The sequence below is a fragment of the Lemur catta genome, chromosome 5, assembly GCF_020740605.2.
Source record: "Lemur catta isolate mLemCat1 chromosome 5, mLemCat1.pri, whole genome shotgun sequence".
Lineage (NCBI taxonomy): Eukaryota > Metazoa > Chordata > Mammalia > Primates > Lemuridae > Lemur > Lemur catta.
In genome coordinates this window covers 6,368,342-6,512,520 of record NC_059132.1, presented here as the reverse complement: position 1 = coordinate 6,512,520, position 144,179 = coordinate 6,368,342, and the positions used below count along the sequence as shown (strand labels likewise).

The 144,179-nt window shown below is 43.3% G+C and overlaps 3 protein-coding genes across 3 annotated transcripts in view; 2 read left to right on the top strand and 1 right to left on the bottom strand.

Annotated features, from left to right (window-relative positions):
• The window catches only part of HBEGF (heparin binding EGF like growth factor), an 11,829-nt gene extending 196 nt beyond the window's left edge, over positions 1-11,633 (top strand). The window contains exons 1-6 of the mRNA XM_045550960.1: positions 1-125; positions 322-495; positions 3,368-3,542; positions 8,773-8,928; positions 9,734-9,824; positions 10,177-11,633. The exon at positions 1-125 is cut by the window's left edge and continues 196 nt beyond it. Of these exons, the coding sequence (XP_045406916.1) occupies positions 80-125; positions 322-495; positions 3,368-3,542; positions 8,773-8,928; positions 9,734-9,806 (624 nt within the window). The 5' untranslated portion in view covers positions 1-79 and the 3' untranslated portion in view covers positions 9,807-9,824; positions 10,177-11,633. The remainder of the gene's footprint in view (positions 126-321; positions 496-3,367; positions 3,543-8,772; positions 8,929-9,733; positions 9,825-10,176) is intronic.
• A 21,900-nt stretch (positions 11,634-33,533) lies between these two features.
• On the top strand, positions 33,534-78,386 carry PFDN1 (prefoldin subunit 1). Its single transcript, XM_045550957.1, has 4 exons — positions 33,534-33,608; positions 36,058-36,224; positions 50,923-51,007; positions 77,514-78,386. The coding sequence occupies exons 1-4, from the start codon at positions 33,576-33,578 to the stop codon at positions 77,595-77,597; spliced, it is 369 nt and encodes a 122-aa protein (XP_045406913.1). The 5' UTR covers positions 33,534-33,575; the 3' UTR covers positions 77,598-78,386.
• A 736-nt stretch (positions 78,387-79,122) lies between these two features.
• CYSTM1 (cysteine rich transmembrane module containing 1) lies at positions 79,123-134,699 on the bottom strand. Its single transcript, XM_045550959.1, has 3 exons — positions 134,501-134,699; positions 117,748-117,954; positions 79,123-79,589 (listed from the first exon to the last, which is right to left on the bottom strand). The coding sequence occupies exons 2-3, from the start codon at positions 117,932-117,934 to the stop codon at positions 79,483-79,485; spliced, it is 294 nt and encodes a 97-aa protein (XP_045406915.1). The 5' UTR covers positions 117,935-117,954; positions 134,501-134,699; the 3' UTR covers positions 79,123-79,482.
• Between the last annotated feature and the right edge of the window lie 9,480 nt (positions 134,700-144,179).

Sequence of the window (144,179 nt, the reverse complement as noted above, 5' to 3'; positions counted from 1 at the left end):
ACCCAGCTCCCGTGCCAGCGCCCAGCGGCCGCCGCCTCCAAAGTGATCCTGCCTCGCCGCCTCCACTCGGTCCGGGACCATGAAGCTGCTGCCGTCGGTGGTGCCGAAGCTCTTTCTGGCTGCAGGTAAGAGGGCTGCTGACGCCCCCGGAGGTCGGGGGGATGGGGCGCTGTGCTGGGGGCACGGGGGAAGGTCGCTGCAGCGCCCCCGGCGCGGGCCACTTGGTGGGGCCCGCGCGCCCTCGCGGACGGGCGTCAGCATCGGTGCTTGCTGGCCAGGGGTCTGGGCGGGGGGTTTGATGCGGCCTCCGCTCGCCCACAGTGCTTTCGGCGCTGGTGACTGGCGAGAGCCTGGAGAGGATTCGGAGAGGGCTGGCGGCTGGAACCAGCAACCCAGACCCTCCCACTGGATCTACGGACCAGCTGCTACCCTCTGGAGGCGGCAGGGACCGGGAAGTCCTTGACTTGCAAGAGGCAGATCTGGACCTTTTTAGAGGTGGGTATGGGGCCACCCATCCTCGGACCCTGGTGGGCAGTTGAGGAATAAGCGGATCCGAGATTCATGCTGTTTGGGCACCCCTGTGGTTTGGGAGTGTTCATGGAGGACCTTAAGGAAAAGCTGATCGGCCTGGCAGGGGACTGGGGGATTCTGAAATAGAGGACCCACTGTCTTTCTTGTCCTTGTCTCACCTGCCCGGGTTGGTTTGCCTCTGGGTACTTTGGAGAAATTGAAACAGGCAAGTTGTCTGGGGTTGGTACATTCCTCTGAGGTAAGCTGGGTGACAGGAAAAAGGAATGATTGATATGCTTTCCCGAGAGTTCCTATGCAAAAATGGGCGCAAGCCCTAATTCCCACATCAAAGGACTATTATGTATAAAATAGATACAATCGATGTGGAGCTGCCCAGGCACATAGAAAGCGTGCAGTGTCAGTCTTTCCATCCGCCTGTCTCCAGGTTGGGGAAACAAAGGGGGATGAGGAACTCTTGGCCTCCCTAGGTGAGGACAGCACCTCTGCAGGAGGCAACGAATGGTGGGCACTGGGTCCCTTGGGGGGCCAATTGAAATCCTGGGTATCTCTGATGCTACTGCAAGCCTGGAGGCCTCCTGACCACTTTGAGTTTCTAGGAAGACTCCAAGGGGGAAGGGCTGTGTGAGATCCTCCAAGCACCATATGTGGCTGTGGCTGAGTACAGGCATAGGGCAGAGTCCAGAGACTGCTGGCTTCCCTGCCCTGCGCCACCTGCAGCGATTCTGCAGGGTGGAGCAGGGAGTAAGCCCTGTAGCCCCAGAATGACCATATTTGGTTGGAAAGATGCCCACCAGTTCTAGCCCTGCCTGCTCCTCAGGTGCCCTTCTCCTTCTGTACCAGGAGCTTCCCTTGGATGCTCTGTCTACTTTGTATAAATCAAGAGTCTGCTCCAAAGCTGAGCCTGAGCTTCCACACTTTATCCTCTCACAATGGCCTTCTGGGGTCGCCCATGGCCTGAACAGCCTGGATTCTCCTGGCCCTCTCCTCCAAAGCTGGGCAGGGCTGGGCTGTGACTCACCCCACACCCACACGGCTACTCCTCATACCTCTGCAGACCTGACTCACTGCTCCCTCTCCACGGCAGGACACTGGCTGTCACCCTGCACTCTCTCCCTCTTTCTGATGCCTTGGCCCTCCTGCCTTGCCTTCCCCACGGCCCTGGGTTCCTCTGATCACCAGCCTCACTTTTTGAGCTCTGAAGGGGCCTGGGACTGAACCAGAGGAAACTAGGGACCATAGGGCTGCTGGCACCTACTTCTCTTCCCTTCTTGGCTTTGGAAGGTGAGGGTTGGTTTTCAGGTTTGGTGATCTTATCACCTAAAATAAATAACTGCTACCATTTATGAAATGCCTATTGTATTCTAGGCATTTGATATGTTATCCTGGTTAATTTAACCCTCGTAGCAACCTTCTGAGGTAGCAACCTTCTGAGATAGTTACTCTCGCTACCCACTTTTGACCGAGATCCTCGAGGCTCAGAGAGGTTAAGTGACTTGCCTAAGGGCCTATGACTGAAATTGGAGCACAGGTCTACCGACTTCAGAGCCCATTCATTCCTGGCTCAGCACCACAGTGCTCCACATTTGTGGGAGGGAGGAGATAGATACGGGTGTGTGATGCAGTTGGGTGTAGTGGGAAAGAACATGGGATGTAGAGTCCAGAGACCATAGTTCTAATTCCAAACACATGTGACCTTGGACAAGTCACTGTGCCTTTTGGGACTTTAAGTTTTTCATCTGAAAATGGAGGGTCATGATATTCTTTGAAGTCACTTCCAGCTTGAGGATTCTAGGTCTCCAGTCTAATGTGTCATGCTCACCCCTCTGCTGGACACATGGCTATAGCCGTGGATGTGGGCACCTCTTTCCTGCTAGGATGGGAGGAATAGGGTAGTAGGATGGGGCTGGGGCTGGTGCCAGCCCCCTGGCTGGTGCGCATAGCCCATGGTCAGTCCCACTGGATGTCTAGGTGAGAATGTTTTTCCCCTACTCTCTCTGAAGCCTGGAAAGAAGCAGGAAGTCATCGTTGTTCCAGTTCCTTCTGGACAGTTCCTTACTTTCCATCTCTCTACCTCTTGTACACACTGTACCCCCCATCTCAGAGAGCTCTGAACAGGACATTTAGGAATAAATGTAAATGGATCTTTGAGAAAGTTGGCAAGCCGTAAAGGGCATAGAGCAGGGTAAATATTTTGTTTGAATTCGAAAAAGCAAGGCCCTGACCAGGGATGGCCCTGCTTGCTGTTCCTGAGCCAGGCTCTACCTTGAGCTCATGGTACCCTGCTACTAATGGGTGCTCCAGAGGGGGCTGCCTGAACATATGGACACTGTTTTTATTTTAGAAGCCCTCTACTCATACAACCTCCAAGTACCTTCTCCAGAGGCAATTTTTGCCTGTGACACTTTCTGCAAATGGGTCACTGAGTACAGCCTCAGGAAATGAGGCTGATTTGCCAAAATAAAATGCAATGTGTGTAGGGGAGTAGGAGATGATAGAAGGTGGACAGTGGGATGGGCATGAGTTTGGTAGAATTGCCCAGTGAGCTGTCGTTACTCGACAGAAGCTAGCATCCTTGGAATGAGACTCTTAAACCGAGAGTGTGAAATGCCTTCCCTGGGACCCACCCTAGCTTCTACTTCCTACTGAGGTACCCTCTTTCTGATGGTTCTGCCCAATTTACCTTCAGCCCTTGGGAGGCACCGAGCCAAGGGGCCTTTCCAGGCTCTGCCATCAGTGGCATGAAGGGTACATACCCCTTCCAAACGCTGTGCTGTCTGTTCTTCTGTTCTTCCCCCGTGAAGAGCCAAAGACTTAACAGGGTGCCTTTCTCCTGCAGTTGCCTTCTCCAAGCCACAAGCTCTGGCCACACCAAGCAAGGAGGAGCATGGGAAAAGAAAGAAGAAAGGCAGGGGGTTAGGGAAGAAGAGAGACCCATGTCTTCGGAAATATAAGGACTTCTGCATCCATGGAGAATGCAAATATGTGAAGGAGCTCCGGGCTCCATCCTGCATGTAAGTGTCCCTTCCCCAGGGCTGAATTTCATCAGCACACTCTGTCAGCCACATGGCTGTTCCTCGTTGTCAATGTTCCTTGAATTCATAATTTCACCCAGTTTCTTCTCAACCTTTGGGCGGAAGTTGGGAGGAGGGGAAATATTTTTAGTCAGCAGAAGCTCCCCCTCACTCCCCACCCTGTAGGATGTAATTTCCTGTGTCATGGGTTTGTGACGCTCTTTAATCCTTGGGGACGTTTCCTCTTGCCCAGAAATGAGCATGTGGCTAGGACAGCTGGCACCTGAAGCCAGGCCCTTCATTCCTGCCCCATGCCCTACTCTAGGAGGGAGAAGCCTCTAGGAAACATGGCAGAGTGGCCTTCCGGGGTGGAGTAGAGCCCCTGTAGGGAGGTATGAGGTGCATCTGGATACATACTGTTTAGGGCTATGTGTATTTGGGTTTGTGTGCACGTGAGTGAGCAAATGTGGTTGATTCTGAGGCATGGCAGGAGTGTACAAAGAGGGAAGAAGAAGGTCGAAGGTCATAGGAGAAGGTCGAAGCCCCTCCTCCCTTCTCCCACCCCAGCAAGGGCCAGGCGGTGGGAGACATGGAGAGTGTTGGCCTTTGGCCATGGGAGTGGGAGAACACTGCCTTTGTGCAGGATGAACAGGAAATGGAACCCGACCCAGCAGGCATCAGCCCCCGGTCAGGCAGCATCACCCCTTCCCTGGGTCGGGGTGTGGGCGGAGGGACTGTGGGTTCCTTAGCCTCTCTCCTAGGCAAAACCCAGCAAACGCCTGCCTTGGCAGCCCCTCAGGGATGACAGCACTGCCATGCTCTCTGGCAGGCATAATGTCTCCACTGTGCCCAAGGCCAACACCCCATGTCAGGCTACAAACATTCGCTCTCTTCCCTTGAGGAGGCAGGCTCTGAGGGCCTTGTGGGGAGACTCTGGACAGGGCCAGGAGACTGTTGTGTGCATACCACCTCCCAGCCTGTCAAGAAGGCTGGCTGCCTGGTGTTTCTTCTATCTGTGATTGGTGCAGCTCCCTTGGCTTTTTTAAGCTTCCTTGTACTGTCTGATCGCACATAGCAGAGCTGCCCTGTATTTGGCAGTTGGCAGACAAAACCATCACTCCCCACCATGTCCACAGTCACTTGTGTGTCCTTTTCTATAACATCCTTGTCAGGAGCTTGGTACTGGAGGGGGTTGTTTGAGAGTGGCATAGAGAGTCCCCTTTATCATCCTCCCCAAGGTCTTGGGACAGGGCAGGAAATGTTTGTCTTAAATTTGTAAAATGGCATCATTAGCCCAGGGTGGAGAAATGACTCTGGGCAGTTGAGATGGATTGAAAACTGGAAGAATCTGTCTGTGCCAAATTGGTCCTGGCATTTTGGTGGATGGATGTGGGGCTTCTGCTGCTTGGCTGAAAAGCCTTTTAAGGCTGCTGTCCTGGAGAGCTGGGCTCATTTGACTACCTGAGCCCAGCAAACCTGATAAGCATGTCCAGGCCACCTTCCCAGTGGCCCTAGGGATGGTGATAACTACAACAATGCTTTCTGTCTTTTGTCTCCGAGGTTCAGTGTTTATATTTAATATGAGTTGAGCCTAAAAGGTGTGTTGAGCACCTATTTGGTGCCAGACACTATTCTAGGGGATGGAGAGATAGAGTCTCCTGGGATTTTCAAAAATCCTCTGCTAGGTAGGCAAGACATGCTTTCTTTACTTGCAAGGTCAGGAAACTAGAGCCAGAAAGTAGGAAGTAGTCTGCCCGAGATCAATAGCCAAATAAGTAGATGGACACAGGAGAGGGTCTCAGGTGCCTGACTCCTAGTCCAGCATGTTTTTCATGCCCCAGGCTACACTGGATGTTGGCTTTTGTCCTTCTTTCCTATATCTGTCCTCATAGAGTTTGAGCAGGATTTTATAGAGGTCAGCTGCTGTCCTAGAGGTCTCTTAGGCTTTTACTAGCCTAAGAGCATAGCAATCTGATTTGAAGACTTTATATCAGCTTCCTAGGCAGATTTTCAAGGGGTAGATGTCCGGCACCCTCCTGCCTCCGGCCCTTGGTACTCAGGGCGGAAAGCAGAAAGAAGACACAGAATTCCTGGTTTGGGGGAATGTGACATCTGTGCCCCTATGTCGGGGGCCCTTTGTGACTCTTCCTTGCCTCCAGACCCAGGAACCGCCAGCCAGGGTGTGTCTAAGCTGCCGTGGTAAGCTCGAGGCTAGCCAGCTTCCGAAACCAGCCCTCTGCAGCCACCACAAACAGGAAAACCCTTTTGTGTCACTAGCCAAAAGCTGCCCTCAAAGAGTAGTTTCCTGGGACTCAGGACTGGCTGCTGACCCAGAAATTGGCTGCGGTGTTTCCTTGGCTGGAGGAAACCTGGGGGCAGCTGGGCTGAGGACGACTCAGAGCTTGAAGAAAGACAGTTCTGAGGGCTGTACTTGGCCTCACTGCCCAGGAAGGAACCGTGAGCCCCTGCTCTTGGGCTCCATCTGACTTTGCTTCCCCATTCCTCATTATGAGCAATACCCTGTGGAGTCTGATTATAAAAGAACTCATACAGTGTGGAACTTGGCCTTTTATTAAGTACTTTCTTCTATGGTATCTCATTTGATCTTTTCACAATACTCTAATGAGGCAGGCATTTATTATCCCTGTATTTTACATGAGGAAACCAAAGTTTAGAAAGGTAACATGACTTGCCCAAGATCACCTGGCTAGAAATAGCAGCAGGACCAGTCTGGAACTCATGTACTCCGAGTCTCCTCCATCCAGTGGTGCCCCCTCTGCCTCCTGGCATAGGAGCAGAAAAATCCGGTTTGGAAGATGTCTCTGGACCCTAGAGGGTTCTTGTTTCTGTTGTAATACAAGTTCTGAAATGGGTCACAGACGTGGGTAGGAGGAACGTGTCCTAGTTTGATGGGCGGCTGGCTCTGGACAAGACACACGATCTCACCCCCAGCCCAGGATGCTTGGAATGTACTCATCCCTCCTCCTTTCCTGGGGAAGCCAGGAGTTGTCTGCAAAGGGAGGGGGAGGTGGGTAATATTAGGATGTTTACATTATTATCCTTTTGACTCAGGGTGGGGGTGGAGGGATTATGTAACTGAATTGTGGGACTCTGAGGCCAAGCTTTATTTCTATCATCTGAGTAACTACCTGTGGGGTTTGAAGGATGGGCTGGAAGTGAAAAACAAATTCAGCCTCAGCTTCCCTCTCCTCAGGAGAGCAGAGTCTCTGAAGTTATTCAGACTGCTCAGTTGAGTCCTGGCGCTACCACTCACTAGCCTTGTAACCTTGGGCAAGTTATTTAACAGAAGTTAAGCCTCAGTCTCCTTGTCTTTAAAATGGGAATAGTAACTCCTGCTTCACAGAGTACTTGGCTCATGGTGAGCCTTTAATGTTTGCTATTTATTATTATTTATTATTCAAGCTCAGAATAATAAATAATAAAACAGACAGCAAGGTCAGACAGTCCCATGAACCTATCAGGTATGTGTTTCCTTGGGGTTACCTGCACTGTTTGGAGTGGAAAGAATCATGAATTTGGAATCTGCCAAGACTGGTTCCTAGTCTTGGCCTTGCTGCTTCCTAGTTGTGAAACTATTTGCAAATCACTTAACCTATCTGGCCCTTAATCTTAGTCTTTCCATCTGTAAAATGGGGCTGTACCTGCTTATCAGAGTGTAAGGAGGTTCAGTTGAGCTAATAGATAAGGCCAGTGACTTATTCACGGTAAAGTGCTGTGCACAAGTAATTTTCCAGGGGTACTCCTGGGAGTGTCCCCATGTTCTGGTGGGATGGGGATCCTTTTTTTTTTTTTACCCACCTGGGCTGATGGGACAGATGCATGGAGAGGCTGGGCAAGGAACTGTGTACCATGCTGTATGTATCGTGGGCCTGACCTACATTTATCCTACAGTGAGGTGGTTCCGCATAGCACCCAGGAGGAGCCGGGACAGGGATGCAGTGCCACCCAGCCGGGCCTCTCTGATACTGCTGGGCCTGGACAGGTCTGCTCCCTGCTGCCCTGTCAGCAGGAAGAAGGGATTTCTTGCTCTGAGGTACCAGGCATACAACCTCCTTCTCAGAGAAAGCGCAGCTCAGAACAGAGGGCTGCCAGGTTCCCAGTGTTTTCTTCAGCAGCTAGTGGCCTGGAGTCCCCAGGCAGACAATGCCACTGCACCGCCTAGCTGGGGGTAGGCAGTCGTGGGGTGTGAGTGGGCAGCACACTGAGCTCAGAGTCAAGCAATCCATGTCCACGTTTCTGCCCTGCTGTGTGACCTTGGGAACGCCACTCTGCCTTTTGTAAAACGGGGCTCCTACCTACATCAAAGGATCTCTGGGGTGCTCAGATAAAGGAAGGGATGTGAGTGTGTTTCTTCAACGGCAAGCACTTCTGAGGCTTCCTAAGAGCTTCAAGGAAATGCTTTGTGTTAGAAGAGGCAGTTGCCATTTGATTTATTTCTTGTGTGAAAAGAGCCAAGGGATTGTTTCTGACATTCTTCCATGCTCTGGCAGGGCAGCTGGGCAGGAAGATGTTATCTTGGTTTGTTTGCCTTGTCCTGTGATGAGGGAGGCCTGATAGCCCAGCGTTCAGAGGCCAAAGGCCGAAGTTAAGCTCCCAAATTGGGCCCTGCACCCAGACGGAGCTGGGAGTTAAATGAAGGAAACGTGAGAAAAATGACTCCTGGCTGAGGAACAGGGCCTATTAATAGGCAGGGCAGTGTGGAGAGGGACTGGACGATGGAAGCATTGATGGGCAAGGCTGGGTTTATTTCTGGGTCAGAATGTTGAGGGGCCTCACAAGAGAGAGTGATGTGATGCTGAATCGCCTGAGTTCAACCCACCAGCTCTTGTCCCCAAGTCCTTGTAAGTGGCTAAAACAGAATGCCTGAACACACGTGTAATAAATCAGCCACATGTGGAACATGTCTAGCTGTGACCTTCAAGTCCTCCCTCACTTTTTCCCTGCCTGGAGCAGGATTCTCAGGCCAGAGAACCAGAGGGAATAGAGAAAGGGAAGGCACCAAGAGAGGGAGGAATGCTACGGAGCTTCCAGAGGGGCTTTAAAGAGTCCCCTACTATAAAGGAGAAGGATGAAGGAAGGGTAGGGGTCATGGTCAGGTGTTGATAGGCTGAGGATTTGAGGAATGGGGTTTGGTGTATATAGATGGGCCATTGCTAAGAAAGAGACCATACCACTAACCCCACCTCCTCTTTGTTGTGTCTTAAACTAGCTGCCACCCAGGTTACCATGGAGAGAGGTGCCATGGGCTGAGCCTCCCAGTGGAAAATCGCTTATATACGTATGACCACACAACCATCCTGGCAGTGGTGGCCGTGGTGTTGTCATCCGTCTGTTTGCTTGTCATCGTGGGGCTTCTCATGTTTAGGTGAGTCTTGGGGGACCCTGCAGGCTGTTTCTGCAAATCACTCCCATTTTTCTCCTCCTGGGTCTTCTACGTGATGATCACATGAATCCCTTCTCCAATACCCATAAATCGTGGACAGTTCCTGGGTGTACATTGTCCAAAAACCTGGTTTCTCTGACATGACATGAGTGCATTGTCTAGTGTCCAGGGTCAAACTTGCCAGGCCATGGCAGGTTCTCGTCCTCACAAGAGTTCTTTTCCTACCTCTGTGGCCCAGCCAACCACCCATGGAGCCACCTCTTCACACATTTCTTTTTCCTGGCTCTATTCTTTGGTAGCATTAGTGTGTGGTTTGGTAGATGAGGCATGGGTGGTGCTATTGGTATATCCTTCCAATTTTGAGGCATCTGGACCTCAGGCCATGCTTCCAATATGTTCTAGACTGGGGGACACCTACCAAGGATTCTCTGCTTGTTTTCAAGCAGTGTGACTCATCTGTCGTGAGACCTAGAACAAGTTACTTGTCTTTCTGAGGATTGTAATCTTTCAACAATTGTAATATCTGTCCACCTACCTCATAAGGATATTGTAAGGATCAAATAAATGAGGCAAAGGCTCTTTGTACACTGTAGCTTGCTGTTAGAGACAGGTATCCCTCAGGGCAGTTGGGCCTTTGACCAGAGGTCTTCTGGGCTGCCATACCCTCTGGGTTTTTCCAAGTAGTGGAGGGAACCACTATGGCAGAGTTCTCTGGAAGGACTTGCTCTGGGATCAGCACTTTGTCACAGTGGCCAGAACTTGTGCTCACACAACTTATCTTTCTCAGGTACCATAGGAGAGGAGGTTACGATGTAGAAAATGAAGAGAAAGTGAAGTTGGGCATGACTAATTCCCACTGAGAGAGACCTGTGCTCAAGGTAATGGTCCATCCTTTGCCCCATGACACCATCACTGCCTTTCCTGGATCTGTTTCAATGCATGCTCAATTCTTCTCTTGAGGGGTTGAGGGGCAGGCCACTGTGGAGTTAGGGTCCCAGTGCAGAGTTGTTTTCAAAAAGACTGATAGGAGCTTCATCTCCACTTAGGGTGAAATTTGCTAGGGAGATACCCAAGAAAGATGCCTGAGGGGACAGCTTCTCCCACCCTTCTTCCCTCTCCTTTCCTCCCCTTCCCAGCTGATTTTTTCTACTTCTTAAGACTGGATCCAGGACACTCTTAAGACCTCTTTAGACTAAACCTGGCTTTAAATGCCTTCCTCTTGTGCTTTAGGAATCGGCTGGGGACTGCTACCTCTGAGAAGACACAAGTTGATTGCAGATTCTGCAGAGGGGAAGGACTTCACAACTAGCCATGAAGACTCTTTGGTCCCCAGTTGCTGTCTAGATTGGGCCTCCCATAATTGCTTTGCCAAAATACCAGAGCCTTCAAGTGCCAAACAGAATATGTCCAATGGGATCTGAGTCAGAAGAAAGAAAGCAAAAGTGAGGGACCTTCATGCCCTTCTGATTCCCCTCCACCAAACTCCACTTCCCCCCATAAGTTTCTTTAAACACTTATCTTCTGGATTAAAATGCCAGTTAAATTCCATACGCTCCAGGATCTTGGACTGAAAAAAAGAAGAGAAAGAAGAAGAAGGAGAATAAGAAGGAAAGATTTGTGGACTGGAAGAAAGCAACAAAGATTGAGAAGCCATGTACTCAAGTAGCCACCAAGGGATCTGCCATTTGGACCTTCCAGCGCTGGATTCAATGAGCTAACTGTGAAATACCACAAGCCCAAGAACTCTGAATTTTGGGACTTCTACCCAGATGGAAAAATAACAACTATTTTTTGTTTGTTTGTTTGTTTGTTTGTAAATGCCTCTTAAATTATATATTTATTTTATTCTATGTATGTTAATTTATTTAGTTTTTAACAATCTAACAATAATGTTTCAAGTGCCTAGACTGTTACTTTGGCAATTTCCTGGCCCTCCACCCAGCATCCTCACCATCTGGCTCAGTGCCACCCTCCCTTGCCGCAAAGCTGAGATGGCTCTATGACCCATCTATAGTAATTTATTGTCTGTTCACATTTCTGAAGATCTTCCATGATCAGAGTGCCACAGGGGGCGTTCTGTATGGTCAGGATGTAGGGATTAACTTGGTCAGAGCCACTCTATGAGTTGGACTGCAGTCTTGCCTAGGCGATTTTGTCTACTGTTTGTGTTTTGAAAGCCCAAGGTGCTGATGTCAAAGTGTAACAGATATCAGTGTTTCCCTGTGTCCTTTCCCTGCCAAATCTCACAAGAGGTTGGGCTTCCATGCCTGCAGCTTTCCTGGTCTCTCACCCCCATGACCCCCGACCCACAGAATGGGAACTCACTCTCCCTTGTGTCAAGACATTTCTCTTACTCCTGCCATTCTTCTGGTGCTACTCCATGCAGGCATCAGTACAGCAGAGGACAGTCTGGAGAAGGTGTTAGCAAAGAGAAAGGCTGAGGAGGAACAGGGAATGTTGAACTGACTGTTCTTGGTAATTGATTACCTACCAATTGCTACAGAGAAGGTTGGAGGTGGGAAAGGCTTTTGTGTAATCCCACCCACCTCACCAGAACTACAAAGATATGTTGTCATGGTCCCTTCTGGAAACTTCTGGTGCCATTTCTGAACTGTTACAACCTGTATTTCCAAACCTGGTTCTTATTTATATTTCGCAATCCAAATAAAGATAACCCTTACTCCGTAGCCTTCTGTCTGCTTGTTTTAATGGGGAACTGGTTTAATTTAGGAATTTTTTAAGCCCTGACTTGATGTCAGGCTCTATAGCAGGCCTGTTTATATATACTGTCTTGATATCCTCCACAACTCTGTGAGGTACTATTTCTGTCCCATTTTTCCAAAAGAGGAAACTGAGGCTCAAAGAGGTTATGTAACTTGCCTAAGGATGCCCGGTAAGTGACAGAGCTGGGATTGGTTATCTGACTCAAATTATTTTGTCTTAATACTTACACCATACTATCTCTGACGTAAGAAAGAATAGACCTTTCACATGGGAAGTTTGGCTGGCTGTACCCAGGAAAGACATCCCCCCATTCGATCAATAGATCCTGGACTCAGGACCTAGTCCTGTGCAAGCAGGCATTGCTCCTGGCAAAGTGAGCCATCTCTGACTCCCCTCTTGGCTTCACAGCCAATCCATCAGCATGTGTTGTCAGCCCTACCTTTAGAGTACATGCTGTATGCAGTTACTTCTCCTCACTGCCACTGCCATCACCCAGTCCAATTCACCATCATCACGTGCCTGGACTCTTGACAATGGCCTCCTGTCTTGCTAGTTCCACCTTGCTTCCTTACAGCCTATTTCCGGCATAATAGAGCTATCCTGTCTGTTGGACAGGATCTTGTCTGCTCTGTAGGCCTTCCCTGACCCCCTATTATACAATAGCGTGTTCCTCCCCCACTCCACTCTTAGTCTCCTTACATTGCTTTGTATTTTACCATAGCCCTTATCACCATTAACATATTCCTATTTGTTTATAATCCATTTCCTCCTACTAGAAAGTTAGCTCTATGAGGGTAGGAGTGTGTACAGTACTCCAATCCCAGATTCTAAAACAATACAATTGAGCTGGAGGCACTCAATGTTGGTTACATGAATGAATGAATATAGGAAACAATTAAAATCAGTCCAAGGGTAGCAAGTGGACAGACATGCAATCCAGTGCTACCCTGAAAGTGTGGTTGGATTTAGAGAGGTGCCTTTGTTGGGGAGGATGGATAGGGATTACAAGATGAAAGTGGAATTTGGAGCATGTCAAGTGGCATGGTGTTCTGGGTGGATTGGAGGCAGAGAAATCCATAAGGAGGACATGGGACAAGTGCCAGCGGACTGCCCCCTCCTCATCCTCTTTCCTTTGAGAGTTGTGACATTCTGCGTTTCTCCACAGGCCCACACAGAGATATTGTATGTACTTTGAACATACTTTTAAAACTTTGGGCAGCACTAACTACCAAAGCCAAACATATGCATACCTTATATCCCAGCAATTCCACTTCTGGGTGTATGCAAAAGAGAAATGAATAATATAGTCACCAAAAGATAGGTACAAGAATAATCTTAGTGCTATTTACAATAACTAAAAGCTGGAAACTACCCAAATACACATCAGTATTTGATGATGAAATGAATAAATGTGGTATATCTATACAACAAAATACTGAACAGCAATGTGGATGAATTGCACAACATATTGCTGAGTGAAAGAAGCCAGACACAAGAAAGTACATTCTGTGTGATTCCATTTGTTTAAAATTTAAAAACAGGCAAAACTAATCTATGGTGAAAGAAATCAGGAAAGAGATTCCTGTTGGGTTCAGTAATGACTGGAACGGGGCAGAGGGGGACTTCTGGTGTTCTGATAAGTTGTACCACGGTTGGGGTGCTGGCTACGTGGTTGTATTCACTTTGAGAAAATTCACCAATATGACTTGTGCATTGTTCTGTATGTATTATACTTCAATAAAAAGATTTCTAAAAACTTAGGGGACCCTTGCTTTTTGAATTACATAAAGTTCTATAAAGCACCAATGTATTACTTTGGTAATCAGAGAAAATAAAAAAGATGTCAGAAATAATTGTTGAGTAGTGAGTTACTTTGAACTCTCCTGGGGCTCCCTTTCCTGCTTCCAAGCTTCCAGTCTCAAGTCCTTGTACTGGGCTGATCTTTTCCAAGCACACTTTGTTTCTCCAGCTAATGTTTCCTGCAGGCTCAGGGCTTCCTGCCTTTCAGCTGCTCTCTGCTCCTGCCCCTGTTGTGATGGGAGTTCCCCTTGGCAGAGATCCTTTGGAGATTCTCTGGTGTCTTCTTGGCTGATACAGTGGCCCTGGGAGCCTCTGAACCTGCAGCCACTTCTTAAGATTGGCTGTCAGAAGAAATCTGCCCCCCCCCAGCACTGAAAAGCATTTATTTCCTCTCTGTGGGCTCCCCTTTTAGCCTCTTTTGAGATACTTTCTTTTATAATGTCCATAATGATCATTATCAGGTTAATAAACATTTAACATTTCATGGAGTACTCACTACCAGGTATGGGGCGCTGGGTTGCACACTTTATGCTGTCTTATTTGCATCTCACCACAACTTGGGAGGTAGGTGCTCTTACTGTATCCATGTCATGGATGAGGAAATTGAGGTACAGACATGTTAAATGTATGCCTAAGGAAAGTGGTAAAGGCAGGATGTGAACTTAGAAAGCCTACTTCCCAAGCCTGCCCTATAACCGCTAGGCCATAGTCCTAAGTGAGTTCTCTGTGCCAGACTTATTTTCTCTTCTTCCCATACCCAGAAACAATATAGTGAAGAACTCATATGAAAACAATATTTGGGGCCAGGCACAGTGGTGGCTCACACCTATAATCCTAGCACTTTAGGAGGCCAAGGCAGGAGGATTGCTTGAGGCCACGAGTTTGAGACCAGTCTGAGCAAGAGTGAGACCCCTGTCTCTAACAAAAAGTAGAAAAATTAGCTGGGTGTGGTGGTGTGCACCTGTAGTCCTAGCTACTTGGAAGGCTGAGGTAGGAGGACCACTGGAGCCCAGGAGTTTGAGGTTACAGTGAACTATGATGACACCACTACACTTTAGACTGGGAGACAGAGAAAGACCTTGTCTCAAAAAAAAAAAAAAAAAGATCCTAGGGAGCAACTCCTTAGAGCTCAGGAGTTTCTTCTGTTGCCCTCACTTTACAGATTCATGAAAAGGTGGCGGAGGGGCCTTATCAGGATGCAGTGGAAGGAACAGGAGTGTAAGCTGACCCAGACTTGAGTCGGAGTCCAGGCTCCACTGTTTTTTAGGGGAGCACCCTCATGCATGGTACTTAACCTCTCTGAACCTGTCTCCCTGTCTATAAAATAGAGATACTAAAAATATCTACCTCAAAGAGTTGCAAAAATTATACTGTGAGTTAAGTACCTAGCTCAGGGCAGGCATGAGATAGATGCTCAGTAAATGCTGGTTATCTTAAGTGACCTGTCCAAGAAGCTAATTACTGTAGAGGCACATCTAGGATTGAAACCCAGGCTTCTGATTCCCAGTCCACAATTCTCTCCTTAGAAACAAACAATGCTTTTCAATCACTTTCACATTTTAATGTTAACTTTGGTTTCAAAGGAGCCCTAAAGGGTCTTAATAAGTATACATAGATTTAAAAAGCCATGGAACAGCAACCCTGTCCAAAAATATCACTTCAACTCTGCCGGCCTGAAATTCTTCCCTTTGTCAACAATGCCTGAAATTCAAGCTTCCTGTTTGAGAATGCTAATCCTCCTGGGAATAGCTATGCATTAAGAGGCTGGCATTCTTTGTTGGTGTAATTCATTTTAGCTTCATTCATTCAGCAAATATTTGTGGAGGCCTCCCTATCACCTTCCAAATGAGATCCATGCTCTGAAGGAGAGGGCATTTTAACACAGTGAGGCGTGGGGAAGAAATGATTTTGGTGCAAGGACATTGATTTTTTCATTCAAAAAAATTAACTGGGTACTTATAATGTGCCAAATACTATTCTTGTCACTGGAGAGGAACAGGGGACAACACTGATACACGGACCAACGACAAATATGTAAATAGAGAAATAGCATGATTTTAGAAATCAGTAACACACACACACACACACACACACACACACACACACACACACACACACAACAGTGATGTGCTAAGCAGTTGGTGGGGACAGAATTCATTTATATAGGTGCCCCAAGGAAGGTCCCTCTGAGGAGGTAACATCTAAATGAGACAAGAAGGGATCAGGCATGTGAAGGCCCTGAGACAAAAATAAGCTTAGTATGTGTGAGGGACAGAAGGGCCCCCGCAGCTGCAGCGTAGAGGTTGAAGAGGGAGGCAAGCAGACCAGATTGCATAGGGCCTTGTGGGCCAGGGTCAACAATTTGGAAGCCAGTGGAGTATTTTGAGTAGGGGAGTAATATGATTTGATTTATGTTTCAGAAATATGACTCTTCTATCCCGAGCAGGAGTTCTAGGGGACAAAAATAAAAAAAGCAAGACCAGTTAGGAGACCTTTGTAGTCATCTAGGCAAGATGTGATGGTGGCCAGAATTAGGGTGGTAGCGGAGGAGGTGATAGGATGAGGTTCAGGACATGTTTTGGAGAAATCACCTAAAAGACATGCTGACAGATTGAATATGGGTATTGTGGGGAAGAGAGGAATCAAGGATGACTTCTTGGATTTTATTAATAGCCTGAGAAATGGGGTAATATGATGGTTCTGTTAATGTGAGTGGGGAGGAATTGGTGAAGAAGCAAGTTCACAGGAACCATGAAAATCAAGGATTCTTTTATGGACATGTTAAATCCACATATGGAAGGGCGAGGGAGGGCACTACAGAGAGGGCAGTGAGAGGAAGGGGAATGCAAGGAGGAGAAAAAAAGAGGCAAAAGAGATAAATAAAAAGGACCTGAAGACAGAAAAAAATAACAATGCCTGGCCTTTGTAGGGTATTTCACAGCTCTAAAGCTATTTCGCTAACAGGATCTTATTCAATCCTCACAATGCCCTAGGAAGGCAAGTAGTATTATTGTCCCAGTTTAATGGACAAGGCTCTGAGGCTCAGAAGCATGAAGTAATTTGCACGAGGCTAGCGTTAGCTAATGCAATTTGGCTTGATACTGACCTTGCCCCAGAGCATCCAGGCTTCCTACTAACCATGAATTCCCGGCCAGCAGTCTCCACAGAGGAGAGGACAAGGCTCTGTGTTTTCCTCCTTGCTGTGGTGAGGCACCCGGGCCAGGCCAGGCAGTGTTGCTTCATGGAGACCAATGTTGGAAAAAGAAAAAAGGCTAACCTCATCCAAGAGCAGGAGGAGGAAGTTAGGTTCGCCCCTTCCCGAGGTTGGTTTCCGGAATGTCAGGCCACCACCAAATTATTATAATTTGGAGGGTGTTGTGGTTTGGTTTTTCTTTTTGAACCTTTTAAATTGTGGATTTTTTCTTGATTGCCCTCTTGATTGATGGAGAAGAGAACAGGGACCTCTTAGCTCACTGCCACCCACACAGCTGTGAAGGAGGCCAGCTGCCCTCTCGCCCTTCAGAGGACATCCCTTCTTCCCTCCCTCCCTCTCTCCCTTCCTCCCTCCCTCTCTCCCTTTCTGCCTCCCTCTCTCCCTTCTTCCCTCCCAGTATCTTGGCTATTACTAACCAACAGGGCATCTAAGGAAAAGGGCTCCTTTCAGGGCTGGAGTGCTGGAGTTGGTGGATCATAACCTGTGTGGGAGGCTTCCCCAAAGACTGATGATGTGGGTGTAGGAACCAGACAGACGGGAGGAATTAAGTCACAGTTTTCCCCAACTCTTATTTCCTTGCCCAAGCTAGAAGTCACTGGGTTGGTTTCCTTAGAATGAGGCACTAGTTTTATTTCCACCGTCCCCAAACTTTTGACATGGGCAGGCTTCAACGAGAATGTGAAAGAAGGAAGAAGCTACCAGTTCTTTCTTCATGCCACTAGTGCCTGGGTTAAGGGTGGCTATGTAAACCATGCACTGACCACAGGCTCTCTACGAAGGTCTGATTTTTTTCTACTTTGTCGGTGGAGCTGGGTGGGTTGGGGGCCCTGGGAAGTGCTGGGCCTGATCGGTCCGTCTGTAAGGGTTCTCTCCTGCTGGTGAATGCAGCCCCAGGCCTGAGAAGGGTGACTCAAGTTCAATGTAACAGACATCCTTTTCCAGGTGTGTGTTTGGACACCTTCTGGAGAAAGTCTGCCACCCAGCCCCAGTCCTGGCTGGGTTAGTCACTCCTTCTCTGTTCTCTCACATCACTGAGCCTTGAACAATGCAAGGAAAACTGGTCCTCTTCCCACTACAACTTTGCTGTTCCCCTCCCATGGCTTGCATCACACTGCGTGTTGTCATTGTCTGTTTGCTCATCGGTTCCTCCCACTGTGAACTCTAGGAGGTCATGGAGTGTGTCCTTTTGCAGCTCTGCATCCCTGTACTCAGTCCAGTTTGTAGCACACCATAAGCTCTCCCTAAATGTTTAATGCATTCATGAATGGAGGGACAGTTGAATAAATGAACGAGTGCATGAATGAACGAGGGAGACTGAGTAGACAGTAAGGGTTTAGGCTCCAGACCTGAGAAACTTGGGTTCAAATCCTGACCATGCCATTTTCTGGATGTATAATAATCTGGGACAAGTTATTTAACCGCTCAAAGCCTCAATTTTCTTATTAGGGTTTTTGTGGAGAGTATAGTGCATATAAAGCATTTATCACAGTGCCTGGTGTGGTATAAGTATTCAATACATGATAGCTTTTACTATTATTAACAAGCTCTGCCAGTTTTCACCCTTATCGGTCCTGTTTGCACCTCCTTTTCTAGATTCTCAGCACAGAGGGTTCTTGCAAGACTCAACACTTGGCCTGCAGGGCTGCCCCAGTGGGTACAAGTTGGTGTCAGGCTGTGTAAGTGGGTGCAGCACTGGGCCTTGCTGACAAGGGGAAACTGTGACAGGGGCCTGTCTAAAGCCAAGTGAACAGGTCAACTGCCAACCCCATTGTCTCAGGCCTTCTCTGCTGGCAGTGTCCTCAGGAAAACAGGAACAGCGTGGCATTTAAGGTGCCCGGATGACAGCCACATCAAATATGTGACCTTTTCCTAGGAAGCCTGGTTTCCATGGTGAGCTCGTTCTCAAGCCTCGCTCTGTGGCTCTCAGCCTGCTCTGGAATGCAATGCAGTGGTCCCAGCAGCTGGGTGGGGCCATCTGTCCAGGGGCTGCCCCCTCTAACATCTGCGGGGTGGAGGAGGGGCTGAGATGGCCCCCGGGGCTGTCAAATGCCCACACCAGCCCTCCAACATGGAAGGATCTGCACCGAGGCCCGGACACTATCCCTCACCCCTCCGCCTCCCTCCCTCATACTTAAGGGCTCATGGCCAACTGGCTGCCTGGCTGGGCAGAAAGAAGGGGCCTCTTTTGGTGAACCCCCATCTTAGGCAAATGCCCTGACCCCCTCCACCTCATCTTGGCAGCCTGGGCCGGGAGAGGGTGTCTGCCTCCCTGGCCTTGGCAGAGCGTGTGTTCCTCCAGGCCTCTGCAGCTGCCAGAACAGGAGCTGAATGCCCAGTGTGTCTGCCAAACTTGCTAACTTCTTTCTTCTTTCTCTGAGCTATGCAAACGGAGGCTGCTGAGGAATGCGGCAGCTAACCTCCCCACCACCCGCCTGCCTCCCTCCTCCCGCGCCTGTGCTCCCCCAACCCCCAAGACTGGAGTCACATCAGAAAAATGCAGGGGAAGAAAGAAATCCCCCAATGTGTCATGACATTACATTTCCGCTTGGTGCTCAGAAACAAGAAAAGCAGGAGCTAGAGAGGGAGGTGTGTGGTCACAGCCAGAGCCCTGTGACTGTCTCACCTCGCTGCCTCCCTGGGGCAGGTCACCTGCTTGCTGGGGCTCTGTCTCCTCATTAATAAGTAGGGGTAAATTGCCCTGACTCAGACTGCAGAGAAACTCTGAGACTTAACTGTTTGCTGTCATCAAGGAGCGCTGATATTCCTAAATTGGCAATTTCCGAGCCAGTGCACCGCTCACATACAATCATTTCACAGACATGCAGAGGGTCCCACTTTGTCCTAGAGGCTAAGAACACAAGGGTGAACAGGACCCAGGCCCTGCCCTCTATGAACTTGCACTTTAACTGGAAAGATAGACAATTAAGTCACAACAATCACGCGTCAAGAGAGTTATGATGGACAGTAGGAGGTGCCAAGTGACCTCCAGGGGTCAGGGAGGCCACTTCTCTGGGGAAGTGAGATTCTAGCTGAGGACTGAAGGGTGAGCAGCTGTGGTGCCAGTGAAGAATGGGGTCAAGAATATTCTAGGCCGATGGAACAGCCAGAATGAAGAGGGAGAAAGATGCGAGTGAGGAACTGAGTTGAGTGTGGTGTGACAGGAGTGTAGACAGCTGGGGTGGGGTCAGAAGAAGAGGCCGCAGAGGGAGGCTGGGCCCGATCACACAGGGCCTTCATGACTGTGCCAAGGAGTTTGGCTGGGACCCTCAGGGCGTGGGGAGCCAGCCTTGGCTGTTCAAGTGACTGTGGGTGGGGGTGGCATGATCGCAGCTGGCTTGGGGTAGATGGCTCAGGCTGGAGAATGGACTAGAGGGGCAGCTACAAACGAGGAGGGAGATGGGTTAGTTGGTGGCTGTTACAGTGTCTAGGCAGCAGTGAAGAGGAAGAGAAGGACAGGAATTCAAGAGTACGTAGGAGATATGTGGAGGATGTGAGAGACAGAAAGAAGCCAGAGATGTCTCTGAGTTTGGGGCTTGTATGCCTGGATGGACAGTGGCGCCATCTTACTAAGATGGGCCATGCTGGAGAAGGAGAAGATAGTTGGGGCAAAGGTAGCCAGCCCGGTTGTAGGCACATTAAATCTGAAGTGGTGACCACCATGTCAGTAGGGATGTCCAGTGCACAGGTATAGAGCGGAGTCCGCAGCCCAGGGGTGGGGGCTCAGGCTGTCAGAGAGTAAGAAAGGTATAAAGATAACGCTAGCCGCTCTAACAGGAAAACTCCCGGCCTCAGTGGCCCACCACAGTAGTTTGTTTCTCACTCAAAATTCGTGTTCCTAATAATTGATTCTTCTCCAAGTAGTGGTTCAGGGACCCAGGTCCTTCTGTCTTGTTTCTCTGCCATCTTTAATACACAGCTTCAAAAGTCACGGTGATGGGGAAAGGGATGGAAGATCACACGTGGGAGATTCCATCCCTTACATCCATACTCCACTGACAAAATCTCATCATGTGCTCACACCTAACTATAAGAGAAGTGGGAAAGTGTAGTCTAGCCAGGTATTTACAAGAAAGAAATGAGTTTGGCAACCAGCACAGGAAGGCACAGGAGTGGATAAGATCACTTGACAAGTCTAGGGCTTCCACCCATTCATTTACTCCTGTTTTTAGGTGACTACATAGGTACAGTGCAGACAGAAGTGAAGATAATCCACTTTTTCCCCTCCGTTCTTGGAGAACAACGGAAGACATTAGGCCCCAAATCCATTTTAGTCTCTCCTGCAAGGTGAGCAGATCTTCAGGGTACAATGATTCCATGGAGATCAGTTGTGTTGGCTGTGACACTGGCTAGCCCCGCTTCTTTGTGATTAGCTGCCCTTCACCCTCACTTCACCTTTCTCCTCCTCAGTAAGCATTTACTGAGTGTCTACCATATGCTGGGTACAATGTCCCATTCTGGAAATGCAGCCACGAACAAGGCAGAGGTCCCTATATTAATTTATGTGTTTATTATTGTCTGCTTCTCCCACTAGAATGTAAGTTCCTAAGTAGACTCTGTATCTTACTTGCCTGCCACTGTATCCCTGGCACCCAGAATATTGCCCAGCACATAGTAGGAACTCTGGGAAATTTTTTCAGCTAAGTGGATGGCTGAATGAAGGTCCTTTGGGAGTTCACATCTGTAATGAAAGCTATGAAAGGGGAAGAATATGGTGCTGGGGAGGTGGCCCATGGCACAGTGACTTAATCTGGTTCAGGAGGTCAAGGGAAGTCTTCCTGGGGAAGAGGTTTTTAAGCTTAAAGTTACAGGATAAGTAGGTGGCAGACAGATGGAAGAGCATATGCAAAGAGCAGGCATCAACTGAGTGCGCAGAGGAAGAAAGGAAGTTCCGTGTGACCGGAGCCTCAAGGGAATGGAGGGAGTGCAGCAGGGTGGAACAGAAGGGCCAGCAGGGACCAGATTGTGTATGGCCTATGGGACCTCCTGAGCCTCTGTATTTCGTCCTGAGGGTGCATCCTGCAGCAGCTTCTTTGAAACATAGCCATTATGTTGCAGGTAATTGTTCAAAGAGGGCAAGTTTGGACTTTATTAGTGATTCTCACCTCATTGTCTCAATAATGTTTGAACTGGGGTCAGAATTAAAGCTCCATCTGCTTGACTCTACTTCCCATGCAGAGACTCCTTTTCTTTTTTAGCAAAACAGGTACTGAGACCCTCCTTCTTGCTGAAGGAGTTAGGGAAATGAACAACCTGGAAGGCTGGCATTATTATCCCCATTTTATAGATGTGAAAATTTGAGTGCTAAAAAAATGAGCATTTGCAGTAAGGCTCAAGTGAGGTGCATCTCTCTAGACTAGAGATTTTGAGGAAAATGCTAGTCTTTATTGGAAAAATAACAACTTGGAATGGCTCTGGTAGGCTTCAAACTGGTAGGATTTGAGAACAGAATTGCAAAGGAGCCAATAATCAGAGGAGTCAGGTGAGTTGAGCAGCCGGTCAGAAAGTGTGCATGGAGGACTTCTGGGCTGCTCAGCGCAGCACTCCAGAAGAGCAAACCGTGGTTCCCACACTCAAGGACCTCACAGTACACTGGGGGGAGACACACAGACAAGAGAATGGTAGTCTCAGCAGTGTGAGGAGTTGGCCTCACAGCGGTATGAACCGATGCTACAGGGGCCCAGGAACATCAGTAAAATTTATGTGTGCTCAGTGCCGAGTGAGGGAGTGGAAGATACACAGAGCTGGCAGTTTAAATATTGACTCAATCGCTATTCTTTTTTTTTTTTTTTTGAGATAGGTTCTCACTCAATTGCCCAGGCTGGGGTGCAGTGGTGTGATCATAGCTCACTGCAGCCTTGAACTCCTGGGCTCAAGTGATCCTCCTGCCTCAGCCTCCTGAGTAGCTAGGACTACAGGTATGTGCCACTATGCCCAGATAATCTTTTAAAATTTTTTGCAGAGATGGGGTCTTGCTGTGTTGCCCAGGCTGGACTCAAACTCCGGGCCTCAAGCGATCCTCCCACCTCAACCTTCCAAAATGCTGGGATTACAGGTGTAAGCCATGATGACTGGCCTACAATCTCTATTCTTTTGACAGAGGTTGGATCCACTGAATCCACTCTTCCAGGAGAAGAGGCCTAGGTATCAGTGCTTTTAAAGCTCTTCTGGTAAATATAACGACAAGACACATTCATTCTAGCAACACCTGAAAATTTGCTGATTCTTTGCCAAGTTCTAGGGATAAAGCAATGAACAAATAGACACAATATCCACCCTCAGTCTAGTAGAGAAGATAGCCCCTTAATAAATAATCACATAGACCCACAAAAACATCTAGAATATCTCTGGAAGGATACATAAGTGATACTAGTGTTTGCTTCTGGAAAGGAGAACTGAGAGTCAGACTGTCAGGAGCAGGAAACTAATTTTCTTTTCCTGATATACAATTTTCACTGTTTGCATTTTATATGTGGGTATCATATGAATTACTTTTTTTAAATGTGAAGTTTAAAAATAATCACACAAATAAATATACTGTCAAAAACACAAATAAATATACTATCAAAAACTGTGACAAATGCCATGAAGAAAAAGTATGAGATGTTCTGAAAGAGGATAACAGGAGGAATTGCTTTAAATTGAGGAATCAGTTACAAGGCTCTTCATGAACAGGCCACTGAAGCTGAGACCCCCAGGTTTAAGTTGTGGGTGACCAGACAGAGTACAGGAAAGAGTGTTCTAGAGGAGGACTCAGCATATATAAATCCTGGAGGCAAGAAGATGGTTGGTGTGTTCTAAAAATCCAAAGGAAATGAGGGCGATAGAAGCACCAAAATGAAGGGAAAAAAATCTCTTTATAACCCCAATTCTCAGTCTATAAATGAACCCAGCACCTATGTTAGACGACAAGGATGACGAGGACAAGGAGAGTCTCTATTCTGTTCACTGCTGTACCTAGCATCCTGTAGGCACTTAAGTTCTTGTTGCATGCATAAATGAACAAATTCAATGTATGAATATTTTTTTGTTGAGAAACTGTAAAAATGCCAAGAAGTGGTAGATTTGCACTAATGCTCTACTGCCCTGAGGATTGGGGATTCACAGAGTCTGATAGTCACTGGAGAGTGGAGTCAGGGAAACAAAGTATGGGCTAAGCAAGTCAGGGAAAGAGCTGATTCGCCTGGGTACAAGCTGTGGTCACAATGCAGTATAACAGAACCATGACCTTCTTCTGAATTCCACTGTTTTCTCTATGACTTCTTGGGTTTCAGGTCCCCTTTCTTTCCAGGAATTCTAATTTTCTCTTTGCTATAAATGCCTGAAGTGTTTACATTAAAATGGCAAAGTGCCAAGTCATGAAGTCATTTTTCCTTCTCCCTTCCAGGAAAACATTTTCATTAATATTTTCTTCTAGAGCTGCCGCTTGTAAACCTGGTGAGCTTCTGAAAAGTGCACATTCTCTGGGTCCCAACAGAGATCCACTGAGTCCACCCCCACCCTGCCACAGGAGGGGCCCAGGTGTCAGTGCATTTAAAGCTTTTCTGGTAATTTTGATTACAAGGCATGTTTGCAAGCATCACTTCAGAGTAGCAATTCTTAACCTTTTGAGGGTTATGGGCCCCTTTAAGATACTGAGGAGATTATGTTCATTCTGATCCAGAAAAACACCTGACAGATATAGCATTTAGCATACACTGCCAAAAGTATCCTAGGCATTCTAATCAAGTGTATCTGTGGAGTTCCCAGAATTCCCAATGGATAGGCCAAGTCCGAAGGAGCACCAAGTTCATCCTGCCTCTAGGAAGCAGAGTCCTGGAGCTTTTTCTACCTCATCTTCCCTTTGTACTCAGGGATTGAGACCCTTTTCCAGATCCACATGTTTGAGTGCAATCAAGGGTAAGTGGCTACAGAAAGGAGTCTCATGTTCCCAAGACAAATGGAACCTTCTGACTCCAAATTTTTCTCCTGTTTGAGACTCAGTAGTCTTGATGGAATTCACCTAAGAGAGGCCACGGGGTAGAATAGAAGGAACTCTGGCAGAGAATTTCAGACTCCTGGGTTCTAGTCTTAGCTTGGACACCAATTTGCTCTGACCTTGGCAAATCTCTTCTCCATTGTGAGCCTCATGTTTCTCAACTATAAAGTGAAGGGGTAGACTAGCAGAACTCAAAGGTCTCTTCCAGCTCTTGGAGCCTAGGATTCTTTTCTGGAAATTTTATACAGGACTCTAAACTTCAGATGGCAGAACACAGTGGAGATATGTGTAAACATGTGAACTAACACTGTCCCTTGGAAAATTTGCCCCCTGATTCTACGTGGCCTTCTGCCCTCAGATTCTGATGTTCCGGAATAAGTATTCCTGCTAGTGACCTTTTAATCACTGGTTAGAAAGACAAAAACTTATGAGGTCATGGAGGCTACTCACCCACAGCCAGCCAAGCTTTGCCATTTTCTCAAACCCACATGGAGGCATTTAACCTTACCAAAGAGGACAAAAGGAAGTGGTAATTTACACCTTCCTTCAACAGTGGCTGCTATAATACAATTTGTCTTTAATGAAACAGAGACAGTCTTTACTGTTTCTGAGCTAGAAAAGCAAACCAATATTAAGTCCTGGATTTTTTAGCCCCTTTGGATGGGACCCTCCGTGTCCAATGATCCAAGGACTCCATTGCAAAGCAAGGCCATTTCCTTGAGATCTCTGACCACTGCTATCCAGGGAAGGTTAAGGGATCACCATCATGAAGTTCATGAAACGGAATTGACCTATTCATTAGGAGAATAGGTCGAAAAAGTTGTCATTTTGGCAGCTAAGATGTAGTGAACATCTTTCTTTTTTTCCCTTTGCGACATCCAGTACCTCTTCCTTTGATAGGTTACTTTACTCTTTTGGAAAGAAGACATCTTTCTATCACCCTCAGTCTACATTCTTTTTGGATGAGGATGATACTTTTAACCTTCCAGAATGGCTATATGACTTGCACCTGGCCAGTTAGAGCATTCTACGCTTCTGGTTGTTGCGATTGTTTCAGAGACGGGCATGTGACCCAAGCTAGGCCAGGGAAATTCAATCCTGGGACTCTTTCGGAAACCATAAAGGAAAGATACACTGTCTCTTTCCACTGCGGAGACTAAACTGGTCAAATGTCGGCCTGGAGTTGCTTGTGGCTACATATGAGAGTTAGTAACAAGGTGGACGATCTGGGGCTTTCAATTGTAAGTAAAATTCCTTGCTTACTCAGTGCTACATTCACTCAGATTCTTCTAATTTATAAAAGGAACAATATTAACTTTTTTACCTTCTCACCTTTTTTTTTTTTTTTTTTGAGACAGAGTCTCACTTTGTTACCCGGGCTAGAGTGAGTGCCGTGGCATCAGCCTAGCTCACAGCAACCTCAAACTCCTGGGCTTAAGCGATCCTACTGCCTCAGCCTCCTGAGTAGCTGGGACTACAGGCATGAGCCACCATGCCCGGCTAATTTTTTTTTGTATATATATTTTTAGTTGGCCAGATAATTTCTTTCTATTTTTAGTAGAGACGAGGTCTCACTCTTGCTCAGGCTGGTCTCGAACTCCTGACCTCGAGCGATCCACTCGCCTCGGCCTCCCAGAGCTAGGATTACAGGCGTGAGCCACCGCGCCCGGCCCTTCTCACCTTTTTAAAACCTTTCTTTAAAAACTTTTGAACCTGCTATAGCTGGGTGCCCTAGGGAAAAGTCTTAATCACCTTGTCCTAGGTATGGCTCTAAGCGAGGAAAAACATTCCTCTGCACCAGTGTTTTTTGGTGCCTATTTACAAATGCATGTGGAGTTTTGTCCAGATTTCAACCCAACCCCATTGTACTTTTCTTCCTGTTCTAAAGGACCATGAACTTTCTCAGCTTGGTGAGCTGGACTGAGAGGGGCATGGATTCTCCACTAGGCTTTTAGTTTCCCCAATTTTATCCCTTTCCTATTCTTGGGCAGAGTCTCCGCTCTTGGCTCTCACCTCAGGCAGGCCCCACGTCCTCATTTTCTCTGGTGAGCAGTGGGATAAATAACCCAGCCTTTTTTAGGCTCTGTTAGCTTCATCTATTGCGCAGATTTAAATCATCAGAATTGATTGAAAATGGTCACTTTCTTTGGACTTTGCATAAACAGATTGAATCAGATGTGGCAAGGTGCCTGGGAAACGCCACCATCAGTTCCTGCTAACGACAACTCACTTCCTCTCCTTGCAGAGTTTCCTATGACTGTTTCATTTGGTAGGCACAGTGAAAGACCCTTTCCCTCCCAGCGACGTCGCAGACCCAAACTTACTTGGTCTGCAGGAATAGCTAGCTCAGAGTTTCTTGGCAAGTGTGCCTCTTGGCAAGGGTGCCATTTGGGAAGATTCCCTCCACCACTGGCCCTCATTTGCCACTCTGTCCTTTCTTCTTAGCAGTTAACATGCTCCCCTGATCCAGCCATGACTAGCAACTTGCAATGTCCTGAAGGTGCCAGGCTTTCTATTTCTTTGGTGCCTTTGCCTCTTCTAGGAATATCCTTTCTCCCTTCTTTGCCAAAATGCCTATTTTTTCCAATCAAACTCCTGGGTTGGGGCCCTTCCCCTGTGTTCTTCCAGGTTTTAGGATTACCTTCTCTCCAGTAGTATTTTCATACTATTTTATAACTCTGGTTCATTTACCTGTGACCCCCACTGTACTGTGAATTGCTCTTTTATTATCTGTAGGTCTGAAATTCTTGGTATATAATAATAGCTAATGTTGATTAGGTACAACTATACGGTAGGAACGGTGCATTCATTACCTCATTTACTTCTCATAACAACCTATAAGATGAGTGCTATTATTATCTCCATTTTACAGTTGAAGAGACTGAAGCTCTGAGAAGTTAAGCAATTTTCCTTGAATCTTACAGCTAGTAAATGGTAGAAATGGGATTTGAAACTCCAAAGCCCATACTCTGAACCACTCTGCTAAACTTCCTCTCCGACTGAATGAACCCTTTACGTCTGTCCATCGCACAAAGTCGTGAAGATCAAATGACACGACGAACAGAAAATGGCTTTGTCAGCTGAAAACTTACGTCAGAAACTGGTAATTTCCCCCGAATATGTCCGCATCCTCTTTTCATAATAATAGAATTCCTGGTGTTTAACTGGGTTCAAGTTGCCCATAATAATCATCATAATAACTGAATTTCTCAGCCTCTCTGGAAACCAGGAATGGCCGTGGGATTCTGTTTGGGCCAATGCAATTTGAATAGAACCCTGCCTACAGCTTCTGGGACATGCCTTTAAGGGAAAAGGGTGAGCCTCCCCCTTCCTTTTCCCTGTCCTTGGAGCTAGACTATGGACATGGTAGTGATGAGTCATCTTGGATCTTATGGATAAGATAGAAGGAGCCTGTTATCATGGGACTCACATACTTGGCCTAGACTGCTCACGCCTGGATGATCGTGGCAGAGAGAAACAAGCTTCTATCTTGTTTTAGTCATTGCTATTTTGGATCACTGTTATAGCAGCTGAACCTATTCTAACTTACAGTGTCTATTCGCAAGGGGAAGGATTATTCTTATTATTCCTACAGAGCAGCCTTAAGACCACTTACAGGCTATATCATAAGAATTAATTTTCCCTTCTCAGTAAAAGACATTACCATTCAACTAGTTCGCTCAGGTCAAAAACCTGGGAATCTTTTTTTTTTTAAAACAGCTTTATTGAGGTATACTTGACATATACATAACCTGAATATATTAAAGTATACCATTTGACGAGTTCCCACTCAGGAAATCATCTTCACCGTCAAGATAATAAATACATCCATCACTGTAAAAGTTACTTCACGCTCCTTTGTAATCCCTTCCTTCTGTCTCTTTCCCAGACCCACCTGCTGTTCCCTCCTATCAGGCAACCACTTATTATTTATCACTTTGGATTTGTTTTCTTTATTTATTTTAGACCTAGTCCTGACCCAGATTGTTTGCATTTTTCATAAATGGAATCCTATAATATGTTACTCTTATTTGTCTGGTGTCTTTTGCTCAGCATACTTATTTGGAGGTTAGGGATCACCTTTAATTCCTTTCTTTCATTGCCCTTCTCTGTAAACACATGTCCATTCCTTCATCGAATTCAGTAACCTGGACCTGAATCCATTTACTGCTGTCTCCACTGCTATCATCCTTGTCCAGGCTACCATGATCTCTCTTGGACTACTGCAGTAGTCTCCTTCCTAACTGGTCTTCCTGCTTCTACTCTTGCTCGCTCCAATCCGTTCTCCATCTAGAACCCACAATGTTCCTTTTAAAATGGGATCATATCAATCTCCTGCTTGAAATCATTCGGTGGCTTCCAGTGACACTCAGAACAGCATTCTAACCCCGACTGCAGCTTACAAGACCTTTCATGGTCTGGCCCCCTGTTCACTTCTCTGACATCATCTTTTACCATTCTTCCCATTCAGCCACACTGGCTTCCTCTTTTTTTGTTCTTCAGATATGCCAGGCCTGTTCCCATCTCAAACCTGTTGCTCTTGCTATTCCCTTGTCTGGAATGCTCTTTGCCCAGCTCTTTGCATGGCTGGCTCATTTGTGTTTTTTCAGGTCTCATCTCAAATGTTATGGCCTCCCAGGGAATTTCTCACACCTAAGTGGCTGCCACCCAGTTAATCTCTAACCATGTTGCTGTTTTCTTCTTAATGGTACTTATTAATGTCTGAAATTATTTGTTTGCATGTTTATTGTTTGCCTTTCCCCAATGGAACATATGTTCCATGAGGTCAGGAAGTTTGTCTCTTGTTATTGCTATATCTCAAGGGCCTAGAACAGTGCCTAGCAGATATTTAATAAATATTTGTTGACTGAATAAAACAATTGAGCATTGGTAAGCAGACCTGAGGGATAGCAGATCACTGTTTTAGATTACACAACTATGAATTGATTGAGCCTCAGAAGGAGTATATCCTTGTACTAGTAAAGATGTGAGTGTAAAGTCTATTTATTTATTTATTTAATCAATATCATCCATGCAACAAAGTCTGTTTTTTTAATAAAAATAATAGAAGCACTGGGCGCAATGGTGTGTGCCTGTAATCCCAGCTACTTGGAAGGCTGGGGTGGGAGGATTGCTTGAGCCCAGGAGTTCAAGGCTGCAGTGAGCTATGATCAAGCCATTACACTCCAGCCTGGGTGACAGAGTGAGACCCTGTCTCTTAAAAAAAAAAATAGAAGCATGGTTATTGTTTGGGCAAGTGTCCAAGTACTACATATTCTTCAGAGCTTTCAGACACAGTCTCTTCCTGTCATTTTTAGAAGTTCCAGAGTGAGAAAGGAAATAACTTACTTACTTTGAAGGTCCAAATGAAAGGGAGATATAGAAACGTACTGCAGTGACTTCCAGTTCATAAATGCATGCCACATACTGCTAACTTTATGCTCAGGTCAAGTTTTATTTTTCCCCAAATTTGCTTCACTCATGTGGTGTCAAGAATTAAGATAAAAACTGGGCCAGGCACGGTGGCTGATGCCTGTAATCCTAGCACTCTGGGAGGCGAAGATGGGAGGATCACTTGATATCAGGAGTTCAAGAGCAGCATGAGTGAGACCCCGTCTCTACCAAAAATAGAAAAAATTAGCCAGGTGTAGTAGCGCATGCCTGTAGTCCCAGCTACTCAGGAGGCTGAGGCAGGAGCATGGCTTGAGCCCAGGAGTTTGAGGTTGCAGTGAGCTATGATGATGAAAAGAGCAGATGGATTTGGAAAATGACCAAATAGAATTTTAAGAATTAAAAATTATAGTTATTGAAATAAAAAACCAGTGGATGGTTAAGCAGCAAACTAGACATAGTTGAAAACAGAATTAGTATATTAGTGGAGAGAGTTGTAAAAACCCAGGGTTTGGCACAAGGAAATAGAAAGATAATAAGTATAAAGTAGAGATTGAGAGATGTGCATGCTTTAACACACCTTTTTTTTTTTTTTTTGAGATAGGGTCTCACTCTGTCACTCAGTCTGGAGCCTCACACTCTTGGGTTCAAGGGATCCTTCTGCCTCAGCTTCTAATAGGCATGGATCACCACCCCCAGCTAATTTTTTTGCTTTTTTTTGTAGGGCTGGGGTCTCACTATGTTGTTCAGACTGGTCTTGAACTCCTGGCCTCAAGTGATCCTCCTGCCTTGGCCTCCCCAAGAGTTAGGATTACAGGTGTGAGCTACCATGCCTGGCCTAAATTGGGTGGTTTAAAACAACACAAATTTATTGTCTCAGTTTTGGAGGCTAGAAGTCCAAAATCAAGGTGTTAGCAGGGTCATGCTTCCTCTGAAACCTATAGGGGTAGAATCCTTCCTTGCCTCTTCCAGTCTGTTAGCCCCAGATGCTCCTTGGCTGTGGAAGCATAACTTGAATCTTCACATGGTTTTCTCCATATGTCTCTTCACATAGTCCTCCCTCTGTGTGTACCTATCTCTGGGACCAAATTTCCCTTTTTTATTATATTAAGACATCAGGCATAATGGATTAGGGCCCGTCCTAATGACCTCATTTAACTTGATTACCTCTGTAAAAACCCTGTTTTCAAATAGGGGCACATTCTCAGGTACTGGGGGTTAGGACTTCAGAACACCTTTTTTGCGGGGGGCAAAATTAAACTCATAACGCAAAGACTAAGATAATTTACTTCTCAGAGACTCTTGCTGAAAGAACCTACTGAAGGATTTCCTTTGTCAAGAAGGAAATTAAAATCAGGAGGAAGGAATAGTATACAAGGAGAAATGATGACCAATAAATGGAAAGAAGGCTCTTGCCTAAAATCATACTGCTTTTAAGTAGTATAATCAGTACTTGAACTCTGGCTGTCTGACACTTAGTCCACACTCTTAACTTTTACAGTCCCTACATCTCTGAGTACTGTTTCTATATACAGTAATATTATATACAGGAAAGTATCTGAGGCTTTCTTTGAAATTCAATATTTAGTTATTATATATTGATCATCTATAAGGAAGTTCTAAGAAGGTCCTTGATAATCTGAAGTTATGGATCAGACCCTCTTTTTTTCCTTTTTCAAAATAAGGAGGAGTAGGCCAGACGCGGTGTCTCACGCCTGTAATCCTAGCCCTCTGGGAGGCCGAGGCCGGTGGATCGCTCGAGGTCAGGAGTTCGAGACCAGCCTGAGCGAGACCCCGTCTCTACTAAAAAATAGAAATAAATTATCTGGACAACTAAAAAATATATATATAGAAAAAATTAGCTGGGCATGGTGGCGCATGCCTGTAGTCCCAGCTACTCGGGAGGCTGAGGCAGGAGGATCACTTGAGCCCAGGAGTTTGAGGTTGCTGTGAGCTAGGCTGACGCCACGGCACTCACTCTAGCCTGGGCAACAAAGCGAGACTCTGTCTCAAAAAAAAAAAAAAAAAAAATTATGGAGGAGTGATTTTTTTTTTCTGAATAATTTATTCATATCCAGTATTTATTTTGTATTCTTTCCCTGTGAGGCACTGTGATAGGTGTTCTGAGTATAAGTGGTGGGAGAACCATTATTCCATAGTACTCGATTTCAAGGAGCTTGCAGTCTAATAAGAAAATGTTAAAAAAAAAAAAAAGAAGAAGAAGAAAGAAAGAAAAGGTAGAAAGTGTTATGTACCTTGACAGAGGAGCAGATGCCTTGAGGGGAGTTCGGAGGAGAGATTATCTTTGACACTCGTGATGGGGGATGTGATGCCCATTTGCTGGACTTTGAAAGACAAACAGGACAATGCTAACTACATCAACTTAACTATATCAACTATTATATTGAGTACCTACTGTGTGCTTAGAGCTTTTCATCCTGATCTCATTTATTTCTGACATATTAAACACGAGGTGACTGAAGCTCATCAAGAATAAGTGTTCCATGTCCTGATCCCCGGAGCCTGTGAATACGTTAGGTTACTTTGCCAAGGGGAAGTGAAGTTAAAAAAAGTAAAAAAAAAAAAAAAAAAAAAAAAAAAGAATAAGTGACTTGCTCAAAGCCACACGGCTTGTAAATGGAACCATACCTAGGCTGAAGGTAGACCAAGCCTTGAATCCAGAGCTTTCTGGTTCCAAATTCCCTGCCCTTTTACCTCTCTAACAGTTCTTAGAGTAGGTAAAACATCCATTTTTTTCCATTTCCAAAAGTCAATTATTATCTATCCTTCTGGTTCAAATGCCAGGTCCTTGTACGGCCGAGATTCTCGAAATGTGGTCCATAAGATACTTGCATCATCCGGTCACTGGGAAGTGTGCAAAAGTGCAAATTTTCAAAGCCCCACTCTCAAAGATTCTAAGTAAGAAAGTTTGGGATGAGACCCGGAAAACCTGTTTGTTTGCTCTTTTTAAACAAAATCATTTGACCTCTTTTGTGTCTAGGTCTTCAGGAAACATGCAGTAGAATTAAATTCTTCTTGGGAAGAGCATTACAAACAAATTTTCTAGTGGTTCTCTCCATACTGGCAAGCCTGAGGTTCGGGACCTATTCTCGCTCACCCCTGACGGCACAGGACTGCATGAAGCACTGAACGACTAATAAGGGTTTGACCTCATCTACGTGCATCTCAATTTAGCAGCACACACTAAGCTATTTGTCAAATTACTTAAAAGCCACATACGAAATCTGAGCGTTGGGCTGTGTCTGGAATATGTGGAGGAGCAAGCTAGACCTGATCCGTCACATGGGGAAGACGGACTGAATTGGAAACCCGAGTATTTCAAAGATGACCCGCGAGACGAAGCGGAGCGAAGCGGGGCGGGGCGGCGACGGCGGCGGTGCGGGGCGTTGCGACTACGACTCCTGCGCAGGCGCAGAAGAAAGGCCAGCGCTCAAATCGAGGCGCGCCCTTCCCCCACCTCTTTCAGGCCATCTCCCACCGCGCAGGCGCATAGAGTGCATCAAGATGGCGGCCCCCGTGGATCTGGAGTTGAAAAAGGTAAAAGAGGGTCTTGAGCAGGCAGAGGCTTCTCTTTGGAGGTCTGGGGGGCTGTGGAAAAGAGTGTCGAGTGAGGCTCGAGTCTTGCAGAAAGAATGAGGCTCCAAGGGACGAGGGAATGGCTTCCCAGAGTCCTAAGGCCAGACCAGGCCTCCTTAAGCAGGGGTTGCGGGGCGAGCGGCTCTTGCAGAATTGGAGCCATTTGGGCTGTGTCGGGTAAGTCTGCGGGCCTGTCCCCTCATTCTGAGCTCTAGAGTCATTTCTTTGCTTTTGTAGCCTTCAGGGTCTCAGTTTCATAGTAAGAACTGAAGAGAGCGTTTCAGACTGAAGCCTCTTCGGACCCCTTGCCTGACCTGAGGCATGTTATTCTGCCTCCTCATTTGCTTTGGAAAACTCCAAGTCCAACCTTTGTTTTTAGGTTATTTATTCTATTCCATACCGTGAACGTTTTCCGTATCTACGGTTTAGAAAGTCAGACGTCTGTTGTTACAGTAATGTTATTTCAGGGCTTTGGCCCACTATTCCTCCCTTTTTGGAATGCTTGTCAAAAGAAAGTCTGTAAAGTTTTCCAGATAAAGTTGGTATCAGATGGAATTGAATTGCTCCTCGTTCAAACAGGTGCTTATAAATGTGTTGTTACTCAGAAGGATTTTTTCCACCTGAGAATGATCATGATCCTAACACCACTAATACCCAAAACCATATGCTTTGGGGGATGGGGTGGGGCGGATTGGAAAGGATCCTAGGTTTCATCTAGTTTAAATCTATAATACTTTTCTAGAAAAGGAAGCAGTTCCAGAAAAGACTCAGTTAGAGGTTGAGATTAGAATCCGATATTCTCTGTCTTCACACTTTTTTGACCACTACTTTAGGTTCTTAAGGTGAGCAACATCTTAAGACCGCCTCCAGTCAACCTGTGCATGAGAAACAGGACAGCTGAAATAGTTTTTCCTAATAAAGCCATTTGTTATTACCCTGAGGATATTATGTGTTTGTGTCTTCTTTTTTGTCATTCTTGTTTTGGAACTTGTAAATTTAGCCCTTACGAGGTGCTTGCTAATGCTGTAATATCTTAGCTTTAACAATATACTCGCTCCTTAGCAAATTGTACAGAGCAATCAAATAATACCTGGAATTTTACATTTCAAAACAAAATTGTGCATTCTAAAAATTTACCTTTTTTCTATTAAAAGTTCAAACTGAGGTCAGGGTTTAGTGAAAGCTAAGAAGAGTACAGCTGTGGAGGAACTTACCTCCCAGTACTGTTTGAATTTGTTGCTAAGAAACAAGTGGACAATGAATGCAAACTAAGAAAATGATTACAGACTTGAATTGAATAGTTTTGACAACCAAATGAATTAAATAAAAAAAATTTGTTTAAAGGTTTTATCTTCTAATGTCTTTGCAAACAAAGTCTTTTTTTTTGGGTGGAAACTAGTAGGAAATTTCAGGCACGTCTTCCTTAAATCTTTTGAAACCTCACTGGTGGGTGAGAACAAAGTTAGAATAAAAGTTATATAGTAGCCTTTGTTATGTATTACAGTCACAAATGTTGTTATTAAGGCATAAATTTGACAGCATATGAAAGTCATTCCAGGCACTTCAACAAGAGTACCCAAGAACTGTGTTTATCTTAAGTAAATGTACATAAGGGTCAAATTTGGCCTGTTATTTGTGGATGAAAATCATGATGCATTTCTTCTGCCAGTGCTTTTCATCTCTCTCTCTCTCTCTCTCTCTCTCTCTCTCTCTTTGGTCTTTGTCCAAAAAATACTTTTATTATGAATATTACTGTAGACAGTAGAATGGAAAGATTTCTGAACTAAGGTGTCAGAAGAAATGGATTAAAGTACTTGCCTTTCCACCTAATAGTTGCTCAACCCTGTGCAAGCTACTTTTATCTCTTAACTCATTTAGTTACTTAATTATAATAGTAAATTGTGGATGATGAAACTGCCATCCCTAACTCATAGGATTATTGAGAGGAGTAAATGAGATATTTATTATTATATCCCTTATTAATGTTCTCATATTAATATTCCCATGTTAACATTTCAAATTCATGTGGGAAAGTGCTTTGAAAACTAGTTGTGTAATATAAATGTAATGAGTTGTTACTTTTATGGTTGTATTGAATCTCTGGGTTTCATCACTTGACTATTGCATTTATTGCTCTTATTACTTCTTGAGTACTTGCTACTTGATATGGTCTTACTTAATGTGCATTTGTTTTGCTTCAAATTGATTGCATCTTCTGAGGACATAGGAAATTCAATATTTAGCATAGTGACTTGATCATTTACAGTTATATTGACTTATTGATGTTTGCTTTGGTAAATTTCACAACTTTGTCTCTGGTTAGCATGTTTTGTTTTAATATATTTGGATTTGACTTAAATGTTTACTGTAAAATGTTTTACCTACTAAATCATGGGCTTGTTTTTATTAGGCCTTCACAGAGCTTCAAGCCAAAGTTATTGACACTCAACAGAAGGTGAAGCTTGCAGACATACAGATTGAACAGCTAAACAGAACGAAAAAGCATGCACATCTTACAGATACAGAGATTATGACTTTGGTAGATGAAACTAACATGTATGAAGGTGTAGGAAGAATGTAAGTAAAATATATCCTTAATGAGATTATCTTGGTAGATCTTTTGTCTGAATTAAATCAGAATTTGTTCATTTTAAAACTTGAGTTAAAGTATCATAGAAATAATTTTAAAGATCATCTAGTCAAATACCTTCCTTTTTAAAAAATGAGGAACTGAATCTCAGATATAAATGTTTAATTTTAGACTTTGAAGTACATTTCTTAAATACTTCTCCCTTCTCTCTACTTAAGGGTGTAACTTCAATGATAAAAATATGATTTGTCATGCGAGGATGTTTATAATAATTTTGTATTGTATGTGAAGATTTATTTGAGTAGGCTTAGTTTTAACCTCATCTTCCCTACCTAATTTATTAGGGGTAATACAAATCATAACTCTTTTAGATGTCTGACCAGTGTTGTAAAATAAAAATAAAGATTCAATTGTCATTTAAATACACTCATTCTAAGTGTCATATATTATTCTGATAGGAGGACAACTCCTATGTGAGAAATCTAGTAAACCTGTTTACTTTTTGTTTGTTTTAATTAATATTATACAATTAACCACCTACATTTCACTTTTTTTCTTTTAAAAAAACATTATCCTTATGAGACAGAATAGGTCTGCTTCCTATTCTCTAAGCAGAAAAAAAAGAATGGAAAAGCCCTTAAGTACAGGTCACATTCCATTACAGTGAGCTAAAGTAGAAGACTGATTTTTTTTTAAGTGGGGGGAGGTACAAGAGGAAGATTTCTCTGGAATTTGATCTTTGAATATTACTTAGTAAGTGGATCATTACTTCAAATTTGGAGTTCTTTTAGTTAGAATGGAATTTGACCTCAGTCTTGGGATGACTTGTTTTGTGATTGATTTGAAAGAAACATAACATGTAAAATTTAATAATGGCTTTGGACTGCCATCATGAGAAGTAGACTGTGCTCATGACTGACTGTATCTTTCTGGATAAGAGATAGATTATGGTAAACTGTTCATCTGATTTGGTTTCTCAGAATGAACAATATTACTAATTTTAAGTCCAAGTTCATATTTTTCATTTTAGCTTGTTTTAAGAGGATGAGAATCCCAGTTTGAGAGTTTGTTACTGGGCCGCAAAAGAATTGGGATGAGAGCAAAGTGGAAGCTTTGAGTATGTGTCTATGTAGTATGAAGTACATTGTTGGCATTCACTACAGGATAATTTTATCCTTAATGTGAATATCCTTAGGTCTTAAAACAGTAATGCTGGCTTTTCTAACGTGCCTGTTAACATGTTGTACTTGGATTTCACATCACTACACTAGCCTTTGTTTGCAGCAGCTAAAGAATCTCTTTTTCAAAATAGAAAAACTCTTTCACTATCTTTGGCCTTTTGAGCTACAATGAAGTTTTTATTTTTAATTAGGATAATTGCATTTATTAAATGTTCTGCAGAAGTGATAGGAGAGTTGCTTTTTTTATATACTGTCCAAAGTGCTACAGATAGGTTGTATTCCACACAAAGAATTTCTTAAAAGAAATGTGTAGTTTTAAATGTTTAGATAAAGTTGGGCTCCTACATGATTTCAAACTTTGGTTTTAAGTTTGACTTTTGTGCTTTCTGCATCTCACTGGGAGTGTGCGTTTGGCCCTGTATTGTAGGGGCATGTAAGGTGAATAGCGTTTGTTGTTTGGCTAGAGTATTAGTGCCCTGAGAGGAAGAAAAGACTTGCTGAGTATTAGTCTGGTCATGAGGATGTTCTCTTTCTTGATGCTAAACCTGAAATATCTATTTCTGAATTTATAGTCTTGAGTAATTTTGGGTATCATTGTGATTCACTTCTTTAATTCTAGTCTTTACCTTAATTTGTCTTGTCTTTTCCTTTTCGAGTATTACTTGGGAATTTTGATTAGAATACAAATTTTCCTCAAATTTTTGTTTTAAAACCACAGATTAGAAAATCCCAGACTATTTTTGTTTTAGAACCTGCTGTAGATTTTTTCATTGCTGAAATTAAGGCCTCATTGTTTGTGCCTGGACTCTTATTAATACAATAGCATCTTAACTGTTCTTTTTTTCTTGCTTTCCTTCTGTCTGTTCAAATCTATTCTTCACACATTGCCAGAATTGATCCCATCAGTATTCTTCATAAAATCCTTTGTTCATCCTCTGTTGTACACAAAGATAAAATCTAAACTCCTTGGCCTAGCATTTTAGTTATTCATAATCTGCTCTTAATTTATTCTTCTAGCCTCAGATTCCGCCACTTTCTTTTTCCAGTCTCAGGATAGCATGTACATTTCATCTAATGGACTTACCTCCTTTTACTGGTTATGTGTTATCTGTTGAAAAGAATTTTGAAGTTTCATATGGGCTTTAAACATGCTTTAATTGATTAGTGATGTCTGTCACAGGGTGGAGGTAGAAGAGTAGTAGCACATGTACCAGAAATTATTATCCTGACCCTTGCCACATAGGATTTCCTGACACATGCCGTATTTTTGTGCCTTTTTGCTTTTGTTCATCTGTCCTTGGCTGGCAATGTCCCTCTTTCCCTTGTGAAATTCTCAACCTTCAAGACAGCTAAAATCTTACTTTGCCTCTGAAGATTTTTCCAGTCCCTGCGTCAGACTCATTCACTCTTTCCTTGGTGCTACCAGGGTTTTTATTCCTACAAATAGTAGAGCATGTTGAGTGTGTAGGTGTGTTTTAAATGGGTCAGTCTCCCCAGCAAGATTGTCAGCTCTGTGGGACCATGTACATGTATTATCTTTGTTTCCTCATTTCTCAGTATAATGTCTGGCATAAAATAGGTGTTAAATAAATGTTTGTTGATTTGAACTTAATCTGATTCTTTCTCTTGCCTAAAATAACAAATAACTGCATTTTCTTTTGGTTCTTTAGAAAAAATAGAAAGTGCCAGAGACTTAAGAATTAGAGTTCATTATTGTATTTTAATATATGATTCAGTCAAGATTAAATTATAAAAATAACATTTTGACTAAGATCAAAGAAATTGTTTCTGACCAAAATTGTGTCCTTTGATCTGACAAAATTCTTTATTGACTGTATTGCAGAGGTTGACTAATTCTGAATGCCAGCCAGTTGCAGGGATACTCAGTCCGAACTGACCATATAGAAAGCTCAAACCTTTAGAATTATGCTGAGAGTAGTGTAATCCTTGGAGAATAAAGGCTGTTCTATGCAGAATAATATCAATATAACTGTATCTATTTTACCTTCGTCATCTTCACATAGAATGAAAATTAGATTTTTCTTTTTAGGGTATGTGTTTAGTTAAATCATTGCAAGTCCAGATGCCTTTCAGCTCATAACTGTGGAGAGATTTGGTGGTGTTAAATACCTCTTATACGTGGCTATTTTTGGTTTAAAACAAGGAAAGTCAAGCTACAGGGTAAGTGATGATGAATTGCAATATACTGTAAGCTCTGAGTATTCCATGTTCAAAGCTATATTCCATCCAGTCTTTTGGCATATTGCCAGCACATTTTAGTTCTCTTACTTCATATTCTTTGGAGAGGCTGTTATGTAGCCTGATACTACTACCACCAATTTCTAGTTTTGCTACTTAAGCTGTTTGTGAGCTGACCTCACCATACTGCTTTGAGAACTATGATGAAAGTTACAACTGTGGAATGATCTGTCTGAATATTTGGAAGTGTTTGTCTTTGCATCTTTCTAGCATGCACAGAGGGAATGGACAGATCTCAAATAAATGTTATGTGACATTTCTTGTATTTTTTTTCATGGATAAGAATGAGTTTATAATTGCTTGTGGGAGTTTTCTTTTTACTTTGCATAGTAGAGCATAAGAGTATTTTTAAAATAAGAATTACATTCGAAAGTGCACATGAATGACATTTAACCATGCTAGTGTTTGAAAGGACCATCATTAGAATAAATGTAAAACTTATTTATTAACAGTAGGTATGATCCTGACCCTGATTTGATGTCAGGTCTATCATTCTAATATGCTTTTTGCTTGATGTTAAATAATATTTCTTCTTTCCAAAAGAGACAAATGAGCTTTTTATTTTTCTAATATAGAAGGAACTTGAGTAGATTAGCCTTTGAGAAGAATGATTAGTGCCTTTAAAAAACTTGAACCTAACTAAAAATAACTTTGTAGCATATTTAAACTAATTTAGAGGTATGCTACCATTCTGTGGGTATTTTTTTACATTTAAGGAACTAAGAATGAACAATGGTATAAATCTGCCAACTAGATAAGTGTCTAGCAATGCAGAAATTGCTGTTTGGGAGCAGTGTTGCTATTTCTACTTGTTGAAGTAATTTAACGGTTGATCTCTAATGGTTGAAAGATCCAGAAGCATAAAAGTTAAGATAAAAGCAGCACAGGTAGAAAGTAAAACAGTAGATGTATTCCTGATGGGTAACAAATTTTAAAAATCTAAATAGTTAAGAAATTTTTCAACTAATTGGGATATAGAAATCTGAACTCTTCATGACAGCTTGGTTGAAATGCCCTTTGTTTAAAATTTATGTTGGTTTTGTTTTGATCTTATTTGTTAGTTTGGATGTTGACCTGTAATTTGAATCATGCCATTTAGTAAAGGCAGAATGAAATATTTGCAGTTTCTCCAAGTTTAGTTATTTAAATATTAATTGAAAGGGATATATGGTCATGGTGCTTCAAGTTTTGCAACTGTTTTGCAATTTCATGTAGCTGTAGAATTGGTCTTCCAATTAATTCGAGGTAATTTTAAAACTGAAGATATAGTCTTACTATATTTTATTCCTTCAGTGGCAAAGTAAGATTAGGAAATAAAATAAAAATTTTGATGTAGTAAATATTCTTGATATTGTTGATAAACACTGTTGATACTATAGTAAAAATAGTTTATATTGTTGCTTTCACCAGAATCAAGTTTAGATATTTTATTTAGTGCATACAAGATGAAAAAAAGTAAAATAATGTGTGAGATTACTTTTAAGAGCCACATTGCAAATGCAAATTTACAAATTCCTTTTATACCCTCTTTAAGATATTAAAGAGTAGAGAAAATGAAGCAAAGATAAAATAATTGTCAAAGGTAAGAAGAGATTTTTTTTTTTTTTAATTTTTTAAATTTTACTTTAGAAGGAAGAGAAGTTCTTGGTCTTCAGCTGCTTTTACTAATAGAATATGACCCACCCTTCTTGTGTTTTTATACAGAGCCATTTAAAGTCATGGCTTTCATTGCCCAGAGTTCTAAGGGAGAAAAACAACAACTTTTCCTGTTGTGCAGGGAAAAATGACTTCAGTTTTGTTGACGTCAAATATGTATATAACCCCAGATGGACACACTCTTCTCTTCCATAGATGTAGTGCTCTGGGGAGAGGAGATTTTTGAGTAATCTTAATTTCCTTAAATTGTCAATGATTTAAAAACTTGGTGTTCATTATAACTTTGCTGTCTAGAATGACATCACTGTTTTTATGCCAGGGAAGTTAACAAACATGTGCGTAAGAATTACATAGTCGTGTTTCTTCTGCAGACAAGTACTTTTTAATAATTCTTTCCCTTCTTCCCTCCCATATCCCCCAGAATCCAAACATTCTCACTGCAACACAGGAAATAAATTTTGAAAATGTTGTGCTAATTAGAAGTCTGTTGTTAAAAAAAGGGAGAAAAAGTCTGTTATCTTGGAGAGTACAGACATGCTAAAATAAGATTTTTATTTAACGTGTCCTTGTTATGGGGTTACTTATTTTAGGCTTTGAACATGTTTAAAAAACATAAATGTAATTGATTCATTTAGTTACTTGGAGGACTTTACTTCTGCATTCCTGACATCAAAAGATATGGCTTTTTTTAAACAAAGGATTAAGTAAAATCTGCCTTTGTTGCGTGAAAGTAGCAGTTATTTAACAACACAACAGGATACTACAGCATATCCTCATTGATTAACCAAGAATCAATGTATTTAATTGGGGGAAGGGTGAAAAGTGCCATTTACTTGCTGCTTCTGTGTAAATAAAAATAAAGGTAGCAGCAATCTTGAATTGTGTTACTTTGTCACTGAGGAATTGTGTGCTATGACTGATTTAACTAGCTGAATTTCTCCGAAAAGAAAACAGTCAGTTTTAAGCTGTACCAATAATTTTCTGAGTTTAGCTGCCATTTATCTCATAGTGGCAAATTTGGGAACAACTTGCTATCTAATCTGAGAGCGAGGACTGAAATGTTCATGTCCAGGAACATAATCTTAATGAAATATCCAAAAAGGAGCTCAGAGAAATATTGACCTAAAAGGTGAGAGTCAGTCCATATATTAATATATGAACACGTACTTGGTAATTATTAGTAGGCTTACTAGTATGGTATTCTTTTCTTTCTTTCTTCTTATATCAGGAATTGCTGTGAACTGCAAATATTTTTTACCCTGATGGAGTAATTAGGATTGTAGTGTGTTAAATGCACCATTAGTGCCTGTGCTTTTGTGGAGAGTGTATGCTCATTTTATTTTTAGAATTTAAATTTAAATGGACATGTCTGGGAGAATGTTATCTCCTTGTCCTGCCCAGAAACTGCTATTACCAACTCTTGTTTTGAGGAAGATCTATTACCTTGAAATGGACCAGATTACTTGGAAGACAATATTCTTTTGGCTTTGAAGAGGACTTGAAATATTCTGATATCAAAATTTGCACAGCAACCGGAGACTAGTATTAAAAATGTATCCTTAAATAGATAAGAGCATGACTGCCCTAAGCCCAACCTTTTATGTTGGCTCAGAGTAAAAAGATTTGGACCACAATATGCATCCTGTATGTGTGTGTCTGACTGAGACTTTTGCATTTGTGCCAAAGTATATTTATATTTCTCTGTGACTTTCTGCTTTTGTACCAGTTGTTTTCTCTTCTGTACATGTCCTTCAATACTCATTGGATGTTAATCTTTTACTGTCCAGTTGTTATATTTTACCCAATGTTATATTTCAGTCTACTAGTAAAATAAAGATCACATCTTGGGAAAAAGTTGTAGAATAGTTCAGTGCTTATATGTGGAATTGTTTGGGGTTTGATGAGGCCAGAGTAAAAGTGGTAAACATCAGAGATGATTATTTACCAGATACTTAGAATACCAAATAGTAACCCAAAATAAACATCATGTTTAAAATAGATTCACATACTACTGGTTCCATTTCAGGAGTAGCAGTTTTGATTTAAAAATAGAGAGTGATTTTTAATTATTACGAATTGAACTTAGCAGTGTGTGTCACTCATGTAGAGCAAAGGACATTTATATGGGATTGGATTCCAGAAGGGACTGTGATTCTCTAATAATTCCAATGAGTTCTCATCCTCATCTGACCTATCAGTAGTATTTAGTCCAGTTGCTCTTTCTTCCTTGAAGCACTTTCTTCCCTTGGCTTTCAGGATACCGCCTCTTGGTTTTCCTCCTACCTCACTGGCCATTCCTTCTTCGTCTCCTTTACTATTTCTTTTCTGTCACATTTGTAAATATTAGATTGACCTTGGGCTTAGCCCTTGGATTTTTTTCTCTTCTCTTGTCTATACATACTTAGTCTTTTAATGATCTCATCCAGGCTTATCTTTTTAAATGCCTTTTTATATACTGACAACTCCCAGATATTTCTCTTTAGCTTAGACCCCTTCCCTGAACTCCAAAATTGTACGTCCAATTACCTACTCTACATCTCCATTTGTGGTCTAATAGGCATCTCAAAATTACCTTGGCCAAAATAAAATTCTTGTTTTTTGTAAATAAATCATCGCCTCCGTCAGTCTTCATTTCAGTAAATGGCTTTTCCATCCTTCCAGTTCTTCCAGATCTTGGAGTCATCTTTGGTTCTTCTCTTTCAATCTTACATTCAGTTTGTTAGCAAATACTATTGACACTATCTTTAAATTTGTCCAGAATCTGAACACTTCTAACCGCTGGCCTGGTCTAAGCTACCATTGGATTATAGCATTTGCCTCCTAACTGGGCTCCTTGCTTTTGTCCTTATAACTTTATGGCCTGTTTTCAACTGATCAGCCAGAGTGATCCTTTTAAAACATAAGTCAGATCCCTCTAGTCAAAATCTTCAGATGACTTCCCATTTTATCAGTGATAAAGACCAAGATCAGCAGTGGTCTCTGTTCCTGAAGGCTTCTTCCAGATAGCTCCATGGCTTACTCCTTCTCTTCTTTCAGGTCATTAATAAAAAGGCAGTGAGGCCTTTTATGACCATCCTACTTAAAATTATGCACATACCCACACCCTCATTTATTTGCCTCTCGTTGGCTTTATTTTTCTCCATGGCACCTCTCATCATCTGGTGTACCATAGTACCAATTGTCTTTCTTAAATCAACATTACTGAGGTGTAACATATACAGTAAAATGTGTGGACATACATTTTCATTTCAATTGGCTGTATTCCTTGGAGTAGAATTGCTGGGTCTTATGGCAACTATGTTTAACCTTTTGAGGAACTGCCAGAATGTTTTCCATAGCAGCTGTACCATTTTACATTCCTGCCAGCAATGTATGAGGGTTCCAATTTCTCCATATTCTCTTCGACACTTGTTATTACATCTTTTTGATTATTGCCATCCTAGTAGGTGTGATCATGTTTTTACTTTTAACCTATTTATGTTTTTTAATTTAAAGTAGATTTCTTGTTGGCTGTATATAGTTGAGTCACCTCCCAAGGTGCTAGGATTACAGGTATGAGCCATTGCGCCTGGCCTCATTTATTCCTTATTCCTTTGTTCTTCTTTTCCTGCCTTCTTTTGGATTGAGTATTTTTTATGGTTCTGTTTTATCTTTTGACTTAGTAGGTATTGCTCTTAAAATTTTTTTAATGTAGTGGTTGTCTTATGTTTTACAATATATGTTTTTAATCTATCATAATCTATCTTTAAATATATCACATTTTATTAGTATATGTGAAATCCCTCCCTCTCATCTTTTGTTTTATCAAACAAAAGATGATTATACATTTTACATATGTTATTAAGCCTACAGTGTATTGCTCTTGCTATTGCTTTTGCTTTAGATCAGAGAGTGGCAAGCTTTTTTCGTCATAGGCCAGATAATAAATATTTTTGGCTTTGCTGGCCATATAATACTCTATCATAACTCTCTCTTAACTCTGCCATTGTAGTGAGAAAGCAGTCATTGTCATTATATAAACAAATGAGCATTAGTGGATTGGTCTGCAAACCATAGTTTGCCAAACCCTCTTTAGACAGCATATTTTAGAATGATATTTCGTATTGTCATTATAAGACAGACATGCCTATTTATTTTAATTCGTACTATTTCCAGTGCTTTCCATTTCTTTGTAAGTTGCCATGTGTTATCATACTCCTTCTGATGGAAGTACTACCTTTAACCTTCCTTATGGTGTATGTTTGCCAGAATAAACACCTCAGCTTTTGTTGTTTGGATTTCTCCTTCATTTTTGGAAGATAATTTCACTGTGTATATAATGCTGGGTTAATAGCGTTTTTCTTTCAGTGCTTTGAAAATGTCACACCAGTATTGTCTTCCTTGCATAATTTGTGACAAGGAGTTGGCTGTAATTCTTATTTTTGTTTCTCTGGCTGCCTTCAAGATTTTTTTTCTTCATTTTTGGTTTTTAGTAGTTCGATTATGCCATATCTAGAGCTTTTTGGTTTTGGTATTTGTTTTGCGTGAGTGTCTTGGAACTGTGCTTTGGTGGTTTTTGTTGCTTTGGAAAATTCTTGTTCATTATCTCTTCAGATCCTTTTTCTGCCCCATTCTCTGTCTTTTCTCCTTTTGGGTCTATAATTACACATGTATTAGAACACTTGATTTTGTCTTTTAGGTCTTAATGCTGTATTCAATTTTTTTGTTTAGTGTTTTTTTTTTTTTTTTTTTTGAGACAGGGTCTTGCTCTGTCGCCCCAGCTAGAGTGCAGTTGCATCATCATAGCTCACTGCAACCTCAAACTCCTGGGCTCAAGCAATGCTCTTGCCTCAGCCTCCTGAATAGCTGGGACTACAGGCGTCTGCAGCCATGCCTAGCTGATTTTTCCATTTTTTTGTAGAGACAGGGTCTCACTCTTGGTCAGGTTGGTCTTGAACTCCTCACCTCAAGCGATCCTCCTGCCTTGGCCTCCCAAAGTGCTAAGTTTATAATTTTTTATACCTTTTTTTCTCTTTATGTTTTGATTAAGTATCTTTCAGTTTACTTGAATTTTGCCCACCATCTAACTAGGAGCACTTTAAATTAAATTCTGTGCTTGAAATTTCCTGGGCCATATAGTTGGTTGCATTTAAGAGTTTGTGGGTCGGGCTCAGTGGCTCACGCCTGTACTCCTAGCCCTCTGGGAGGCCAAGGCAGGAGGATTGCTTGAGCTCAGGAGTTTGAGACCAGCCTGAGCAAGAGAGAGACCCTGTCTCTACTAAAAATAGAAAAATTAGCTGGGTGTGGTGTTGTGTGGCTGTAGTCCCAGCTACTCAGGAGGCTGAGGCAGGAGAATTACTTGAGCCCAGGAGTTTGAGCTTGCTGTGAGCTAAGCTGACGCCATGGCACTCTAGCCCAGGTGACAGAGCAAGCTTCTGCCTCAAAAAAAAAAAAGTTTGTGCTTATACATTCTTGGGGAGATTTTTGTTTTTTCATTCTATTCACTACTAAGGTACAGATAAAGCTTCTTTTATTGTGCTCTACTGAGAGGTAAGTTTATTTCTTCACCCTTAGAATGATGGTGGAACCCTATGGGAACCTGGCTTTAATAGAAGATTCTCCTAAGAGCATCCTACTTTTGATGGCCCCTTTTCTTTTTCTTTTGTTTGTTTTTTTTTTTTTTTTTTTTAGAGATGGAGTCTTGCTATGTTGCCCAGGCTGGACATGAACTTCTGGGCTCAAGCAATCCTCCTGCCTCAGCCTTCTGAGTAACTGAGACTATAGACTATAGGCATGTGCCACTGCTCCAGTGCTCCTGGCTGGCTCCTTGGTTTGGTTTTATCTCCTGTTTTATGTCCTGTTTCTGTGCCAGTGTGGATGCTTAAGGTCACCAGGATTCAGCAGAAACTCTTAGGGCAAAAGCCAATTTATTGCTTTCTTACATTCCTAAATTCCCAGTTTCACTTCATGTTGGGCTTTTGTGGAATCTTTCCTTTGTGTCAGCTCAGCAAAATGTTAAAAACTTTTTTTTTTTTTTTTGCTTTTTAATCAGGAGAACTGTTCAGAATTTCTCCTCTTCATTATGCCAACAACATAAGTGTCTAGCTCACTGAGCATTCCACAATGTGGAAGTGCCATAATTTTTTAATTGCTTCCCACTAAGGGATTTAGGTTATTTCTACTTTTTTCCTTGTTAAAAAATTATGAAGTAAAAATTTTTTGCACGTAGATTTTTGTGTAGATGTGCAAGTAGCTTTTATCACCAGTGGAGCAAGGCAAAGAAGCAAGATAGGCTCATTCTTATTCAGTCTTTTCTGTGCTGCTGAATTTATGGAGGCCCTGAAACCTAAATGCTATTAGGATATGTTTTCGGACATCCTGTAAAAATTTCCCACCCACACAAAGTGCACTGTCACAAGCATTTTGTTGTCCATGAATAGCATATGTCTAGGTGACCATATTTTGGAAGACAACATTGCCACTGATCCTAGATTGTGTTTGGGCAGGTGAACAACACTTTTGACTTATGCTGAGTTGTAAGAAAGTGGAAGTCATGTACCAGCCTGCAGGACAATTCAGAACACAGCATCTAATATTTCTCAAATAATCCAAACCAAAAGCCATCAGAGAATTATGTTTTTTAGATGGCATAATTACACATAAATGAGGAAGTAAAACAGCAGGTTCCGAGTCCCTAGAGAATGGACAGTGTGGAGCCACATGGCATTGATTTCCAGGTTTAAGAAGAGGCTTTTTACAAAGCAGCAACTCTAGTCCAGACATATAATCCTGAATATTGTAAACACATTACCTACATATCATTTGTCACATGAGAATACTTTCCCTCTTCATGTTTATTTTTCCTTTGTGGTACATTTTGAACTCCAGAATCCTTTCCATAAACAGGCAGGATCTCTGTGAGATTCTCTACTTTGAGAAACTGTATGTAATATTTATGATAATAAGACTCATTATCATGGTATATCCTTTCTCTTCAAAATAGCATCTGATAATTCAGTGCCTTTTTAAACAATAGATGTTTTCCAAAGACTTTTTTCAGAAATCATATGTTTCTTGGAGCCCTTTCCAATCTCCATGCAACCTATCTTTGCCATTTTTTGAATTGAGGACGAAACCAACCTTTTCATAGTTTTTATGTTTGAATGTTGACTATGTAACTACTCTTTAAGGTAAACATTTGAGTTTACCCAGCACTCATCCTTATTTAAAACTTGCGTGGCTGAGATGTCCTTAGGCTTAGGCTGGCCAGCTTTGGTGGACTCTGGCCTTTGAAGTTGGCACAGTCCAATATAGCTACCTCAAGGGATGTGCGGCCATGGAAAAACATGTTTTTGTTGTTGAGTATTCTTGCTTTCTAGTAATTTTATTTTCTGCTCAAGGGATTTAGTATCTCTTCAGATACTTTATTTTTAAAGGCCACATAAGTAATGACTTGACCTCTAATCTTAGCTTTGAAATTTTCCCAGACGCTAATAAAGATGATGTCTGATGACCTATTATTTGAGAATAGTACTCATTGGCTGAATCAATGCTATTTAAAAATGTATATTTTACTCTGATAATTATTTCCATGACTAAAAGACGTAGTAAAATCATACATGTAATGACATAATTTGGTAATCTCTTAGATGCTGTTTTATAATGCTTTTTATATGGTATCACTGAGACTTAATACAATTCAAAACAACTCTTCTTAAATACTCACATGAGTTCTGAGAAAAATATTCTATAAACCACAGTTTTTTCAGAAATAGCACCTGTCTGCTAGATCTAATAAGAACATTTTAGGCCAGAGATGGTGGCTCATGCCTGTAATTCCAGCACTTTGGGAGGCCGAGGCAGGAAGATTGCTAGAGGCCAAGAGTTCAAAACCAGCCTGATCAACATAGTGAGACCCTGTCTCTACGAAAAAATAGAAAAGTTAGCCAGGCATGGTCGTGTATGCCTGTAGTCCTAGCTACTCAGGAGGCTGAGGTTGGAGGATCGCTTGAGCCCAGGAATTTGAGGTTGCGGTGAGCTATGATGATGCAATTGCACTCTAGCCTGGGCAGCAGAGTGAGACCCTGTCTCAAAAAAAGGAACATTTTAGACATGAAGAGTTCTATAGTAAAAGACCTAGAATTAATCTTTATTTTGCATGAATGCGGGCTGTCTTTCCAGTAAATATATGAGTAAGGTTTTTACAAAGGATCAAGTTACTACTGAAGACAAAGATTATCAGTTAAATTATCTGGGCTGGCCACATTATAATCAGTGTAATATTTAGTACAGTGAAAGAAGTTCATCAGATTGTGTTAATGTGTATGGCAAGGTGTATTCATGAAGAAGAGGGGAAAGAGCAGTTTCCTCCCAGGTGTCAGGGCATAGGTGTTTGCCCTTTTTTGTCTGTTTTTACTTGTCTTTTATGTATAACACACCCTCTTGGTAAGAACCCACCTATGCACAGTGTTGTTTTTGTGGGGTTGGCAAAGGAAGCTGTATATTGCTACCTTGATATATTTTCTTGTTTGGCTTTTTGTTAAGAGAAGATGTTTAATTCTTTGTTGCTGAACTCTGAGTTACTGCAAAGAGAAGAAAGAGCTTGCTTAATTAATTGTAATCTTTAATTGAAATCTATTTTAGCCTACTTAGACAATCCTGAAAGAGATTTGAATAGTTAGGGTTTTTCCCTTGGTTCCAGTGGAAGGGAAATATTTCAGTTCACTGACTTGAGGCTACAAAAGTTTGTTCTTCCTTTCCCTGCAGCAAGAATTAGGAACAAAAAGTCACAAAACAGATTCAGTGTTAATTTTTAAAGCTTCCCCATATTTCCCCCCTCATCAGTGGTAAATAATGTGCCTGACTGTAAAATGGAAAAAGTTGAAATTTTCCACTTGTATATTTTGAGCTTTTCAGAGGTATTATACACTCTGGAAATAATAAAAGATACTAGGGCTTATACAGTGCTTTTTGTGTGAGGAAATCATATAAACACTAATGCATTGATCCTAACACAGTACTTGATTGTGACTTTCAAAGGTCATGAGTTATTGCTGTTACCAAAAGAAAAAAAAGCGAGGGGAGCTCTACTTTACAAATATTGTTGAAAAAATATCTAGATAAAAATTGAATCAGATAACTGAAAAATAAAAATTATAGGGGGTTTTTGTTGTTTGTGTGTTGGCTTTTCTCTTAGCCTGTGATAGATTTTTATTCCTTAATTATTATTTTTCTTTTATCTATGAGTCTACTTGGATTTCGCCCACTATGTTGCCCAGACTGGACTTGAACTCCTGGGCTCAAGTGATCCAACCACTTCAGCCTCTTGAATAGCTGGGACTACAGGCAGGTGCCACACACCTGCCCTGATTCCCTTCTTAAATAAGAAAGCAGAATCTACCTTTAAGCCATCATTTCTTTTCAGCCAGGAAGGTTTAAAACATATGGTGGTTTCCTGAGTTTGTCATGTTAACTTAACAATGCATTTTGTTTGTCCTGAATGGGGAGGTCCTTTTAGTTTTCTTAGTTTAATATTTGTGGTATAAAGCTATTGATTTTGATGAATATAGTGGTCGTGTGGCTTAATTTTCAACTTTCTTTTGTTTTGTAGGTTTATTCTTCAATCTAAGGAGGTAATTCACAATCAGCTGTTAGAGAAACAGAGAATAGCAGAAGACAAAATAAAAGAATTAGAAGTAAGTTTTAAGTGAATATTGGTGATAAAAGTTAAGTTTTGGGAAAAAGTAATACTCTCATTGTGTCATATTAAATGAAAATGTATGCCTACCAAGGTCATGTCGTGTTATTTTTATTTTTTCTAATTATGTTAGAGCCATGAAGCAGTCATATTTCTGGCAGTGGGGAAGACTGAAGAGAGAAAAAAAAGAGTAGTTGGAACTGTAGGGAATTTTGAAGAAGACAGGATGCTGTTAACGTAAATGTATTTTGTCTATTGCCTTTGAATGAGCATGTCTATTCTTCAAAACAAAACAGAAACAAAAGTACAATGTACATTTAAGCAACACATACGTGTAGTGGATTTTGGTGGATGCACAAGAGGGAGGGTGGGTAATGATAATAGTTGTTAGAGGATCTTAGTGTAGTCTCTTTTATACATTATAATTTCTTTAACCTAGATTAAGTTCTAGACAAGGATGAAGTAGTAAGCTATAACTAATTAACTATCTGAAGGATAGTGCTCCAGTGAGAAAACAGATTTTTTTTTTTTTTTAATTAGGGGAAAAGATGACAGGTAAGAGTAAGTTAGTAAATCTTAGGATAATTGGATTTTATTATTATAATTTCCTTATACATTAAGACCATTAGTGGATATTATTCTTGGGCTTTGGTGAAAGGCCCATCCTATATATAGTAAAAGTTAGATTGGACAAAACCTGGTTATTATCTCTTAGGGACCAAGATTTCCTGAGATGCAGGTGGAGACGTTGACTTCATAGGTCACTATGTAATTTCTGTGAGTACTATTTGAAGCCAGTGGTTCAGAATCTGACTCAGCCCTCTGCTGAATTGGGGAGATAGCCCATGTAGCCTTCTGGGGATTTCTCAGGGACACTGACTTGGCCTGGCTTGGAAGCATGTAGTGTCTTAGGTTACTTAGGCTTATTTTTGTTTGACTACTGATGATTTAAACAGACTTGATAATAGATTTGTAGCTTAGAAAAATGTGTTGTAAAAATCAGACAAAAAAGCAAAAAACCCAGTACAGAAAAAACTGTTAGCCTGTGGTAACCAGGTTGTTGCTGGGTCCTATTTTATCATTTTTTATCAGCCCAGCTGTTCTAGAGTGAATTTTATTTCTTGTGTTTTCACTCAAAAGAAACAAAAGTATCTTTAAAAACCTAAATAAAAACATTTCACATAGATAAAACAGAAAAATGCGTTTTTGCAACTGTAGGTAAATATATCTAAAAATTGTACTGATGAATAACAAGATGCAAAGTATTGTATGTAAAATTCTTTTTATGAAAACAAACAAAAAATCAAGATGTGTGTGTGTGAACATTGAAAATGATACATAAGGATATGTATTAAAGTGTTAACAGTGGTTACCCCTAAGGAAATTAGATGGGACATAGGGGTAACGTTATTTTTTCTTATAATCTCTGTTGAACAAATTTTAATAAGTATGTGTTTAATTTTTATGATTAGAAAATTATCAAGGTAAAATTGCTGCAGGTGATGATTTTAGCATACTGCTCAGTTTTGGTGAGTATTAAGAAATTTATTTTCTAAAAGTTTCATTTTGTAGGGACTCTTAAGTACTGGTAGAATATTTTATCTATTAGGAAGTTATTTTGTCTTTTTTCTTTTTAATCTTTCATTTTACATGTCATTTATATTTTAAAAGCAACACAGGTGCACTGTAAATAAGGAAAACAAACAAAATATAAAACAAATGATTAAAACAAACAATAAAAATATAGCTTTCTTCTTTTCTCCAAACACTTCCAATGTCACCTGTCAGCTTTACAGTTTGATGTGTATCATTCTAAATGTCTGTTTATATAAACATATTCATGCACACATATACACAGCGTTTTTTTTTAAATAAAGAGAAATTATGCTGTATATACTGTTTTTCATCATTTGACAGGTATTTTTTGTTTTGTTTTGTTTTGTTTTTGAGACAGGGTCTCGTTATATTGCCACCACACCTGGCTTCCATTTGACAGTTTATCTTTCTGGTTTAGTAATATAAATGTAGTTTATACTTGATTTCTTCCTTCCTTCCTTCCTTCCTTCCTTCCTTCCTTCCTTCCTTCCTTCCTTCCTTCCTTCCTCCTTCCTTCCTTCCTTCCTTCCTTCCTTCCTTCCTTCCTTCCTTCCTTCCTTCCTTCCCTCCCTCCCTCCCTCCTTTTCCGACAGAGTCTCACTCTGTCGCCTGGGCTAGGGTGCCGTGGCATCATCATAGTTCACAGCAACCTCAAACTCCTGGGCTCAAGCGATCCTCCTGCCTTGGCCTCCCGGAGTGCTAGGACTACAGGCGTGAGCCACCGCGCCCGGCACTATACTTTATTTCTTATTTTCCATTTCTTTCACTGTTGTAGTCTTCTATTACCTCAACATTCAATTATTGCATGAACCATATCTCTGCATTTTGTATACTCTCCAATACTTCCCCAACCTGTATTTTAACCACCTTTCTCTTCAATGTAGCAATTTTATACTTTTCCACTGCCACACCTTGATAGTTTTGTTACGTCAGCCTGAAATGTGGGCATGTGCATAAACTGACATGTGTACTCATGTACACACACACTGTTAATTGTGGTGTTCAGATTTTAAGCGTTTCTTACTGATTTTTCTTCTGCTTATTCAGTTAGTTACTGAGAAAGATGTAATAAATTGCCCTCTATGGTCATATTTATCAGTTTCTCTTTAGTCTGTCACTTTAGTGGCAGTGGTATTTAGAGACTACCATCTGAGTTGGTAAGTACTCATTATTACTGTATACACAGTTTAGAGCATATGTTTTATTTTGCTTTATATTCTTAGGAATTTCTAAGCTATTTTAAAGATAGCATTCCCCTGACTTCTGCCTTCCATTGTTGCTGTTAAGAAGTGATCTGTTAGTGGAATTGTTGTTAATTTGTCTTTTCTCTCTAGCTGCTCTTAATAGTCTCTCTTTGTCTTTCATGCTTTTTGTAGTTTCTTTGGGATATGTTTAGGTGTAGATTTATTCTTTTTATTTTTTTCTTAATTCTAGGTGGAATTTGTTAGGTTTCCTGAATCTGAGGATTCGTTTATTTCCTCAATTCTGGAAAATTTTTTATCTCTGAATATTACTTCTTCTGTATTTTGTTCATTAATGGTATTTTCTTCTGGAATTTTTCCCACCACCATCTGCAGGAGCATGTTAACTGATGTGCTTATCTCCAGCCTTCCTCCTTCTAATCCTTTTAGCATATTTAAATTAGAGTGACTTTTCTATTAATAAAATGTTAAATCTGGTCATATTACTCCCCTGTGTAAAAACCATCATTGTTCTTAGGGTAAAGTTCAAACTTTTTAACATACCTTCAGTGCTCTTTATGAAATTATTACTGTTTATTTCTCTCAGCTCCTTCATTTCCTCTGCCTTATATTGCATGCTTCAGCCATGTGGACATATTCTCAGTTTTTGGAACTTGCTGTTCTTTCTTTGTTTCTGCTAGATTTTTGAAAAGTAGTTCCCTCCTGCCTTTACCAGCTCCATCTACTGGTCCTTCAGATCTCAATACAGGGTTGCTTCCCGTGAGAAACATTTTCTAATTCCTCAATCTTAAGTTAGGTACTTCTCTCTTGTGCTCCGTGATTACTGTTAACTTCTTAGCACAATGTGAGAATTGGGAATATAAACTATTACCAGTTGAGTAATTCCTAAATATAATTTATTATTTGGAAAGCTTGATACAGAGTCATAGCTCTGCGTTGTTTTTCCCAAGGCCTCCTAGTAATTGCTCCTCCATTCAAATCTACAGTCTCTTCTGAACCCTGGTATTTCTTGCCAGTCTAATCTGTTTCATCTTAATCCTCTATAATTATCATCACCATTAATTTCTATCCTCAGATACCTTGTAATTAAGTTGAGGACGCACAATTTATACATAACCCTACCTACAAAGGCCAGGCTATTTTCATTTACTAAGTTTTCATCTCTGAAAGAGTAAGGTTCTTTTTGGTCTGGGTCTTTGGTAGAGTTTTTGATCAAAGCTGTTACTTGTTTTACTAGTTTGGTCCACTGTATATGCCTCCAGAGTAGCTGGGACTACAGGTACATGCCACTGCATCACGCTAATTTTTCCTGTCTTTAGTGGAGATGAGGTCTTGCTTTTGCTCAGGCTGGTGTGGAACTCCTGAGCTCAGGTGATCCTCCCATGTTGCCCTCCAGAGAGCTAGGATTGCAGGTGTGCCTCATGTTCTCTTGATGGGGAGTCATATTCCCTACTGGAAGGGAATAGATAACCACTATCTTAATGGTGGGAAGATAGTTTTAGTGTCTTTTTCTTCTTAAAACTCTTTTTTACATTTTAAAACACCTATGTTGGGTTATTCTTCAGATCGTAATCACTTTAATGGGATTAATTGGGAAGTATTTTCACGATAGGGTCACAACATGATAGAGTTATGTAGATTATATCTTTCCTTTATAAAGATGATGGATCAAGTTCTGGGAGGGAATACCACCATTTCAACTGGATGGTGATTAGTATACTAATGATTCTGATCCTATTCATGAGATGACACGAAATGGTAGCTTTAGTATGCTAGAGTAGCCATGTTATTTATGTCGTTATTTGAGGAAATTCTCTAGTTTTTAAAAATACTGATGATAAATAACTTTTTTCTCATTTGTTTTAATTTCAAAGGAATACATATCATTATAAAATGTTTTCACAAACAATATGAAATTGTAAGGCATATTGTTCAGGGGAAAAGTATCAAGCAGAATATTTTCAATTAAAATACAATCTTAAGGCTTCCCCCACTGGCTGACTAAATGGACCCCCTCTTGGCCAAGGGGATGCCCTAAAACTGAGTTACTAGCCATGAGAAGGGAGGTTAGACATGCCTCATCGTTGTTTTTTTTTTTTTTTTGAGACAGAGTCTCACTCTGTTGCCCAGGTTAGAGTGCAGTGAGGTCAGCCTAGCTCACAGCAACCTCAAACTCCTGGGCTCAAGTGATCCTCCTGCCTCAGCCTCCCGAGTAGCAGGGACTACAGGCATGCGCCACCATGCTCGGCTAATTTTTTCTATATATATTTTTAGTTGTCTATGTAATTTCTTTCTATTTTTTTTTTTTTAGTAGAGACAAGGTCTCACTTTTGCTCAGGCTGGTCTCAAACTCCTGACCTCGAGCGATCCTCCTGCTTCGGCCTCCCAGAGTGCTAGGATTACAGGCATGAGCCACTGTGCCTGGCCTACATGCCTTGTCTTGATAAATAACTTTTTGAAGAAGGCACTGAGTGCATAATACAGTATATGTTGTTATTAGAAAAGTACAAAGCATAATTAAAGAAAAGAACTTGAATATAATTGGCATTTGGAATTATGACCCTTATGAGTCTCACTGTCTTTGTAAAATAATTTTCTTTTTATAATGTGTAACATTGCTACAAAGAGAAAGTACAAGTTTCTTTTGACAAAATTCTGTTCCCATTAAAGTTGAGTTAAAACTTTTGATAGATTGAGGAGATCTGTGTCTTCTAAGGCTATGATCCTCAACCCCTGAACTGAAGACTGGTATTGGTCTGTGGCCTGTTAGGAACTGGGCCTCACGGCAGGAGGTGAGCTGATAGGCAAGTGAGAGAAGCTTCATCTGTATTTACAGCCGCTCCCCATCGCTTGCATCACCACATAAGCTCCACCTCCTGTCAGATCAGCGGCGGCATTAGATTCTCACAGGAGTGCAAACCCTACTGTAAAATGCACATGCGAGGGATCTAGGTTGTGCTCCTTATGAGAATCTAATGCCTGATGATCTGAGGTGGAGCTGAGGCAGTGATGCTAGTGCTGGGGAGCAGCTACAAATACAGATTATCATTAGCAGAGAGGTTTGACTGCACAAGGAACGTAATGTGCTTGAATCATCTCGAAACCATATCCCTACCCCAGTCTGTGAAAAAATTGTCTTTCATGAAATCCGTCCCTCGTGCCAATAAGCTTGGGGACTGCTGTTTTAAAAAGTAGAAAATACATCTTATATTTTTGCTCACTCTTTTGGAGGTAAGGAGGGGATAATACTTACAGGTCTCTTTTGCAGTTGGGAAAACTTAGGTTCAGCGTTCAAATGATCTGGAGCTCAGCTCCTGACTTTATGAATCTCAACTATTGGGAACCCTTGAGGTAACTATAAACTTTCAGTGATACATCTGAACACATTTTGGCCATGATTCCCTTATGTTCTCTTCTTTGTTCCAGGAGGGGCCAAACAGGTAGTGCTTCAGGCCCATCTGCCTTCGCTCTACAGTCTCTGTTGTATCTTAGGCACAGGTATATACTGGTTAACCACTTTCTTTCCCCTCTATCTCCAGCATGGTTACTACCCCTTCCACCACCCTGGTTAGCTCAGCAATGATAGAATAAGAATGAGGAAACTCAGGACATTCTGGCCCGTTTAGTGTGCCACTCCTGATTCAGAGTGTTACAATCCCAGGGTGGTTGAAATAACTCTCCAGCCCATGCTATAAGTAAAATCTAAAAAACTATGTGAAAGTACTGACTCTTAAAATCCTGGCTCTTCCACAAAAAAGACAATTTTGGTCAGACAGTGATTCCTGAAATAGTGGGAAGAATAGTGGTGAGAGAACTGGATAGGAGGTGCCTATGACATTCTGCAGTTGGCTTCGTTCTGGTCCTCTGATGAGAACATGCTTTGGAGGATTTCCTGTGGTTGATGACATTTTACTCTGCCTGGTGAGGATCATTTTTTCCATAGCATGGGTGGTGACTGGTAGGCACTTGCACAGATGTCCAATTTTGCCCTTAGTACTTCACTTTTGAGCTGGTACTGCTGTGTGTATGAAGGGAGCCCTCTTTGGAGGTGATGTCAACTACATGGTGGCCTCTACTATGTGATAGGCACTGATTCTGACCTGTGTTGTCAGTGAAGAAAGGAGGGCAGGTGAGAGCAGAGCCAGTGATAGAATGTTTTTTAAACATTAAATAAGAAGTAGGCCTATTGGTTCATTATAAACTTTTGTAGTCGCCTTACAAAGGAAGAAAATTTGTAAAGTTTTGTAATGAATATTTCGTAAATAAAGGTACATTTAGCTACAATTTCCCATTTTTCCTATGTATGGTGACTTTTGGGATACCTTGTAATTTAGTTTACTCTGTTTTTGAACAAAATCACTCTTTTTTTTTTTTTTTTGCCTTTTGCTCAGCATTGTTTGTGAAGTGCATCCATTTTATAATCTGAGATTGTGATTTGTTTTCATTGATATATGGTATCCCATCATACAGAAGTACTACGATTTATCTATCCAGATGGTCCATTTTTATCCTTAACAAGTCAAGATGTCTCATAGGGTATTTGTATAGTTCACCTTAGCCTCTTGTTGAGGGGCAATGGTTTTCTGAGTCTGCCCTCTACCCTCACCCTAGGAGAGTTTGAGTCCTAGAAAGAAGCATAAAATGTTTCTACTCTAAAAATTAGCTTGGCTGGGGCATGGTGGCTCACGCCCATAATCCCAACATTTTGGGAGGCCAAGGCAGGACTATTGCTTGAGGTCAGGAGTTTGAAACCAGGCTGGGCAACATAGTGAGACTCTACAAAAAATAAGAAAAATTAGCCAAGTGTGGTGGTGCATGCCTGTGGTCCTAGGTACTAGTGAGGTTGGTGCTGAAAGATCGCTTGAGCCCAGGAGTTCAAGGCTGCAGTGAGCTATGATCACACCACTGCACTACAGCCTGGGTGACAGAATGAGACCCTGAATCTTAAAAAAAGAAAAAAAAAAAAATTAGCTTGATGATTTCCCACCTTTAGCAGTAGTTAGATAGCTAGGCACTTATGGGTGTGTTTTTTTTTTTAATTTTGAAAACAAATGCAAGTTGCCAAATTAATCTTTCTATGTTGTTTTCACTTTGGAGAGTCTTGGGTGAAGTGATTTCTCTTATGCATACATTGGGATTTCAGATATGACTACTTACCTCTTTATAGAGTTAATTTGCATGCTCAACCTTTGTAAAAATAGGTATTTGTTTTAAAATATTTATCAATTATTTAAGGCTTAAGTCTAGGCCCGGCTTGGTGGCTCATGCCTGTAATCCTAGCACTCTAGGAGACCCAAGGCAGGAGGATCGCTTGAGGCCAGGAGATGGAGACCAGGCTAAGCAAGAGTGAGACTCCCATCTCTACCAAAAATAGAAAACATTAGTGGGGTGTGGTGGCATGTGCCTGTAGTCCCAGCTACTTGGGAAGCTGAGGCAGGAGGATCACTGGAGCCCAGGAGTTTGAGGTTGCAGTGAGCTATGATGACTCCACTGTACACTACCCAGGGTGACAGAGCAAGACCCTATCTCAAAAAAAAAAAAAAGAAAGACTTAAGTCTAAAAGAGCCTGATGGTTGGAAACCCAGAGTATATAGTAAACTATATATAGTCTGTGTATCCCGGTGTCTTATGTCTTAGGGTTTAATGAAGCTGGAGATTCTTCCTTTGTGCCTTTCAGATAAGAATAGGCATGGGTCTGAAAAAAGCTTTTTTTTTCTGTTTGAGCAGTCTTTATTATTAATATTATCAGTGCTTTGGTCAGTGTATATGTTATAATCCAACTGCTAAAATTTGCCCAAATGTGAACTATTTGTGATGTATTTCATTTCCTCCATAGAAATATTATAGGTCTGGTGAGAACTTAAATGTAAGCAATTCAAATAGATTGGTCCTTTTACCTAGGTAGCTTTTCTTATTGTTCCATAAAATATATATTACAGTTATTTAAGATACACACACCCTTGATTTAATCTGTTCCCTGATGGTGCATCTTCATTTTATGATTAGTATGAAAGATTTTAAGATAATTGGATTTGTATTCCAATTAGCCCAGGGTTCAGCTTTTTGCATCTCCATTCAGTTATTCTTTTCTTCTCGGATACATTCCCAAGGTGCCTTGGTTCCCTCCTTGGAGCACTTATTTATGTCTATGCTAGACTGTATTCCTTTGAACGCTTTAGAGAGTTGTTGACCTCAGCCTTCATTGTTATATGCTTTACTTTTCTGTCTAACCGTAAGTATATGTCTTAGCCTCCTCCCTCCTACACCTGAGATTTCCTTAAATCATTTTCAGGCTGCCTAGAGAATGACTTCTTTTAAAGAGTTAGACTTTGGAATTTCTTTCATGTTACTGCATACCTCTCTGCTGTGTTAGTCAGTGTACTTTTCCTTATCCTAGATTTTTACTCTGATCAGTCTCTGTTCTCATATTGCAGATGTCCTCTAATCTGAAGTAATAAATACTGGCAAGAAAAAGTGAGTTGTTCAGTACTCAGTGTGGGGACGGCCACACCTGTCTTAATGAGCATACTACACATGTCAGCTCAAAAGAATGAGATCCAAAAGGCTGACATTTGAACCTTAAATAGAGATTTCCAAGTCTACTGGATTTATAGTAGAGCATTCATTACCCTAAATTCCTAATTTAAAAGCCTTATGTTGATTTAGGAGTTCTTTATTCTAGCCCTTGTTATATTCTAAGTCTCAGTTTCTTCATCTGTAAAATGAGAGTATTGGATTAGATGATCTTTAGAGTTGGTCACTCAAATCACCTGTATTGAGATTATCATCATAACCTTGCTCTTCTTCTGAATTGCCACTTTAGAAAACAAAAATGCCCTTTTGGAAAGATGGAAGAAAGCAAAACAAAACAATTTCCTTTCATGTCCACATCATTATTTTAATTTTTAAAAAATGAATATTATTTTTGAAGTTAAAGGTTAGTTGTCTACCTACAGCTTTGCCATTTAATATGTCATACAAGGTGATGACATCTTTGATATCTTTGTACTAGTCACTTAAGTCACAGAGATGTGCATGTGATGGCTTAAAGGTAGTTTATATTAGGCATCACCTGTTTTAAAGATATACACTTTTTTTTTTTTTTTTTTTTGAAGATGGGGTCTCACTTTGTCCCCCAGGCTAGAGTGTGGTGGCATGATCATAGTCACTGCAACCTCAAAGTCCTGGGCTCAAGCCATCCTCCTGCCTCAGCTTCCTGAGTAGCTGGAACTGCAGGTGCATGCCACCACACCTGGCTAATTTATCTATTTATTTGTGGAGACAGGGTCTCACTGTTGCTCAGGCTGGTCTTGAACTCCTGACCTCAAGTGATTCTCCCATCCTGCCCTCCCAAAGTGCTAGGATTACAGGCATGAGCCACCACGCCCAGCCCTAGAGTTATATCCTTTTAGATAGAGCGGGATAGTTACATACATAAATTGACATCATTTTTACATGATACTTACAATAGGGACATGCATGTCCCTGTGTTTAGGAAATAATGTTAGATTCCTTGAGCGTTCATGAACATTTTAATAAATTGTATCTTATTAAATTTTAGAAAATATATTTTTATGAATTTTAGTTAATCTGCTGATGCAGTTATACTACTGTCTTAGGGCTTTACCGTTTTAATTTTACCATTTTATTCATTTTTCAAATAATTTTTGCTATATTATTTCATTTATAAATAGAATGACTAATTGGGAGAGTTTCTCCCATCTCACTTTGTCTTGCTTTCAAACAAATCTCCCACCTGCCATCAGCATAATAAAACTATTTAAAGTCCATTACTGTTCATGAAGCCATTCTTTTGGGTACATAATCCTCTTGTGAGGGAATTTTTCCAGAATGCACACAAATGCATTGTACCACTAACTTTTGTGTAAAACAATTTAGTTCATCTGTTTCTACTTTTGTTTTTAAGAAAACATGTGAGGGTGGAACAATACTCCAGGTCGGGAAAGGTTATCAGTTTCCACTGATGTTTTATACGTACTCTATTTGTATATGAAACTCTAAAGGCTCAAACCCTGTGATGCTATAAAGACATGGAAAATGATTCTTTCTTAGGATTGGAGGAAATGATGACTAGTGTTTTTTTTTGCTGGTAGTATCTGATAATCCCACCTCCCTTTAGCTATTCTAGGCATGTTTAGTTGTCAGGCGTTGTCGGACTAAATTGCTAAAAATAACAAATAAGGGGGAGGTGGTTCTAAGGCCAGCTCTTGCCACTGTCTGTAATCTGTTTAATTTAGTTCCTAGGGAGAAAGGGCAAAAGGAGCATGGTGCCATTCTCACTGAATGGATTTTTTGTTTAAAGTGCTGACAAGAGGATTGTTTGAGCTCTCCTTTTTCCCAAACCCCACAGGGCTCATGTACCCACATTCATGTTCTGTGTGGAGCCAGAGCCTGGGGGCTCAAAGAGCATGCTCCACCTCAGCGGTGGTGCTAGAGATTAGCCAGGCAATTGTGGGCTTCTGCTGGTCTTTTAATGTGGCTTTTGATCGTGGGAATGTGCAGTTAGTCTGTAAGAAAGAGTGAGAGGGAGCATGGTGGTTTGAAAATGGGTAGTTGGGGGTGTGAATAAAGAAATCTTTCTATTTAGCACTCTCCCCTAACCTCAGCGTTTGGTGAGTGTCAGGTTGTTTGATAAAATTAACCACACGTGTGACTCCAGCACATCTGCATACGTCTCTGACCCACACTGCCAGCCTAGAGCTCTGCTTTGATTTGGTTCTTGACCTCTCTGGGACTTAACTTCTTCCCAATAATAGAAACAACTCTCTGTAGAGATGGCAGTCTAGTACTTGTTTGTAAAGCTGTTGAAGATCACTGAAGGAAGGATTTAAATGTCTTTCCTATCCCCTGCTGTGTATTTCCTAGTGGTGGAGTGTGTGAAAACTAGGAGCAAATGTTGTTATATTTCTGGTGTTCTGTGTTGACTCACCTGAGGGCTTATTGATTTTTATATTCTGAAGTTGTGTATTGATTTTTGTATTGTGAAGTTTCATCCCAGATCCTTTGCTTTGTGCAATTCCTTTTTTGGTGCTGGCAGTGGAGGTATCCAAACCTGACCACTTTAGCACTAAAGGAAAAAAAAATGGATTCTTTTTATTAAGAGATTCTGGGGGCTGGGCTGGGGTGGGAAGACACTGTGGAGATGTCTTGGGAAGTCTACATTAATGAAGATCCTGGTATTTACCTAGAGCTTTGAGATCCAAGCAGTTAGATGCTGCAGGCTTTGGGAATGCATATTTAGACATTTCTTAAGTCACCAACCTGCCTTACTCCCTGGTTTAATGAAAGGCGATTGCATTATCCAGGTGAGAAATGATGGTAGCTTGGACCAGGATGGTGTCAGCGGAGGTGGTCAAACTCTGAATATATTTTAAGGTGGAGCCAAGGTGATTGGGTGTAGGAGTGAAAGAGGAGTCAAAAAACCCTAAAGTTTTGGACTGATGATTAAAGAATCATCCCCTCTTCCTCCCATGTATATCACTGATTCTCCTGTTGGAGAGATCTGGAATGGGTTCATGGGAGAGGGGACATTTCACCTGGGCTTTGAAGGTCAATTAGAATTTTGCTAGATGGGGCTGGGGCAAGAAGAGGACAATTCAAACCAAAGATAGTATGAACAGAAGTCTGAAAGTGGAGAGGTAGCTGCAGTAGTGTCAGAGTGGGAAATGAGGCTGGAAGGGTCTAAGCCTGTGTGGAGGTGGGGAACCTGTGGCCTTTTGATTGAATCCAAATTTCACAGAACAACTCTTTTTATTAAAAGGAATGCAGTAGAGAAAGATGAAGATTTTCTTGCCTCCTTTGGTGCTTAAAAAAAGAACAATCTAGGGCCGGGCGCGGTGGCTCATGCCTGTAATCCTAGCACTCTGGGAGGCCGAGGCGGGCGGATCGTTTTAGCTCAGGAGTTCGAGACCAGCCTGAGCAAGAGCGAGACCCCGTCTCTACTAAACATAGAAAGAAATTACACAGACAGCTAAAAATATATATAGAAAAATTAGCCAGGCATGGTGGCGCATGCCTGCAGTCCCAGCTACTCGGGAGGCTGAGGCAGGAGGATTGCCTGAGTCCCAGGAGTCTGAGGTTGCTGTGAGCAAGGCTGATGCCACGGCACTCTAGCCCGGGCAACAGAGTAAGACTCTGTCTCAAAAAAAAAAAAAAGAACAATCTTGAAATCAGAAGACCACAGGTTCCCCACCCCTGGAAGTGAATGAAGTCAGCATTGTTTCTACTCATTTTGTCTAAGTACCGCTTGTTCTGGGCAAGTAGCTAGGCCCTGTGCCCATGCTATTCATTCAGTGTGGTCTCCACTCAGCATTCCATGTGTGGCTCCACAGAGATTGTCCTGCTGCAGACATTCCACATGTGTATAGGAACAGATGTGCTATTGCTGATTGCTGCTGTAGAGACTAGTGTTTCCTAGTCAGTTTTCAAGTTTCAAAACTAATTCTAAAAGCAAATTGAAAGACTGGTTTTGGCCATGTTACCTTTGAGATACTATTAGACACTCAAGTAGAGGTACTGAATAGACAGTTGGATAGATGAATCTAGAACTCTAGGCTGGTGAAATAAAATGGAGAATTGTCTATAAATTGTCGATTTATAGATGGCATTTCAAGTCATAGATCTGGATTAGGTCAACTAAGGGAAAAGGATAGCTAGAGAAGGGACAGGGTTCGTGGATTGAGCCCTGGGTCACTATAGCAGGGTGTAAAGCACTTCACAGAGGTGTGGACACAGAGGTGTGCTGGGGGACCAGAGAGCTGAGGGAATACTCACAGGGGCAGGCCTCTGCTGAGAAGGGGCCAAGCTGCGGGGTTGGGACCAACTCCCTGCATGGTTAGGGAACTACTTTTTCATGGGTTGTCTAGGGCCATGACTTTGCGGTGACAGCAGGGCCTGTCACCCGTGTTAGACCTGAGTTGCAAGTGCTTTGTGGCCTTCCCTTATTAGCACTGACCCTGGAGCTTGGCAGGCCTGGTCGGCTGAGGGAAGCAGGTTTGTTCCCCTTGGGAGGGATTGCAGAAGGTAGAGGCTGACATCCCGTTAGGCTCAGAGCTGAGCACTCTGTGGGACCACACTGCGAGGGAGAGGCTGAACACAGACCATTTAGAGTACAGGAGATAAGAAATCTGCCATGTATGTATCCATGCTATCTTGAGTAAGATTTGAGGGAGGTGGGTACTTACACAGGCAAAGGCAAACATGCCTGCTAGTTTTGAAGGCTAAAAGGTCCCTAAAGGGATTTTATGGTAACTAGTACCCTCACTATTCCCTCACACACATGTGCACACACTTTCCTACCCTTTTTGAGACCCAAGTATGTACTGAGAAAAGCTTCAATCTTTAGAATATTTTTCTAGTTCATCTTGAAGATTCTTAGCAAGTAATGGATACTGCTGCTTGTCTTTGCTCTATGTGTAACATTATGCATTGGCATGAGAGTTAAGAAAATGAACTCTGGAATCATATAGAGATGAATTTGAGCTCTGACTTTGCCACTTACGACCATCTTGGGTAAATTACATACTTAGTGTTTCTAAGCTTAAATATGCTTGTATGTAAAATGGCAACAACAGCAGTGCTGGGATGGAGGGAGACACAATAAATAACTTTTATCTCCTGCCCAAGAATGGAACCAATTGAAAGTTGGGCAGATGGATGTAAAAATTTCACCTTTTTATACATTTTATCTTGAATACTGATAAAGATCAGACTGAAGGCTGTGGCTCAGGTGTGCAGCAATAATGGGTTTCTAATACTGACCTGGAGTCTGGCATACATAGTAAGTGAACTCACCCAACAGATCTCTTAAAGTTCAGGACAACCACAGGTCTCCCTCTGCAGAGTCAGGCAGAGCCTGTCTGTCACTTCCAAGGAAAATGTGTACCTTCTGCAAGCAAGCAGCTCCTGGCAGGGCAGAACTGGCTGAGCCACTGTTTTTTCCTCCCAAACAAGTCAATCAGAAAACCCACTAGTCTTCCCCAGACTAGATTGAGGAGGCCAGGACTATAGCTAATGAAAATGGGAGGTGAGGAAGATAAGCATTTCTTTCTTAAGAAAAGTACCTGCCTTGTAACATAATACTTGTAAGTCATTTAGTACTTTGCCCGGCACGTAATAAACGCTCAGTGCAGGATTTTATTATTTGCCTGTGGTGGACGCTCAGCAGCTATTTACTGATTGAACATATTGCCACCAAGTGCTTATAAGATAAAAGATATTTTTTATTCCAGACTGGTGATACCTGCTTCATAAGGTATTTTTTTAATTTGGGAAAAATTAAAGCTAATTTATCACCCAGAATTAACAAATGGTAGCATTTTATATTTATCATTTTTTTGTTTTGTTTTTATAAAAATAAAACAAAATGAATGAAAATTGAGTCTTTTTCGTAACACCCACCCCAATCTCATTTCTGTTCTCCAGAAGTAACAGCTACCAAGGATTTTATCTGTATCTTTCATTCCATGATTTATACGCATCTTGTATTCAGCAAGTGATACCATGTTCATATCTTTCAACAACTTGCTTTTCTCATTCAATAGCAGGGTTTTGAGCTCCAGCTGCACAGTAAACATTCATTCATTCTAACTGCTGCGGGGCATTCCACAAGAACATGAACCTTTCTGTGTATTTTACTTAAAGGACCCACTATTGATAGCTTCAGTATACACCGTGTAAATGTTGCTGATGACTCCTTGGGGGTGAAGCATAAACATGGCTAGTGGGAGGGCTAGTTGATGGGCTCGAGGATGTAAGTGCCAGCAGGTCAGTCAGATCTGCTTTTATTACCTGATAGCCATGGCTTCTGTGGCGAAGCCATCTCATGAGCTTGGTGGTCTCTGCCCGTGTTTTAGAAATGGAGATCATGTGTTCTTCACAGAGCCAGAGCCAGAGCCAGAATCTGTCAGAGAAAAAGAGGGAGATCAGAGTGGTAACCCAGGATTCCAGGTTCTAGACTCCGGCCACTCTGTCATTCACTTTTACTCTGAAAGAAATGGGGGTTCTTGTGCTATGGTTGTATACTTCAAGTAGCTGGACCTTCTATTTGTGGTCCTTTTCCTTATAAGATGATGAACTCCAGAGTTTACACCAACTCTGAGTGAAGAGATAAGTGGTTTCTAAGTGGCCTGGCATCTGGAAACTGAAGAAAGGGCAAAGTGAAAACCACCCCTTGAGTCATGTTTGCAGAGAGAAGTAAGCCAAGGGCTCTTTTATTACTCCAGTGTCATTATGAATTTAATTGGTGTTATGTCAGCTATTAGATCAGAGCTATTAGCATATTAAACGCCATTCTGTTTACACCAGTTCCATGGTAACTTGGTGGGTGTGGAGTTGGGGACAAGTGGCTGCTGTGACGTTTCGTCTGTAGAGCGATTTCATCATGCTCTAAGCCTTGCATCCCCTTGGATGGAGAAGTGTCACTGAGTGGTGTGGATCTGACATCTCAATCCCCCCAGTGCTGTGAATAAAGATCCTGGGCTGCTTATGTGTCCTGGAAGTTTAGCTTAGAGTTAGAGAACAGTGCTTTCTTGCGTGACATTGAGAGGTGCAACTGTGAGTTTCCTTTCTTTTTCTTAGTGAAAAGATAGCCAAGGTTTTTGGAAAGCTTTATAAATAGCCCTTTGATATTGGAGTATATTCGTAGTTCTCCAATTCTGCCCTCTGCTGACCCGTACACATCAGCCGAGGAGGTGCCCATGAGTCATGCATCTGTGCCCGCCATGGCTTTGAGCTGTTGCTTGTTTTCACTGTCGCCAGGTCCTTTTATGGGTTTCCGGTGCCATATCTCTATTTTTTTAGTTATATAAATACGTTACTCGATTGGAAAGTGGTAATGTGATCACATAGAAGTTTCCTTACCCTTGTTTGTTCACTGGCTCTCGCAGAGTACCTTACTAATTCATTAATCTAAATGCTCAGTGCTTCTACTTACAACATTTAAATTCATTTTGAGAAATTGGTAGGTCAGTTTATTTTACCCTGGCCAGTTCGTGTATGTATTACTCTAAGTCTTTGGGTGGAGTACAGACTGATTTGCTGGTGAAAATAATTTATTAGGAACTTATCTTGCCATGCCTGTTTTCAAACACAGGGCTTTAATGTCCTGTCTTTTTTTCCCCTTGGGGTGCAGCATTTTGAGAAGGTAGGAATTCTTTTTTAAAAAATTGAGGTAAAATTCACATAACAGAAAATTCACAATCTTGTATAACCATCCCCACTGTCTGATTCTAGAACATTTTCATCACCCCAAAAAGAAACCCCTTACCCATTAAGCTGTCACTGTCCATTCCCTTTCTCTCCAAGAACCTGGCAGCCATTACTCTGTTTTCTGTCTCTGTAGATTTGCCTGTTCAGATACACGGACCATAAAAGTGTATGGCTTTTTGTGTCTAGCTTCTTTCACTTAATGTTTTCAGGATTCAGTCATGTTGTAGCATGTATTAGTACTCTTTCCTTTTTATGTTTGAATAATATTCCGTTGTATGGATATACCACATTTTGTTTATCCATTCATCAGTTAATGGACATTTGGGTTGTTTCCACTTTTTGGCTATTGTGAATAATACTGTTATGAACATTTACAAGTTTTTGTTTGAACACCCATTTTCATTTCTCTTGGATACATATCTCGAAGTGGAATTGCTGGGTCGTATGATAATTTTTATGTTTTAACTTCTTGAGTAACTGTCTTCCACAGCAGCTGCACCGTTTTACATTCCCACCAGCAGTATATGAGGGTTCCATTTTCTCCACATCTTTGCCAACAATTGTTATTTTACATTTTGATTATAGGTATTGTAGTGTGTGTAAAGTAGTCTCTCATTATGGTTTTTATTTGCATTTCTGTAGTGATTAATGGTGTTGAACAGCTTTTCGTGTGCTTATTGGCCATTAATATATCTTCTTTGGAGACATCTGCTCAAGTCCTTTGCTCATTTTTTAATTGGGTTGTCTTTTCGTTGTTGAGTTGTAAGAGAATAGGAATGCTGGACTTGCTTGGAGCAGAGATCCAGGTCAGACTGACTTCAGGCTTTTGCCACACTTACCTGCATGTTAGTCTTGCCCCCACAGTTGAGTCAATTACACCTCCACTTCCAGGAATGCAAGGTGTTGCCCTTACTTCCTCTCTCCGTGGGCACACCCTTATTCACCTACCCTTTGCCATGCCTACAGGCCAAACTGCACTATAAACACTGTTCACTTAATCCTCTTGCTCTTCTTGTAAGACTGGAACAAATTAAAGACAAATTGAAATAGTATGACTTTTTGTTTTAATTTTTTTGCTCATTTAGAAGACTTGCAGAGTTTTAATAGTCCTTTTAGTTCCTCTTATTGATGAATACTTGCCTTTTTGATTCTGGAAAAACAGAAGAAAAATAATGTATATTGGAAATGTCTTCTGTAAAATTCGTTTTCATGGTACAGTTGTTTTTCACATATGATAGACTTAGAAGTCTGTTCTATATAGGCTGTACTTTTTAGTTTTTTGTTTGTTTACTCAAGAAAGGAATCAAAGATCCCAGGGTTGGATTTCAGGGTGGTGATATTGGTAGTGCTCTCTGTGCTACCTTTCCTGATCTCTTTTGCTCAGTTCCTGAAACAGGCAAATACTTACGTTTAGTATACCTTTAGTACATTTGTCCTGCACAGAATTCTTAGCCGTGTCATTGGGTGGTCTCTGAAGTACATTCTCTTAGCTCCTTTATTTCCTGAACATAATATTTCAGCCCCCTAGTCCTTTCCTTGGGCACGATTATACTGATCCTTCTACAGCACTTGTGTTAGACTTGCACAAAGCCCAGTGTCTCACTGAAGACAGGAGGTACAGTTATTTGTCCTGATGCTGCATTACATGTGCTCTTAAGCCTCTTCTGTGACAATGAAAACAGCCAATTTTCCTTCATAGAGTTTTAGGGTCAAGTCTCAATTTTTCAAAGTTGCAAGATATCCTAGAAGCCACTTGGTGTAGCACTGCCCTCTCTAGCCCCCAGCCATTTCTGACTTGGTGTCATTCCTCTTACTTGAACACGTCCAGTGGTTTCTAGCGATTGCAGCCTTTTTCCTGAACTGCTCCTCTCTTGGTTGCTATGTCACAGTTTCCCTCTACCGATTCCTTCTCTTCCTTCCAACCTTAAAAGATTGAATTTCTTCAAGGCTAAGTTCTCTAAACTGTGTTCTTTCTCTAGGAATTTCATTCATTCTCATGACTTCAAGTACCACCTGTATGCAGAATTATTATGTCCAGCCCAGATTTATTCCACAAACTTCAGACCCAATCTAGTTTGCTTTTCACATCTCACTTGGATATCTCACAAGTACCTTAAACTCATTATGTCCAAAACAAAACTCATAATCTTCCCTTCCAGATCTGGTCCTCCCCCTCTGTTTCTTATCTCAGTGAAAGGCAACACCAGCCAGCCAGCGTGTAAGCCCAAGCGAGGCATCTTGGGAGTCATTCCTGACATCCTCCCCCGCCAACTTCTGATACCCATTGATGGTTATGGTGAGGGACGTGGTGAAGTCCTCATAGCTTCCCAGCATTCACACTTGTATTCTCTAATCCAGTGCTTCCCAGCCTTTTTTTTTTTTTTTTTTTTAACATCACAGCACACAGAAAATTTTATTTGGACGATTCACCAGGACAACTGGACAGAGTGCTCAAGTCTGGAGGCAGCTGCCCATGGGGACTTTGGCTGCCCCGGACCCACCCAGCCACTCCAGGGCCTGAAGGGATCAATATCTTGGGCAGATCTGCTGCCCATTAGCGACTCATAGGGCCTTCTGCGGGAAGCTCTGTTCTAACTTACTTTCTCTTTTTCAGAGTGATAGTCTGTTTTCAGTGGAAATTTGACTTTTGTCTTTCTTGCTTAAAACCCAGTAGCTTTCCAAGGCCTTCAGGAGAAATACCCAAACTTTAATATGGCTTAAGACCCTGCGTGATCTGACTCAGCCTCACCCCTCTGTGTTATCCCCCTTTCTCTCTCTCTCTGCTCAGTCTCACTGGCACCGTTTGGTTCTCCACACTTGCCGTGCTCCTTCGACCTTTGCACAAGCTGCCCCGTTTGTCTGGAATTGCTGTCTTCCCCACTGCACCCTCCCCTCCTGGTTAATTCCTCCTTGTCCTTCAGAGCCGAGGTCAGAAGTGCTTCTGTGATTTCCTTGATTACACCAGGTGTTTCCTTCATTGGAGACTGCTTTTCCCTCAGAGCCTTTAATGTCTGTGTGCCCTGCGACAGTGTAATCTCTAGGAGTAAGTGTGTAACTTGTTTGCTGCTCTAATCCCAGTGCTCTTTGGGCCTTAAATATACTGGGCATGCAATACATGTTGGTTAAATGAATTATGTGCCAGTTCTGGGTGCTAGGGGTGAAGCATTAATCAAATCAGACACAATCCCTACTCTTTGGAGCTTACACTGAGATACAGAAATAAACAAGAAACTATTGTATAGTTTCTTTTAGAGTTACTGGGACCTTCTTTAGTTGAGTAATCAGAAAGGCCTCTCTAAAAAGGTGAAATTTCAATTAAGATCTGAATGAAAAGAGTAACCGGCCACTTAAAAATATCTAGAGGAAGAACATTCCAGGTGGAGAGCACAGGTAGTACAGGCCTTATGACAGGAGTAAGTCTGGTGGGGTTGTTCAAGTGAGTGAAAGGGAGACAGTGGTCATGGGGCTGCAGGGGTTGACAGGGCCCAGATCAGGTAGGTAGGGCCTTATTTCCCAGGTTGAGGAGTTTGGATTCTGTTCTAAGTGTGAGGGGACGCCATTAGGGGGTTTTGAGCAGAGGCCAACCCGAATTAGGTGTGAAAGTATCCGTGGCAGACAATCCAGGCAAGAGATGACGGAGGCTCGGACTAGGATGGCGGCAGTGGAGCTAGCTAGAAAGAAAGGTATGGTTGGGAATGTCTTTGGAAATGGTTAATAAGATTTGGATTGGATGGGAGAGGTGGGGTTTGAGAAAAAGAAAAGCAGCAGTGATGGCTCCTTTATTTTTTGTGTGTTTTCTTTTACCATGAGCAATTGGAGGAGTGCCGTTCATTGAGACAGGGAAGACCGAAAGGGGGCTGGGTGTGACTACAAATCACCTGTGTTTGTTTTAAACATGTAAAGTGTAGACTTGATACCTTAAGGGGATATGCTTTATAAACAATTGGATATATAAAGCTGGACTTAATTAAGGGGAGGTCAGGTTAGAGATATAACTTTAGGGGTCATAATAATGTTTAAAGCTATGAGACTAGAGGAGACTTTCTTTCTTTTTTCATTTTAGGAGATGGAGTCTTGCTCTGTCACCCAGGCTCGAGTGCAGTGGTGTGATCATAGCCACTGTAGCTTCACATGCCTGGGCTCAAGCGATCCTTTCCCCTTAGCCACTGAGTTGCTAGGACTACAGGCGTGTGCCACCTTGCCCGGCGAGACTAGATGAGGGTTTCTGAAGAGAATGTAGATGAGGAGAAGCGGAGTTCCAGAACAGCTTCCTGGAAAATGCCAGCATTTAGAAGTTGAGCAGAGAGGGGGTGGTCAGCAAAGGTGAACTTAGAAGGAGTAGCCGGTGATGTAGGAGGAAACAGGAACATGGCGTTATGAAAGCTACGAGAAGAAAGCATTTCAGGAATTGTGTTGCTGCGGAGAGGTTAAGAGGATAATGAAGAAGTAACCGCTGCTTTGGGCATGATAGAGATCACCGGACCGGCGCACAGTCAGTGCAGTAGGGTAGATGGGAGAGCGGTTGGGGAGGTCCAAGGAGCAATTGGGGCATAAGGCGGTGTAGACGCTGCCTCCGCACTACTGGTTCAAGATGTTTTGCTAAGAAGAGGAGGGGAGCAAGGGGGCAGTGCCTACAGGGGACTGGGAGGTGATTTGCTTCACCAGGAAGATCTTGCAGAGAAAGAAATAGGAGATTCAGAAGAAAGAGAAAGGATAACTGTGAGTGAAGTTTCTGAGAAGGCACGTGGGCATAGAATGATGTCAAAGTGGAAGGGCTGTGTTTGGATTCCTTTAAAAACATGGGGATACTACACATTTCAACAGTAGGGAGAGAAGAGATTACACGTACAGGTCCAGGTCAGTTAGTAGATTTGGTAGCAGGAAGACAAAGGAGTTCTCATCGGATTGCTTTTATTTTCTCAGTGAGCCTAGGGGAGAGGGGAGTCTAGGAGATTTACGGAGACAAGACAAAGTATGAAAGAGTTATTGTGGAGGGCAGACAAGTGGACATACTAAGGAAGTTTAATAGAATTTCCAAGTCCCCTTGGATGGCTCAGCAGTGGTGGAGAAAGACGGGGTGCCGGCGGTGAGCAAGGGGCAGTGCCCAGGAGAGCCGTAAATCTCAGCAGCCGGGGGTGTGGGGCGGGGAGTCAGGTGGTAGAACATGGAGCCGTGAACCTCAAGAACCAGGGTTTGCAAGGGCAAAGGAGGGGAAATGGTTTGGCAGTGAGAGCTGAGTGAATGAATGGAAGGATGGATTGTTGGAACTTGCGTCCTTATTAGGCAGCTTTCATTGAAAGTAAAAAATCTGACATGTCTCCATGCTGGACTCAGTCCTACCCTTGAAAGCTCCATCTTTTTTAAGAACAGAGATTGGCAAACTACAGCCAGACTGCCAGATCCAGCCTGCTGCCTGTTTTTGTGTTTTGGAAACAGCCATGCCCATTCATTTAGGCCACACTCGTTTGTTCATACCTCGTCTGTGCCCTTTGTGCTGCAGGGCAGAGCTGTGCAGCTGTAACAGAGGCAACCCTGTGAAGCCTAAGATATTTATTATCTGCCCCTTTATAGAAAAAGTTTGCCGACTCCTGATTTAGAACAAAAAGTTTGATTCTCAAACTTTAGTGTGTGTCAGAACACCTGGAGGTCTTGTGAAAACACAGATTGCTAGACTCCACCCCCAGAGTTTCTGATTCCACGGGTCTGGGTTGAGCCCCGAGAATGTGCATTTCTAACACGTTCCCAGGTGCTGCTGATGCAGCTGATACAGAAATCACACTTTAAGAGCCGTTTCTTTAGATAGGTTCCTCCTCCCCTTAATCTCTGATCCTACTGTCGCTGCCCATTTCAGCTCCCCATCACTTGACACAATTCACTGGCTTGTCATTATGCCTTTTCAGTCTGGTGCTGCAAATGGGAATGATTTCTTTGGATGAAGCTGAGCAGCGCCACGTGCACTGGAACAGTTGCTCCTGGCTCTGTGCTTCGCTTGAGCTTGCTTTCTACTCTGTCTTTCCCAGACTGATAGGCTGAGCTTTCTCTGGGACTTAAATGAAGCTAACGTACTCAGACGAGTTCCCCACTGGACACGTCCTTGGATCACTTGTACCCTGTCTCTTAGCTTCAAATTCCTGGTCAGGTTCGCCTGCCTCCCCTGCCCGTGGTGTCGCTCCTCACCCCTGCAGAGCAGAGCACTGGCACTCTCGGGCTCCGCCGCCACTCCTGCGCCCGTGGCCCTGCACACCCTCCTCATTTCCCTTTCTGACTTCTCTGTTGTGCCCTCTTGGTGCCTCTTTTTTTCTCTTTTCCCCCTTGTTTCCTCTGCCTTCTTCCACATTGTGCCCCCAGTCTGCCAAGACTTGATGCCTCAGTGAATCCCTAGGCTCTTATTTAACTCCCCCTTGTGGGTGGGTGGCACCCTCTGACCATTTTACAGTTTTGCCAATTGACTGAACGTGAGAATCAGTGATGTTCTTGGGTTTTTAATTTGGAAGTCATGGGAGAGACAGTGAGAAGGTGGCCTTTGCCTTTTTTCGATTAATAGTAGAGCTTAAAGTTGGCAGTGGTCTGCAGAACCTGGGAGCTGTGGATTCAGCACAAGGGACAAGTGGCCAGGGTAGTTCAGACTTGGGGTCAGAACCAGGGACTCGGAGCAGAGGGTCTTTGAGGACACAGCTGTCATTGACCATCAGGGACAGAAGGGAACCTGTCCTGTCTGTTGCCCTTGTAGCCTGGATTGGAGGGAGGCAATCCAGCAGGGCTGCTTTTATCTGCCACGTCTCCCCTCTCCTCCGAGCTCCATTTTACCTGTTCTGTTTGTTTAGTCTTTAAGGCAAGAGTTCATTTGAGAAGCGGGTTCTGTGGCTAGAGTAAAAGTGGGGTGTAGTGGGTGGGTGGAGGGATTCACTGGTATTGTCCAAATCCTCAATTTACAGATGGGAAAATAGAGGGTCAGAGAGGAGAAAACTCTTTTCTACACCCAAAGACATGACAAACAGGAAAAAAATACTAATTTAGAGGAGAGCTGGAGACAGTTCCTAAGAGAAAAACAAAGTCTATAGAGACAGCGGTGTCACAAGATGAATTACTTTAGGAGTCTCTTTGAGAGATTGTGTCACGTCAGAAAATTCTAGGTAGTTGAACCTCTTTCCTTTGTGAGAGGATGAGAATGAGACACCAGCCCCCGTCTGACTCCCAGCAGAAAGAATGTCAGGCTGGTGAGCAGCAGCTCCAGCAATGTCGTCCCCTGGCCAGGCTGAGCCCCACGGGGAATCTCAGACTCCCTCACCAGGACAAGGCCCCACAAGAATGCTACTGCACCCAGAGCTTTGTGGTTTGATGCCACCAGGGAAACTTCCTGGGGAAAGCGTTCTGAGGGAGATCGCTCAGCAAGAAAGAAGGATGCTGCAGCGAGGACAGCAAATGCCTCCCGGGACTGCTGGCGGAACATGCTGGTTTCAGATGCCCCCTGGAGCTTACACAGCAGTCCTTGTCCCCATGTGGCATCTAGCAGTGCTGAGGCTGACATCACATAGAGCCGTTTTTCAAGGGTTTCAGAGTCCAGGGCAAGGGAAATTGGGATGGTTAGTTTTATTGTTTTACGAGCTGACCTGTCGAAGCAGAAGGGCCGGACTCCTAGGCCTGCTCTGTTTGTGGGAGCAAGGCTTCAAAGCCCCCGCTGGAATCATTGAAGTTTGAGTTTTTTTATTTTTTTATTGTAAATCAGTCATTTCTAATAGTATCAGTTCATAGGGTACAAAATGATGTTATGGTTTATAAATGTAATGTAGAATAATTAAATCAATCTAGCTAACATATTCATCACCTCGAATACTGAACATTTTTTGTGGTGCTGGGTTTGAGTTTTAAATCTATGCATGTCATGGGGTTAGAGGGCAATGCCGAAAACTGAAAACCACCTTGAAGGTTTGCCACAGGTAAAGTCTAAGAGTTGTGTATCAAAGGAAGTTTAAGTTCTCACTCTGATACCACAGTGATAGGACTGTATCAGGTTTGCAGTGTGATTAGACAAAGTTCCTTAGCAACAGCATCCATTTATGGCCATCGAATTGTTATCGCGGTCACTGTGAGTTTTTATGGCGCTCCCGATGCGTTGTAAGGAACTGTGTGCGCGTTGGACAGATGGGAGAGGAGTAGAAAGTGCTCTTCCCAGTCTTCAGGAAATTGAAGTTAGGAGAGGACAAACAGGAATCAGAGGCTCACGAAGGAACTGGTAACGGTTTGTGTATGCCACAGCGTTTGGCTTCTGTAGGAAAAAGCCCCTCAGTGTATCATGTAATAACTGTCTGGACAGAGAGTGGGGTAAGTTGGAGGGAGGGATCTGTAGAGGTTTAATGGTGAAGGCGAGGCGTGGAGCATTCATTTTGATTTTCCTGTCTCAGAGGTTGGGGGTCAGTTCCCAGGCGAGGACTGTTGTACCAGGCTGTGGTGCCACTTGAAGCAGTGATGTGCAGCTCCCCTGCCCTCTGCCCTGAGCATACCCCGGCTCCCCTGAGTCCTGTGGGCATTCAGGGGTCAACTGAGTGTGCAGCTGTTGGGGTGAACGGGGTGGCAGAGGGCGCCTGGCTGCCCGGGCCAGACACTGCATTGCTGGCTCCAGTGTGGCTCGGTCCACGTGGACCCTGGAGGTGACCATTGTGAGTATGCCTTCAGGCCATGAATAATATTCCTTAAAAAGAGCCTTCATTTCATGTCTCTTAAGTGGAACACAGCCACAACTATGTCCCCAGGGCAGGGACCAGTGGTAAAGCCACCATACTTCTGGGGTGAGCACAGGGCAAATACTGTACAGACATCATTTCCTTTGACTAATGTTCTGTAATCCGGGTCCACATGTGGCTCCTGAAAGCAGTAAAAGTTCTTTGTGTAAACTGAGAGTTGTAATCTAGGACCCAGATGGGGTAGGAGGTAAACTTCCACGAGTCTGTTTTATACAGTGTGTCACCAGCCTGGATTCCTGGCAGGCAGCAGCCTCATTGGAAAAGCCCTTTCATCCTGACTCATCTGCCTCGGTGCAGCGTGCGCTGCGCTTGCCGCAGCCTGCAGTCTGGCCGCCGGAGCAGAGCACGCACTGTCCACGGCGGCTGCAGGCGCCTGGCCTGGACCATGGAAAACCGTGAAAGGAGATAGTCTGTTATGGGGCAGGAGCTTTGTTCTGGAATTTCCTGGCCTTTGTCTGATATAACTTCATGTGCCGAGATGCCTGTTTTCAGAGTCCACTTCCTTCTGGGGGGAGAGCACCTCTGCTTCCTGTACCAAGCCCTCCCCTCACCCTGCCCGTGGGCTGGAGGTGGGGAAGCACTGGGGCAGGAGTGCGCCCCTGGCCCCATTAGACAGTGTGCTCCTGGAAGTTGCTCATTGCAAAAGAGAAGCCATGACCTTTGGGCATAAAGCCTGGGCCTGCCAGCCTGGCCCATTCACCCTGGTCCTAACCCTCGTTTCTTTCTCATATTGCAGCAGAAAAAATCCTACCTGGAGCGGAGTGTTAAGGAAGCTGAGGACAACATCCGGGAGATGCTGATGGCACGAAGGGCCCAGTAGGGAGCCTCCAGGGGAAGCTCTTCCTCCTGACCCCTGCTCTGATGGACGTTTTAGCTGGGTGGCCTAGCAACCACACATCTTCTACATCATCGTGAATCCCTCTCAGATCCCAACCCTGTAATTTTCACCCTGGCTCTGCCTGCCACCCTGCCTGGACACTCTTCTCTCCTGGGGTGAGTCACAAACTCCCAGGAGAGGGAAGATGAGAGCCAGGACAGAGAAGGAAGCTCCCCCTGAGCCTGCCACCGCACGCACTGACCAGACCAATAAAAGGCACCCGCCCCACTGTAAGTCTGCTTTTCTTGAGCTGAGGGATGAGAACAGAGTGAGAGAGGCAGTGGCCTCAGCTCCCGCTCCCTCTGCACTGGAGCCTTTCCTTCCTTGGGGAGTGGGATCTTGTCCTCTTCTTTTTTCTCCTTCTGTACCTTTGACCTCCTCAGCTTCTGGGCCTCCATGTAATTGTAGTATGCAGATGAGGAGGAAAGAACAGCCGTCCCTCTGTGGCAGTCTGCCTAAAGATTCCTTTCCCTGCTGCTTTCTCAGCGTTCCAGAAGAAAGTTCAATGATGAGCAGCATCTTCAAGACTGTATTGTAAGGTGGACACTATAATCCTGAGGCTTCCTAGAGGCTCTGGGACAGCGAGTGGTGTGCTGGACCTGGCTCAGGAGGGCCAATTATTCAATTTTCAGAAATTTTGTTGCAAGCCAGTTGTTAAACACAACCAGTATTAAAGATTATGTAAAGCTGCAAATTATGTTAAAAACAAGGATAATAAATATTCAGAACTCATCCCTTCCTAATTATATTACTACATTTGACCATTAACTCTGAGGTTAATAGTATTGTGTCTGGGTGGTGAAAATGCACTTAATGGTGCGTTCCTGTGCTTTTCTTCCCAGCTCCACGATCAGTGACATCGTGGGAGCATTCATGGTCCCCCTGCCCAGAGAGAACCGGTAGTTAGACATTTATCAGGGAAGGCAGGCAGAGTAGGGGGGAGCTGTCAGCTGCAGCCTCTCTGTGGCATGGGCGGGGCCCGGCAGGCAGGAAAATCTGACGTGCTGCTATGGCAGGTCAGTGCCACCTTGTGGCCAAAGATGAGACGAGTGGTGTGGCTGACTAGTTCGGGGTGAGGGCGTGGGAGGGGACAGCAGGAAAAGAAAGCCTCAGGTCTGGACCCTGTGACTGTGGACTTCCAGGCTTCCAGGGAGCAAGGCCTACTTACCAAAAGGCCCTTTTCCTAGGCTCTCTGTAAAGGCAGGTACGAGCTGCGGTGGCAAATGCTCCTGCCCAGTGACAGGGAGAGAATGCTCGCCAGGCGCCCGTGACCACAGCAGCCACATGGTTCAGCTAATAGCAGGATGAAAAGGTAGGTGGGTTCCTCGGCAGACTCTGCACGGTGGCCACTGGCCGACACACCCCCACTTGCCTCAGTGAGCAAATGAGGAGTCAAACGATGACAGTCCAGGAGACATGCAAACAGACTCAGGGTAGCTTAGATTATAGCTGGAGTAATTTAGACAAGTGAGGTTTGGACAAATTTATTGAAACTTCGAGGGTGTTAGCAGAGAAAAATTATTCTGTCGTTTGTTACAATGTGTAATTTAAAATCATAAATATATATTTCATAACTAAGCCTTTGGCCAATAAAAGGAATCATTTAGCACATTTGTTAAAGATCAATAAGAAATGTATTTCGAACATCAAAAAGATCAAGTCACTGAATGAAACAGCAGCAAACCCCCACTAATCTAGATTCCCATAGTGCTGAAAGTAGAGGTTTCTGTGCAGAGCTAGTCATTTATTACAGCAATCAGAAGAGATGGGGGCTGGCACACCTATTGGAGGTGGTGGCAGAGCTGGCAGGAAAGGAGGACCGGCCTGGTCAGGTGAGCATGTCCCAGAGACAGCAGCAACACAGAGCAGTCCAGCAGGCTGTAAGGCAGGTGGATGGTCCCAGGTCATCTCTTCTTTGGTCTTCTACCACATACACTGGAGGGAGAAGAGGAGAAGAGGGTGAGAATGAACTGGAATAAACCTCAGGCCTACAGAGTTAGCCTGTGTGGACTACAGGTGGAGCCATCAAGCAAGACTGGTGCAGCCTCTTGGCTCCTGTCATTGCTGGTGAGGAATGGGGGGTGGCTCAGCTCATCAGCTACTTTCCCTCCCCTCCTACTACCCGACTAAGGATGCGCTTATCCTCGCAGGGACAAGTACTAGGGAGCTACAGAATGGCCCCACACCAAGGCGCAGATGGAGTTGGCTAACTCTACTTGGTTTATAGACCAGGTAGCATTATGTCCTCTACCCTACAGGAGAACTGGAGGGCATTTCTTCAGATATAGTTAAGCCACTGCCCAAGGGTGAGAGGAATGGGAATTAAAATCTCCTAAAAAGGGGCTTTAAGCCCTGAAAGAACCACCAAGAGCCAGAGTTTTTCACACGTGGGAATACACAATTTCAGAATGTGCCCCCAACCTCTATATACTTTGACACAAAGCGTAAAGGCAGGCAAGGGATGAAAACCAGTCCCATGGGACAGGATGGCAGGGGCCTGGGTGGTGTCTCCTCCTGAGCCCTGTCAGGGCTAAGTGCTCAGCAAATCCACAGGTCCGGAAGGACCCCAGCCACTCGGCCGGCTTTAGCTTCTCTTCCCGTAAGGACATATTTTAAATGGCTGATAGTCAATCTGTGGCCACTTCTTAAAAAATCTCAAAACGGCAGCCATCATCCAACTTGTAAGCAGTGAGGATTTTAAACTGTTTCAAGGTTCGTGAATGCAATGCCTGAATCTCGTAAGTTAAGCCAGTCCACTGGCAGTTTCCTTTCAGTTTTATTTTTGTACTTTGTATTTTTATACCTCCTCTCTTGTCAGCTTCTCTCTCTGGAGCTTGATATCGTAGCCAGAATGGGCTGGGGGAGTGGGAAGCTTTTCCAAGTCCTCCCATCGTATCAGTCGCCCTCCACTCCAGAGACGTCCCTTCTCCTCCTCTCACAGCTCGGGTTTAATCCCAGCCTACTTGCGTGTGGCCCCGCTCAGCAGCCGCACAGCTGCTCTGGGTCGGGCGAGAACCCACCCTCAGGGAAACGTGGGCAGCGGGGAGAGGACACACGACCCGTTTACTCTGAGGCTTCATAAGGTCCGTTAGCTCTTTTAGTCCTCACGATGACCCTGATAGGTATTACTGTCATTCCTACTTCACACGTAAGGGACTCGAGGCTTAGGTCTCTTGTTCACGTACACGTGGCCAGGCAGAGGGCAGGATCTGAACCCAGGCCTTGTGGCTCTAAAGCCGCTGGCAAGCCTGTCTTGCTCAGGCCTAACGGATAGAAAAGGGACCAGGAAAAGCACAGAGGCGACGGGGACTACAGCAAAGTCCTCTCTCACACCTAGCAGAGCCTGCCCCACCCACTGAAGCCTGGACACCCCAGGCTGTGGGGTCATGGCAGCAGGAAAGCCAGGCAAAGTGTCACCTCCATTTGCCTGGATGACCTGTTCATGTCCCCAGCTTTCCTAGACCTGCACGGGCAGCTTTGGACAGGGAAACCAGGATACAATGGCTGCAGACCCCCGTGAGTAACTCTTTCCTTGCATTGTCCCTGCCAGAGGATTGGAACTCCTTCCCCTGGGACAGAAGCGCCCCCTCCCCTACCAGCCCTAGAAACAGCCTGGGGACTCACTCGCAGGCTGTCCCTGGGCTTCACGCCAGGGACTCGGCCCGAAGCTGGCTGCTGTGTGAGAGGTCCCAAATCTCTCAAGCTATCACTTATTGAGGGGTTCACAAGCGCCGGGACCTGTGCTGAGGGCTGTCCGGAGGTGGGCCACTCCATCTTCACAGCCACCCTGCGGGGCGAGCATCGGACACCCCTTCTCCCCGCCCCTCCGAGCCAGGGCCAGGGGGCAGCTGTGTCCTTCTCTCCCGTCCAAACACTGAAGTGCGCGCAGCTTAGTCAGGGAAACGAAAATGTCCCAGTCTTTCCTCCCCCGTCACCTTTCTCCTCCAGTTTAGTCAAGCTGACCTTCCTTCACAAAACACACTCTGAAACCTGCGGAACTGGGGACTCTGAGCTCAGTACTCCCAGACGATGCTGACAGAGGCTAGAAACTGTCAGCGGCTACACAAGAGGACTTCACACCAGAGGGGCCGTCAACCGTGGCGGGGCTGGAAGTGCCCCCACACACCTGAGAAACCCGAGTCCCTTATTTCCTGGAGCACCAAGTCTTCCCCAACCCTATGCCTTTCCCCTTATAATCAGCTGAGGACAGAACCTCTGCCCCGAGGCTGTTGGGAGGATGGGGGACAGAGTGGGTCTGGAGGTGGGAGTGACCTGTGTTTTCCTGGCTATTCAGTCACCCAAAGCATGGGGGAGACTGGCCCAGGCGGAACCTCCTAAGGAAGACCTCGCAGTTCCACAGAGCAGGCGCCTCCCCACAGGGCCCAGCGCACTGCACGTCGGAGGGTGCCTGCCGCTCTGAACCTCACGGCCTCGTCTCTGCCCCAGGATCCTGGCCCACCCCAGGGGCCTCACTGCCCCTCACCGTCTAACCTGAGAACTCGTATGCTGCCCTGCCCGGCACTCCACGCTGCTGGAGTCCTGGGCTGTGACACCCTGGGTACGTGAAGCCAGTGGCCCCATGTGCTTAGCGGGCAGTACTAGTCGCGCAGCAGGAGCTGGGCAGGGACAGCCTCAGCCCCGGTGCTCCACACCCAGAGATGGGCCAGAGCATAAAGGCGGGAGAACCATGACTATGTCAGTCGTTAACAGTATGCAGAAACTACTACCTCTGCAACTCTTCTCTAAATTGAATACTGTTTAAAAATACAAAAGTGTTTTTTAAACAAGGACAAAAGGGGGAGGGGTCAAAAGAACAGGGGGTAGGAGTTGGGAGCAGGTATTGCCTTTCCAGGCAAGTTCAGCAGTCAATGCCCAGCCCCAGAAGAGGTTCTGGTGCCTGCAGTGGCTGCTCAGGTCGAGTTCCTTCTTGGAGATCAAGTGCCCCCCTGTGGCCAGTCTGGGGACAAAGGCTGGGCTCCAGCTACTTCTGATGGGTGCAGGGCCTTAAAGACTGGCTTCCTTCCATAAGCATAAGCCATGAGGCTCACCCCCCCATTCCCTATTTCACACCATCCTATTCAGCCAGTGGTAGGAGCCTGTACCCTGCCCCCATGCAAGAAGGGGTGGAAGGTCTAGTGGAAAGCAACATGGAGACACCTCAAAAAGCTACAAGTAGAACTACCATTTGATCCAGCAATCCCATTATGGGCATCTACCCAAAGGAACAAGAGACATTCTATAAAAAAGACATCTGCACTGGAATGTTTATAGCAGCACAATTCACAATTGCAAAGATGTAGAAACAACTCAAGTGCCCATCAATACATGAGTGGATTAATAAAATGTGGTATATGTATACCATGGAGTTCCAGTCAGCCACAAAAAACAATGGTGATCTAGCACCTCTTGTATTATCCTGGATAGAGCTGGAGCCCACGCTACTAAGTGAAGTATCACAAGAATGGAAAAACAAGCACCACATTTACTCACCATCAAATTGGTATTAACTGATCAACACTTAAGTGCACATATAGTAGTAACATTCATCGGGTGTCGGGCAGATGGGAGGGGGGAGGAGGGGACGGGCATATTCACACCTAATGGGTATGATGTGCACCGTCTTGGGGATGGACATGCTTGAAGCTCTGACTCGGGTGGGGCAAAGGCAATATATGTAACCTAAACATTTGTACCCCTGTAATATGCTGAAATAAAAATAATTAAAAAAAGAGAAGGGGCTGAAGGGATTCTCCATTCCCAGGGGACGACAGCTGGCGTGGGGTCAGCTCTGGGGATCCCTTCACTGGCTTGCCTCTCTCACCAGTCAGCCGTTTGAACCAACCCTCAGTATTCTCAGCCCCGGCCCAATGCGCGGCCTGCAGACGGGCAGGTACCAGAGCTTTGCCACACGAAGCAAGCGCAAGAGAGGGGTGGGGAACGTGGGGGACAGGTGTATGAGCGTGCAGGAGTGATCCAGAGGCCCAGACTGGGTCAGAAAGGCCCGGGGAAGCTTTGGGTCTTGGATGCAAAGCAGCCCTGGGAAGAGCTGAGCAGCTTCTAGCAGGGACACCCACTCCCCTTCTTGCCTTTGTGCAGAGAAAACAGATGGAAGATGCCGGGAGGCATGCAGTCTCCTGTCCACCAAGCCCTGGAATCTTCTCCAGGGCCACCAGTGCCCACTGCAACCATGGCCAACTATAGTCCCCTTGGTCCCAGGATCTAGGACTACTGTACTGTACAACCCCAGACGTGACATTCAGAGGCTAATCAGAAACCTGGTTCTGGGCAGGCAGTGGGCAAGTGGGGCTTCTGTCCCCATAGGCAGGAATGACCTGCAAGAAATGTGAGCAGAGGCCTTCTCAGGTGAAGGCTCCAATTCTCAGTCAGCCCCAGTCCAGCATCTGAAACCTTTACTTGCACAGCTCACACTTTTTAAATGATTAATCAAGTGCTTTGACGTGGTAGTAGTCTTATTAATAGGTCCTTATTTGTGTGTGCTTGTGAATGCATCTGTACCCAGTCCCAACCCAGGAGAGCGAAGGGTGAGTGGCAAAAAAAGACTGGAACCCCCCCGTAAGGTTCTGATGCCTGCATCCTTCTTGCTCCAGGAGCGAAGCAGCACCCCGGCCCCTCATGGCCCAGACCAGTGACAGGTACTCAGGGCTGGCCCTCAACTGCTAAGACCACCATAGCCACAGCAGACGGTGGTCATCTCCTAGATCCTTGCATGGGGCCAAGGTACAGGAATGTGTCACCTCCTAGATGCACCTCCCAAAAAGTGCCATGAGTGCCGGCTGTGCTAGGGGTAGGAAGACCTGAAGTCTTTGCTTGACTGCCCTCGCCCCACGTTGGGCATCTAGACCACCAGAAGGCGGCCAGTCCGCCTGCTGGGAGGTTTCAGAGGATGCCAGAAGAGCCCTTTTACTACCAGACCATGAGGCAGGAAGGGAGGGGGACATCTTTAAGCCTTTTCTGAATAAGTAAAACCTCAAGAAAGCCATGAGATGGTTCCTGTCCTTTCATGCAGGGGCTGAGAGAACACAAAAGTTGCTGAGGCTTCAGTTCAGCTTTCCTTGGATGTGCACGTGTGGTTGGATCATTTACTACCCAGCACAAAGGGGCTGCACTGATGAGAACAAAATGTCCTAAAGGCACTGTGCCCCCTGCTCAAGCCCAGCGAGCACCAGGCTCACACACTGAGAGGGAGAGTGATGGGGTGAAAGATGGCCAGGAAGAGCAGAGGGACACAGTCCAACTTCTGTCCTTCCAGAGCTTATCAGGACAGAGGTGATCAAGGGTCTGTAGTTTTCTTTGAAGGGTAAGGGCAGTAGGGGAGGGGCAGGGAGGATGAGGGGCTGCCAGAACCGGCACAGCCTTGGCCCAGCTGCCTTTGCCTGCTAAGCTCGGGGCCTTCCGGGGGCCTCCTGTGCCTTGTTGCCTGCCCTACTCCTCACACCTCCTTTTCCTGCAGCTTCAGCTCTGGACTGTCATTTCAGTGAAGCTGAGTCAGGTGACACGATGTCTCCCAAGTCCTTGTCCCTCTCTGGTTCCGTGTCCCAAGATACCCACTCCACAGTAGAACAGACTGGGAGCTGGACAACCAACTCACCCACTAACCTGTGCCCACTGACTACAGCCCAAACCATCAACCATCCGGCCTGCCACAGGATTGGTCTAGAAAAGGTGCGAGAGCTTGTTGACCTGTGTGTGGGTCCCTGTTCCAAGGCCTCCAAAAGTACAGCTGCCACCATCCTGTAAGGGAGGCCACCCCTGGACAAAACTAAGCAGCTATCCCAGGGCCAAGACCAAGCCTCTGAGACGTGGCGAAGCCTAGGGAACCCCAGGTGAGTGTGTCACCTCCTAGATGAGCCCCAGACCCATCCCACCTGCACCCGGGTTCAACTGCAAGGTCTGCTTTCACTGTAGCCCTGCCCGCCCCCAATCCATCCTGTGGACCACAGACTCAATAGCACAATCTTTGGGTAAACAGCAAAAACAATTAGGGACACCTGGACAGGCTGTACCAGCCTAACAAGTAGGGCTGCACTGCTAGCACTTCCTGCGGCCCCACCCCTGGGCCAGAGCTGTTGGGGCCACTAGGACAGAGTAGGCTGGAGACACTGGGAGAGCTGAGAACTTCTCAGATGCCAGAACTGCAGACCAGACTGCCCTGGGGACCACCTTGGCCAGTCACTTTTTGGTAAGAAGAGGATGCTGAGTTCAAAGAAGAGAAGTAACCTGAGGTCACATAGTGAACTAAAAGGCAGGTCTGGGCCTGTCACTCCACCCGCCTGCCTCCTAGCCCGCTGCGCTCTGCACATCAAGCTTAGGCTGGCTTCCAATCACACAGCAGCCTGGCTGCGTGGGACCTGAACTGTGGCCGTGCCTTGGGGGAGCAAAAGCCCCCGTCCTCTCTGTGACCCTGTTCTCCCTCTAAATCCAAGGTCTGTGTGTGAGGTCAAGATCTAGACCTCGCCCTGTTCCAGAGCGTGTCCCAAAGAGAGCCAGGGCCCATCACCTCAGAACGACCAGGTCCAGCAGTCAGCTGGGAGGCAGAGTGAATTTCACAGGCACAGAATATTAAAGTGAAACGTCCGTCATCCCCCCCCCCCCCCGCCACTCCTGCGCCTTCCACATGGAGACGCTGGAGAAGGAAAGAAGGTTGCTGAGGCGCCCGAATGAGGTGTGAGGTGTGTGAGGGAACGCAGGAGCACGTGTCCACTCCCCTCGTGTGGAACTAACTGCGGTGCTGGAAGCTGACAAGTCCTCTGCAAGTGGCTAGAGATCCAGAAGTGCTTGGTATTTTCTAACAAAGACCATGCTATTCTATAAGAAGATATCACCCTATTTAAATAAAATAGAGAAAATAAGGACTTTTTTTTACTATGACAAAAAACAAGAGGTTAAAACAAGGGCCCACATCTCCCATGTCCCTGCTACCAACTTGGGAGCTGGGCAGACTTGAGCTGAGGTCACCGCTGGGTGACCTCAGGCAAGTCACTTAACCTCTTTGAGCCTCTGCTTTGTCCTCTACAGGATGGGAAGAGAGTTGTGGAAGCTACTGCTTGAGATAACACAGGAAAATAGTATGATGAAGACAAAGGTAAATATCATGAAGACAGGTCAAAAATAAAAGCTCTCAATTTACAGACATGACAGTTTCATCATGGGGTTTCTTAAACAGTGAGATCATATAGTACATTCCAAACATGATTGACAGACCACTACTATTTATGTTCCTGGCACCACCGAAGAACTGCGCTCTGGTGCAGCGTACACGCTCCTGGTTGCTGGTCGGCTGCACGTGCAAGGCTTACAAAGCGCAATGCAGTGAGCGCCCCAAGCCACACGACTGCAGGGGCCGGCACGGCCACAGAAATGCCACGAGCTGACTGGAGGGCTCAACAGCTTAATGTGGAGAGGGGTGCTCTAGCCAGATGAGTTTATAAAAGATGAAAAACTTACGAATAATTTTATTAAGTCAGACTTAAACAACTCATTTTATTTTTGTGAGTCTGAGGAGATAACCAAGAGCTTCTCATGCTGGTGAGAGCAGGAAATAAGCTGCCAAAACGAATCTCAAACTCAAACGGTTTACTGGGATGATGGCCCCTTTTTGTCACACTTTTAACAAGCAATCTTATACACCCTGAGGGGACTAAATGTTTTGCATTCAGTTTGGAGTACAAAGCCGTTTTTCTTTTATCTTGGAGTTAGCCAGAGACTTGGTGGGGGATTGAAGGGCAGTAACGGGAAAGAGAGCGCAGGACAGGATGAGGACATAAGCAATCCCTCAGCACTCCACTATGTGGCTAAAAGTCCTTTAGGACCACTGCCTCCGACAGACAGGCCAGAGGAACCCTGGGTGTGAGCTGGGGAAGATGTCACTCTAAAGATTAAAGGTGAGAAAGAGGCCAACAAGTATGAGAAGCCCCAAAATGCGTGTGGGGAGAGAACAAAATGTTTTTCTGGTGCTGAAGACCTGATGTCACGGGTGATGCTACTACAGCAGAAGGGAGGAAGCAACTCATTATATCATGATTTATCATGACTATATCCCTAGCAGTTTCTGGAGAAATTATGAATGAGCCTATGATGCCAGGCAGAAGAAATTAAGGATACTCTAGAGAAAAAACCTGATCATGCCTAGTACACAATGGTTCTATGACCTTGTGATAGGGGTGTAAAGACCTCCAGGCAGGGAGAATTCTCCAGGGGCTGGCAAACAGTGCACAATCTTGCTCATGACCTACTCAGATGCAAGACACGTGGAGACCAAAGCTGTGAATGATGGTGACTGACCTGACCCAGAGCATAACTTAGCCTGTAAGTCCCTCAACATACTGGACATCTTGTAATAGCTGTTCCCACCCCATTTGATAACGACTTCGCCTCATTTACTGCCAAACTTCAAAAGACACCAATGTAGTCACATGCTGGGAGTTTTAACTCTGGTATAATCACAATATAAACAATGAATGAGTGCTGCCTTGCGTCATTAAAGGTTACGGCATATAAGGGTAAACGCACACAATCCCACTGAAATACCAAGACCCATGATGATCTATAGATTCAATGCAATTCTTATCAAAATCCCAATAGGATTTTTATAATAGGTAGAGATAAACTTATTCTAAAATTTATGGAAGGGCAAGAGAACTAGAATGACTAAAACAAGATTTAATATAAAGCTATAATATCAAGACAGATAATGGTATTGGCAAAGGGACAGACACATAGATCAAAGTAACGGAATAGAGAGGACAGTAATAGACCTACATAAACATGGCTAACTGGTTTGGCAAATATGCAAATGCAATTCAATGAAGAAAGGATAGTTTTTTCAAACAAAAGATTCTGAAAAAAAGTTGGTATGGTATATAAAAAGAAAAACCCAAAAAAGAAAACCCACAAAAACCTTCAACCATTTAAAACCGCACATTTTATACAAAAATTAACCCCCAAATGGATCATAGACATAAACGTAAAACTATAAAACTTTTAGAAAAAAACGTAGAGGAGAATCTTCATGGCCTCGAGTTAGGCAGAGTTCTTAGTCCTAACACCAAAAAGCATGATCCATAAAAGAAAAAACTGATAAACTGGACTTTATCAAAATTAAAAACTTTCACCTTATGAAAGACACTGTTAAAAGGCTAAAAAGACAGGCTACAGACTAGGAGAAAATACTTGCTAATCACATCCAACACAGGACTTGTGTCTGGAATATAAAACAACTCTCAAAATCCCACAGTAAGAAAATCACTCAAATTAAAAGTGGGCAAAAAGACTTGAATGAGACACTTCACCAAAGAGGATATAAGGAGAGCAAATAAGCACATGACATCATCATTAGCTATTAGGAAAACACAAATTAAAACCACAATGAGATGCTACTCCATACCATCACAATGGGCTAAAATAAAAAACACTGACAAGTACTGGCAAGGAGAATGCAGAACAACTGGAACTCTCACTCATTACTGACAGGAATGCAAGATATTATAGCCACTCTGGAAAACAGTAGCAGTTTCTTAACCTGTGTCAATAGACACAGAAAAAGCATTTGACTAAATTCAGCACCCTTTTATGATAAGAACGCCTAACAAAATAGGCATGGACGGGACTTACCTAAAAATTATAAAAGCCATACATGACAAACTCAAAGCCAACATCATATTGAATGGGGAAATATCAAAAGCATTCCTGCTTAGAACTGGAACCAGACAAGGTTTCCCACTATCACCACTTCTATTCAGCATAGTGCTGGAAGTCCAGAACAATCAGACAAGAAACGGAAATAAAGCAAATCCAAATGAGGGAAGAAGAGGTCAAACTATCGCTCTTTGCTGATAATATGATCTTATATCTAGAAAACCGCAAAGATTCTGCCAGGAGACTACCAGAATTGATAAATAAATTCAGCAAAGTCTCAGGTTACAAAATCAATGTACACAAATTGGCAGCATTCCTATATACCAACAACAGTCAAGCTGAGAATCAAATCAAAGACTCAGTACCTTTCACAATAGCAAAAAAGAAAATAAAATACCTAGGAATATATTTAACTAAGGAGGCGAAAGACAGGGAGAACTATGAAACACTGAGGAAGGAAATAGCAGAGGACATAAACAGATGGAAAGACATACCATGCTCACGGACTGGCTGAATCAACACTGTTAAAATGTCTATACTACCCAAAGTGATTTGCAGATTTAATACAATCCCTATTAAAATACCAACATCATTTTTTTCAGATCTAGAAAAAATAATTCTACACTCATATGGAACCAGAGAAGACCCTGTATAGCCAAAGCAACCTTAAGCAAAAAGAACAAATTGGGAGGCATCAATTTACCAGACTTCAAACTATACTACAAGGTTATAGTAACCAAAACAGTATGGTACTGGTACAAGAACAGAGACACAGACCAATGGATCAGAACAGAGAACCCAGATATAAAACCATACTCATACTGCCATCTGATCTTTGACAAAGCAGACAAAAACATACACCGGGGAAAAGAATCCCTATTCAATAAATCATGCTGGGAAAATTGGATAGCCACATGTAGGAAACTGAAACAGGATCTGCACCTCTCACCACTCACAAAAATCAACTCACAATGGATAACAGACTTAAACCTAAAGCATGAAACATAAGAATTCTAGAAGAAAATGTTGGGAAAACTCTTATAGCCATCAGCCTAGGCAAAGAATTTATGAAGACCCCAAAAGCAATCACAGCAACAACAAAAATAAATAAATGGGACCGATCAAATTAAAAAGCTTCAGCACAGCCAAGGAAACAATCATTAGAACGAACAGACAGCCTATAGAATGGGAGAAAATACTAATATTTGCAGGCTATAAATCTGATAAAGGGCTGATAACTAGAATCTATAAAGAACTCAAGCAAATCAGCAAGGAAAAAATCAAACAACCCCATTAAAAAGTGAGCAAAAGACATGAACAGAAACTTTTCAAAAGAAGATAGACTAATGGCCAACAAACATATGAAAAAAATGCTCAACGTCTCTAATCAGGGAAACGCAAATCAAAACCACAATGAGATATCACTAACTTCAGTGAGAATGGCTTTTATCAAAAAGTCCCAAAACAACAAATGCTAGCGTGGATGCAGAGATAGGAACACTCATACACTGTTGGTGGGATTGCAAACTAGTACAACCTCTATGGAAAATAGTATGGAGATATCTCAAAGAATTAAAAGTAGAATTACCATTTGATCCAGCAATCCCACTACTGAGTATTTACCCAAATGAAAAAGAGACATTGTACAAAAAAGATACCTGTGCTCAAATGTTTATAGCAACATAATTCACAATTACAAAGATGTGGAAACAACCAAGTGCCCATCAATACATGAGTGGATTAATAAAATGTGGCATATGTATATAAGTATCACAAGAATAGAAAAACAACCACCACATGTGCTCACCATTAAATTGGAACTAATCAATCAACAGTGCACATATGGAAATAACATTCATCAGAAATCAAGCAGGTGGGAGGGAAGAGGAGGAGATGGGTAAATTCATACCTAACCGTACAATGCACACTATCTGGGAGATGGGCACACTTATAACTTTGACTCAAATGGTACAAAAGCAATGTAACCAAAACATCTGTACACCTGTAATATTCTGAAATTTAAAAAAATGTAATTTTTAAAAAAAGAAATCCATTCATGTTAGCATTAAAATTATAATATACCTGAGAAGAAATCTAATGTTAAAAACCAACAAGGATATGTAAGAGCTATGGGAAGAAAATTATAATACTTTATTTAAGGACATAAAACAAAAATAAATTGAGATCCCTTGCTCATGATAGGAAGACAATACTGTAAATACAGCAACTCTTCCCAATTACTCTGTAAATTACATGCTATTCCAATCAAAGCCAAACATGGTTTTCTGTAGAAACTAACACACATCCAAAAGGCCAAGAGTAGCCAAGAAAATTACAAAGAAAAGGGGGTAAATGTTTATGCATGTGCTAGTGGTAGCGAGGGTGCATATCATACCAGATTGCTGATTATAGCCCATTCATTTATGGGAACTTGGTATATGACAATATCATTTCAAATTAACGGGGCCAGGCATGGTTGCTCACATTTGTAATCCTAGCACTTTGGGAGGCCATGGCAGAAAGATCACTTGAGGCCAGGAGTTCGAGATCAGCCTGGGCAATAGCGAGACCTCATTTCTACAAAAACTAAAAAAAATAGTAGTTGAGCATTGTAGCACATGCCTGTAGTCCTAGTTACTTGTGAGGCTGAGGCAGGATTGCTTGAGCCTAGGAGTTGGAGGCTGCAGTAAGCTACCACTATACCCCATCCTGGGCAACAAAGTGAGACTCTGTCTCAAAAAAAGAAAGAAAGAAAGAAAGAAAGGATCACCTCATCAATAAATAAGGCTGAAATTATCAAAATGGAAAAAGGAAACTAGAACCCTATCCTATACCATGATAAAGAATAAATTCAGGTGAATTAAAGACTATATGTGAAATATTTTTAGAAGAAAATATAGACTTTATGATCTTGGAAGGGAATGATTTTTCAAAGACTAAAACATACAAAGCATGAAGGGAAGATTGATAAATATGATATTTAAATTTTTCACACTAGAAAATATACTACTAAAGGGTTAAGAGACAGTAAAAAGATTATTGTAAGCCTATAAAACAAATATTAGTGTACAGAATATATAAAGATTCCATATAAATCAATAGGAAAAGACAAATCAATAGAAAAAATGGACTAAGAATACGTACGTATAAGCAATTCGTAAGATATGTACAAACAAATCACCAAAATTTATATGTGTGTGTGTGTATATATAGATATATATTTATATATATATATATATTTTTTGAGAGGACAGGGTCTTATCTTACTCTGTCACCTAGGCTGGAGTGCAGTGGTGTGACCATAGCTCACTGCAGCCTCAAACTCCTGGGCTTAAGTGATCCTCCCATCTATCTCAGCTTCCCAGGTAGCTAGGACTCCAGGTCTATGCCAACATGCCTGGTTAATTTCAAAAATTTATATTTTTATGTTCAAGGTCACTCAGAGAAGGCAAAATAGTGAGATAACATTTCACACCTATCATAAGTGCTAAAATTTACAAGTCCTGCAGATTATTTTCAAAGAAAGAAAAAAACTGAAATTGTACAACACTAGTTGTTTATTCCAGTAACAGAAGGCAGGCAAACCCTCGGGTCTTGGCTGCTCAGTCCAAGGTGTCCAGGAGGCAGCAGCAGCAGAGAGCAGCCCAGCATGCAGCCAGGGCTGCCTGACACCCGTCGTCCGTCTTCCTTTCCCGTTCCAACACGTACACTGGGAGTGGGGTGAGGGTGGGGAGGGCAGGCAGGGGAGAGAGAGACTCAGTCAGAGGCGAACAGCAGCACTTATCCCGGTAGCACTTACCACACTCCATGCAGACTTGTTCACTCCAGACTGTCAGCTCCCCGAGGGCAGGGCAGGAGCCACACAGATCTGGTTCACTGCTCTGTCCCTGCTCCCGTGTCCGGCACACATCAGGTACTCAGCAACTATCAGACCACTGTTCCCCAGCACCTCTCCTTCCCCAAGCCGACTATGAAACCCAACCCAGCACCTTAGAGATGCTTCTCCAAAGTGATCCAATTTGTAGTGCAACCCTCGCCCTGAGCTACATCCCTGCAGCCTGATGTGGCCGGCGCTGGCTGAAAGCTTTACACATGATCTCATTTAATCCTCACAACAGCTCTGTATTACTGTCGTCATTTTATAACTCTTATACACTATTCGCAGGAGTGTGAATTGGCAGAACCTCTTTGAAGGGGAATTTGGATGGCGGAGCGGGATGGGGACAATTTCAATCCAGAAAATCTGTATCTAGAATTTATCCTGGAGCAATAACTGTCCCAATGTTCAGAGATCTATGTAAAGTATAATTGCTGCTGCAACAAAATAACCCCAAACTAACAACCTCAATGTCTATCAACTGGAGTCCAAATAGGTAAATTATGGCATACCACCTAATAGAATATTAAACAGCCATTAAAAGAACAAGGTAGTTCTTCCATGTGGCAAATAATTTCAGCAAGGGATGAAAGTAAGGTATAGAGCAGTGCTTTTATTTGTACAATAAGAGGGCTACACAAACACAAGTATTCTAAAAAATACAAGAACTTAAAGATCAAGGTATAGAGAGAGGTAGAGGCTTTCACTTTGCTTTTACAGTTTTCTGAAATCCACGCTTGTCTGATTACAAAGCCACCCTCACAGCTGCTCCCCTCTAGTCACTGCCGGGGTCCTGGTGGCAGGAGGGCAGGCCCTTGGGCCTCTTCTAGCCTCTGCCACAAGTGCTAGTTACAGCGGCTTTGAGGGCAGCTGGCACTGACCAATCAGGCTCCTAGCCCGAGTGGCACTGGCCTCAGTCTTGGGCTCCCTTCCTAAGTCACTGGTACCTAGACACCTCACACTGCCCAGCTCTACCCAACCTCACTCCTTTCATAGCCTGATCTGGCACCTGGCCTCTCCTGACCCACAGTCCCACCTACCAGTTATACCTAAATCTAATTGACTCCCCTCAGGCCTTGCTGCCTCTGTCAGCTCCAGGCTAATTAATGCTGGGACTCCTCCTGGGCAAACCTGGCAAGCAAGAGATGCTACTAGGCTGGACGGGGTGGCTCACACCTGTAATCCTAGCACTCTGGGAGGCCGAGGCGGGCAGATCGCTCGAGGTCAGGAGTTCAAGACCAGCCTGAGCAAGAGCAAGACCCTGTCTCTACTAAAAAAATAGAAAAGAAATTAGCTGGACAACTAAAAATATATATAAAAAATTAGCCGGGCATGGTGGCGCATGCCTGTAGTCCCAGCTACTCTGGAGGCTGAGGCAGTAGGATTGCTTGAACCCAGGAGTTTGAGGTTGCTGTGAGCTGGGCTGAGGCCACGGCACTCACTCTAGCCCAGGCAACAGAGTGAGACTCTGTCTCAAAAAAAAAAAAAAAAAAAAAGAAAAGAAAAGAAAAGAAAAAGAAAAGAAATCAACACAATGAATACCACGTGCCCATTAAGGCAGAGTTTCATGACCAGCCATCTCTGCTTCCTAACTGGTCCAGCAAATACAGAGGGACACTGGCTCAAGGATGCCTCATCTAGAGGTGGAAAGACCCATGAAAGGACAGCTGAATCCATCAAAAATCAAAAATCCATTATCCCCCAGGTGTGTTCTTAGCTGGTACAGGGAAAACCGGTCGGTCCTGTGCCGAGGCATTTCAGAAATATACTTTCTTAGGCAACAATTTACAAATACATAATTCCAATACTTCTAAATGTTCTGTAAGAACCAGCTGAGATGAAAGAAGATTACAAGAGCCAGCAGACATGGGGGATAATACCACACTTGCACAAATCTACCATGAGGAGAAGACAAGTGGCCTCAACAGCCTTAGTCGTCAGCAAGCTCAGGGTTTTCAAGTCCCAAGGTGGAGCCAGGTCTGGGGACAAGGCCAAAAGACCAGCCCAACTTGGGTCACAGAAGGAGAGCCAAAGTCAGCAAGAGCTTGCACCACTAGAGCACACCAGCTGCAGTAAGATGCACCACCTAGTCCAATGCCCACCACCAAGTGACAAGGGTGCCCCCACAGTCATAAGGAAGTGGCCAACTGAAGTGTGGTCAATGAAAGGTGATATATAAAACTTGAATTGTAACATGTCATGAAAGCCTATCAAATATCAAAATGAAGTGTGATGTTACAAGTGACCAGTGGTACTTATGTTGGAGTCTAAAATTAGATGGTGAGTAATGCTGACTTTTGGTCTGTAAGTCTAGCCCTCAGCAGAGAAGAGTGATTCATCAGAAACTGATCTTCAATGATACCTTGCTCCTTGTACATTAAAATCCTTACTCAAAAGAATTGAAAGCAGAAATCTGAACAGATACTTGTACATCCATGTTCACAGCAGTATTATTTATAAATACAGCCAAAAGGAGGAAACAACCCAAGTGTCCATCAACAGATAAATGGGTAAACAAAATGTGGTATATACAATGGATTATTATTCAGCCTTTAAAAGGAAGGAAATTCCGACATATACTGCAACATGGATGAACCTTGAAGACATGCTAAGTGAAATAAACCAGTCACAGAGGGATAAAAACTGTATGATTCCACTTGCACGAGGTACCTAGGGTAGTCAAATTCACAGAGACAGAAAGTGGAATGGCAGTTGCCAGGGGCGGGGAGGAGGGGAAAGTGGTGAATTGTTGTTCAGTAGGTACAGAGCTTCAGTTTGGAAAGATTAAAAAAGTTTTGGAGACTAATGGTTGTGATAGTTGCACAACAATGTTCAAGTACTTAATGCCAATGAAATGGACATTTTAAAATGGTGAAAATGGCCAATTTTACATTATGAATATTTTACCACACACATAAAAATGTGCATTCTTTAATCCTTTGTTTATTCATGAGAATTCCAGGGCTCTTCAACTTCCTGGGGAAGAGAGACACCAGAGCTGAGCTTCACAGCAGGCAAAACTCTGTATGTTGGTGGCTTAGGGACATTCTGTTCCAGAAGCAGCTTCAGTTTTCTTTGGTTTGGTAGCATGAATCAACCCTGCAAGTCCCCTGGGGCCAGCCTGGACTCCAGCCAGCTAGAGGCACGTCATGGTCACCAAAAAAAGTCACTCTGTCTGCCTGTGTGCCCACCTGCCCTCCTGCCTGAAGACTCTTCCAGACTGCTCCAATTATATCCCACATCCAGCAAATGTGAAGAAAGAAGCTGCTGTTGCTGACACTTTGCTCAGTCTCCCTCCCATCTCACATGTTCACTTTGTGTTTTCCCAACACAGCCAACCCTGCAGGGGAATCTAGAAATAAAACACATTGTCCCTGACTCAGGCAGCTCACAGACCACTTGGAAAGAAGAGACAAAGACCTAGTTGAAGGAGCACACAGTCACATGCCAAACCGGGCATGACCAATAATAGACACAACTATTATTCGGAATCAGGACAGATCCTTTCAATGAGGTAAGATGGGAGGAACGTCAACCTTCTTATTACCCTGTCCTCATTTCTCTTCCCTTATGCAGCTATGAGAAATTTTAAGTAAACAATGGCTAGTGAGCGGCTCACCGAGAAGTGGGCATCATCTTAAATTGGCCCTGGCTGCTACAGCCAGCCTTAACAGCCCTGGCTTCTGCTGACTGAAAGGGCCATCACAGCCTGATAGCCCCTTGCCCCAGGATGGAAGTGGTTAGGGTGATTAATGCATGATCTGTTATTTCATACCCTGCTGAGCAGCAGGAATGATGCTTGGAACCAGTAGATCGTGGGAACAAAGCAAGAAGAGAAAAGGTAAAAGTGGAACAGAAATAAAAAATGGTTCAGAAACCACAAGCTGCCAATGTCAGTAGCCCCTGAATATAAGACAACTACTGCCAAATTTTAGAAGGCCAAATGGAAATCAGGAAAATTATTATCTCCCTGGTTTCAGGCACTGGGTTACAGGAAAAAAAAAAAAAAATGGAGAAGTTACTTTGAGGAGAGCTGGCTCTTTGCAACTTGCCCAAATAGATGGAGATCAACAAGGAGCTAGCCGCTGGGTTTTACCAATTAGTGTCCAGGCACAGGTTGCTCTGTTATCGGGAATGTTAGCCTGACTCACACTGAGTGCTGGCCCAGGAGTCTCATTCAAATAGTACTTGTCGCATTTTCTAAGAAGGCAAACACTGCCATATTGTTTTTACTGAACACAAAGCGTGTTTTATCTTAGGTATACAGACCATGACTGGCTTCTACACGTACCAGATTCTTGTGTTACTGATTAACAGCTCCAGCAGATATATTTATGCAAAACACCCTAGGTTGTTTTCTTCCTCCACTGTCAGGCTTAATTTTATGACAGTAAAAATAGTGTTTTCTCCTGAATGCACTTCAGTTTTGAGCCATGTACACAGTGAGTTCTGAGGTCAGGGTGGGACAGGATGACTATTCTCAAGGAGCATGGTAAGAAGGTGAGTTGAGGCAGATCTCGACCCCTCCCCACTCTACTCTCTGCAGCATGCTGCCTACCATCTCAGAGAAACGAAGGCCATCCTTGTAGATTTGGAAAGAACTGTGTGGGGTACCGGGGCCCCACCAAGTTATCCATGGCAAGTCCTGCTGTTTTGTAACATTGCAACAAGCTAACATCCACCCAAAAATCAATGACAAAGGGTCCTTAAAACCACCACCTTACCCACTGAGATGTGTTTATTTGGCAAATGTGAGGCCAGAGACTTCTCCGGTGAAGAAAGGGAGATAGAAGGGGTGGTATGGCCTGTAGGACTGTGACTAGAACTCTGCTAGCTTGGGAGACAGGGGCAGAGTTTAGGGAAATTATTTCCTTCTATGGTCAAATCTATCAATGCTGGCCAGCTTGTCACTAAAGCCAGGTCAAAAAAGTCTCCAACATCATGACCAACTACCTTTCCACTAGGCTAATCCTTGCCATGAAAACCCTAGGATGGAAAACTAAGTGGGGCTGGCCTTGCAGGTGGAGCAGGTATGTAGGAAGCTTACAATATGCCAGCCAGGCCAGAAAGCATCTGATTTCTCCCTATCCACTGAACACAGTTCAGCTATACAAAGTGGTGGTTTTATTCACAGCACTACCAGTTTGGAGAACCAGGAGACAGAACAGAAGGACTCTTGGCAAACTCTTAAAGCCCAGCATACAGCACACTCACCCTAGTACACACTCTTGGACAGTCTGTTTGCAGTGTTGCCGTCATTTGCCCATATCACAGCCTAGGCAGATCCAATCTCTTGGGCCTGGCAGTCCACCAAAGAACACAGTGCAGAGGTGAAGAGAGGTGGCACTAGAGTTGGATACTCTAGGGTACAGCCTTAGTGCTACCTTGCAGGTATGACAACCTCTTGGAGCTTTTGTTTCCTCACCTGTAAAATGGGGATAAGAATAGCACCTGTTCCTTTATTGGGTTCTTTAGGGACTTAATGAGTTAATCCACATAGGCCAGTGTCTAGTACACAGCAGGTATTCAGTATATATTAGCTGCTAGTATTGCTCCCAGGACAGAAACCTGAAGGACGGAGGTAGGGCTCCCCAATTGCTAAGACACCTGGAAGCAATATAGTCATTAAATAAATCTGGTAGATCCTATAGATAGTTCCATTTTACACAATGAATTGGGGTCTTTCTGAATAAGAGACATAGAGATGGGGTAAAGGAGGTGCCTATTTCCCTAAGGTACTACTCAAGTCCAACTCCTTGTGGATATTAGGCTCCTGGGTGATAACCCAGGAAGGCCAGGGATGCTGCCTCCTAATGACATTCACAATCACAGAGCTATCCTTATTACCCGCGCCTGCCGAACCAGCAAGCTGGAGCAGGCTATCACCAAGAACCCTTCTACAGACCACCCCCCCAACCACTCTTCTGTCATTGCTAAACAGGGGAATGGTACTATTCAGGAATTCCCTTTGACCTCCAAGATAAACCCTAGTGACTGACCCTAAGCTCCTAATTCTACCTGGACAAAAATGCTAAGGACTCCAATGTCACTTGTCACTCTATATCTACAGCCTAGCACAGGGCACTCAGTAGGCCTGGCACACAAGAGACACCAAATGAATGAATGGACAAATGAACAATCTGCCTTGCATCCCTTACCTGAGTTGGAAAAGCTGTTTCCAGCCTGTCTTGTAAACAAGTTGCAGATATGGGTTTAGCTGGCTCTGAAGCAACTGTAAAGCATTAATAAGGAAAAGACGAAGACCCAGTCTCAAGTTCTTAAGAAAAGGAATCACTCCACGTCTGTCAGTTCAAACCCTTCAAAAGAGATCTTGGCATACCCTGAATTTTCCAGAAAGGGGCTGATGGCAGTCCCTGATATTGGGCCCATAACTTTATATCAAAGGAACAATCTGCCTAGGAGATTTGGGGAAAGTGAGCTAGCAAAAGGAGCTCAGGGTCCCCAGCCCAGTGAAGCCAGTAAGAGTGGACCCTGCAGCCACAGAATATACCTTTCCACAGGGCTTCCCTGGAGCCTTTCCTTCAGATCTGCTGCCCCAGGACATCCTGCCCACAGCCCTGGGGAGTTCATGGATACCCACCAGCCGCCTGGGTGTACCTGGACGGGGCTTTTTTGGAGGCTCAGGAAGAAGGGAGAGGAATATTGATCCTTCATAAACAAACTACCCATGATACACATGCCTCAAAAGCAAAAATCCATTTTTACCCATTAAGAAAAACACACAATACAATCTTACACCCTCTCTCTAAAGTTGTCCGGGCTGACAAGGTATTGCAGGCTACCAAATGAACTCATTTGAAAAGTAAATGGAAAAAGCTCAGAGGAAACCAAGACACTACTTAAAAAAAAAAAAAAAAAAAGCCTAATGGAGATCTGTTCCCTAAGGAAAATGCAATTGAAAGGCACTAAAATCTTTTCTAGGCTATTCCCAGTTAATAGTCTTTAAGCAGGTGTGTTCCTGGGGAAAGGGTCTGATGCTTAGGACGCCAAAGAGAAAGTTCGGGTATAACCTCCAGAACAAGCGTGTGTGTGCATGTGTGGTGGGGGGAGACAGCTCCACTCCCTCCCCCAGCTTCAGAAAGTCCCCAAAATGTAAAAGGCTGAGGCTGTGTCAGTGCAACCATAGGAGTGTGCTACCTTTTCCAACCAGGGTCCCAGCCTGGATATGCAAGACACCTTTAATCAAATGAGGAAAAGGCCACTGAGCCCAGCAGGAAGGGAAAAGGAGGGGAGTAGTACTGGTCCCTCAGAACCAAAAGGGTTGCAGCCCTCACGGCACACAAGCAACAAGCTTCCTGGTACAAACTGATAAGACTTTCTGTAACAGTTGATAGGAAAGTAAATACTTCCTGGAGAAGGGACCCATTCCCTCAGGGAGCCAAGGTAAGACTGGAACAGCGGAAGACCAGGGCAGGCTACTCAAATTCAGCCACGATCCGCTCACTGGGTCTGTCTCCGCTGACCCCCAGTTCCCACCAGACTGTCAGCTCAGCTCACAGGGCAGGAGCTGGGTCCTCTTTATTTCTGTGTCCCCAAAGGTCCAGCTCACACAAGTACAGGTTCACTGGATTTAGGGATTGTGCTTAATACATATGGCATAGTCCATTTAAGTAAAATGCAAGTACCTTAACCTCTTTGCGATCAGTTTCCTCATCTGAAAAGTGAAGATGATAACCACCAGCCTCTTGGGATTGTTATAAATGTTATATGAGATAGTCCTCGAAAAGCAGTTAGCACAGTGGCTGGCACAAAATAAACAGATAATAAATTATTGATTGCCATTATTTCTGCTGTTATTCTATAAACTAATAAAGAGTTGTAGAGCTTTATACTAAACTGTGATTTTTAGAAACAAGAATAATTTAGACTGGGGAAAAAAAAACAGTATGAAGTCAACAGTGTAAAACTAATCTGAAATGGAGACCTTGGTGAAAACTGATAACCACTCCTTAAGACTTGCGTATTCTAAGAGGCCAAGATCCAGCTGAGGATATACATACTTGATGAATTTAAACAAACAAAAAACACTCAACAGCACTTTTATGTAGCATTATAATAGCTGCAAATATATGCCCTGGACAGAGACTAATGTACATACTAGCTGAATTTTAGAAAGGATTGCATCATAAAAAAATTTATACCAAAATGTTAGCTGCTATCTCTAGGTAGTGAAATTATGCGTATGATTTACTTTCTAAAGGGAAGAAATACTTCTGTAATTTAAAAAGTTATTTTTTAACAAGTGGGCAGGTTTCTCTGTGTGAGCGCCCAGGTATAACCCAGGAGCAGAAGCTCTGGGAGACTAGCAGAGTTGAACTAAGCAGACATTTGGAAAAAACCAGCTCTTCTGGCTCACTGATCATTCTGGATTTGGTCCTCACAGTCACCTTACTGTCTGCTAGGCTAAGTCCTCATCCAGTGATATAAACACCAAACCCTGCTATCTTCGTTTTCAATATTTTAATTACAATCATCCTATGTCATGTCCCGATTTTTAGAGTGTCTCAACTCGGACGAGCCACAATATACATTTTTTAAAAGGCACCAAATTCTACTAGTGTAGATAGTTCTCCTGAGAGTGACTTCCATGGAAACCTAAGGGAAGCTTCAGGGGATGAAAAAGCTGTCAGTTTTCAAGAGGTTCCTCCTCAGGTTTGCCCTGTGGCTAACCACACCAACCACTGGGAAGATGGCACTAGGTGCCTGTGGGCACCATGCCACACAGGCAGCTTGTGCAGAGAGAGAGACACACGACCCTGCGCACAGGCCCTGGAGCCTAGTCCTGTATGTAAGGGTATATCCTAGGGGATGATCCCTATCACCTTGCGTATCCCCCACACTTACGACCTGCAGCACTGGACTTTCTCTGCAGAGTGGAGCTGGCACAGGGAGGTCCTAACACTGCCTGCTTGGCTCCAATCCTCCTAAGACTGACTGACTCTATCCCACCCACACCTGCCAATTTCCCTAGCTGCCTTTTACCCAAAGTAGTCATTTTCTTCCTCACCAAACCAATGCCCTCATTGTTTATAGCAACCGAACAAAGCTAAGCAAGAGATAATAGGAACACGTGTGCCATGTTTTCAAGACTTGGTAAAAGCTGTATTACAGCAGAAAACCCAGGCTGCTCCTGGGTGGAAGGGGGCTGAGAACAATGAAGTGAACTGGTGTGGGAGCAGCCAAGACTTCAAAACACCTTCTGTTTCCCCAGGTTAGCCCGGTCTGGCCAACCCAGCTTTCTCTCAGCCAGCAGGCACTGGGCACATCCCACCAGCCAGCTGAGTAAATTGGATCTGCAAAGAGCAGTAAGTCTTTTCATACTCCATTACCTTTGATTGCTAGGCAAGCAAAGGCTTTTGAAAAGGCAAGAGAGGCCGGCGCGGTGGCTCACGCCTGTAATCCTAGCACTCTGGGAGGCCGAGGCGGGTGGATCGTTTGAGCTCAGGAGTTCAAAACCAGCCTGAGCAAGAGCGAGACCCCTGTCTCTACTAAAAAATAGAAAAATTAGCTGGACAACTAAAAATATACAGAAAAAATTAGCCGGGCATGGTGGCACGTGCCTGTAGTCCCAGCTATCGGGAGGCTGAGGCAGCAGGATCACTTGAGCCCAGGAGTTTGAGGTTGCTGTGAGCTAGGCTAACGCCACGGCACTCTAGCCAGGGTGACAGAGCGGGACTCTGCCTCAAAAAAAAAAAAAAAAAAAAAAAAAAGGGCAAGAGAGTGTTTTGCATAAAGTACTTGACCAAAAAAGATTGTGTCTCTATCCCCAAGAAGATGGAAAAACCTAAGGCCATCTTTAGGAGTCTACAGTCTCCTAGTAGACCATAATATTATCCCAAGACACTCATGAGACCTTGGGTTGGTGCAGTCATTAGGGAGACCATCACTAAGGTGCTGGGCCTAGCTGAGCAGGTCTGTCAAGTTAAGGCCTGAAGTCACGAGTGTGTGGAATGAGAGTCAAAATTGGTGCTAAGTCACCAGTGCACTAACTAAAGGCCATTCTCATCTGCTTTTGTGAAGAGAGTTCCAACTGAGGGCCACCAGAGAGAACATGTCTTACCCATAGAGTCCTCCTTCTTTACCATTGCTAACAATGTGCATTATAGCTAATTTTGGAGTATTTTATGGATATTTCCTAACAGAACACAAAAGAGCACAATACTGTCATGTGATGCTAAATGATGGAGATATGTTCTGAGAAATTTGTAGTTTGGCGATTTCATCGTTGTAGCAACATCAGAGTGTGTTTACACAAACCTAGATGGTATAGCCTACCACACACCTGGGCTATATGGTAGAGCTTGTTGGTCCTAGGCTACAAACCTATACAGTATGTTCTTGTACTGAATACTGTAGGCAACTGTAACACCATGATAAGCATTTATGTATCTAAGCATATCCAAACATAGAAAGGTATAGTAAAAGCACAGTATAAAAGATAAACAGTGGTACGTCTGCATAGGGCATTGACCACGAATGGAGCTTGTAGGACTGGAAGTTGCTCTGGGTGAGTCAGTGAGTGGGGAGTGAACGTGAAGGCCTCAGACATTACTGTACACTACTGTAGACTTTATATACACTGTACACTTAAGTTACCCCAAATTTATTTAAAAAATTTTTTTTTCTTCAATAATAATTTAACCTTGGCCGGGCGCGGTGGCTCACGCCTGTAATCCTAGCTCTGGGAGGCCGAGGCGGGTGGATCGCTCGAGGTCAGGAGTTCGAGACCAGCCTGAGCAAGAGTGAGACCCCGTCTCTACTAAAAATAGAAAGAAATTATCTGGCCAACTAAAATATATATACAAAAAAATTAGCCGGGCATGGTGGCTCATGCCTGTAGTCCCAGCTACTCGGGAGGCTGAGGCAGTAGGATCGCTTAAGCCCAGGAGTCTGAGGTTGCTGTGAGCTAGGCTGATGCCACGGCACTCACTCTAGCCCGGGCAACAAAGTGAGACTCTGTCTCAAAAAAAAAAAAAAAAAAAAAAAAAAAAAAAAAACAATAATAATTTAACCTTAACTTACTGTAACCTTTCAAAAATTTTTTAAACTTTTTGACTCTTATAACACTTAGCTTAAAACACACACACTGTACAGCTGTATAAAAATAGTTTTCCTTTACATCCTTATTCTATAAGCTTTTTCTATTTAAAAATATTTTAATTTATTTTTTACTTTTTGCACTTTTTTGTTAAAAACTAAGACACAAACACGCACATTAGCCTAGGCCAACACTGGGTCAATATCATCAAAATCACTGTCTTCCACCCCCAGATCTTGTCCCACTAGAGGGTCTTAAGGGGTAATAACACTCACAGAGCTGTCATCTCCTATAACAATGCCTTCTTCTGGAATATTTCCTTAAGGCTGTGCATGAGGGTGTTCTACAGTTAACTTTTTTTATAAGTAGGAGTACACTCTAAAATAACAATAAAAAGTATAGCACAGTAAATACATAAACCAGTAACATAGTTGTTTATTATCATTATCAAGTATTAATACTGTACATAATTGTATGTACTACACTTTATAGGACTGGCAGCACAGGTTTGTTTACACCAGCATTGCCACAAACACCTAATGGGACATTATGATGGCTATGACGTCATTAGGCGACAGGAATTTTTCAGCTCCGTTATAATCTCATGGGACCACCATTGTATATATGGTCCATTGTTGACAGAGAAGTCCTTGTGCAGCACATGATTGTAGTTAAGAATACAATTTGAAACTAGACAGACCTGGATTCAATTCATGGCTCAGCTAGTTAGTATTTAAACAGACGTTAGGAAAGTTCTTTCATTTCTCTGATCTCAGACTCCTCATCTCTAAAATGGGATACCACCAAGACTCCTACATGGATTATAAGATAATGTACACAAAGCACCTGAATAAGATCTAATTAGAAATGGTAACATTTATTTAGTGACTGGCACTAAATTACACAAGGCATTTAATTGATATTTGTTGAACTAGTGAGTGGTGGTTCCAAGGGAAAAAGGACAAGGTTATAAAAATTTTTTATTCATACTTGGGAGGCTACATTATGCATAGACGTACATCAGAGATCTGGGGGACCATGGGCAAGACATTACAGCGTCTCTAAGACACTGGTTCCACATCTGTAAAATCTGGCATAGTATCACTTACTCTGAAGGGCTACTATAAAAATTGGAAGCCATGTCTATAAAGCTCTCAGCCTAGTTATCGGGGACCTCAGCAGGTGCTCAGTAAATGGTAGTTACTGAGGAGCACAGGCTCTGGAGTCAGATTGCTGGGTTTGAATCTCAGCTCCAACACTTCCTAGCTGTGTGACTATGGACAACTCAGCCTTTCTAAGCTTCACTTTCTTCATATGTATGATGGAGATATAATAAAGACCTACCTCAGAGGGTTGTTATTAGGACTAAATGAATTAATATATAAAAGTGCTTAAGCACACAATTACTAGATAAAAACTGGCTCTATTATTTAGCTAATATTTGTTAATACTTATTATTTGATAATATCTAATATTAAAAGACTTAAACAATTAGCCTTAAACTCTTCTTGTCCTGATGGTTTTAATCTAGGAATTATTATCAAACATCTAGATTCTCTAGCCTTAGATGGCAGAGAGGCTCAGAAACAAAGCCTGTCCAGTCAGGAGGGAGTTCCTTATAGTTCCGAATTCCTGAAACCTTCTCCTTCGGCATGCCACCAGAAAAAGTCATGTATTTTTAAGCTGCTGATGAAACTGATTAGGAAGGTCTTTTCCTTCACTGGGCTCAAAAGCAAAAGCCCACTTAAAATTTTAATTACTAAGACTCTGTAGCAGTGGTTCTTAAGTGAGGGTGATGTTGGCCCCTAAGGGACATTTGGTAATGCCTGGAGACAGTTTCAGTTGTCATAACTGATGAGATACTACTGGTATTTAGTGGGTAGAGGCCAGGGATGCTGCTAAACATTCCTACAATATACAGGACATCCCCCCACAACAAAAAATTTTCTGGCCCAAGTGTCACTAGTGCTGAGGTTGAGAAACCCTGCACTATAGGAAATTTGCTTATGACAAGTACATGGTGGGAAAAACAGACTACCCAATGGTATCTACACCACAGGGGCAGCCAGGTATAAATGGCTCCTGCATGTATGCAAGAACTGCTTAGGAAATAAGAACATGAAAATGATTTGAGATGCTGGGGTATCTGCATTATGAGAATTTTAAAAAAAGTTTCTATGAGCATTATTACTATGTTTAAGGATCAGAGAAAGAGTGAAGGCGAGAACTCAGTGGGGGCAAGAATGACCCCAAACTACACCTCTCAGTTATGATTATTCAGACATCTGTGACTGCCAGTGCCCCAAACCTGTTACACAATGAATATTCTGCTCAGATCCCAGACCAAAAATGAGTAAGGTGAGAGAGCGAAAAGTAGTGCAAACAGTCTTTTCTGCAAAATCAAACCCAGAGTTTAACGGCTTTAAAACGCTTATTCCAGTATCACCCTGTCCTCTCTCTTGCTCTTCTTCATCTTTAATCACTCAACAAGTAGTTACTGGGGAAGCTACTGGTCACATTAGACAAGGTCTCCTATCATGGAGCTTCCACAAAGTAGAGAAAACCTTAATTCTATAACTAGTGTCAAGACTTTAAAATTACAAATTCAGCTAGTACTATGAAAGATAGAAATCTGACCCAGACCGGGAGGTAGAGGTTACAACTCAGTGTCATGGCACACGGTGAGATATGAAGGATTAATAGGGGTAACCTGTACTGAGGAGGTTACAAGAGCGGAGTGAAGAATTCCCCAAGCCACATAGAGGAAATGGCATTGACAAAAGCCACGTGAGAGGAGGGAGCCTGGTGAGGCTGAGGAACTGAAACTGAACCTGGTAGCAGGGTCAGCCCGTGAAGAGGCCCAGGGTGCCTTTTGGAATGCTAGTCTTTAAGGAATAATAGAAAACCATTAAAGAGGACAGAAAAAATATTCAAACCCTTAAATCGTACATATAGTTCCTACTCTGGCACGTCCAAGGATCAGGTGAGGCAGCTGCTCGCACTGGAACCTCTTTGGTCTCAGGTAAGTTGAAACCTCTGGCCTATCACATGTAAGCCCAGTAAAGTGGCAAATCCTCTAAACTAAATGGAGGCCAAAAGAACACTACAAAACGTAAGGAAAAGTGGTTTCCCTCCAAACCAAGAATCAGCAAGTTCTAAACCCAGTGCCCACTCTGGGCAGGGAAAGGGAAGCCCTCCAGATAGCTGAGAGAAACAGCTGATGTCAGAGCCCTTCTCAAGAACCACAAATCCCAGGAGGACCCCAGAAGCAGCCTGTCTTCTCCTGGTTGAGACAAGATGGTCCCTGTGGCCACCAGAGCTCTCTCTCTCCCTTCTCACAGCAAAAGGTATAATAGATATGTACCCAGACCCACTTACCAGGTTGGAAACCTCAAGCTTCTCAAGTCTCTGACAGGCCCACCTAAAGTCTTAAAGATGCTGGCTCAGGCCTATGTGAAACTTTTCCAAGGGATTCCATGAAAATGCCATCTGGCATTAGAAGATTCAAATGAATGTCACAGGATACGTGCTAAGAGATGTGAAAGGAAGGAGGAAAGTTAAGTGGGTTATCCTCAGTTTAAGAGGTAAACTGAGGATGAGCTATGGAGGTGTATTGTGTACAACAGTCAACTCTTGCAATTAAGAAGGCAGAGATCAGGATAAACTAGGGGGCCAAGAAGGAAGAAGCACCAAAGAGGAACAAAATACACCAAGCCCTCAGCCATATCTGAAATGGGAAGGTTAGTTGGGTACACCTGTAGTCCCAGCTACTTGGGAGGCTGAGGTGGGAGGATTGCTTGAGTCCAGGAGTTTGAGGCTGCAGTGAGCTATGATTGCACGACTGCACTCTAGCTTGCTGGGTGACAGAGCGAGAATGTGTCTCAAAAAAAAAAAGGGGGGGGGGGGGAAGGCAGCAACGGAGCAGAGCCCAAAGGAACTGGTGACCTATCCTGGAGGTGGAGCCAGTAAGGCAGTACTGTCACAGAGAACAGGCTGTTAAGCCAGAGCCTCAGTTTTAAAATGCTTGCTTTGCCAGAGTACCTTCTTTAATAGAATCCACCTCATAGAGCTGTCATACCAATTAAATGATAAAGGATATACAGTGCTCAGCACCAGGCCTGACACATGGCAGTAACTCAGGAAGCAGCAGCTCAGTAGGGCCACTTCCAGGATTTTGTACCGATGAGAAGAAAAAGGAAGTTAAAGCAAGGCTTGAAAGAGAAATGCCTCACAAGATATCCGGTGCAGCCAGAGGATACTGGGAAAGGGAGACACTCAACAATTTGATAAATATTTGGAATTAAGCAGTGAACAAAACATCCAAAAGTCCCTGCCTTCAAGGAGCTTGTATTCCAGCAGGAAGAGAACGGCAGCCAATGAACAAGTAAATGTAGTATGTTAGGCAGGGAAAAGAGGTGGAAGAACAGGGACAAAGCGTGCCAGCTGCGGTGCTATATTAAATGGGGCAGGGGAGGAGGAGGTAGTTGGAAAGCCTCTCTAACTAGGTGACAACTCAACAAGAACCTAAAGAACGTGGATGTCTGGGGAAGGGAATGGCAAGTGCAAAGGCCTGAGAGTTGGAGTGTGCCCGGTGCGTGCCCAGGACGCCCAGGAAGGTAAAGCAGAGTGCACAGGTGGTGGAATGGCAGGACTCAGTGAGGCAGCAGCAACCCACTCACAAAGGGCCTTGCCTCACTGCAAGGACTCTGGGTTTTACTAAAGTGAAATGGGAAGCTATTAGGCGGTCTAGGTAGAAAACAGCAGGGGGGATTGGCTGGGAGAGGGAGATCAGTTCTGTGGCTATGACTGCAGATGACTGATGAATTTGGAGCTGTCCCAGTTGCCTCAGGCTATGGGGATTTTCAGTAAATCAGGAGTGCCCCTCAGCAACTGGCTTCCCCTCCTTTCCCTGAGAGCTTCCTGTCTTCCCCACCCCTATCCATCCCTCCATAAGCAAAAATTCAGAAAATTTGTGTGGGTTAGGGGAGGGCACTAACTTTTCCTCACTGCCCATGAGGTGCCATAAACTGTATAAGGTGTATTATTTTATTTATTCTTTACTATGGTCTTCTAATCCCAACATTACAGATTAAAAAACAGAAGCTCAGGGAACTGGAGAAACTACCTAGATTTGTAAACCAATGTGGCTTTTGGTGGCACTATGCAGTGTCCTTGCTGGGGCATTCTGTCATCTGATACCTGGTAAAGAAAGAAGGCACTGGACTTGTCTGTGCTGGAAAGACTTCCCAAGGCAATGAAAATGCCTGATTGGACTTTCTGATGAAAGAAAGCATAAAAGGCTCAAAAAGCCAGGCAGTAATTCCATACCTCAAGCCAATTAGCCAGAGATGCCAGACTAAATTTCCTTCCTCTTCTGTCCTCACACAGACTGATAAAAGCTGAAACACCAAGAAGAGTGTGCAGAAGAAATATGCTATTCTATCCCCTCCCCCACAATCTCTGACTGTTGAATACAAGAGGCCTCTCATAACATCTGCCGGTTGGCCAATGGCCTGATGGGCCCTGAAGATGCACGTCCCTTTCATTTCTTCAAATTACAAAGACCAGGGTAGCTGGGTAGTTCCCAACTTACAGGCTTAGTAACCTGGTTCAAAGGCCAATCGGGCTTTTGAGATCCAGAGGGGCATCCCAAGGACTGTGCTGAAGCAGAATTTATTTCATTCTAAATCAATACACTGCCAGATATCACAGTCCTAATCCAGATAAAACCCCAATATCTGGACTCACAAGTGTTAAATGGCAAGGGAAGGATCTCAAAGGGAATGTGGTGAGGGGACCAGACACCTAACATGAATTCATTGCCACCTTCTGAAATGGTAGTATTTCTATGCATGCCACACATATTTACTGGTATATTTGAATATACCATGTGCTCAGCACTGTTCTAAGTACTATGGAAGCAGAGATGAAGAACAGGAAAAAGCTCTGCCTTTGTGAAGCTTACAAAGGGAGGCCAGGCACAAGCAAAGAAAGATCAAAGAGGTTAACTAACTTGCCCAGGTCCTAGTGCTAATAGAACCCAGCTCTCTCACACTCTACTTTACCTGTGTCTACCAGGAAACTATGTTTTGCTGTAACTACTAGGTGGTTTTTTTTTGTTTTGTGTTTTATGTGAGGGTACAGAAAAGGGAGGAAAAGGGCTGAGAATAAAGTATTTTCCTTTGGTGAGTGTTTGAGAATTTCTGTGGAATCTGCGCTGGATCACGGCAGCAGGGCATAATGAGAAAATGCACTTAGCTTGGAATCAGGAGCCTTATATCCTATTCAAAACTCACTGACCTTGGCAAGTCACTAAACCTCTCTGGGCTTCATAGCTTAAATATCTCTAAAAAGAGGGGATTAGCCAAGGAATGGTAAATGGGTTCATCCTACCTAACAATTCAAACCTAATCATAGTGGCTGCCTAGAATGGTTAGTAAGAAAGATTCTGAAGCCATATTCATGAGTAGCAGAAAGAGCCACAACTGACTAGAGATGTCTGCCATGAGGTCAGAAGGGTGATTAACCTGGTTTGATCACCTGAGGACTCTTCCACTTCTGATTTGAGGTATCTGAGTGGGAGTCTTTTTAATCTGGTGATAGAAGTAAAAACCCCCTTCTTTCATGACCTTCTAACCAATTCACAGAACCTTCCTTAAAAAGACAAATTGCCTATTTTCGCACATAAGCCTAAAGATATTGTTGTGTTTAATTCTTCACTTTAAACAGTCCTGTTATTATGTCATATTTGTAAGAATCTAGAAACAGTTCTGTTATTTAAAATGCTTCAGTGAACAGGAATTCACATGTTGTCACCGGAACTTCCCGTAATGTTTCCAAAGATCTCCCATCCCATATGCCATTTTGCAATGTGACCTTACCACTCCCCAATCAAGGAATGAAGTCTATTTCCTCTCCCCTTGAATCTAGGCTAGCCAGACTTATAGCTGCTTTGACCAAGACTGTGATGGAAGTGATACGTGAAACCTCTGAGCCCAGGGGGTGAAACACATGACGATCATTGTATTGTGGTTATTTAGGTCTGGGGAAATTTGGGTGAAAGGTATACAGAATCATCTGTACTATTTTTGCAATGTTTTTTGTATGTCTGAACTTGTTTCAAAATTAAAAGTTAAATAAAAAGTTTGCTTCATTTCTTTTTTTTTTTTTTAGGAAAACCTAACAGCTTCCACTCTTGCATTCCAATGTGGAAGAAGCCTAACTACACTAAGACTGCCATGCTGTGATAGCAGCACTGAAAGGTCACCCAGAGGGATGGAGATAGAGGGGAGGGAGAGAAATCCCATCCCAGCTATTTCAACCATCTCAGCCAGATGTGATTTTTTCTTCTTTTTGGATTTGAGAGAACAATTTCTTGTTAAATGAACCAGAAGTACAAGATTCCTTTGGAACTGAAATAGTTAACAGAATTTGGTTGAACTTAATCAAACCTTCAAGGGAAATAAGAGGATCAAACAAACCCAGTAAGAATGGGGAAGACCAAGACTGGTTTGGAACACACATAGGAATACTAGCATTTCGGCACAGGTATGTCCTGACCCCTCCCAGCGGTCAGTCTGCCACCAGGCTTCCATTTCTTTCTCCTTTCTACAACATCTGCCAAACCAAATGGCTTCTTTCTCTGTACTGCAGGTGTAAGTTAACCCAATAGGACCCCTTTGGACAGGATACAAAGCCAAGAGGAAAGTTTATGAATCTTATTTGGAGGGCAGAAAGCATACATACCCCACCCAGCACACTGGTTCTTATCATCTACATTCCAGCTCCAGTAGATGCCACGTGGAACAGAGATGAATCAATCTTTCCTGCCACACCCTATCCAAATTATAGAACCTCTAACCTCTAAGATTGGGGGTAGTTTGTGACATAACAATAGATAAACCAAAACCTACATCAAACTTCCACCTGTGGCAAAAAGCCTTAAATTCTAGTTTGGCAAGATCTGCCTACCAAATGGGTCTTTTGGATCTAATCCTTAGGCCGAAGTCAGTTTCACATTCTTCTTGATTAAATGCTTTTGTTTCCCGAGTTCCTTTTATACAGCACCCCTGCTATTATTTCATTAAGATTTATCTTCCTGTATATCTTAAGAATATTAGAGCATTTCCCACCTTTTTTTGTATGAAGGTTTTTTTCCTCCCTGCATAGTTTGTTCCCTCAGATTCCCTTTCTTCTGTCTGTTAGGATTACCATCTTTCATTTTGGAAGCTTTTTTATTTTTTTATTTTTTTTTGAGACAGAGTCTCACTCTGTTGCCTGGGCTAGAGTGCCGTGGCATCAGCCTAGCTCACACAGCTACCTCAAACTCCTGGGCTCAATCGATCTTTCCGCCTCAGCCTCCAGAGTAGCTGGGACTACAGGCATGCGCCACCATGCCCGGCTAATTTTTTATGTATATTATTTTTAGTTGTCCAGCTAATTTCTTTCTATTTTTCTTTTTAGCAGAGATGGGGTCTCGCTCTTGCTCAGGCTGGTCTCAAACTCCTGAGCTCAAACGATCTGCCCGCCTTGCCCTCCCAGAGAGCTAGGATTACAGGCATGAGCCACCATGCCTGGCCTGGAAGCTTTCTTTATTCAGGTGTCTGGTGAACTTCTGTTGCCAGCTAATATTTAAGGGTGAGGTTCTGTCACTGGCAGCCTTCAGAGTCTTGACTAAAACAAATGGTGAAAGCCCAAACTATAACAGTAAGAACAGTTTAAGAGAATTCAGACATTAAGATGCTAAACTGGGCTGGATGCAGTGGTTCATTCCTGTAATCCCAGCACTTTGGGAGGCTGAGGTGGGAGGATTGCTTGAGCCCAGGAGTTTGAGGTTGCAGTGAGCTATGATGACACCACTATACTCCAGCCTGGGCAACAGAGAGAGAGCAAGACCCTGTCTCTTAAAAAAAAAAAAAAAAAGATGCTAAACTGGACATAAAGTGGAAACTAATTGAATTTGGAGAGAGAAGAGGTGCTTTGAAAGAAGTCTGTATAGGGTGCAGTTGAAGCAAACAGGAGTGGTAAAATCTACAGGCAGTGTGGTATAAGAAAGGAAAAACTTCATGGAGGAAATGATCTTTTGTTTTGATCTCCAGAGATATGGAGTGTAGGTTAGGGGCAGAGTGGGAATTAAGGGGTGGGGAGTGAAGGGTGCAGCATGAACAAAGGTATATGGACCAGCATGGCAGGCTAGAGCCCTTATCTACATATAGACTACACAGATCCTGGATTGTAAGCTGATACAGTTATTGAAACGAAACATCTGGTGGTCCTAGAAGGTGGGAAGATATAGTTTGCACATAGGAGAGACACGAATTGTTGAGAGCAAAGGGCAAAACATAGTGGATTGTCTGCACGGTCACCAACAAGTCCTCTCACTCTGTATTCACAAACCATTCCTCTGATCAAGATGGAGTCTATTTTACACAAATGTTTATAATAGCCAAAAAGTAGAAACAACCCAAATGCCAATCAACTAATGAATGGATAAATAAAATGTGGTATGTCCATACAATGGAATATTATTTGGCAATAGAAAGGAATGAAGTACTGACACATGCTACAACATGGATGAACCTTGAAAACATTAAGCAAAGTGAAAGAAACCACTCACAAAAGACCAAATATTATGACTCTATTTATATGAAATGTGTAGAACAGACAAATCTATAGAGACAGAAAGTAGATTAATGGAGGTGAAGGGAAATGGGGAGTGACTGCTAAAGTCATGGAGTTTCTTTTTGGCATGATAAAAATGTTCTGGAAGGCTGGGCGTGGTAGCTCATACCTATAATCCCAGCACTTTAGGAGGCCGAGGGGAGAGGATTACTTGAGCCCAGAAGTCTGAGACCAGCCTGGGCAACATAGTTGAGACCTTATCTCTACAAAAATAATAAAATTTAAAAATATTCTGGAATTTTGGTAGTGGTGTTGGGTGAAAAACTCTCAATGTTGGATTGTACAGTTTAAATGGGTTAATTGTATGGTATATGAATTATATCTCAATCAAGCTGTTACCCAAAAAAGTGGGAGAGGGAGGAGATGGTACCTGTTGCTCCTCCTACTGAATATGGCTAGCCTTGTGACTTGCTGTGAACAATGGCTGTGCCAGTTCTGGGCCTAGCCATCAAAAGCCTGGCAGCTTCCACTTTCACCCTCTTGGAAGCTGCTTGCTAGGTAAAGCAGCTCAGGCTAGAACTCCCAATGATAAGAGAGGCCTCATGGAGGCAAACCAAGATCTTAGTCATGTGAATGAGGCCATCTGGGACATCCTAGTCCCGGTCTGGCTAACAGCTGAATAAAGTCACATAAGTGACCCCAGGAGAGATCACATGAAGCAGAGGAACCCCCCAGTCAATGCAGAGAATCATGAGAAATAATAAATCATCGTTGGAACCCCCCAGTCAATGCAGAAAATCATGAGAAATAATAAATCATCGTTGTTTTAAGCCATTGAATTTTGGGGTAATATGTTATACAATAGATAACTGAAACACAACCTCTTTGAGCCTCAGATTCCACCTCTGTAACGTGGGAATGATACTTTAGGGTTGTTGTGAAGATTACATGAGGTTAATATCAAGCACTGTGTTCAAGAAATACTAGTTGCTACAGTTATTAAAAACTACCCAGGAGATCCTTAAGGTAACCTACTAGGTATGCTCTCTAGGATGCCTCATTCTTACAAGCACCTGCTGCTTCCAATCACATGGTTTCCAAAAGGATGCTTTCCTAAGGAAAACAAAAGGTGGTTTTGGGCCACAATTTCTGAAAAATGAACTCTGAATCATAAACAGATGACAAAAGAAGGTTCTGCTTAGACAGCCATCTAACCCCACCTGCCCATCCATTCATCACACCTTTTTTAAGGCCCTTTAAAATTAATTACCAGACACAAATTGAGAAAAAAGGAGATGGCCCTTCCTTTGAAAAAGACCATTTCCACCTATGTAGCCATTAACAAAATGGATTACACAGTTGAACCTGAGTGGCAAGCAGCTCTATAGTAGTAGATAAAATCATCCAGCTAGAGATAAAAAGCTTACATTTCCATACAGAGCTCAGATCCACAGCATGAGAACGCATGATTCTGACTGGGGATCCCAGAAGCAATATCAAGAGCAAGGAATGAAATGGGTCCCTAAAGGGTTCATCCTTTAATGAGCCTACACCCTCAAAGGGTCCCATTCACAGAACCTGGACCCCAGGTGAGAGAACTTGACCATCTGGCATCACCTGCCATGTCTGCGTACAGAATGGGTCCAGAGAGTTAACAATTCACATGCTAAAGACAAAGAAAGAAATTATACAGGAAAGGATATCAAACAGTTTTCAAATGCATTTATGAAATCAATCACAATTGAAAGGCTGAACTCAATGAGCCTTTAATCCTAAGAAGAATTAAGAAATTATTTTACCTCAAAAAGGCTAACATCAATACTTAAATTACACCAAAAGAGGACCAAATCTGTGAGTATTTTCTCACGAGGGGAAAAAGTCCATCAAACCTGGAAAGCATTTATTTTAGACCAGTTCAATCAAGTTCTAAGCTCATCAAATACTAGAGAGTCAGTATAAACAACACTGGCCTGGAAATGGACAGAAAAAACATGAGGGCTATGGGTGAAAGACGTAACACCAGGTAGGCATTAGGCTGAGTTTACTGGATAACCCAAATGCTGGGATGACTCTTTAAAAAATGAATGTATAATATATGGCAAAGTACACAAATCATAAGTGCACATCCTGAAGAATGTTTCTACCTAGATTAAGATACAGAATATTCCTAATATGCCAGAAGGTTCTCTTGTGCCCATGCTAATCAATAACCAACCCCCCCCACCCAAGTCCATAGCCTGAAGCAACTATTCTGATCTACAGCACCATAGATTCTTTTTGTCTATTTTTGAATTTCACATAAATAGAATCATACAGTATGTGGTCTTTTCCATCTGCTTTCTTTCATTCATCACAGAGTTACTTCATTTTGAAGCAGAAAACCCAGACACTGAGATTTATTTTCAGGAAATGCTCCTGTGACGTCACAAACTTGAATGCCAACTACTCTGATTACATTGGTTATGCTTCCTTCATTCCTTTGAGCATGCATTATAAAACTGGTACAATAGAACAGAATCTCAGACTGTAAAAGTTTTCCTTCAAGACAAACTGAATTCTTTAAAGGCGTTCAATGCTTCCATTTTAACAGAGTGTAAGATGTGACATTGTAAAAGTAGAATCTTTCCCATATTGAGTGCAAAATTCCTCTTAAATATTATTTTTCTTCCATGTCACCTACCAATTCTAAAGAATCCTCATATCCTAGAATAAAATTAACCATCAACTCTGTTAATTTTGATTAGTAAAGAGTTAAACTATAGGAAAATCTCTCAGAGGAAGCCTAAGGCTCTAAATTCAGATGAATGTGAATCAGCATAGACAATGCAGGAGAGGGACAACAGTGTAGCAATAAATTATAGGTACAGATTTTTTAAGCCAAACTATCAGAATTCTAAGCTGGAATGTGCCACTTGTAGCTGGGTGACCTTGGGCAAGTCATTACTCTACTTTGTACCTCAATTACTTCACCATAAAATGGGAATAACCTCATAGGATTGTTGCAAGGATTAAATGTTAATGTATATAAAGCTCTTAGGAGACCATGTCACATGTAATAAGCACTCAGTAAGAATTAGCTACCTTAAAAAGCTGAAAGAGCTATAAGAGAGCAGCTATTCTGCAAACCAATGCATTATAAAATAGTGACCAAAACATCTAGCACAGTGCTTCTCAAGATATTTTATTTTTAATCCTTTACAAACTGAACTTTCTGTGAAATGCAAGATTACATGCTTGAATGTCACAGCAATACCAAATTGCCCTAAAAGTTTCTAAATGTTTACTCTCACTTTCTATATTTATCTCACCATAGTCCAATAACCATTCACTGTTCATGGACCAGTATTTTGTCTGCAGACTGAACTCTGAGTAGCACTGCTCTAGCACACAAGAAGGACTCTGAGGTTTGCTGAAAACTAGCAGGTTAAATAGAATTATGAAAATATTTAGTAAAGAAAACCAACCCCAATAGCAGGGGCAAAAGGATAACTTGAGGGTCAACAAGCTGACAGATAAAATAACCCCTAAAGGCTCAACCTGAAAAACAAAACTGCCTGCCAGGGCAAGAACCCAATTGATACTTTCCCCCACCAGTGCTCTATGGGGTAGCACTTAGAAAACTTGTCAGCCAGGAAGTCATAAGCCCCAGAGGGAACAAGAGGCTGAATGAAACAGGCACAGCTGACTTGGGCCTTCTGAGAAGGAAGGCAGTCATTCTCAGGAGGAAGAAGCCACTCTAAGTCATCATCAAGCTTTGGAGACATTAACCACAAGTCACAAAGGCCACTATTTCTTCTCTGTCAAAAAAAACATGCAAACATATCCTTTGGTGATGTGGAACTGCACACATGCATGTAACCCACATATTCACAGACACACACCTGTGGTTTTAGGAGGCTCCTGAGGTCCACCCTGCCAGCCATACTGTGGGTATCCTTGGTAGGGGTACCCCTGAGGAGGTGGGTAGGGTCCCCCCATAGGTCCTGGACCCATTGGTTGTTGTGGATAAGGTGGGTATGGGGCCGTTGGACCAGGGCCAGGATACGGTGGAGGGTTCTCTTGGTTCATCAGGGACCTGCCAAGTGCACCTAAGAGACAAAAAGAATGAAAATTATTTGCATTTAACTGGTGGAAATCATTAGGAAAAAAATTCTAACCCATGAAATCACTTACAAAATGCCTTGAAGGTGAATCAAGCCTTTTACAAATCTCTAGTACTGCCCATTTTGCTTCCTTCTCACCATCACAATCGGCTATTATCTTATGTATTTATTTGCCTTTTGTCTGTTTCTCCCACTAGACTGTAGGCTGTGACAGCAGGGATCAAGTCGGTTTTGGATCACTGCCACGTCCCTAGAGCCTTGCATAGGGCCTGGTACAAGGCAGTCACCTAAATAAATGTGCTCAATGAATAACAAGATATTTTATTTTTTAAATCTGCTAAAATGTCCATAAATGTGATTGGACAGCTTTAATAAGGCAGAAAGCCTAACAGCACTCTGACTCAGATCAGTAGACACTGATCCACTACTAGAAACTCTCCAATAAACAGGGTTGAACCCAGTGGGGACTTCTAACAAGCAGCAGTGACCAACCAAAGGTAACCACTGCCACTTCCCTGGGCACTGGAGTGATCTGGTTGCTCTCCTCAGACCCACTACTCCGAGCAGTTGGGCAGAGCTGTCTACAGAGAATGCCAAGCATCTCCTCTGACCATGCAGGCTCCCAGGACTCTGCAGGGCTCACCAGGAGCCCTCACTTGTGTCTATAGGTTCCTGTCCTCAGGGGTTTGCTTCTGTGAGTGAGGCCATGCTTCCTGGTGCCCAAGCCTGTTAATCATTCTCTTGATTGGGCTTGAAGCTTCAAGAGCCACATCTTGTTTCCATCATCTCTTTAACCTCTACGGTGCCTGGCACAGTGATCTCCAGATTAAAAGCAAACAATTACTGGGGAATGCAAAGTATATATTCTACGGATGACTCACTTAAACAACACATTTGTCATACTGCTGCTTCATACTGTTACCTATCTCTTACACTGCTATTTAACTTTTTCTCCATTTGAGTGTCTTCTATCCCCAACTAAATAGTAAGGAAGAGTTTCACACTAAAAATTTAATAATTTCACTATTAATTATTTTTCATAACATGCAATCAATAAATTCATAAGTGACTTCATATGAAATAATAGTCATAAAGTAAGGTTCCCTAGAAAATCAGGATTAGTGTAACAGCGGACTTTGCCAGTTGCCCACACAATATCCATATTCTTCCTTCCTAATGATAATTGGATTTCCAGGTAGGTATATCCATTCATTCTCCCTGTAGTTCACATGCTTCAGGGAAAGCTCATCTCATCCCAGCTCCAGGGTGAGCCCAGCCTAGGTAAGCCAATTCAGGTCACCCTCTCCCCTTTTTCATCATGACTGATTCAAGGGATCTAGGACTAAGCCAAATGCAAATGGCACCCCCTGGCCACTGGGACTGGTTCTGAAGTGGTTCTGTCAGTAAAAAGCTTGGACTTTCCTACCCGACCTTCTCTTCCCCTTAACACAGGCATACACAAAGTCTAGGAAAGACATGGCCTACAAAATTGCTGACACCCAATTTGCAGCACTGAGAAGAAGTCAGCTTTAACATGAAGTGGGCATTTCAGAAAGGCAGAGCAGGAAAAAGGAAAGACATAGGATTCCACATGACTTTGTAACAGCACATCAATCAAAGACTGAAGCCCAGCCTAACCTAAACTACCTCTATAGAATTTCCAATCATCTGTAGCAGATGTGTTAAAATAAATAAAAGAAAAAAAAATAGAATTTCCAGTCCTGGAAACCAATAGTAAGGTAAGCAAATGAACCCTTCTGGGTACATTCAACCAAACATACATTATGCAGTGCTGACTCAGTGCCTGACACTGGGCTATGTGGGGTATAGCGATCAATATGGCTCAAACCCTTCCCCTAGGCAACTGGTTGAGAAGCATAAAAACAATGATTTTTAGAAAAGGCGCTAAACAGACTGTTGGGTAGGAGGAGAAGGGGCTTAAACCCCGTAGAAGGAGATGGAAGTACAGAGTATCCCTTGAAAGAGGTGATTATAAATTGAAGCTTTATAATATGGAATCAGGATGGCTTGGGGGTCTCTATTTCAATCTGCATTCTGTCTCCCCTTTTAGAGACCTTCTTAATTTTTTTTTTTTTTAGAAACAGGCTTGTTCTGTCACCCAGGCTGGAGTGCAGTGGTGTAATCATAGCTCACTACAGCCTTGAACTCTGGGCTTCAACCAATCCTCCTGCCTCAGTCTCACAAGTAGCTAGGACTACAGTCATGCGCCACTACACCTGGCTAATGTTAAAATTTTCTATAGAGATGGGGTGTTGCTATATTGCCCAGGCTAATCTTGAACTCCTGGCCTCAAGTTATCCTCCCACCTTGGCCTCCCAAAGTGCTGGGATTATAGGTGTGAGCCATCACACCCAGTCATAAGATCTTATCTTTCCAGGAACTGAAAGGACTCAGAAAACACTGGAGTTCCTTCCCTTCTCTGCTCTCTGGTCTATGCCAACTGGCAGTACACTCTGACATGGGAATGGCCTTTCCCCTTACCCTAATGCAAAGGCTCATGGTGACTAACACCATAATCATCACATAAATTTGGACTTATATAAATGCATTTCGTGTTTTCTCTCCTACTAGGAAGGCTGTGGAAAACCTAGTGAGCCTTGGCTAACACAGAAATTAGTCGCATTAACTCCTATATGGCCATTCCATTATTTATTTTTAAATCACAGAAGTAGAACACAGCCATCATAAATACCCTGTCCTGAAATTCAGACCTAATTTCATTTAAACTGTAGTTTAACTTGAACAGTCCAACAAGACCATGTAGTAATGATTGCTCTCACTTTAGCAAAATCTGGACCTAGATTTCTCTGAAGACATTGTTCTTCTAAGAACAATGGGTATTGAGGAGAAAAAAAGAACAAAGAGTATACTACTACAACTTCAGACTTCAATGTTTCCTGACTTTTGTTGATCTACCTATTTGCATGTATTTCCTCATTATCCTGTGAAGTTCTCTCCCTCAAAACTCTTTTCCAAGTGTACATGTCCTTCTCACTTATCTAGCCCTTAATCATGTTTCCCCCTCATTTTTAGTTTGTACCTTTCTCCCTCTGCCTGAAGAATCATGTAAGGTTTAGGGGGAAAAATCCCACATGCTATTCACAGAGGCATTTATAAAAAGCGTAAACCACAAAGGTGCTCCAGCCACCATGACCCCCTTCCACACACAGACTTCCTGCCTTTCCCAAGATAGGCAGTCATCTTACAGGAATAAAGATCTGGATCTATTTTCAGTTTCCTCTAGGTAGAAAAACTCCCAGTGAGAGAACAGCGAAAGAAAGAAAGAGCATCTGTGCTGGATCAAAGATCCTAGAGCAGGCATTTGGAAAGCAGGACTTCACCCAGTGGGAATCAATTGTTCCTAAGCTGGTAAAGAACCAAAGTAAAGTAAAAAGGATTACCTAACACTGATACAGTCTAGTACAAACCACTTAACACAGCCAAACACAAATGAGCTTTAGATTTAAGGTATGATACTGAACTTTGTAACATAACTGCTTTCCCTCATAAATTTGGTCAGGTAAAATGTAAACCCAACTATAGTGAAGCGTTACACTAAGGATCAAATGTAAACAGCGTAAATTGTAGCATTAAAGGGCAATCAGAGCTCCAGAAGGGACAGCTCAAATAGTGCAGCAGCTAAGATCCATTAATAGACTGTAATGAACACCACTACTGCATGATCACGTTCAAGACATGTTCAAAGTCATGGTATTAGCAGTCACTCAATCACGTAATACAATGACAAGGGCAGAAACTATCCTTCAGGAAAGTAGTCAATGAAGATAAGACAATATGAAAGACCTCATCAAAGTAGAGATGCAGAAAAAAATAATATTTTCCAAAGTTATTATTTTTTAAATTTTAAGATACCTGATAGATTGGCATCAATTCTGCAGAGAGTACAGTGGAGGATTTTCCTCTGGAACAACTGAACAGTCCCAATGGAAAAAAAAAAAAAAAAAGATACTAATACTTGGGGAGACACCAAAGAAATGACTCACACAATCACCCATAGTGTGCCCACACACACAGAACTTTTAATGGACTTTTTATTGCCTCATGCATAAATGAATGTACAAAGATTATCAGACATTAGAGGAAAGACTCCAACATAAAAGACAGACCAAAGGAAAAAACAAACTAAATGTCCAAGGAAAGAAAATAGTTAAATAAATTATGGTACATCTGTATAATAGGTTTTTTTTGCAGTCATTTTTAATTTATGCTTTTTAAGTATGACGTATTGATACTGTGTTAGAAAAATTTAAAAACTATATATTCAGCACGACCTCAACTTTCTTTAAAATAAATATTAATAGATCAATGCAACAGAAGGAAGCATTGGTGTAAAACACCCATACAGTACAATCACCTAATTTAACAGAAAGTCACCACTATAATTCAGAAAGGAAAAGGTAGTTTTTCCAATAGTGCTGGATTAATTAGATATCCTTGCAGAGGGGGATGAACATTGACCCCCATCCTTATACACCAAAAACAATTCACAATATATCATAAACCTATATATAAAAGTTAAAACAATCAAGCTTTTATTTAATAGAAGATAGCATACCATATATTCATAACTTCAGCAGTATTTACATTATGACCTAGTAACTCTATTCTTATTTACTGAAGTGAAATGAGTAAGTCCACCAAAAGATAAATACAAGGTTTAAAACTGAAAATTACCCAAATGTTCATCAGCAGAACAGATAATGATATATTTATAGAGCAGAAAACTATCCAGCAACAATAAAGGAACTATTACTACATGCAACAACATGGATGAATCCCAGAGACAATGATGAATAAGCAAAGCAGCCAGACTTAACAGACCTTCTACCCTTCAATAATACTCTATAATTCCATTTATATGAAATGTAAGAAGAGCCAAAACTAATCTATGGAAAGTGAGGCAAAGGACACAGGGGAGCCCTTCAGGGATGATGGAAATGTTTTGTATCTTGAGCTGACTCATGTTTAAATGAATACATGTGAACGTATTGAGTTGTACATAAAGATTTTCACCCTTTCTTGTAAGTCGTATAGTAATAGCATACAGACAATATTTGGCCAGAAAGAAAAAAATATAGTGGTTTCCCTTGGGTGCTGAAAAAGTGGGCAATTTTTATTTATACTTGTCTGTGTTTCTGAAAATTCTTCAATAAGAGAAACTGTGTAATCAGGAAAAACATTACGTTCTCTTAGTGCTTGCTTTCCATGCTGCCCACCATTTTTAATGGCTAAAATGCCGCTTTAGACCTCCTATCCACTTCTGATACACCAATTTTCCTTCCCATTACTAATCTTCCCCTTGTTAACAATCTATTCTTACACCTATTCTTCACTGCTTTTTGTGTGATTTTTATGGTTGTGATTTTTTTCCCCCACAAGACACTTAAGTTCCCTGAGGTCTTTAAATGTTTTCTTTCTGCTTCAAACTAAGAAGTCACTTGACTGGGTACCAGACTTGGGGTAAAAAAGCAAAATTCTTTGGGTTACATGCAGATTTCTCCACTTTGGAACCCTTATTATCAAAGTCTAAAGTCATGTTTATCCTTCTATCCTTAAATATGTTTCTTGGTAACTTATAAAATTGTGTCTAAAGTATGAAAACATGACAGCAAACCTTACCCTAAAAACCTCCAAGTCTTTATTTCTTTAAACTCCCCAATTAGCTGGCCTTTTTAATATGACCTTTGTAAATAGATTGTTTTATATTCTAAGTCCCTCAATATTTCTTAAATCTCATACCCATAATTTTGAGTGTGGTTTGTTGGTTAAAAAAAAGCTTTAGAATTAGGTTTTTGTGCTGCCATATCATCCCTGTTTTACAGTTTTCATTAAATTTTATTATTGACATGTTATTCTATTCACACGGTGAATGCTCCATAAATGCTACCAGGAGTACTGACTATAACCCAGCATTAGTGGTTCCAGGCACTAACAAGATAATGGTAAGCAAGAGACAGTTCCTATTCAGACTAGTAAGAGACACAGACATTAATTAACATCGGCAATTACAAAACCAAGCTAAGACAGAGGAAGCACAGACTACTGTGAGCTCAAAGTAGAGACAACTAACTAGGCAGGGAAGTCTGAGAAAGCTTCTAAGAGGAAGTGATATTACACTGAGAGCCAAGCATAAACAGAAATTCACATTACTCTAACTCTCACGCTCTGGTCAGAGACACCAATCTGTGAGATGTCTCAGAGAAAAAGCAGAGTGCATTTGAGGAACTGAACAGGTTCACTATGGCTGAAGCACACTGTATGGGATGAGGCCAAAGGGTCAGCTCAACAAATAGCCTTGCTAAAAGCAGACTTTCAGGATTGTTGCATCTCCCTTTTCTATAGTTATTCTTTATTTCTTTTAAAAAGATTCAGATAGCCCAACTTGGTGGCTCGTGCTTATAATCTCAGCTGTTCAGGAGGCTGAGGTGGGAGGATTGCTTGAGGCCAGGAGTTTGAGACCAGCCTGGGCAATACAGCAAGACTCATCTCTAAAAATTAATAAAATAAAAAGAATTCAAGTAACTTTGTTGGATACTACTGGCAAACTTAATCATTCATTTATTCAACAATATTTATATTAAATATTGCATGTCAGGCCCAGAGCTGGAGATAAGAGAGAAAGAACTCTAGCTGGCTTGCTCCTCCCCTTTAGCACTGCTATTAATAAAAATAAAACTATCTTTTCTATTTATCTGTTACTGTATCAGATAAGAAATACTGGAAGTTCTCCAACTTTCAAGGGTATGATGACAGTAGTTTGGCTATGGAGAATAGACAAAACCTACTTTGGGAAGTCCAGAGGGTGGTCAAAGAGTTATACAATTTCATTGAAACTGAGGTACAAGTAGAAGCCTAAATGACTCCCCAATCAGGAGAGTCACGGCACACATACATGTGAATGTACAGTGAGCAGAGATAAGAAATGATGGTCTCAAATTCAAACCCCAAAGCTAAAGTCATAAGAACAGGCATTCTAAAACTAGGCCTTCACCTAGGAAGAACCTACTCCTGATATGGACAGTTTAACACAGGAGCCCTGGGGGAAAAGCAACAGGAGGGATTTACTTTTTTAAAGATGGTAGTGGTGCTTCCAGCAACAGTAAAACACCAGGAGACCTCTGATAGTTAGCATAACATGGACAAGGTATTTCTCTTTATGACCTACTCACTGTTTCTAACACGTTTTGCTGTGAATTGCCATTTCCTAAGTTGCTTTTCTTTTGGGGGCAGACTGGAAGAAGATAACTTGCAGTGTTACTCCATTATTGTCCAAATACCAAATATTATTAGCCATCCTCTACCTCATTCACAATCTTGTTTTGCCAGGTCCTGAGCTATCCTCATATAGTCAATGAATTAATAAAAATTAGAGCATTGGCTAGGCATGGTGGCTTATGCCTATAATACTAGCACTCTGGGATGCTGAGGTGGGAGGATCGCTTGAGCTCAGGAATTCGAGACCAGCCTGAGCAAGAGTGAGACCCTGTCTCTACTAAAAATGGTAAAAATTTGCCAGGTGTGATGGTGCATGCCTGTAGTCCCAGCTACTCGGAAGGCTGAGGCAAGAGGATCACCTGAGCCAGGTTGCTGTGAGCTAGGCTGATGCCACGGCACTCTAGCCCGGGCGACAGAATGAGACTGTCTCATTCATTCCTTCATACATACATATATATACATACATAAAATAAATAAATATTTTGGCACGTAGCTTTAGAATAGCCTTTCTATGTAGTACACAATGACACACAGCTCTGATGTCAGACCTTTCACTGAACAAGGGCATCAAAGTACACATGGAAGCCAAAAAATAACATAGTGGCCTAGAGTGATGAAGAGATGCAGAGACTGTCTTATTTATTTTCCTTTCTCACAAAGAATATTTGATACAAAAACTACACATTGTTTTTATAATTGAATACACGTGAAGCTAAAAAATCTACACACTATTTAGCAACGTGGTTTGCTAATGCCATTCAGGTAATTGTTTTAAGTCACTATCCCCAACATTAAGCTGACACAAAGATGTAAGCATTCTTAACTTGTCCCTATAGATTAGATTAGGAACAGCAATGTCTGAAAAGTCATAGCCACATTAATTATCCACCATAGTTCAAAATTATTAGAAAATATGGCTATAGTCAATCAATCTTGTCTTCCTCCAATATTAAACTTGGAATGTACATTTTAGCACTTTTCCAGACTTAGGGACTTTCTGAGGGAACTCAGAGAAGCTCCCTTCAATAGAGGATAACGTATCATCTGCTAAACTCTTTTTGCATAAAGCTTTCTATAAAGAACCTCTGGCTGGATCCAGGACCTGTTTTTCTACAAGATATAACATTTATTAAACAGCCCTTGTGAAAAAATCATTACTACCTGAAAATATCAGGCCACTAAAATGACCTAACCTTAGTCACCCAGGCATTGGTGTCCCATTCCTCCCTAATGTTTGGAGGAAACAAATTTTCTTTTTAAAGAGGGTCCATCCTTTTTTCTTATAAACTCTTCAGTAAAGACACATTTTTTAAGTAGAATCCCAAATAAATAAATTAAAAAATCCTATCCTCTGAACCAGAAAGTCTACATTTAGGAATTTATCCTAGAGATATATACTTACACCAGTACGCCAAAAAAAAATCCAACTTTATATATACATACATACACACACACACACACACACACACACACACACACACACACACACGCGCGCGCGCACACAACATTCTAAATGTCCATCAATATGGGCAATGGTTAAATAAACCACGGTATTTCCAAACCACGGAACTGCTGCTACATGACCCTTAAGAAGAATGAGGTAGAACTACATGTGCTGATAAGGAAAAGTGTAAAAAAAAAAAAAAAAAAGCAAATTGCAACACAGTGCATTCTATTACCCCATCTGGGTTTAAAAACAAAGTTCTATTTCTAGACCTGAATAGATTACACTGTTATGCTAATGAATACAAGTATTGATTAAACTGAACATTTATGTTATACTTTTTCATACATGTCACATACAACAATAAAAGTTAAAATTCCTGCTGATCATCTTTGGGTAAAGTTGGCCACATGGCTTTTAGGAGAATATAATCCATTTAACTCACTGAGCAAGAAAGCCATGCTTCTAGATGCTTCCAACAACCATCCAACTACACCAAGAACACAATTTGTTTCAGCTGCCACCTGGAAAAACCTGGTTCCAGGGGAGGATCCAAAGTTGCAAATAGTCTGGTGGGTTCCAGGCCAACTTCACCAAGGGCCCCGTCTCTAGCCGTCATTCATCATGTATGGTCCTCTCCAAAAACCAGAGGATTGCCTGGACGTAGGGCTCTTCTTCCTTCAGCTTCTGGAAGGAGTCTGCAAGGACTCAGGCCCTTGTCTGACAGTTCCTATCATGGCCAGCAAATCCTTACTACAACCCCCTCCCCATATATCTGGGACCCCGATTTGGGGGAGGGCCACATCCAGCCTTACCCAACCACTCAGCTCAGGGACTCCGGTCAGTACTTCACCAACACTGCTATCTAAAAGGCAGTGGAAAAAGTGAAGGTTGGCTCCTCCTCAGAAAAAAAAAAAGGCGAGGGACCTCTGAATTGCATCTAGTTACTGGGACATACAGGAATACAGGACAGCATTGTAACTCTGGAACTTCAAATAGCCCTCAAAGTGAGAATGGAGAGAAAACGAGGCCCAGCAAGAGAAAGGATCAAAAGAGAGGGCAGCAGTGAACAGAAGGGAAAGGAAAAGGGAAACAGGCTGTTAATACAGAAAGTAAGTTGGGAAAATAAAAGGAGAGGTTAGGGCATGGAGAGAGAGAGAGAAGGGAAGAACTCTGCACCCCGCCAAGTTGAGAGGACATAATAGAAAGGGACAGGTCCATCTCTCCCAATAAGTCTGACAAGGCCATTTCCCAGGCCAGGTCCCCCACCGGCACAGCTCCTGAAAGACAGGCTGTGCTCGCCTCCTCCCAGAGCATTAGATTAGGCTTTGTGGGAAAGTTGAAATCTTGATGGTTTAGAAAGAGGCCCCTACAGCTTAATGTGCTGGCAATTTAACTAAGCGCTCCTGGTTCCTGACGAATATCAAGCCAGCTACAGCTTTGCTCCACCATGAAAGAGTGCTCTCCTGACCCTCTGAGGGAGCAGCAGCTCAGTCAGCACTGCAGGGTGGCTCTTAATGGACAACAGTGAATTTCTCTTCACACCAGCAAATACCACTCATGCCTCCCATGTGTGGCACCCTGAAAGACTGTACAACCCCAGGGTAGCTCACCCTCCCCCTTTCTTACGTTTTCATAGGATTTTTAAAAGAATAGTCTTTATGGACAACAAAGCCTAGAAAAAACAAATGCTGGATGACAACTTCAGATTACTGTCATTAGCAACATCCACAAAAAGCTCACTATAAGTGAAAGACAAGATGCTCAAAATAGTTTGGTATATTGATAGGTTAAAAAAAAAATACCATCAAGCCACTTGAAGAATTATGCAGTTTCAACAAGGGGGAAAAAAAAATACCATCCCCCCTCCCCCCGCCTGAAGAAAAATCTGAGTTTTCCAGGGCCACACTTCCACAGAAAGAACAATATATAACACAGCATCAATGAAGCCACATCCCTGGCAGGGGGCCTAGAATTTAATATAGTATACCGCCTCACCACCACTCAGGCCTCCTCTTGGCAAATTTCACATTGAAACACCAATGGTTTCTCATTGAACTTCTTTGTAGCTCCTAAATTCTTCATTCTGTGGCCTTCCTAGTATTATAGAGCTACACCAGGAAGATAGTATTTAAGGGGCCCTCTCTAAAGGCTTGCCTACCCCAAACCATCTTACTACCCATCCAGTCCCCTGAAAAACTCACTATTAGTGAGTCATATCTTTGGGTGAAGGTAGTACTTCCCCAAGTGGAATATGTGGCATGATTTGGTGAACACAAACAACTTTATTTTAATAGTTATGCCTTTTTGTATTTACCTTCTATTTGTGGCAGGTGATATAGTTGTTTTCAATTTAAGGTAAGGCAATGACACAGTTTCCCTTTTAAGTAAATTTTAGGGTTTTAAAAATGGATCAACTTAAAGAAAAATGTTAATAGTACAGATGGCATAGAGGTAAGACAAAAATCATGCAGGAGAAAACAAATGAGGTGTGAAAAACACTGGGGTCCCCACTTATAAGACCCTCACTTTAAATACAACTACCCCTTACTAGAGTTTCTCATATAGCCACCACCAGACATTTAAGATCACCAAGAATTAGTTTAGCAAAGTTAGCAGAGACAGAAGGATGCAGAAACTGGGATCAGAAATTAGATTGGCTTTATAGAAGGTGGTGCTGGGGAGGAAAGGCTAGGGGAAGGAAGAGAGCAGAGTCTGGAGTGTCCCAGAAGCTAGTGGCAGCAGGGAAACACTAAGCGTTTGGCTTAATGATAAGGCACATTCATACAAATGTCCCACTCTTCACATATATTCTCCCCAGCTGTTCTTGCCGAAGGTCCTGATGCTGAAAGGTGACTGGTAAAATGCCGTGTGCAGCATTAGAAATTCAATGTGGCAAGAATCTAACACCATTTCCAAGGCCTTCCTCTCTCCAAATACCTTTGCAGTTCAGCTGTCCACCATGAACATAACAATGACCATGTCTACATATTTTTCAGTTATAATGTATTTTCTGAGCCAATGTTCTTCAGACTGGCTAATGATTCTTTACCACATATCATCAGGGAACTAGAGATAGGCACCTCTGAATAAGGAAGGCATTACTCCCCAGTGAGTAAATCCAGCTAGATCAAATGCTTCTCCGACTATGACTATTAATACCCTCTTAAGGCTGGGCACGGTGGTACACGCCTGTAATCCTAGCACTCTGGGAGGCCAAGGTGGGAGGACTGCTCGAGGTCAGGAGTTCGAGACCAGCCTGAGCAAGAGCGAGACCCCATCTCTACTAAAAATAGAAAGAAATGATCTGGACAGCTAAAAATACATATAGAAAAAAATTAGCCGGGCATGCCTGTAGTCCCAGCTACTCGGGAGGCTGAGGCAGGAGGATCGCTTGAACACAGGAGTTTGAAGTTGCTGTGAGCTAGGCTGACGCCATGGCACTCTAGCCTGGGCAAGAGCGAGACTGTCTCAAAAAAAAAAAAAAAAAAAAATACTCCCTTAAACCATTTACAAAAAGAGTTCATAAAAATATAAATCATCCGTTTCTGGCAGAGTCATACCACAGGCTTGCTCCCACAGAAACTGGACTCAAACCATCTGTCTCCCTTGCTTTAGATGTGAGGACCCATCTAGTTTCCCAGGACTGGCTTGGAGGCCTATATCAGTGCTAATATTCCACATATGTCTCCTGAAAACTACAAAGACATCATTCCAAGCTCATTTCCTTTTGAAGAGCCCTTTGTATAGTGCCCAAAGTGGAGTGAACCTTTTTGGCTATGAGGCTGGAGGGTCAACGCATGCTCAATTCCCTTGCTTCTATACTGCTGCTTTTTAATTGCTGACTCCCATTTTACAGCCAAGCCAATTAGTAGCCTTGGTCAAGCACGGGGAGCTTGGAGGCCTGTAACACAGTACTCAGCTCAGCCTAAGGAAAACAGGAAGGCTTTTTTTTCATAATTTCCCTTGTGTGCAAGAGCTATATCTGGCCAACAAAATGTCAGAAGTCTAAAAGATGGATGTCGTAATTCAGTAGTGTCCCTGGGCATATCAGCAAGCACTTGAATCCCTACTAGACTGAGAGACAGAACTGGTGGCATGATCTAGGGTAGGGAAATTTCAAAAGATGACTATTTCACTCCTCATCCAATTTAGTAAACAATATTATCCACTTCTGTCTCTAACAGAAGAGTTAATAACTAACACTGCTTAGGGGTGTGACACTTTCTGATAATACTCTTGCTGTTAAAAGGAGGCAGGATCAAAAGGTGCCAGCCCCACAGCCTACTGTGTTACTGGTGCACTCCAGGCACTCTAAAAGAGCCAAGACCTGGTTCACAGAGAGTAAAAAAGGGTAGTGAACAATTTGAGCTTATTTACATATCAAATGTAAACAGGGATTTAGGCCTAGGCCTCCAGATCTTTTTTTTTTTTGAGACAGAGTCTCATTCTGTTGCCCGGACTAGAGTGTCGTGGCATCAGCCTAGCTCACAGCAACCTCAAACTCCTGGGCTCGAGCAATCCTCCTGCCTCAGCCTCCCGAGTAGCTGGGACTACAGGCATGTACCACCATGCCTGGCTAATTTTTTCTACATATATATATATGTTTTTAGCTGTCCGTATAATTTCTTTCCTATTTTTAGTAGAGACGGGGTCTCGCTCTTACTCAGGCTGGTCTCGAACTCCTGAGCTCAAATAATCCGCCCACCTCGGCCTCCCAGAGTGCTAGGATTACAGGCGTGAGCCACTGCGCCCAGCTTCCAGATCTTGATTATAGGGGCCTTGGTAAGCCAAGCCCATATACTCTAGGAAAACAAAACAAACAAACAAACAAACAAACAAAAAACAACAGCAAAAAGACCTTAGAGTTTGAATAAGGCTTTTACAAAAACTTAGAACTTCTACCTCTTCATTTCATGATATCTCAAAATAAACCATTCATCCAAGAATTAAAATATTCTGCTTTGGACGAGCTCAAATTTCATATAAGCCTCTCATTAATTCTCCTCAGTAACTCTGTGAAGGGGGTACTGGCCATTATTTGGTTTAAGGTCGAGGAATGTTTACATGTCAAGAAAGCAGTGCCCTTCCGTGAGTTGGGTAACAAAGGTGAGGAGCTCAGAACTCTCCAGGCCACAGCCCTAGCCCTGCCTCTCACCTGGGCCCAGTTCTCCTTAAGTGAGAGCATTTCTGTTGAAGGCCAGTCTTGGTGTTTATTATAGCTTGTTTTTAAGGGAAACACACTAACATTTTTTTTTCCCGACAATAAAGTCTTAAGTTCTCTACCAACGGGAAAACTTGTGGGGGTGGCAGGGGTAAATGAAAGCGGAAAATTTCCAAAAACTCTTGGCCTACTTAACTGCCCTGACAGCACATAGTTATTTTGCTTGAGGGAGGAGGGGGTGGACTGTTTCCTTCCAAAGGAAGTATAATTAGTTGGCTAGTTCAAATATTATCAAAGAGATTTAGAAAATAGGTAACATTTTTTTTAATGTGTCCAAGACATCTAATTTTAGTGACTTTTTGTTTTTTTCTGAGACAGGGTCTTGCCCTGTCGCCTGGGCTACAGTGCAATGGCATCATCATAGCTCATTGCAACCTCAAACTCCTGCTTCAGCCTCAAGAGTAGCCAGGACTACATGCGCACACCACTGCCCCCAGCTAATTTTTCTATTTTTCATAGAGACGAGGTCTCACTTTTGCTCAGGCTGGTCTAATTTTTCTATTTTTTGTAGAAACGGGGGTTTTGCTCTTGCTCAGGCTGGTCTCAAACTCCTGGCCTCCCAAAGTGCTAGGATTACAGGCATTAGCCAACTGGCCTGGCCACTAATTTTCAGTGATTTTTAATATTAAGAGATTCCTACAATGCCCTTTAAAAATCACTATCATAATCCTTACCAATGACAGGAACACGGGGGCGGGGGGGCAGGAACTACTCTGGTCTTTTACACTTTGGGGCTTCTGTTACAGAGAAGGACTTCACTGATCTGACTAGAAGTTCCCTTTCCCCAGGCCCACCACTCTAGATTTGTGTCCCTTGAGTGCTACACGGGTTTCTACGTTTAGGCACAAACCAGCTGTGGCCACTTTCCTTAGCAATTCCCTAAACTGCCTTTTACTGTGCAAGATCCCTGGAGGCCCAATTCTGTTTTCTGGAGGCAAACAAATAACAAATTGGTAGGAAGGTTTAGCCATTTCGCTTCCTCCCAGAAAAAAGAAGTTGATAAGTTTCAACATAAAAGGAATTGCACTTTTTTTGGTCACAGCATCAGTAAGTTTCAGGGCTGGGAAAAATCATAAATCACCAAATCGTTCTACTTCACATAATCAAAATATCTTTCCTGTTTCTCAGGAAATTAGGACAAAATGGCCAATTCACACTTAAGCAGCCTTACACCGAGAAGCCCACAAGCTCAGAGAAGCTGGTAGGAAAGGACTCTGGGCTTGAGATTTTTGTTCTACAATTAACGAAGAGTATGGAATTCCTTTTAGTTCACCCAATGCCCGGTGTTCATGTTTTGGGTGCGATTCTCCTTTAATACTTTCCCCTTATTAAATCTCCTACCAGTCATTTGGGGGTTTGGATTTCACCTGGGGATAACTGAACTGGTCTTTGTAAGACACTCTGAAGGGCAAAGTGCTGTGGACGTTATAACCTCCTTACATACTGAAGGGAGACAAGCTCTCATCTAGTCATTAAAGCCAGTCAAATGAGATACAAGAAAATGAGCTGCCGTTGGGTGTGTCCTTTCTCTCATAAGAATTTTAAAAAATGCTAATGTGATTATTCCACAAAGTTTACATGTACCGAAACATCTCATTGTACCCTATAAATACACACAATCATTATCCGTTAATTTAAAAAATTTTAAAATCTGTTAACAATGGCTGCGGTGTTAAGGCACCTGCCTGCCTGTGTCCCCAACCCTATTTCATAAGCAGGGTTCGAGGACTCCCACCAGACCACGGTGTTGTCTCCTCTTCCGGAGTGTCACAACGTCCTCAGTGTCTCCCCGTCATAGTGTTCCCCTTTTACCCCAATCTAGCCGACATTTCAATGGCTCCCCACCACACACAAAGCCTTAGCTGGGCACTCGAGAGTTTTTTCCTAAACAGCCCTAAGCTAAGTCTCCAAACTTTATTTTCCAAAACAGCCCCAGCACGCAGCCCAGTTAATCACCAAATCGTTCTTCCCTTACCTCCAGCGTAAGGCCCATGGTCTCCTTTCCCAGGGGCCCCCTTTTCCCTTCCCCCTACTCTTCCAACCCCCTCTGCTACCAGATTAGTCCCCACCCCTCAAGACACCGCTCACATTTCACCTTCCCCAGCAGGTCTACTCCGATCCCAATCCGCCACTCTCAAAACCAGCCAGGATTCCCTTGCTCCCGCAACACCTTCTCCGATTACCCCCGGCCCTGGGCGCCGGCCTGGCGTCCCCCACCTGCTTCCAGTCCACCCCCGACCCCGGCTCGGAGCACGCACAGCAGCGCCTCAGAAACCGCAGCCCGAAGCGAAGAAACGCAGGAGCCTCCCGCGGCCGTCCTGGGAGACCGGGTGTGGCGAGCCCCGCTCCGAGCCCGCCGACTCCTGGTGGGGCAGGAACGGCAGAACCGCGGAGCGCCTTCGTCCAGCCCGAGAGGCCGGGCGGCCGGCGCGGGGCCGGGGAAGCCGCGAGCGCCCGCGGGGCGCCGGGAGGGCTCCCGCCCCTCCCCGGGGGCCGCGCGCGCCCCCGCCGGCTCTCAGGGCGCTCCGCGGGGAGCTCAGGGGCCCGTCCGCGCCTTACCCCTCCCCGGCCCCAGCGCGGCTCGGCCCGGGTCTGCCGCGCCTCACCTCTCCTCCCCACGGACCGGCTGGAGAATGGCGAGGTCGGGAAGCGAGGAGACCGCACTGCCCCGCGCCAGACTCGCCGCACCTGCCTCGGAGCGAGTGAGGAGCCGCCGCGCGCCTGACGTCACAGTCGCCCCGAGCGCCGCGAGCCCTGAGTCACCTGATCACCCTGGCAACGCGCGCGGGGAGGGGCGAGGCGAGGGGCGGTGTCACAGCACAAGCCCCGCCCCCGGCCCCTGGGCCTCAGGGCTGTGCCCCGAGGGCTCTGCGGCCATAGGCGCCGCGGGGACGCGACGTTGGCCTCTCGCGTCTCCGAGTGCGACGGATACCTGAGACCTCCACAGGCATCCTCCTCGGGCCGGATTGGTTCTGAGACTCCGACAGATACCCTCTCGCCGCTAGTGCGGCGCTGGGAGACAAGGCCACGGTCCCTGGGGCACCCTGCTCAGGGCGTGGCGCGCGAGGTTTCCTGCGGGCTGCTGGCCCCTCGTGACTTTCGGTCTAGAGCCAGCTAGTTTTGAAGGCTTTCTCCCCGAGCTGTACCTGGGAGGACTGGGGCTGAAGCTGATAACTGGATTGCTCTCTTTGGCAACTTTCCCCCATAAACCGTGCAGCAAGCAGTGCAGCCAGTACTTAAGAGCGTGATAAGACTACATTCATGTCCGGAGGGGGAATGGGAGAGGCCCAAGCTAGGGCCTTCTGTCCTGAAGGTCTTCATCTCCTATTCCAACAGGAAGAGAAATCACTGAAAAGCTCCCAGAGTAAGGCCTAGAACAAGCTTGCAAGTCCTACTTGCAAAAATTTTATTTTTCATTTTAGAAATTGATTTTCTCTTCATATTCCTCCCCTGGCTTGCTATAATGATGTGCCTACCTATCCCTTGTGACTCTCCTGTCTCCTCAAATAGACCATCAGCTTCAAAATGAAAATTTAACACCCCATGGAGGTCTCAGTTTGAGAGCCACTGCTTATCTCATCCCTTCTCTTCTTGCTGACTGATTTTCATTTAAGTTTTACTCTCTTAATCTCTGCACTGCCATAAAAGTTTCATATATGTTGTCCTTCCCTCTCAGAGCATGGAATCTTAGACCCAGAAGTTAGTTTATAATCACTAGTACTTATAGTGATTATAAGTACTAAAACTAATAGTTTATAATCACTATAACTTCTAGTGAGCACCTTTTGGTGTCAGGCAGTGGGCAATGCCAGGTTGATTGAGACATGGTCCTTGAAGATCAAAAGTGCACGGGTGGTGTATCTTATATCCAAGCACCATTTGTTTTGTTTATTATTTACTTAATTGTTTTAAGTGGCACTTTTTTGCTTTCATTTATTTTTTAAAGAAACCAGCATATAAATGGGAAAGAAGACAGTTGCGAAAGGTAAAGAATCATGGCTCTAGACAGAGAGAGCTGTGCTAACAGGAAAGAAAAGATTGAAAACATGAGCTTAGGTCCCAAGGATCAGAAAAGAGTGGGCAGGAAGATGGTGGGAACAGGACAGAGGCAGCCAGACCTGGGGTGTTTGGCAGATCTAGGGAGGGGCTTAGAGGTGGGGGGGGGAAGTTGGGCCAGAATGAGGTTTGAGGGATCCAGTGGAGGAGGAAAGTGGTAGGAGCAGAGAATGGAGGAGGGGTTGGAAAGAAAGGACAAGTGGACAGTGGTTTGAGAAGGGGTTGCAGAAAGGGGGGACAAGCTCAGCCTCCTGAGTAGCAGTGACTACAGTTGTGGGCCACCACACCTGGCTAATTTTTTTATTTTTTGTAGAGACGAGGTCTCACTCTTGCTCAGGCTGATCTCGAACTCCTGACCTCAAGCAATCCTCCCGCCTCCACCTCCTGGAGTGCTGGGATTACAGGCATGAGCCACTGTTTCCTGCCCCACTTTTTCTGTAAAATGGGGATATAATACCTACCTCACAAGACTGTCATAAACTTTAGTTGAATTCTAAGGCAAAGAAAGAGAATGCAGATTCATAATAGTTTTTAAAGGGCCATTTAAAAAAACCATTATGTTTTCACTGGACCCCATTTATTCACTCAACAGTTGGATGAAAGAGTCTCTTGGGTGCCCTGAGTGCACTCAGCACTGATGGATATGAAAGAAGCAAGTACCCTGGCTTGGTCCTCCAGGCATCACTCCTGATATGAAGATGAGACAACATAAGACCTTGCCAGGCTGCTGTGAAATTGAATGCTAAACTAACTATGTTATGCCCTTCTTTGCCCTCAGTGTTCATGGAATTGGGGGCCATGCCAGCTGCATTGGCTAAGGGGGGCTGCATGAAAGGGTCTGGAGCAGAACCTTGAAGGATAGGCAGGATCTGGAGAAGTGGTAGGTGAAGAGAGCATTCTGGGTCTGGGGGATGACCTGAACACCTAGGGCAGGGGCTCAGTAAATATTTGCTGGATGAATGAATGAATGAACAAATAACAATGAAATTATTGGCATACAGTATAATCAGCCTGGTGGCTTTGTTGAATGAATGAATGAATGATTATATATAAGCAAAGACAATGAAATTAGAGAATGGTAGGCGTAGCCATAAGACCAGCTTAACTGGACTATAAAAATTGGAGAGCTGTGAGATATAACATAGAGACAGAGCAGACTATGGAAGAACTTTTGAGACAGAAGAATCTTCTGGTACAAGCATGGGGTCTGGATCCAGAGTGACAGGATTGCATTCAGATTCCTTCACTTATTGAGTGACCTTGAATGAGTTCTCAACCTCTTTGTACATAAGTTTCCTCATCTAAAAAAGTAGGGATAAGATTGGTGTCATTTTGAGGATTAACTGAGAAACCTGTGAAACCTATGTGCGTGGTACACAGGTAAGTGCTCCAAACTGTTAGCTTTTATAATTAGTTTTATTAAGGGCTGAGCAGAAGAGGATAGATTCAATATGAAAACCGTAGGGAATCATGAAGTTCCTTGAAGTGGGAAGTGGGAATGGAATGCAGTGTTTTGTGAAGGATCATTTCACAGCAGTATTCAGGCTGGGTCGGATGGGAAGGTAGGGCCATGGCAAAGGTGCCACCCCAAAGGGTGAAGAAGGGCTGACCAAGGACTAGAGGCAACTCCTGGAAATGAGAAAGCCTGTCCACTGGCTGGTGTGTGTGTGGAAGCTGGAGCCTGGTATGCACAGCCCCTCAGTGGCTCTATTCGATGAATGTCTTCAAAGGCTGCACAAATTGAACAACATCTTTTTGGAGCTCACAGGCTCAATGGCAAATGCTAGCAGAATTCCCTTCAGTCAAGTACAAAGAGTTGAAAGCACTAGAGAAGTCCACCAAGACGTGGCCTCTGGCTAATTTCAATGTCTGCTCTTCCTACCCCTCATGGGAGCAAAGGGATAGATGGGAAAAGAATGCCAATGAGTGTGGCTAGCATGTGCACAAAACCTAGGAATGACTGATCAGAGTCTTCCTTCATGTAGGGGCATGAAAGAAAAGAGAAAAAAATTACACTTCTCCTGTTTCCTAGCCCACTGCTCTAATGGAAGTTGGGGTGCATGTGAAGGAGAAAGAGGCAAAATCATCCCTTGTTTCTAGCCATAGTTCAAGGTTTTGATTTTCACCTGAGCAGTGGGTCTCACAGATTTGTGCCTCTTTTTCTGATCTACCCTTTTAAATTCCAATTTGCTAGTCAAATACTGAAGCACTATTTCAAATTAGTTTAAGAAAGAGGGAGAGATATTGTATTAACTCATGAAACCAAAACTCCAGTGGTGGATGAGGTATAGCTGGACCCAGGCATCTTTATTCAAAGGATTTGTTCTGTAAAATTCAGTCAGAAGGCCACATTCAAGGATCCAGAAGGCCAAAAACTTGCTTTTTGTGTGGGTTTGGCCAGAGAATGTGACGCATTGGCTAGATACAGTTCTTCTCTGGAGCTGGGGCTGAACTCAGCCTCTCCCAAATCCCACAGGTGACAGTGTGGAAGGAATGGCTTCCCAAGGAAAATTGAAGTTTAGTTACCAGAAATAGGAGGAATGGATGCTAAGCAAACAAAAAACACAGCTGACCCCTACAGGCCACCAATGCTACAACCACAAGCCTAGTGAAAGCTCCTGTGAGCTCCAGTAATATAATACTCCAATCAGCTTGAATTTGCTTGGGAATCAGCTCACCTTCTCTTGTATTTCCAGGAAAGTTGCATCTAATGGGGAGCAAACTCTGCCACGCAGAGGTTGAGCCATGTTGAGATCATGACGCAGAACCTGCCATTGGTTTTACCCAAGTGCTCTTTTGCTCTAGAAATATTGCTTCTGAGGAAAAGGTTTCAGGGAGCATGTAATGCTTTAAATGTGTTTGTACAGTACCTTGAGTTCTCCAGGGGCATCACATAAATGTATGTGGGGGGTTTTTTTTGTTTGTTTGTTTTTGAGACAGAGTCTTACTCTGTTGCCCAGGCTAGAGTGCCGTGGCGTCAGCCTAGCTCACAGCAACCTCAAACTCCTGGGCTTAAGCGATCCTCCTGCCTCAGCCTCCCAAGTAGCTGGGACTATAGGCATGCGCCACCATGCCTGGCTAATTTTTTCTATATATATTTTTAGTTGTCCAGATAATTTCTTTCTAGTTTTAGTAGAGATGGGGGTCTCGCTGTTGCTCAGGCTGGTCTCGAACTCCTGACCTCGAGCGATCTACCCACTTCGGCCTCCCACAGTGCTAGGATTACAGGCGTGAGGCACCGTGCCCAGCCTGTATGTGTTTTTAATTGTGAGTTTTGAAGCACTGATTCCTGAAGTGGACTGGCCTTTTGATAGTGATCTTAAAAAATCTCCCCTATAGGAGAATACAGTTTTTTCCCAGGCTGTAACTGAACTGACTATGGCAATGAAGATGCATCAACTCTGAAGCACCTCCCTGCTTTTAATCTTTTAAAGAATTAAGGAAAGAAATTTGGCACATGTAAATTAGAAATAATCAGCCTGTAAGTCTATTTGCATTTATATTTATAAAACAGACCAATGATAACTTAGCACATGACATAAGAAGAATAAGAAGCCAGCAAAACAATAAATCCACATATTCAACACATTTACTGAGCACCTACCACGTGCTAGGCACAGTGGCTCGTGCCTGTAATCCTAGCACTTTGGAAGGCCAAGGTGGGAGGATCACTTGAGGCCAGGAGTTTAAGAGCAGCCTGGGAAACATAGACCCTGTCTCTACAAAAAATAAAAAATCAGCCAGGCATGGTGGCACACCTGTAGTCCCAGCTACCTGGGAGGTTGAGGTGGGAAGATTGCTTGAGCCCAGGAGTCTGGGCTGCAGTGAGCTATGATTGTGCCACTGCACTCCAGCTCAGGTGACAAAGCAAGACCCTATCTCAAAAAAAAAAAAAATCCTTATATGAAGCTTACATTACAGTAGATGCATCCATTTGTATATGTATAACCATCTTCAAGTCTCCTCTGTGTCATTGACAAGAAATAGTACTATATACCAATAAATACGCATGGCGAATCCTCAGTCCGTGCTTCCTCTATGCCAGGCTTTCTGCCAGTGCTCTGCATACATCATCTCATTATTATCTTCTTTGTAAGGATTAAAAATAGCCTTTAGAGAGATGCAGACACCTGTTCAAGGAGCCACAGGAAGTAAGTGGTGGAGTCAAGACTGGAACCCCTGTATCCATATCTGCCTTTTAGCTTGAACTTTCTTTTAGGGTACAGATGGGGGATTATGGGGAATGGTAGGGACTATGGCGAACTGGAGAACAAGCTCTGTGCAAAGGGAGCAGCTATTCTTCAGGTCCAGTCACTTGTCACAGGGGAATATGGCTCAGTGTGGCCAGGTTTTCTGATTTTTCAAGAGAAGCCAGCAAACAGGATTTTGACATGAAAACCAAACCAAATCTCTCTGGGCATAATTCAGGCCACAGATCTGCGCCTCTGTAAGAGGTCACACTGTGTCCAGGAGGGTTACTGGGAGATAGGATTGCAGATAACAACCTTGAAACTGAAAGTGGGTAGAAAACCACAAGTACATCTGTGGCGCTTACACAAAGTGTTTCTCAGGTTGATTTTCAAAGACTAAGGTAGAAGAATGGGGCCCTTATTTACCCAAAAAGCAAAGTCCTTATTGAAGGTAACAGGGAGGGAGCAGCTAGAGCACTCCAAACCCCCAACAGTGGGGGAGGTTGGCATGGAACCATCTTACGCTGCTGGGCTGACGGGCCACGCTTACGTGAAAGGGAAAATTTAACTTCAGGGCGGGCTTCATGTTACATGTGAGGCCCTAATAATGATCATTATGTTGTCAGCACATGAGACATGATTCAAAATAATTCTCCTAAAAGTCACATTCTACTCGCTTCCTGGTCCTTCTTTGCCTCTTCTACCCAGTGGCCTCCCACACTCAGCAAGCCTTTCCTTTTCCCCACCCATTTGCCAAGGCATGGCAGCCACAGGACAACATCTGGAGGTCTCATCACCAGGGTGGTCTGTAACTGGAATGGAGTTGGTCATCCGGTGGTGACAGCTCCTCTTCCTGTCCTGCCCTTCAAAGGGAGAGAGAGAGAGGGAGCACAGAATAGCTTCCATGTTTAAAAAACATTTGTACCATCAACAGACTGAAACTCTGCAAGACAATAGTCTTACTTAAAAAGTGTAAAGGAATTCCTATCCTTCTGATCTTAACAAGATCAGAAAACCTCTGTTTACTACAAGAATTGTTTCAGAAAGGGAAATGAAATCTGGCACATGAAAAAAAAAAAACCATTTCTATCTGCTCTTAAGATAGTAACTTTGCAGCCATATGCCATGTGTATTTCATCATAGCAAAACAGTACTGTAGTGCACTGGGGACAGATTTGCTGTTGCTGCTGCTGCTGCTGCTCCCGCCTGCACTACCTCCTTCTGTTGCTTGGATAGAGCTGAGGCATGTGGTACTGTTGTGAGATTCTTAGAAGATCCAGGCAAGTATTCCTGGCTGGGGACCCTACAACTTGGTTTGCACCATGAGACTCTGAATCTCAGCTCCTCTGAGTCCTGGTGACCTTCTTTTTGGAAGACACATTCAGAAAGGATTTAGATACATTCTAAAAGGGATGGGACAAAGGAAACTTGTACTCTTCCCCGTCCGCCCCTTGCTTGGAAGATCATTTAAGATTAAGGGATGAAGTGACTTTTCCCACTGCAGGGGAGGTGGGGCAATGCTATGATTAGAAATGTCCAGAGACCTGTGTTCCAGCCTTGGTTCCCCTATATCCTCACTTCAGGACCCAGCACAATTTACTAAACCTTTTTTGAGCCTCCGTTTTCTCATCTGCAAAATGGGAATAATAATAGGACCAACCACATACAGCTGTTTGTAAGAGTTAATCAGGTGAGACACTGTGTCGCAGGAGCCGTTCCCTTTGCACAGAACTTGTTCTCCAGTTCACTGTGGCCGCCAGTCCTTCCCTTCCTGCCTCCCCATCCACACCCTAGGAAAGGATACAGGTGGAAAGGCGGGTCCGCGTTCCAGTCTTGACCCTATCACTCACTTCTGTAACTCCTTGAGCAGGTGATCAGGAGTCATTGTTATGTATGACAACCAGGGCCACTCTATCACAGTTCTTCAGCTGCAGTAGTGGAGACACATGCTACCTTTGCTCCCGTCACATCCAGATCCTTGTTTTTTAAAATGCTACCTTTGCCTGAATCTCTGAGCTGCTTCGGCCACAGTCCAGGTGATAGTATGTTCATCCTGCCTCCCCCTTCAGGGCCCTAGAGAGGCCAAATTGGCAGCCTGGAAGGCATGGAGTCCACCTGGCATCAGAGTGGAAAGTGTCACTTTTTATGTGTGCAGATTCCTGGGCTTCCTCCTAGACCCACTGCCCAGGAAACTTCAGGTGTAACAAGCATGGGAGTAGATGCCCACGAAAATTAGCATTTATGGTCCTCTGGTGCCTCAAGGTCTGGAGATCTTTTCCTCAACCTACACAGCCCCAATCTCCTCATCAGTGTCATCACAGCTCACAGCAACCTCAAATTCCTGGGCTCAAGTGATCTTCCTGCCACAGCCTCCCAGGTAGCTGGGACTACAGGTGCACACCACCGTGCCCAGCTAATCAAATTCCAAAACTTTATCAGGGCTGATAAGGCCCCGCATAATCTGGAGCAGAGTGGGGGCAGAGGCGTAAGAGGTCAGGAGAGAGGGTCTGGCAGGCCTCAGAAATGAGTTTGAAATGTATTCTGAGTTCAATGGAAAACCACTGGAAGCTTTTAAGAAGGGTTATGACTTGGTCTTATTTATGTTTTCATAGTCATTTGGGGAACTATTACACACCTATGAGTATGGCTAAAAATTGAAAACAAGAACAAAAAAAGTGGTGCTATCCAGTGCTGGCAGGAATGCAGAGCAGCTGCAACTCTCGGGCGCTGCTGGTGGGAATGCGAAACAGTGAAGTCAGTTTGCAAGAGGTTGGCCATTTCTCATTAGGGTAAATACACACTCACCATGCAGCCCAGCAATCCCACTTGTAGATGTTTACCCAAAGTGACCTGAAACATGTTCACAAAAAAACCTGTAAACGAATGTTTACAGTAACTTTATAATTGTCAAAACCTGGAAACAATTCAAATATCCTTTAACTGGTAAATGATTAAACTGTGGTAGATCCATATAAAAAGGAATGAACTATTGATAATACATGCAACAACCTCGAGGGACCTCAAGGGCATTATGCTTAGTGGAAAAATTCAATATCAAAGCCTCACACACTATATGATTTTGTGTATATAATAGTCTCAAAATGACAAAACTACAGAGGTGGAGAACAGATTAGTGGATGCCAAAGGACAGGGAGGGGGACAGGGAGGGGGACATGGAGGCATGAAGTGGGAATGGATGTGAATAGAAAGAGGTGGCCCTACAGAGTTTTTTGTGGTGATATAACAGCTATCTATCCTGACTGTGGTGGTAGTTACATGAATCTATACATGGGATAAAAGTGCACAGCTTTTTTCTTTTTTGAGACAGAGTCTCACTCTCTTGCCTGGGCTAGAGTGAGTGCCGTGGCATCAGCCTAGCTCACAACAACCTCAAACTCCTGGGCTCAAGTGATCCTCCTGCCTCAGCCTCCCAGGTAGCTGGGACTACAGGCATGTGCCACCATGCCTGGCTAATTTGTTCTATTTTTAGTTGTTTGGCTAATTTCTTTCTATTTTTAGTAGAGACAGGGTCTCGCTCTTGCTCAGGCTGGTCCCGAACTCCTGAGCTCAAATGATCCTCCCGCCTCGGCCTCCCAGAGTGCTAGGATTACAGGAGTGAGCCACCGTGCCTGGCCCACAGCTTTTTAAATATACACACCCACACCCACACCCACAAACGAATGCAGGTGAAAACTAAATAAGGTCTGTAGTCTAGTTAGTAGTAATGTAGCAATGTCAATTTTCTGATTTTAATATTGTACTACAGCTCTATATAAGATGTCACCATTGGGGGGCGCTGGGGAAAGGGTACAGGAAGATATTATTTTTGCAACTTCCTGTGAGTCTATAATTATTCAAAATAAAAAGTTGAGAAATAAAACGCTAGCAGGTAGGTAGAAAGCTACAAAAGACTTTTTCCTTTAATTGGGGAAATTTGCAAATGGATGGGTATTGGATGACATTTGGGAATTACTGCCAACTTTCTTAAGTGTGATAATATATGCTTATCACATGTCCACATTCTTAGATGGTATATGTT

Coding starts and splice junctions, on each gene's coding strand:
- CYSTM1 (XM_045550959.1), bottom strand. CDS start 117,934: ATGAACCAAGAGAACCCTCCACCGTATCCTGGCCCTGGTCCAACGGCC. Junction 79,590..117,747: donor GGAGCCTCCTAAAACCACAG/GTGTGTGTCTGT, acceptor TTCTCCCTCCAG/TGTATGTGGTAGAAGACCAA.
- PFDN1 (XM_045550957.1), top strand. CDS start 33,576: ATGGCGGCCCCCGTGGATCTGGAGTTGAAAAAG. Junction 36,225..50,922: donor TATGAAGGTGTAGGAAGAAT/GTAAGTAAAATA, acceptor TTTGTTTTGTAG/GTTTATTCTTCAATCTAAGG. Junction 51,008..77,513: donor ACAAAATAAAAGAATTAGAA/GTAAGTTTTAAG, acceptor CTCATATTGCAG/CAGAAAAAATCCTACCTGGA.